The 121896-nt window shown below is 39.8% G+C and overlaps 9 protein-coding genes and 1 pseudogene across 19 annotated transcripts; 7 read left to right on the top strand and 3 right to left on the bottom strand.

Annotated features, from left to right (window-relative positions):
• Positions 1–416: 416 nt before the first annotated feature.
• On the top strand, positions 417–19534 carry map7d2b (MAP7 domain containing 2b). 4 transcript variants are annotated; one of them, XM_066661915.1, is made up of 17 exons: positions 417–722; positions 2056–2124; positions 2707–2867; positions 4925–5027; positions 8183–8275; positions 13152–13241; positions 13357–13487; positions 13764–13888; positions 14943–15166; positions 15287–15419; positions 16450–16630; positions 16731–16835; positions 17281–17331; positions 17416–17476; positions 17756–17969; positions 18144–18395; positions 19398–19534. In XM_066661915.1, the coding sequence occupies exons 1-16, from the start codon at positions 698–700 to the stop codon at positions 18385–18387; spliced, it is 2010 nt and encodes a 669-aa protein (XP_066518012.1). In that variant the 5' UTR covers positions 417–697; the 3' UTR covers positions 18388–18395; positions 19398–19534. The 4 variants fall into 4 exon arrangements, with proteins under 4 accessions (XP_066518012.1, XP_066518086.1, XP_066517931.1 ...); XM_066661989.1 differs by having other exon boundaries at positions 2704–2867; positions 17756–17927; XM_066661834.1 differs by having other exon boundaries at positions 2704–2867.
• A 2904-nt stretch (positions 19535–22438) lies between these two features.
• On the top strand, positions 22439–31505 carry zgc:112982 (uncharacterized protein LOC503771 homolog). Of its 4 annotated transcripts, XM_066661498.1 has the most exons (11): positions 22439–22635; positions 24255–24298; positions 24424–24957; positions 25254–25985; positions 29303–29472; positions 29570–29690; positions 29817–29889; positions 30029–30156; positions 30290–30389; positions 30502–30610; positions 30709–31505. In XM_066661498.1, exons 2-11 carry the CDS (start codon positions 24261–24263, stop codon positions 30720–30722), a joined length of 2019 nt encoding a protein of 672 aa, XP_066517595.1. In that variant the 5' UTR covers positions 22439–22635; positions 24255–24260; the 3' UTR covers positions 30723–31505. The 4 variants fall into 4 exon arrangements, with proteins under 4 accessions (XP_066517595.1, XP_066517750.1, XP_066517829.1 ...); XM_066661653.1 differs by lacking the exon at positions 25254–25985 and having other exon boundaries at positions 30709–31481; XM_066661732.1 differs by lacking the exon at positions 25254–25985 and having other exon boundaries at positions 24424–24527; positions 30709–31480.
• Positions 31506–33504: 1999 nt separating this feature from the next.
• On the bottom strand, positions 33505–38472 carry lipib (lipase, member Ib). The gene is made up of 10 exons (XM_066645016.1): positions 38409–38472; positions 36073–36449; positions 35776–35884; positions 35137–35238; positions 34842–34931; positions 34409–34576; positions 34222–34311; positions 34024–34132; positions 33757–33930; positions 33505–33626 (listed from the first exon to the last, which is right to left on the bottom strand). Exons 1-10 carry the CDS (start codon positions 38458–38460, stop codon positions 33539–33541), a joined length of 1359 nt encoding a protein of 452 aa, XP_066501113.1. The 5' UTR covers positions 38461–38472; the 3' UTR covers positions 33505–33538.
• Positions 38473–40947: 2475 nt separating this feature from the next.
• On the bottom strand, positions 40948–44972 carry zgc:112408 (uncharacterized protein LOC550260 homolog). Its single transcript, XM_066682031.1, has 7 exons — positions 44897–44972; positions 44714–44820; positions 43528–43597; positions 43342–43422; positions 42865–43070; positions 41788–41922; positions 40948–41136 (listed from the first exon to the last, which is right to left on the bottom strand). The coding sequence occupies exons 1-7, from the start codon at positions 44970–44972 to the stop codon at positions 40948–40950; spliced, it is 864 nt and encodes a 287-aa protein (XP_066538128.1).
• Positions 44973–47753: 2781 nt separating this feature from the next.
• Positions 47754–63670, top strand: abcc13 (ATP-binding cassette, sub-family C (CFTR/MRP), member 13). The gene is made up of 20 exons (XM_066641754.1): positions 47754–47926; positions 48357–48534; positions 49534–49788; positions 50170–50276; positions 50420–50432; positions 50480–50617; positions 52159–52305; positions 52432–52495; positions 52612–52645; positions 53529–53586; positions 53681–53900; positions 54247–54401; positions 54611–54766; positions 55001–55146; positions 55318–55444; positions 56344–56484; positions 58266–58424; positions 60622–60794; positions 61461–61664; positions 61763–63670. The coding sequence occupies exons 1-20, from the start codon at positions 47754–47756 to the stop codon at positions 61872–61874; spliced, it is 2760 nt and encodes a 919-aa protein (XP_066497851.1). The 3' UTR covers positions 61875–63670.
• A 277-nt stretch (positions 63671–63947) lies between these two features.
• lyz (lysozyme) lies at positions 63948–65401 on the top strand. Its single transcript, XM_066641984.1, has 4 exons — positions 63948–64107; positions 64495–64653; positions 64785–64860; positions 65214–65401. Exons 1-4 carry the CDS (start codon positions 63975–63977, stop codon positions 65284–65286), a joined length of 441 nt encoding a protein of 146 aa, XP_066498081.1. The 5' UTR covers positions 63948–63974; the 3' UTR covers positions 65287–65401.
• A 113-nt stretch (positions 65402–65514) lies between these two features.
• On the bottom strand, positions 65515–74489 carry chodl (chondrolectin). 5 transcript variants are annotated; one of them, XR_010804406.1, is made up of 8 exons: positions 74293–74489; positions 71954–72302; positions 71522–71679; positions 71092–71154; positions 70929–71015; positions 70737–70833; positions 67930–68071; positions 65515–66615 (listed from the first exon to the last, which is right to left on the bottom strand). XR_010804406.1 is itself a non-coding variant. In XM_066683749.1 (7 exons), the coding sequence occupies exons 1-7, from the start codon at positions 74375–74377 to the stop codon at positions 66591–66593; spliced, it is 864 nt and encodes a 287-aa protein (XP_066539846.1). In that variant the 5' UTR covers positions 74378–74489; the 3' UTR covers positions 65515–66590. The 5 variants fall into 5 exon arrangements, 3 of the variants coding, with proteins under 3 accessions (XP_066539846.1, XP_066539823.1, XP_066539837.1); XR_010804407.1 differs by lacking the exon at positions 65515–66615 and adding an exon at positions 66673–67803; XM_066683749.1 differs by lacking the exon at positions 67930–68071.
• A 12324-nt stretch (positions 74490–86813) lies between these two features.
• Positions 86814–96640, top strand: zmp:0000000991 (uncharacterized). The gene is made up of 5 exons (XM_066641742.1): positions 86814–86908; positions 89413–89471; positions 90018–90204; positions 92079–92124; positions 92448–96640. Exons 1-5 carry the CDS (start codon positions 86814–86816, stop codon positions 96624–96626), a joined length of 4566 nt encoding a protein of 1521 aa, XP_066497839.1. The 3' UTR covers positions 96627–96640.
• A 2105-nt stretch (positions 96641–98745) lies between these two features.
• LOC136687096 (protein MFI-like) lies at positions 98746–103427 on the top strand. The gene is made up of 10 exons (XM_066661379.1): positions 98746–98876; positions 99217–99265; positions 100379–100502; positions 100626–100718; positions 101026–101079; positions 101242–101451; positions 102271–102404; positions 102661–102831; positions 103043–103098; positions 103239–103427. The coding sequence occupies exons 2-10, from the start codon at positions 99225–99227 to the stop codon at positions 103304–103306; spliced, it is 951 nt and encodes a 316-aa protein (XP_066517476.1). The 5' UTR covers positions 98746–98876; positions 99217–99224; the 3' UTR covers positions 103307–103427.
• A 651-nt stretch (positions 103428–104078) lies between these two features.
• Positions 104079–105167, top strand: LOC136666278 (arylamine N-acetyltransferase, pineal gland isozyme NAT-3-like; annotated as a pseudogene).
• The last annotated feature ends 16729 nt before the right edge of the window (positions 105168–121896 follow it).

Genomic DNA, 121896 nt, shown 5'->3' with positions numbered 1-121896 from the left:
CATTGATTTCAGTACAGTGCTCTAAAAAATTACACTAGAGGAGTCCATGGAGCAAAAAACAAAAAAAAATTCTTGCCTCGTGTTTCTTTAAGGCGTTGTAACGAGATATTTTTCGCGTGGGAACTAGGTATTTACACATTCTGTTCCCACGCCTTGTTACATTAATTTATTAGGTAAGGATGTCAGGGGCAGGGCTCGGTGTTAAATAAAGATGAACCTCTGGCTTTATAAAGTGTCACTGCTGTTGTTATTGATTCTGAGTGTGAAAAAGGCTCGTGCCCTACGCCACGTCTCCAGGGAACAGTGAGAAATTCAGCTGCCATGGTTACCATATATAGAACTGTGTAAAGCGTGACGTAATGCGGTGCTCGTGCCCGTGGATGCATTACACACACACTATAAAGGAAGGGGGTGGGGGGCGTGCAGCGTGCTGTAATGTATTGCCAGCAGCAGCAGCTCTAGCTGGGACTCGTGCGCTTTTGCACATTGATCTGCGCCACGGAGTCATCGATCATCTGATCATCCGGCGCTTCTGAGGAAAGTAAACACTGGACGTACAGTGGTTGGGGGGTTTCAGTGACATTTTTCTGGACCGTTGTCGTTCCCTACGCGCACGTGTGGGGTCGCCATGTCTTCGGGGCAGTTTTAAATTCTAATTTGTGGACAAACGTAGAAACTCCTGCTGGAAGAAGTGGACATGGCCACAGTGGTGGAGAACCCAAGTAAGCTGCTCTTGCATTTCTTTACTGGTGTTGCTTTGTGTTTCACTATTGTTAAAATAACTGTGAAGAAGCAGACACCTAGAACTATTTAATATAATGTATAATTAGTTGTTAGTTGTGAATCGTGTCCACCCTATTTATTGCATTTTGCATTGTTTTTTTTGTTTTTGTTTTTTTTTTTAAACTAGAGTTCAGTTGAACACACCCTAGATTCCAATTGAGGTGGTTTATAGCTGCACACTGCTATAACAAAGAACTGAATTGAAAACACAAAAATGTCATTTAAAAGATGCAAGTTCCAATACGTCCTCCATTTTGCGGAGCTATTTATAAAATACTGCAAACGTGTCCTCTAATACACAGTGTACATTTGAAGCATAATGGTTGTATTAGCAGCCTCCTCATTCTGTTTTGTCTGTAAATGGTGCAGAAGTAGGTTTATGGGTGTACTGCTAGGATTCCTAGACTCCCAGTTAATTCTCCATCCTCTTTTAAAATTGCATTGACAAGCATCATTCCTCCTCAGGATGTTTTTTAATTAATGGTCACACAGGTTAAGCCTAGTCTTGGATTTAACTGCATGGTCAGTGGTGGATGCCAGTGATACTGGAAATGTATTATGTCCTTGGGCTCAGGCTTAATCTGTGTCTGGGAAACTGGCCAAAGTGTTCACATATATTCAGGTTTGTAGACAACAGCAGTTTTTCTAAAATCAAGCGCATTGAATGGGAGTTTCTCCTCTTTGCTGCAGCAACTAGATGTTGGAACATTGATTTAAGGTTTTGACTGCATTGGGCTTGTGGGATGATTAGTTTTGGATCATATGCCTCAACCAGAATTCCACTGCACCACATCCCTGGTGTCTTCATACCGCTCTAACCAACACTAGGCACTGAACACTGTGAGCTTAGATGGTCAGCTGCTCCAGAGTACTCTTGCCAGTGCTGTCTTGTGGAGCTTATACAAGCATCTGAACACCTGAGCCTACCTCAAATTAGCAGGGTTGCTTGGGGTGTGCTTTCTTTGCATCCAGAAGGCAATACCCCAGCATAGCAATACGGCAGAGTGTGTTTTTCCTCAGTTGCTTCCTGTCAAGTGTCAGTGTAGATTTAATGGAGATTTGAAAGCCTGTGCCTCCACTGGGATTAGTTCAAGTCAGAAAAAGAGGAAAAGCACATTGTAGCATTTTTTTTCCTCCTGGGTATATCAGACCTTGCATTCATTTGCATAAGTTTACACGTTAAATGCAACCCAGAGGCTGCTCAATGAAAAAGCATTCTCCTTCTATCAAGGTCTGTGTAATTTAACAAGTTTCTCCCTCTCTTCTGTCAAGATGGGGCATCAAAGAAAGACAGAGCGAGATTAGTGAAAGAGAGGAAAGAAGAGAGAGAGAAGATTAATGGTAAGTTGCCTGAGAGTGTTTAGCCTTTTAAAGTCTACATTACAGCATAAAAATATCTGCATTGCATAACAGTTCACAATTTCATGATGGACCCATTATGTGATTGTAGGTCGACTCAGTGTCAGCTCCTTGTTTTGACTCATTACTCATGAATTTTGATTGAAGACCGTGAGCTAGATATTTGCAGTAGTTATTTGTTCATTCTTTTCTAATGATGTCATCTAAAACAACTCGCCTTAACCCAGTCCGTTTCCTTAGGTAATTATGGATTATGTGACTGCTCACTGTAGCCAGAGCAGAAGGCGTGAGAGGTCCAGTGGCAGGTCTAACCGTATTAGCAGTTCCAGTAGGAGGTCAAGTGGTAGGGCTACCAGCACTAGAAGTTCCAGTGGCAGATTTACCAGCACCGGCAGGTCTGGTAGCTTATCCCATGGCAGGTCTGTTTGTGTTGACAGTTTTAGTGGCAGGCCACGTGGCACATCCAGTGGCAGGCCTATCAGCAGTGACAGGACCAGTGGTAGGTCTAAAATCAGTGTCAGTGGCAGGCCTAGCCCAAATGGCTCATGTCCGTGTGTGCAGCAGTTCGGGAGCATGAGCTGTGGGAGAAGGAGCTCCGGGCGAGACAGCAGTATGAACGCTCCATGGAGGAGAGAGGGAGACGTTTGGAGTTGCAGAAGCAGAAGGAGGCGCTCCGCCGGGTAGCCGCCCAGGAGAAAAGGAAGCAGCGTGAGGAGGATGAGAAGGTCAGTGGGCACCGCCCACTGTTTATTACCACACACCTTTGTGTTCATACTCGGTTTGAGTGGAATTTTACCTTTCTCCTAGATGTAGCCAATTTGAGCTTTGCTTTAGTTTTGCAGTCAAGCAATGCGGCTAATGTTGGTTTATGGGGCTTAGTTTGTAAATGTAGACAACTCCGAATCAGAGTAGCGATGAGTGGAGATGGGGAAGGCCCTAGAACATGAATGTCTCCCTAAAATATGGATTTGTTATTTACATTATTTGTTAGCTACCCCTGCCTTGGACATCCGATGCAAAATTATAAAGAAGGACACAAAACCTGATTAATATGAATGTCTGTGTTTTTTTAATCAGGCTATTTGTTATTGTCTCTCACACATGCATGTCAGGAAGGTTCCATGGGGTGTGGTGGGGGTTGATTTCATTGTGTTTATTGATTGAAAACATGTCTGTGGATGACCACCCCCCATGCTAATGATTGGTGACTGTGTGGCGTGACAGAATGACCTCACAGTTCCCGATATCCGCTTTTTGCTGAAGAGTCTATTAATCATAAGAACTGCTGACAAATTCATTCTTCCTTTACAATATAATGTGATGTATTTAATGAGTCATAGAATTGTATATGAATAAACATTGACAAATGAGATGATTTTACGACAGTACACTGGAAAGCTTCCACTGTTCTGAGGACTTTTCTGCTCTGTGTTGTCTGAGGTCTGTTCCTAAAGGATGACGCTTTAGTTCCTCGGTGTGTCAGTGTGGTGTGTCCAGTGGTGCAGTATTTCATGCAGTTGGATTTCTGTGGGGAAACGTCCTTGGAGGTTTAGTGCTGCGTCGGTCGAGTCTAACCTTACCCTAGATGACTCTGTTCTTGGCCAGGGTGCCACTTTAAATTGATTTTGTTTCTTCTGCAGTTGCATCAGTATATATCTGTATTCTCTGTTCTTGGTCCAGACAGTGCAGGTTAAATAAGTGAGATGTAGAAAAACACTTGGATTAGAGACAGCATGTTATATTAAAGCGATAGTTTATAGACATTAAATCATACTTATTCTACTTCACCACCTTAACATGTGTATGTGGTGGGTGTGTTTTCTTTTCTACCTGGCAACACTTAAAGCTGTATTCTGGTTTGATTGCTAACTTACTATGTTACTTGCTGATATTCAATGTTCTTTAGCACAACATTGTAACCTTGGTCTCATCACTTTGCTGGAATTCACAATTTTGTTTCCATTTTGTTCTTCCATTAATTCATTTTCTCCTGACACAATACCAGAATTGGTCAGATACATCCTACAGCTATCGTAAATCCCTGTGGTCTCTAAAAGTTTCCAGCAGAGCATTTTGCTAGTCTTTAAAATCAACATTAAATAAAAAAATAGAGGAAACCCCACTGTTGTTCCACTGTGGGTTGTGAGAGCTGATGTAGTTTCATGTACCTTTAAGTGGTAATCCCACCAGGGAAGTGCAGGTATTGAGCAAATTAAGTGGAGGAAATGGTTTCATTGAGTAGAGAAGAAGATGAGAAACAAAAGGCACAAACAGAGAGAGAGAGAGCGAGAGAGAGAGAGAGAGGGGGAGAGAGATACAGAGATTTGTTAATAACACTGATGCGACCGGTGTCATTTCCATAGCTACGGTGGTATGTATGGGTAACAGCAGGGGGAGGGGAGGGCGGGGTTTCCGCGCTGCTGATCTCTGTCTGGCTGCTTGCTCTTTTAGACACACTCCGTCACCTGAGAGAGGGGGGGAGGGGGAGGGAAAGAGCGAGAGAGAGAGAGCGAGAGAGAGGGAGAGCAAGAGAGAGAGAAAGAGAAAGCAGAGGGCAAGGCCCTTGTTATTTGTCAGCTGGTGGCGAGGCAGTCAGTGTGTGTTTGTGTGTGTGTCTGTGTGGTGCGCGTGGGGGGAGTGTGTGAGCCGACAGAGGAGAGGAGAACAGAGGCAGCCAGCTGGAGCTATGGAGCATCCTGCCTCGTCTCCCTCCTCCCGGCGCCGCAGCGACAGCTCGGTGAGAGAGAATCTCTTTTTCCCTGTTTTGGAACGGAATGAGCAGGAGCGTCTGGAGGCACTGATGCGTCGCTCGACTGATCGCGGCCTGCAGCCAGAGCAGAGGCCCAAACGCTGGACATGGGGCGGCCCACCTGGAGCCTGCGAGGGTGAGTCTGTCTCTGGGACGTAGTCGGGGTGTGGACATGAGCTCTGAGAACCTGAAGAGTGAGGGAGGATGGATGAGAGATGAGGAGAAAACAAGAGGGTGTGGAGGCTGCATTGCAGGGGGATGAACTATTGTTAAGTTTTTATGGATAATAAAGTTCTTGTGGATGTTTGTAACGTCTAACACATGCATGTGATCCGGTCAGTCCTTGTGCTGCTGTAACCTTGCGATTCCCTCCTGCATTGATCAAGTGCATGACTGTCTTTCTGTCTGCGAGTGGGTAAACGCAGGGCTGGGCTGAATAGTGTGGGTGGAACGGAAGCAACTGCAGACTCCAGTGCGACAGCAGCGGTTTAGGACAGTTGTAGCACCATAACAGACAGCAATAAAAGACACAGGACGCATAGATTGACATTTCTGATCCCCAAGGAGGAATCTGGGATGAAGATAAGTGGTTGCAGTCAGCACAACAGGACCGTATTAGCTATAGACAGGTCTGTGTTATTTACAATAGGCCAATATTAGCTGCAGACAGAACCAAAGGACAGTGCAGACACTAGCACAGGACTCTCTTAGTTACAGTTAACCAGCACAGATATATGTGCGTTACTGATCTCTGAGAGGAAACCTGGGATGAGTCTAGGAGGTCGCATACAGTTCCATAGGAGACTACCACTTGATGCTGTTAGCTGCACACAGCAACATAGGAGAACACCATGGGGCAGATTATCTACTGGAGGTAACACTGGCTACAGACAACAGTGTAATATAATATTAGCTACCAAATATAATAAAAGACACCACTGTTACTGTCAGAGAATATAAGCCACAATGCTATACGACAACATCAGCCAGGGATAGCACCATGGACAGCTGCGCTTTTGTCAGAACTGGGGTGGTGTCAGTCTGTAGCTAATATCTATTCTCACTGCAGAGCAGCTCTAGGATCTTCCCTCCACCCAGGACTAAGACCACCACATTCACCACCACCCCTCCAAACTCAAGGTTAGAACCGACAGCAGCTGATTAGCAGCCCAGGCAGGCACACGCACGTCTCCAGCCATCAGCTCAGGCTCCTCCGGGGAGGTTCAGGCAGTTTCAGCTGTAGAACAAACACCATAAACTATGGTGTGATTCGGTCCCCACCTCCCCCCGCACATTATTTACTGCGTAGGTAAACAACCTTTACTCTGTCACAGTATCAGTGCCTGCCTGATATCTCCCCTATTCTCAAAGCACTGAGCCAGTAGAGTTTTTCCTTTTGATGCTTGTAATAGCATCTCCTCACCCTCACATAGGAAACTCAGATAAATCGACCCGTGTGCTTTTCCACGGGAGGGAAGCAGGAAGAGATGCAGGAGCACCACCCAAACTCGGTGGTGCATTCATAATGACATTAATTATTTACACAGGCCCAGAGAGAATGTCCCACCAAAGCCTGGTTCGACATGTTAGAGAATGATGGTGGACGAGAGGAAATTAGCTAGCAAATGCTAATCAGTAAACTCATATACGAAGAGATGTGTGGTTGCTTCTAGAACAGCTGCTCTGAGCTCTGTTAAACTTGATCTGATCAGCATTGCAGGCATGCTGTGCTTGGGGCTGTGTGTGTTTTTTTATTATTATTATTAACCTGATCATATTACCACTCTGCTTTGCTTGATGCATAAAATGCATTTACTTGCTCTACCTCAGATGCACTGGCTGTCTGTCAGAAAGCTCACCCTGCTTTTGCTGACAGTGTGTATCAACGAGTTTAATTTTGGAAACAGTTCGCAGTGAAAAGAGCACTTTCAGAGTGACTGGACAAATGATCATTGTGAATGTGCAAAATCTGGAGTGCGATTGTATGTTTACGAATGTGTGAGAGAGTGTGACTGTAGCTTTGTCTATGCCGATGCTTCTTTTCCAACATTTTGAAGGCAAAAATAACTTGGCTTTATCAGAAACCCAGAGTAAAGCATTGCCTTTCAAATGCAGCATCCACAAAATAGTATTTTACCCATTCATAGCGAATTCTACATATTGGGCACAATAAATAGACATTTACATGTATAACACTGGGTAAATATCAGAGAATGTCATTTATATATCATTTATTTGATATACAGACAGGGGTAATTATCACTGGAGCCGAAATGTGACTCTTAACAACCATGCAGCATCTGGTGTCGCATTAAAAACAGTATCCACTGGACAAACAGCAACACAAGCTTTTACCTTTTGGAGAATATCAAGCTCCAGATCTTTAAAAAAGAAAAACAAAAACTGCTTCTAATAATCCTTCCACTGGGTCTGGAAGGACATCTAAGAACAGGGAGTAGGAAAAAATGAAATTTTATATTACAGATGCTGCTGATGTTAAGATATTGCTGATAATGTTCATCCTTTAGCTGAGACGTACCGGGTTCAGCATTATCCTGTGGGAAGATGTGCAGAAAACCTTTCCATGAGCCGCTGTTATTCCCAGAACATTGGACTGAATGGGTTTGGCATATATTGGATGATGAAGCACAGAGAACGTAACCAAATTACTAAGACATGACTTTGTAGCCATGCAGAAACATCTCAGAAGAATTTCACCTGAAAGAGATGGACACCGTAATAAAGGCAACAGGCAAAATGACTTTTATTTCAGTCAGTTGTTGAGAGAATACATGTTTTCTCTGGGTTTTTCCTGATGACAGTCCATTTAGTCTGGAAATGAAATAAATTGCCTTCCACAACCTTTAAATGTTCCCCTCTCTTCAGTATCCTGTGATGAAAAATACTGCATTCCAGTGCCACCCTGCCATCTCCCTCTCTTCCATGACTGCTTAGTCCTGCTTTGTACCCACAGCAAAACCAACCAGAACCCCTCCCCAACTATTTTGGAGTTCACCTCCCCTATCTCCAGCTCAATTTTGGGCGTGGTCCATGTGCACAAAATGAAGTGTATATAATAGTGACGTGTAAATACATCTACAGTAAAAATGTATATTTGTTTACATATATATAAAATACATTTTAGAGATATGAGGCCATGTTATGAAAAGCTAGACAAACTGTGTGTGTGTGTGTCTGTTTTGAAGGAGTGAGAGTGAGTTAGAGAATCCATTTGTCCTGCTGAAGCTCATAAACCTATGCTTTCTCTGCTCTGCTTCACCTGCTGCACAGGTGTTCCTAAGATAGCCCCGTCCACTCCTGCTGCTTCCGCCTCGCTAGCCAATGATCCTACTGCTCTGCCTTCTGCCAACCAATCCAGGACCGGTACTGAGCTCCTGCTGCTTTATCCATCATCCATTTACTGTTTCCTTTTATTCTACCAGTCACAGAGATTGTTAAGCGTTTGTGCGTGTGTGTGTGTGTTGTGCATGGATCACGTGTTGTTTGTAAGTGGTCTTGTATTGTGTTCTTTTCCTCTGAGATGGGGTTTCTGGCTTGGACTTTATTAGGAGTGTAGAAATGTTTCAGTGCATCATGTATTGTTAATATATTTTCGCTGTCCAAACAAAACCATATAAATCTATTTTGTCAGATTTTCCTTTTTCTACATCACACCAACACATCAGCTGCTATTTACATAGATGGATCAATAGAAATGTTCTTAAATCACCTAAAAGCCACTTTACATTAACTTCCATTAACTGTGGACCTTTTTGGTATCTCACAGATGTACAGAGGGCTGGACAATAATTGACATGAATATATATCACAATATAAAATGTTCCAATAACAATTATATGATTTTTTTACACACATTTTCAATATTTCAATTAGGGCAGGGCAATTGATCAAAATTTAATTGAAACTGACATTCAGAACTTCTAATCGACATAATCTTGTCTATATCGATTATATAATGGTTTTTATTTTAATACTGATATGTCCCCACTGTGTGTTCATGTACTGTGTCTCTTAACTCAGACTACCACACTGTAGTCACATGATTCTGACCCTGTCTGCCACATGGGAGCAACATGGAGGAGAACCTAAATGCTGAGACTGACCGAGCGACTCGAGCAGTTCATACCAAAGAACATCACAGTGTGTGTGGTTTGGACGTGTTGTGTTTTGACATTAATTAAGAAGACACTGGACAAAAAGAAGTCAAATGTAAACAATGACCAAAAAAAAAAAAAACAGTTTCAACAACCAAACCACAATTACACAACAAATATGAACAGTGCTCAAAAAACAAGAGAGGAACAAGCTCCCAACAACATTAGAAAAAAATATCCCAGCTTTTATACTGGAGCATACTGGAGTCACTTAACTATGAGGGTAAAAAATACAAAAACAACATAATCGTTCATTAATCGTAATTGTGGTAAAATGTACATGAAATCATGATATTGATTTGCGCTCATATCGCCCAGCCCTAATTTTAATATATATTATTTACAGCATCTGTCACTGAACAACGGTCATTACAGGGTGCTTTCTTCAGTTCATTGCACTCATTTTAAAGTTATTTTAAAAATATTAATATTGAAAAATACAAGATGTTGTTTGATGGTGATGTCATGTTGCTTTCTTTGGCTTTTTTATTATTCATATCATATTGCCATTGGAATTATATCATATTGACAGATATTAAGAAATTAAATATATTGAGATATAAAATGTGGCCATATCATGGTCTATATCATTTTTTTGGGCATCAACAATTTGTTAATACAGTGGAACCTCTACCTACGAACTTGTTCCGTTCTGTGACCCGGTTTGTAAGTGGAAAAGTTTGTTTCTCAAGTAAATTTTCTATGGAATCAGATTTGTGCCAAAAAGAATCACACAAAAAAATTCATCTCAAACCTAAAACATATAATTTTCAAACAAAATATCCAGCTCTGACCTTTCTGCTCCATGGTTTTAGTGCGTGAGCTCTGAGTTCTGCGCGTGCTCTCTGAGTTTTGTGCGCCTGATCCCTGAGTTTTGCGAGCAGTTTTGGCACAAAGCTCTCACGTGGGCGGGACTTCTCAGTGGTGCCTTTCCATTGGCTAATGAGTTTGTGAGTGACAACTCAGTGACCTGAACGTTGTTCACGACTCTGAGGAGTGTGTATTCGGCTTTGGGATTCCGTTTTTGCAGAATATAACGCTTTTACGCGCTGAATATCTCTGATATAATTTCCTCTTTCATAATATTTAAACAGATAGTTCTTTTGCTTGAACTGTATACTGTTAGAACAATTTGACTTCTTGTTTATAAATATTAGCATTAATAATCATCGTTATTATTAATAATTCATTATGGTTAATAATGATTCATGATGTATTAATTATTCACATTTCCTCTCAAAATCCAAAAATGACAGTGGAATTTTCAGAAGTTTGATACAAATTTATTAAATTTGTAGTCATTAAAGGAGCGGGAACACTTGTCAGTGATGTTTCTCTTTTCTCTGAGACCTCCTCCTGGAACAAAATGCACATAAGGCATTTGTTAAAAACAGATTAACTGTGATCTTCAAAATAAAACTTGAGCATTTAAACCGTCTAACAGTGATTACGGGAAAGGGAAGGCCCTCTATGTTAGTACACGATGGGTTTCTGAAAAGAAAATCAAGCACTCATAAATAATATTTTACAAATAAACAAATAAACGCTCATTTATTCTGTTTCACCCTGAGTACACAGACATGGGTGTGCATTTACCTCAGATCAGTATCTGGTAATGAGAGACAAACAGGTTTGTTTTTAAAGTAAAATCTTTAATGCTTTGATTTAGACAGAACATTACCTCAATATCTACATTGATTGTCGGAGTTTGCAGGTATTTCATAGTTTTTAAACAGTAAAGAACAAAGAGAATTCGTGTTTGTGTAAAATCACTCACAATGTTGAAATCTTTCCTGTCTCTCCACTACTGAGCTGCAGCGAATACCTTGGGCACTGAGTTGTCACTCAAAAACTCATTAGCCAATGGGAAGGCACCACTGAGAAGTCCCGCCCACGTGAGAGCTTTGTGCCAAAACTGCTCGCAAAACTCAGGGATCAGGCGCACAAAACTCAGAGAGCACGCGCAGAACTCAGAGCTCACGCACTAAAACCATGGAGCAGAAAGGTCAGAGCTGGATATTTTGTTTGAAAATGATAAGTTTTACGTTTGAGATGATTTTTTTTGTGCGATTCTTTTTGGCACAAATCTGATTCCATAATTTTCCCCATTTAAAATAATGGAAAAGCAATTAATGCGTTCCAGCCCCCACTCCGAAAGTCACCCTTTTTGCACTGATATATGTTTACAACACTCTCAAATTAGTAAAAAAATACATGTAGCATTACTAAAAATAAAAAAGAAATACAGTGGTAACAGTAATAAAAAAGAAATAAAAAAGTTTTAAGTGGTTACACATCGCTACCTTGAAGACGTGACGACTGGCTGGAGGAGTAACACAGGCACTGGCTGTATGACGGGAGGTGGGGGGAGGGTGGAATAACGGAGAGTAGGTGGGTGAATGTGGGGAGACGAAGCGTAGATACGGCTTAACTTAGCACGAATTTTGATGTCTGCTATTTATACTAATGCTAAATTGCTAAAGCTACAATTTGCTAATCTTAAAAGCTCACTCAAGTTTGGGCGCTGGGAGACTCGCCTATTGGGGTCAGTGGCCATTTCCAGCCGCCGGCTCGGCGGAGGCTCGGGTTTGTTTATAGAGTCATGGTTCGTTGGTGGAGGCAAAAAATATTCAAATGCCCGGTTCGTATCTTGGAAAGTTCGTTAGTAGAGGTTCCACTGTAGTTCCTTCAGTAACATTGGGGGGTTCTCTGTGTTTTAATAAAGACTCTAAATAACAACATATTACTTGATTCAAATAGAATCAGTGCCGAATCTGAAGTATCATGATGCATTGAATCATTTCTAAAAAAAAAACATCCGTACATTTTGTTGTCAGATACATGAGGTCAGAAATTTACATATATCATAGTTATCATTTTTTAGCATGCATATTGTCCTTTTATGTCCGTTCCATAAAGCTTGTTGACCTGGATGGTGCGCCGATGGGAAATCTGAAACTGCTCGTTATTTATTTATCTACTCATTGATTGGTATTAAAGGGCAATAGCTTGTACTTTTCTTGCCCCTAACATAGCACATTTTATGAAGCTAATACAGTCACTAATTTATTTGGAATTAAGCAGGCTCTCCTGGTATCTCTACTTTCAAAACTGAAATGTGTAAACTATCTCTGTTCTGATTGGCAGTGTGGGCTGAACACTTATTTCAATGTAAAAGGGTGGGGTTACACTAATGGACAATGTATAGGCAGATGTTTGAAAATGTCCTTTTTTGTGATATCACAAAAGCAGTCTGTTTTGAAGCTGTATCATTGATCAGGAGAAGCATAATCAAATTCCAAAATTTTATCAGGACAGAGATCACATAGCTGAACCTGCAGCTGTTCTGTACCCCTTCCTGAGGTGAAGAAAGGGCGGATGTGAAGGTGATCTTAAATTGGGATTGGCCCAGGAGCCGCAGTGCTCCAGTGCTGAAACAGCAAGAGGTTTGAGGGTAAAATCGGGGTGGGGGGGCCTAATTTGTTGCGCATTGTAAATGCAACCCCACGTCCTGCATTATCATCTCTCTGAGCAACAACACACAGCAGATACCAGCCAGCCTCTTTCTGTCATTCCTTCACACACACACAGACCCCTCTTACACTGTCCTGGTTGTGAGAACACATTGTATCTCCAAAATGGTAACATTAAAGGAGTTTATTTTGCACAAACATAATATAGACATGAGGTTTTCTTATGACAGCAGCGATACAGTCACAAACCCTCAGGACATTTGTACAGAATTAGTGTCTGCTTCGCTCCAGAAAGCCTTTCATCTTTACAGATTTGAACAGAGCAGTCAACAGCTAATTACAGAAAGACCCATCTGGCGTTTCTCCTCAGAATGGACTTGTATCCGTGAGTGTTGTTCTAGTCTGTGGGCGAAAGCAGCATCACATTAATGTTGGTCTTCTAGTCCACATTTCTCTCAAGTGCTATATAAAAGAGACTGAAAAAAAAAGCATTACACTTATTTAAATAGAACAGAAGTAGTTAAATGTGGGCCCAGATCTCATAATCTTTCTCCTTTTTCTACTTCTTCCCTTCTCTGAAATTTCCCATGATGCTCTCCTCTACGTTATAAGACTTTATGATTCCACCTGAGTCTCCTGATTCAGCTCTGATCAAAAGCCTTTCCTCCTCCTCCACTGCTCTAGTTCAAACAACAGAGAAAGGCAAGTCAGACTGTCTTCACTATTGACTTCTATTAATGCTTGCCTCTGTCTCACCTCCTTACCTTTCCTCCTGTGTGACCTGACCCTCCAGTGTCTTGTCTTTGTTCTCGGTTAGCCTCTCCCAGCCCCCACAGATCCCCCTACAAGGCCTCACCCAGCAGGGCTGACCGCAAGAAGACCAATGGAGTGTCTGGTGGGACTTTGGATGAGTCTCAGAATGGCGCTATCACTCCCAGAACCCCCCAGGTCAGTCAGTCACTACAGTGGATGTGTCATGAGTCTGATAGACGGATTCTTTTTTAAAAGCGGTTTTGCACGCAGCTCATAGAGTTACATTCTGTGCCCATCACTGTGGGACATAAGCCACAGAGGAGCTGGTCTCCTAGCAACAGGCCTGCTCTGATGTCCAGCTTCAAGTCTTGTGTATTTTTTTGGCTTTGAAGGGAGCCACACATGCACACCGGCAAATGTTCAGGTTTCAATACTGGAGCTAATATGTTTGAAATGTGTTTTGGAATACAGACAGAAAGGCCAGGAGGAGAGAGGGGCTTCAATAACGTTCTGATCGACCCCACGGCCAAACACCTTGAATCTCCCACGACTCCCACCAAGAGCTCAGCTCGAAAGAATCCCAGCACACCAAAAAGGTCTCCTTCTCTTTCAATCTTCTCTGTCTCTGCCTAACTACGTAGGCCTGCGTTGACTCTATTAGAAATGTCAACCCTTTACGTAGGTTCTGAGGTGTCCCTTTAGCAATGAGGGTCAGGGAAGAAGAGACAGATAAATTGTGATTAATGGCGGGCTATAGTCATACACAATTGGAGTCTCTCACACACTTTGCACTCTACTCTACTCTGCACTGCACATCTATGGTTTGACACACAATCCATCGCAAATTTTACTTGGTTATATTGTAGTGTTATCTCTGTATATATTTTTTCTTATTATCTATTTGAGATCTATTTTTTGCACATTTCCTTAATTATATTACATTATTATCTCTCTCTCTCACTATATACATATTGTTATATGAGAACTCTATTTACTTATAACGTATATACCTTTATTTTCAGTCTCTTGTATTATATGTTACATTTTTAAGGATTTCTGTTTTTTTTCATATAAATGATTAGTCTTCAAAGCATTTTATTACTAGTTGTATGCAGGTGACGTATAACCTTTCATTTGATGAAACAACCACTGAGTCTGTTACACAGCCAATGTTATTTGACATAAAATGGCCAATGAAATGTAAGGTTTTTGTTCTTTAACATGTGGCTAAGTTTATATCTGTCCATTAAAAATTCAGGACCCTGTTTTTAATGTAGAAGTTGTTACTGTTTCCCTTATTAAAACAGTGATGTGCTAAGACTTTAGATATATTTAGCTCAGCTAAATATAACTCAGCTTCATGTTCATTGAAGTGCCTTCCTTTTTATGAATAGCAGGTCTTCCATAAATAATGATTTGTCAGGTTTCATTTTCTAAACTTAAACTCATATTGAGCCCAGGGGGGGTAGAAAGGTTCGAGTGCTGATGAGTGCTGAGATCACAACAAAGGACATAAATACAAAGCAGGTTCTCGAAGCAGTACTGGTTTGTAGATGAAGGTATATGATGGTCGAGAGAATAAATAATTCCTAACCGTTTCATCTTTTGCAGCAGTAATTTTGTATTTGTTCTTCTGTGTGATTATTGAAGGTCCAAGTCGTGTAGAAGCCGTATTCAGTCTCCCGGTTCCCCTGGACAATACCCCACCTCCCCCATGAGGCACAGAGCCACCACCCCCAGTGCAGACGGCACCAAGAGGTGGGAGGGAGAGGAGAAAATAGTCGAGAGTAAAGGCTACAGCACTTTGGAGAGGAAAACCTCCCGAACAGAGAAGATACCAAAATCCGCGAGCAAGGAACTGGGCCATAATGCAGGTAAAGTGTGAGCTCTTCTGCTGCTGAGAACACTGTGATGTCATGTTGGGAGGTGAATGGTTTATCAGATCAACTGTGCTTCTGTCTCTCCCCTTCTCTCCACTCTTTTGTGTCTATCAGAGTCCCCGGTGACGCCCACAGGTAAAGCTGGCACCACCGACGCTGAGGAAGCCTCCAGGCTGCTGGCAGAAAGGCGCCGTCTTGCTCGGGTACAGAAAGAACAGGAGGAAAAACAACGAATGGAGGAAGAGAGGTGAAAATAATCTGCATTTGTACTTTAGATGGATTTGTGCATTTCTGCTTGTGTCTGTTCAGTCTACAAGATTAATCCCTATTAATAACAATATTAATTAGAATGCATTAATATTAATTTGGTTGCAGATAAAATCATATACAAAAAAATATGTAAAATATTCCATGCCAATCCATTAAAGCTTCTCATAGGGCCCACCTCACTCTCTTCCTACTGGCAGCCACATCATTTCTATTGTTCCAATCCTACAGCTACACCCTAAGGTTGCTGTGGCCATTCATTATCCGATCAGCAACCAGCTACCCTTAACATCTACGAGTACCCAAACCACTCACTGCATCACTAGGGGTCATCAGGTAGGCACCTCCCCTTGTCACTGAATTAAGCCCAAGACACCTCCAGATGGCGCAACAGTGAAGTCTGACGTCCCAAACCCACCCCCCTCCAAGCTAGCTTTTACAGTCCTACCTTACCCTTAAGTATCAAAAACTGTAAATCCACACTGGTCTCCCTGGTGACTTAAGCTGTACCTAGCCCCTCTGGCACTGTTAATGCATGCTCAGTGCCACAAGCTCCATGTGATCTCTATAGTATGATGATTTCAATGTACTAGTCTTATACACCTTCTGGTTTCAGCTTAGTAAATTAGTTGAAAGCTATAGAAAATGGGTTCATAATGCACCACAAAAGAGATATAGGTGTCAGGAATTCTGATGTGGCACCAGCACTCTCTGATGCTGTCAAAAATATGCAGGGTGTGGCTCTGTATCATTGTGAATCAAGAATGGATGTCCCTCAAAAAGTGAACTAGATTTCATCTAGAATGCAGCAAATGTGACTATATTAGCAAACAGTGCCTTCAATTCTGCAAGTTTCAGATACAATTAACCCTAATGCCTTTAAACCCTGGTTTTGTAACTTAACACTTGTACAAGCATAAAGTACAATATGATCTGTAGCACGACGAATCAAAGAAGAATAAATAATCCATGTTACTGTTTGTTATTCTTATTCTTAACTATTTGTGTAGGCTGAGGGCAGAGGAGCTCCAGAGGAAGCAGACGGAGGAGCGCGAGAGGCAGGAGCAGGCAACCCGCCGAGCTGAGGAAGAGAGACAGAGACAAGAAGAAGAAAGAAGGCAGAAAGAAGTAGATGACAGGAGGCAGAAGGAAAGGCGTTTGAAAGAGCTCCAGGACCAACTGGACAGAGAGGTCAGTGACCAGGGCCAGTCACCCGACACATCATCCTCTATAAATACGGACTGTGTGAGTGAATAGAGCGGTGATGTCAGTGTGTGTCGTTTTATGACAGAGGGAGGAAGCCTTCCAGAGAGTACAGAGAGAGGCAGAGAGAAAGCAGAGAGAAAGAGAGCAGCTGAAATTGCAGGAAGAGCAAGAGAGACTGCAGAGAAAGAAGGTGAAGATCTCTGCACTCACGCACTTTCACACAGTAAACATCTGATGATCAACATTACTCAACAGCTAGGATTCCTGATGACAACTCGAAAGGATAATCTGCCTCTCTCTATATATATCTGTGTGGATAGAAAGGTCTTCTTCTCTCCCATCAGTGTTAGTTGATGTAATAGAATTTTGCAGTTAGTGTTTAATTTGATCAATGACATCGCAACAGCAGCAGTTTGAAAAGATGCAGTAGTTATTTAAGTGTCCAGGAGGCAGCATATTCTCTTTGGCATCTCTTTTGGGATCGACAAGGTGAAATTTGGTTTAAAAACTGTTCAACTTCTTCTACTCTTTTGATCCGTGTTACAGTTGTGTAGTACATTTACAGCAGGCTTAGGATTCTGTGGTTAGACCTCAAGTAACTGATTATGCTTTTGTTAAACTGGTTATTCTCACAGCGTATTGAAGAGATCATGAAAAGGACGAGGAAAAATGATACAGAAACAAAGGTATGATCTTTACAGGCATCTTTAAGATATAATAGCGCGAGATGTGACAGTAGCTAAAATGCTGTTTGTTTTTTATTTGAACAGAAAGATGAGCTACACCTTGAGGCCAGCTCCCCCATGACCCCGATAGTTTTAGAACCTGGAGGTGAGCGAGTGACTCCCTGCTACTCTTTTATAATTCACTGTAGAAGAATTCTACTGTAATTCCCTGTTTAGGTAATACATTATATCAGATTCTCTAAGTACCAGTATTTAAAGAGAGTAAAAGGCTGTACAAAGTTTTTATCTTACTATTTTTCATGCAAAGATTAGATATTCAAACACTGAGAAATTGACCTTGGTTTCCTTGGTTAAACAGTTCAACAGAGAAGTGAATTTTTGCAGTCTGAGAGATGAGAACACACTGTGGTTTTTTTCATTATAGATGGTGTACTAATTAATGATGTGCCTGAGAGCGCCACATTTCTTGAGGTAAAGAACAGTAAGGCCCCCTCTTCCATCTCTGCTGGCTCCCCTTTAATAAACCTGGAGCCACTGGAGGCAAAGAGCACTGCAGCAGATGATCTGTCTGATGGGGTTCAGTCCATGGATGTCAGGTCAGCCTTCCCTGCCACAACAGGACCTCGTATCTTCAAATTGTAAATTCATGGAGCAAATGTACACCTGTTACTAGATAATGTGTCACTGATATGAAGCTCTGAATGAACATCCAAAAGTTGTTTCACAACCAAAAACAAGAAATTGAGTTTATTTAGAAATAAAATGTATTTTAGATCTACAATGAAGGATTCTGATTCTTCCTCTTCCACCAGCCCAGTGTCCAGAGATGAACCGGTCTATTCTCCAGTCAGCGAGGGCTCGCAGAACGCGATGAGGAACAGCCAGGTTCTGGATAAGCTGCTGGACCTCACTGGACAGCCATCATACCCTAAAGCTTCTGCTGGAGCAGCGCTTGGAGACTGCAACAAAAACCTGATCCAGGGCTTCAGCAGCGCTGCTGCAGACTCAGCTCTCATCCAGAGCCACGCTCCCACCATGGAAAAGCTCAGCATCTAGAGCCACAGGTGACCATTACAATGGTCATTAAATCCTTTACACCAATCCCAATAAAAATTATTTACATTTTCTTATAAGTAATAATCCAGATTTTTGAATTGAGGGGCATTGATGAGATAATGGTTAGAGAAGCAGGCTTGGGACCAGAAGTTCTCCATTTTGACTCCCTCAACTGGAATGAAAATTAGAGGGAATGAGGCAATGAGGGAGCAGCACTGTCTCCTCCCTCAATAGGAGCAAGGCACCTAAGTCCATTACTGCCCACTGCTCTGAGTATGTGTGCTCATCATCCCTAAGGCAGTAGTGTGTGTGTCTGCCTTGGCTGGGTTAAATGCAGCCCACAATGTCCACATTTTCGTTGTACGTTTTGCAATAACAATAAAATCACATTTACATTTCTATGTTCAAAAATAGACTGGAATATTCCTAGTATAATTTCAATTGTACAATTTCTTGTATAATTTCACCCTATATGAGAGCTGCAGTTCCTGCTGTGTCTCATTATTTACTCTACATCACACACTCCATGAAAAACGCATTTAAAACATACAAGGTTAGTTTTAGTAGGGTGACCAGATCTGAGATGGTCACCCTACGACTACTGACGTGCAGACTGACCAATTAAATGTTTACAGAGAAGGTTATCGACCAATAACGGTAGCTCTACAGTCAGACCGTCCAATCAGAAGATTTTAGGCTACTTCACCACGCCCCCTTTTCCACTCAAGCGAACCAATCGGAGTAGGGGAGGGCGGGACTAGTTTGCGAACGAAACCTCTAGAAATTCTATGTAAGCTCTAGAAAAACAAAATCCCGGACATTTGTGAAATTCCGGCCGGACATTTTTTTTAAGTCTAAAAAAGAGGACATGTCCGGGTAAAAGAGGACGTCTGGTCACCCTAATTTTAGATATGCTTAGATTTAAATGTCAACACGCACTGCTAATAAAAATATAATTCTCATGCTTTTCTCACCTTTTTACATATGTGTGATTTTCTTGTTGTATTCAGGACACAGTGGTGTCGCTGCCTGGTGAGGAATGGTGTAGGGTCTTCGAACGAAAGTCAGTCTATTGTGCCTCAGTTCCAGCTTTTTCAAGCTTCTCCATGAGAACCCCTCTTCACCCTGGAGCCTGAACCACGGAGAAGGAGCACTGAATGTTGTATGATTTGTTAACTCAGAAGCACTCCCTTAAACATAGAATAAAGCTTAGCCTTTCCTCCATAGATATTCCATTGTAGTAAAAGTGAGGGAAGGCACCTGTAATATTGCAGTCTTCTAGTTCTTTATATTCCTGTATACACCGTAGCGTTTTCATGAGTGGTAAAAAAAAAAAAACACCCACACACACGAGGCTTGTAGCAACTCGATGGAGTTTTGTATATTTGCCGCAGGAGCACAAATGACCAGCAGAGGCCGCTGTGTGTATCTGTGTGTAGAGTATGTTCAGTGTGATGTGTCGTATTGCTGAGATTTACAAACAGTAAATCCAATATTTCTCCACTTTATCTCAATAAAGCATCATAGGCTACTGCTAGATGTCAACACTTCATGCAAACGTATACTATTATCCATAAAGATATGAGAAAGCCCTCTTCTCACAAAGCTCCACTGAGGCCACAAAGATTGTAGGAAACTTCAACTTTGAGTGGCCACTCAAGGAAGGAGAAAGATTTAAAAAATGAATTTAGTGAACATGCAAGAAAGAAAGAAAGAAAGAAAGAAACCAGGAATTTGAAAAAAAAAAAAGTTTACAAATAAGAAAATATATAATTAACAATTAAAGAAGTACAGAAAAATGAAATTGGTAAAAATGAATCAAACAAAATTGAAATATCAAAATTCTAAAAACAGTAAATAAATAAAATAAAATAGTAATTGATGCCAAAAAAGAGAAAGAAGAAAGAGAGAGGAACGATTGTCAAAGAAAGTGAGAAAGAGCCTGAAAGGGGGAGAAAGACAGTGGCTGTGAAGTGTTTGTGTTACCTCCTGAAGGAGTAACACTGCTCATTGTTTGCTGTTGCTGTGGTGTCTGTCGAGGTGTTGATACTCCAGAAATACGCTGTGAAAAATGCCAACCAAGCAGCGCAGGAGAATCCCAGTAACTGGACATTGTCCATGTGTACATTATTTCCACTGTAACTGCTTAGGGTGATAAAGCAGTGCTAAAGCTGTACAGTAAGTGAGTGGAAAAGCCCCCTGTACTGCAGCATCATGAGGTCATAACCTGTGCAAAAGACTCTGTTTATGCAGTCTGGTGTTTACTCAGGATGTTGTGTATATTCAGAATCGTGCATGTGAGCTCAGTCATTCTTATTCCTGGTGTTTTTCAGCAGTTCTGTGTTTGGTGGTTTGGTTTTTATGAAGTGTACAGTGCTGTCATGATACGACACTCCTGATTCAGTCAAACGGTTAAGGACAAAATATAACATTCCATGTAAGATTGGTTCCCCTCTGTCTCTCTCTCTCTATCTATCTCTCTTTCTCTCTCATTCTTTGGACAGGTGTTAGGAGTTAAGGGAAAAGGAGCTCCCTATCATTTCAGAGTTTACAGAAGACAGAGGAAAGGATCAAATTCATTGTCATTTTCAAATAAGCCAGTTGTTTCATGGTGATAAATGGTGCATGGATCAAATGCTTTGGAGCTGCAGAAATATGGGATACTACAACAACAATAAAGTATAAAATTATAGCCATGTCCATTTGGTGCTTGGTTCTTTAATAAGAGATGCACACACACACACATATTCAAACAGCTCTGAATCAGCCGATATATATTTGTATATTGCTATACTCTGCATATGTTATATCTTTATATAGTATTGCAGTCGTGGCTGAAGGTGTTGGCACCCCTGGAATTATTCTCCTCAAAAATGATTGCTATTACACATGTTTTATTATACACATGTTTATTTCCTTTGTGTGTATTGGAACAATACAAAAAGGGGAGCCATAATTGATATAATTTCAAGCAAAACTCAAAAAATGGGCCAGACAAAATGATTGGCACCCTCAACTGCTTTCTCTGTTTTTTTTTGTGTTGTTCCACACACAAAGGAAATATACATGTGTAATTGCAATCATTTTCTGGGAGAAATACTTTGTTTTCTGGAAATAATTTCCGGGCGGTCAACACTTTCAGTCATGACTATGTGTCTATGTTAATCCTTTTTTCTGATCAGTGTAAACTGCTCCTCCTGGTGGTGGTTATATTTCTCCACCATAAAGAATATAAAGATGTTTTTCAACGCAGTGGGTTGTGCCTCAAATGAATAACCTGCTGCACTCTAACAGACGCAATGTTTTAAAGTGTATCACTAACGCAGTTAAGTCACATAAATGTTCATATGTTTTTATGGTATGTACTCGCTAATGAGCGGTGCTCAAAGGTAATGTCTACAAACCTCTTGAAATGGACTCCACCTATATGAAGACGTATCGATATACTACAGGAATTTATACATTATAGATGGATGTTCTTGATATCTTCAACAACAAATAATTAGGCAATTTCAGCATAGAAGGAGGAAACCAATCTCACTGGTACATTATAGGTACTTTATATTTTATGATTTTTACTCATATCTTATTATATATTATATTTTATAAGCATTTCCCTTTTGAAAATTCATTGCTCTAAAAACAATCCAACAATGAATTCAGACAGCCAGGGTTTCTTAATGAACCCATACTGGGGCCAGGCTTTTGAGGGGTGTATGCAGGCGGGGACTCACTGCATATTTATAAATCTTCGAGTACTGAAAGAAGGCAATTAAGGTACAACTGAACCTAAATTACACTTGAGCCACGTTTAATGCATTAGGGGATTTTTTTTTTTTGTCGGAAAAAATGTCAAACCGAGATTATAATTATTAGTGAGTTAATCGATTATTGGGGATGGTTTTCATCCAATATTACACCTCTTTTTTGTTTGTTTGTTTTAGCACTAGATATGAAGGGCACTAGAAAGCAAGGGAACAGGCAGCATATTCCTTCCGTTTGCATTTCACCCGGAAGAGGAGGACACACTAGGCATCGACCTACATCCGGGTCTTGGACGGCTCATGGAGTGTGTTGTGCACGGATCATGTTTCAGACGAAACGACACCAACAGATTTTTACTTCACCAACTCTTTAATTCCGTCTGCGGCTTGCGATGTTAAATCCATGACAGGTTGATAGAGTATTTTTAGAAGCTGGTATTTTGGTGGACGCATTGCCTTCTTGTATTTTCTGCTGCGTGAGGAGGTAAGGCCTGCTAAATAATTATTTCATATTCTAATTTTCAGCTCCACCTTAAATACTGCTGCCGTTAATGGAGCTGCTTCACCGTTTAAGGTGGAAGGGAAAAATTCCAAAAGTAAACTCGCGAAGAAAAAAAAAACGTCTTTTCTAGCTATAGCTAAGTCAGTTCTCACCATAAACTACTTTAACTGCTTAAAGCTGCAAAAATGAAATTGAAATGGAAATGAATGAAACTTATTTAAATAATACAGCTACTGGTCATAAAATTAGAACATCATGAAAAAGAACATAACTTATAAACACTTGAAATGTATCAGTCTGTGTGTAATGAATGAGTATAATATAAAAGTTTCACTTTTTGAATGGAATTACTGAAATAAACCAACTTTATCATGATATTCTAGTTTTATGACCAGCACCTGAAGTGGAAATTTTATTTTCATGAATTACTAGCTAAAATAGGTTGACCATATTTGAGTTTTCAAAAAAAAAGAGGACACTTGGGGCAGGTTGGCAGCACAAATGCTTCCTTGACAGTTTATTATCATTGAAAACTGTAATTTTCCGTTCATACCAAACTTCAAAATTAAAGCCCTGTATAAAGCGAATTGTTTACACCAGAAAACTCATGATGACAGAAAATGATGAGTTTAACTTTTAACTGTGTTTTTTAAATGTTACTAAAAGCAAGCACCTTATCAACCTGAAGTAATACAGACTTGATAAATGATCAGAGCATCGCTAGGATCCAGACATTTATGTAAAATACTTATATTTCATATTTTAAAAGGTCTGGCTGATAAAACGTGCTGTATGTGATTACTATAATTCAGTCTGTCCCCTGTTCCGACTTTAATGATCCAGAGAGTTGGCCTATTTTCTTCAAAGTTAATGTTAAACAGAAAAGCTGCGCAGATGTAACTTGATTAACTCGTCAGAAAGTCAGTAACGTTCAGGTGTGTATTTGTGTCGTGACAGAAGTGACGACTTTCAGTTTTGTAAAATATAGAGCAGAAAGTGAAAGGCTGACACAGAAAAGCTTCCAAATACGAAGAGGAGACTATGATAAATTACCTTTACAACTTTCAACAAATTTCTGTTTGAGGCTCCAGGAAAACAGTGTTGTGGAGCGGAGCTCAGCTGAAAGTGATGTAAACACAAGAAGGTGCGATCCCTTGAACACTTGATACTGGCACGCCCCTTTTGCTCACCTAAAACAATGTGATTATATGTCAATGAAGTGCACACTTCAAGAAAGTGATTAGGGCTTATTGTAAGAATTGGGACAGGGGGAAGACTGTGGATGGCAAAATCCTGGACAGTTCTCGAGATTTAGAAATCCCGGCCAGGTGCATTTTTTAGACCCTGAAAAGAGTACGTCTGGTTACCCTAAGCTAAAATATGTGTAGCTACAAAGGAAAAACATAACATGGCACATATGTTTTGGAGCATTTTATATGTATTCAAAATAATATTTTTAAATACTTTTACATGATATTTTTTTCATGCCCTTCACATGTTTTAACCAGTTTACCAGTTTAACCACAGGAAGAATTAGTTGAAGCTAGGGGTGTTTACCATTTCTTCAGAAATATAACATTTGTCTGTCTTCTGTTTTTAAGGTCATAATGTCACGGCCACGTTCAGAATCACCTTTATATCCAAGGTATTTTTTAATTTGATTTTTTGGTTATTGAGATTAATACAACATATTGTCATAATTTAAATAAAGTGGTTTAAAATCTTGTAAATCTAGAAACTCTTTTCATAGTATGGTCATCAATTTTGCAGGAACTCTCAATTGCCTGGAAGGCGAGAAGATGTATTCTATGGGGATCAGTACCGTTCTTCAGCAGATCCATGGAGAAATCCAAAAAATGTCAACAATCTGGAAGGTAATTCGCACTGGAATAATAATCCCTCTCAGGGAGAGGTGGAAGTTGACCACTGGGCAAAATTTATTGAGGCTATAGGTCATGCTGGAAGACGGAGACCTTTACCTATGTCAAAATACCAAACACAGGAGGATGTCACAAGGTTTGAAACGAAACAATCCCACTCTCCAAGACTTCCCAGGGAGAGATTGTCTTCACCTGAAGCAGTGAATTATGGAGATGAACCGCATAAGTTTCCATCTCCGGGCCAAAGGAGAATTGAGCATGATGGCGCTCATTTAGTCCATCACTATTCAAACAGGAACCACTGGGATTCAAGAGGTTCAAGTCCTAGGCATTCACAAGGAAAGAGACATGACAGGATGGAACAAGGATATCATAATGAAGAACGTGAAGATAGATATCATGAAAGAAGCTCCTTTACCGAGAGGTACAAAAACACATCTGAAGCTGTATACTCTACCTGAGACAACTGAAGTGAAGGAAAAGAAGTGGAGATTTAAGTTATTTGTCACGTTCAATTCTTTAGTTTTGCAAATTAAATATTTAATTTATGAAAATGGAAATTTCATTTTCACAAATTAATGAGTTAAAAACAGGTTATTTGGTATGGTTCACAAAGGTCAATTAGTTAGGCTGGGACTTTGTTTTAGGCTTTGTTTATCACCAAATAAATGTTGTGTTATTTCATTATTGAAAAAAATTTTACTTGCTTTTTCAACACAGGTCATCACAATCATATTATAGGGAGCATCACCCACATCCTAAAAGAATTAGAGGTTTGGATCCACAAGAGGATTATAGTGTCTCAAACAGGGGATTTAGTCCATCTAATGCTCCTGTTATAGTGGAGCATGATCATGGAATCCCAAATCGTGATTCAAGAAGCAGGGATCCTCCAAGGAGAGATGGTCCATTTAGGGACCGAGAGCATCCAAGGAACAGAGACCCTCCAAGGGGCAATGATGTACCAAGAGGCAGAGATCCCCCTAGGACAGCTCAACCCTTAAGAAATAGAGAACAGTTTAACCACAGGAGGGACCATGATCATCACACAGTGATCCAACATGGTAGACATGGTGGTCCAGCTTTTTATGTTGGGGATGAATCAAGATTGCATCCTACCAGTTTAGAGAGAAGAAGTCCCATTCGAGGCAGGTCACAGCCTCAGGAGTCATCTAGAGTGGAACCACATGCAAGGGAGCGCCATAGACAAAGGACAATGCATTTGAACAGTGATGTAGATTTGAGAAATAACAAGAACAACAGAGCAAACCGTGCTTGGGTGGAAGAGATGCAACCACGAGGGAATCATGATGGTGGTCTGGCAGCACATGTTTCAAAAGGAATTCCTCATCGTGGGAACGTAAACACCAAAGCCGTGATTCAAAAGGATTTCAGTGAACATGAAACTCTCAGGATCAAAGTGGACATGAGTCGTCCTGTGGGCCATAGCAGGTATAGTATTGCTGCAGAAGTACTTTCAGGTATGGTTGAAGGTTCATGCCTCTTTTTCACATGTCTGCTGTTGCGCCACGGGACCTGTTTCTTGGGATGTTTCAAGAAAGCTGCACTGCATGTTCTGGGTTTGGACCAATTTGGTACAGAACATGATCTTCTTATTCTACAGTTACTACAAAACTACGAGGATGTTTATTTTGAAGTCTTCAGGAGTATGCAATATAGGAGTGGATTCTGATTGTTGAAGACTCATCGGATCTCGTCAGTCAAGCTTTTTCAAGAAGGTTTTGTGTTTTCCTCATTTCTCCTGTTTAGCTACATCTTGAACAAGAGTGCCACCTGTCTGGTGAAATAAAATACAACATACACCACCTTTACTGGGAATAAACATATGACACAATGGAATACCAAATTATTTTTTGCTGAGAAGGACAACATTATCTTATTTTTTCAGATAGGTAGACTGCTGGAAATGGAATTTGGACACCACAGCCTGGACTCAAACCTGAATGTGTCCTAACACCATACACCTCTGCCAACTGAAGTCATTTTAGTGAAATCTAATGAAGAAATTTCAGAAGATCCTCAGGGAATTACAATGAAGAAAACCGAATTACTGACAAGACCGTCAACATTTTTTCAGAGCCTAACCTTGTGATATTGGATCTGGTCCAAAGGCTTTGTCTTTGGTTTTGCCACTTTTTTTTTTATCGGAAATACTGTTGAGGAAGTGAAATACTGTGGAAATTCATGATGCTCAAAGAAGGGAAGTATGATTGAGGTATAGCATGGTGTGGTAGAGGTGACATATATTTACATGTGGAAGATACAGTGTTAACAGGTGATGACTGCTCAGTGAGGGAAGGAATCTGTGAAATGGAGTGTTTTGAAATGTTCAGCTTTGCCTGAAGCCAGATTTCTCCTGAGGAAACATGCTGAAAAAATCCTAGAGTGGAAGAATTTAATGTTCAATGGAGATGACGTTGGAGCTGCCTGATTTGTACAGCCAGGTTTGAAGAGGACATTGCTGCAGTGAGATGTTTTTCTTCCTCTTCTTTGGATTGTTGCGTCCACCAAAATACCAGTATTTCATTTAGAGTAATTGAAATCTTCTTCAATTTTCCAATTGATGCCGCCTGAAGGTAAGTCTGCAAATTGAATATATCACTCATCAGTGATTCGTTGAAGACCACAAGTCTATTTTATGGTATTTGTGTTTGGGTATTGAATGGAGAACAATACCTTGGTGGCCATAGCTTTTTGTGGAAAAGCGTTTTTGGTGAAATCCTCTAAATCTGCAAACTGGTATTCACTTTCCGTTTGAGGCAAATGTGTATGCTTCATAAATGTGACATTCTAAAGGACAAAAGCACATGGAGTATGTTCCGGACACTGTGGAGGGTTGTGGACTATATCTGCTTGGAATATATGAATATGGAGACATAATATGGCTGATGAGCACAAACGAAGATCATTTCTACTTGTTTTGTGAAATAATGTCATCAGTCAATTTGTCGATAAAATGCAGGACTGAGTTCTTAGAAGACTGCATGCCTACAAGAGGTACCTTACTTTATTACATGTTATTGAAAGTTTGTTGGATTGTCAGGCATTGGACATACCTAATCACCTGAGTCGATATGGGACAGAAGCCTTTAAAAAATATATATATTATTCTATAAACCTCTTAAGAATAACTTTCACTGGTGTGGAGAAATAAGTTGAAATGTGGCAGGAAAAGTAATGGAATGTGAATATGAAAAATATCACACAAGACAGAAGAAACAAATGTAGATTCAGCAAATAAGATGGAGAAGCAAGCACAGTTGTTCCTCACAGCAGTCAGTATCTTCTGAGCAAGGCTGGCCTTTAACATATTGAATTTGCTGGATACCTTATCACCATGACCCTGAACTGGATAAGCAGTTACAGACAATGAACAAATGGATACCAATGTTTTTGATGGTCTTTCTCAACCTTTGCAAGATGCTTTTTCATTCACAGGACGCACTTTGTTTTTCAAGATAAAAGCCTGCATTGTTGTCCAGTATCATTTTGCAAGAATGAAATTCATGTGACCATCTCGGTGAGAGGATTATGAAGTAATCATAAAATCATCAGAAAAGCACAAGATACAAGAACAAGCTGTTCAGTTATAAATGGGTCTGAGGCATATGGAAGCCTTTGTGTGATTATTAACCAAACTCTCAGTGAATAACCACAGGAAATACCCTCCAAGGGCATTCTGCACCTGCCAACATATTTCTGTTTCACAAAGAAGATCCTAAACTAAAAAAAAAAATCTGGACATTTTATGACGGAAGGACTGATATGGTGACTGGAAAAGGGGCATGAACCTTCACCATCCATTTATGAATCAAGGTTATACTTAAAATACAGTGATATTTTAAGGGATGTTCTAAAGCGTTATTTATTGAAACATCTGGTTTCAATTTTTTTTTAATCATGCAGATTTATTCTGAAATCTTTCAGGACTTAATAGAAAAGTATTTTTTTAATAGAAACATGAAGCTTTATCATTGGACAGCAGTATCGCAAAATTTAATCTCGGATTTAACACCCGGAGTGATGGGCAGCCATCTCAGTGCCAAGGAAGCAGTTGGGGATAAGGTGCCTTGCTCAAGAGAGTAGAGGAAGTGCTGTTCTTTCATTCCCACTGCCTGTCATTTTCCTGCTGGAACTGGGAATCAAACAGGTGGCCTTTCAATCCCAGGCCCACTTCTTTTACCTCTAGGCAATGTCTGCCCTGTGGAGCGCTAGGTCCAGTTCTAAATCTGTAAACAAGCAATAACCAGACTCCCTAAATCTGCTTTTTAACATATGCCCAATTACAATGGAGCACAACTTCACTGTAATTGGGCATTTTTTATTACTTTTTTTTATTTTAAAAACAATAACACAAATAACTTCCCTTGAGCATGGCTTAGGTTTCTCTTTAAATACTGGTAATTAGTTGATGGAGACAAGTATCACAGCAAGTTTAAACACTGAACTGAGGTTTCTCTGAGAATTTGAGCCACGATTCTATAGAAAAGACTTTGCAGTGGGGCGGGAAAAAAAATCCCCTGTGTAATTTGGTACAAGACTGGGCTTAGTTTGTTCTAAGAAGCTGATTTACCTTGTCCAAAGTAACTAGAAGGGGGGAAAAAAAAGACGTGTTAAAATGCACATTTTCTGCAGTAAAGCTGATAAAGGTTAGTAGTTCTGTTTTGAGTCTTATAAGTAGTGCATACTTCCCCTGATGCTGTTGTTCATTTGTTGTAATGTCTTAATTGCCTCCTCATTCTGTGCAGCCACTTAGGCTATTCTTCAGAAAGACAGCTGTCACTCGACTTGGTCAATGTGGGCCGACAGCGTCTGGATTTTCTGCCCATGCTGGAGCATTCTGGGACCTACAGGGAGTCAGCTATGCATTCTGGGACGTTTGCCCAGGAGATCATTACGCTGGTGCATCATGTCAAAGGTTGGGTTGTGTTGAATTAGTGCATACAAGAGGATACAGGCCCTTCGCCTACACACAGACCAAAGTTCTTGCAACCTTTTTTGTGTTCTTTCATCAGAACAATATTTCCAGAGTAAAGGCATTACCCTTAATGAACGCTTCTCTAGTGAGCAGCATTATTCCCTTGAGGATAATGATGATTTTGCAGAAGAGCCTGAAGAACTGGAAAACATGGATAGGTACAATTGATTCCAGTGTAGTGATAAATACAGCTGTTGTGCCATAGTTGTATTGCATCTATTTGAATCTCCGACCGTCTCTTTAAACGTCAGTCTGAAATTAAGTGGGTTTTACAATTTTTTCAGACCTCTTGATGACTCTACATCAGATACTCAGATTTTCTGCAAGATTGGGTCTTGGCAGGTACATCAGTCCACGGTAAGTGGAACAAACCTCTGTCATTTTCATTAAAGCCCTGTTCTGTCCATACAAGTTCAGTTAATTTGATTACACTTCGGTCTTCATATTATAGCATGGTACAGCTATCAGGAGTTAAATTCTACTTTTTTATCATTAGGCACAGAGAAGGCAGGTACCAGCCCCTGGTGATCTAAGGCATGATCTGGAGAGGAGGAGACAGCAAAGACTGGAGGGAGTGAAAATCACCATTGCTGGAGGGAGCTTTTCTCATGTTGCATCTCAGAAGTATGAACCCCGCAGCTCTTTTAAAGCTTTTTCTTCTGTCTGGTTTGGTCCATTGAATCTATTAAGACAATTAAGCAACATGTTTTACTTGCTCGATTTGTGTTTTACTGATTGCAGCATGTTATTCCCTTAGTCAGGAAAGTGAACCGACATATATAGAAGAGGACAACGTGCTTGAGGCTGGAGATGATTTTGACTGGTCAGAGCAGGTCCCTCAGCAGACAGATCAGTGGGTCAGTCAGTGGACTTTTTCTGTTTGATCTGGACGATGTCAGTTTAATTTTATTATCATGTTTGTGTTTAAAATGAAAGTGATTACTGTTTATGGTGTATGTGAAACTGCAGGACAGCAGACCTCACCCAGAAATGCCTGCATCAAACTTTGAAGCTAGACGAAATTACAGTCGCTTTGTCAAACGTCGTGGACAACACATTAGAAGGAATCCACATAATGGTAATGGAATTTAACTTAAGACAGTAAATTTTCAGTGACGAATATTTACATCGTTGTGCTTTTTAAAATTAAATATTATTTATAAATGTTTCTTCCAGGTGCCAGATGGTGAGGATTTGGAAAATGCTCTGCATATCCAGTAGCTCAATGGGTGTTTCTTTCTGTTCTGGTTTATCATTTATTACAAATTTTGAGATGATTTGTAACGGGTTGGTTGTACGTTCAAACCTTATCAGTCATTCTCTGAAACACTATTTGTTCAAAAATAATATTTCTGATTGGGGCTAATGTGTTAGCATACGTTATCCAGTTTGTTGCATAGAAATATCTTTTGTTGTGAAGATATACTGATGGAACACGCAGTAGTCTCATATAGACATTTGACTTATGATCATTTACCACTTGAGTAAATGCCTGACTGTCTTGCACATTGGTAAGCTGTACAAAGATGTGGCCATGCTGTCTTTGTAAATAGTATTTTACATTTTGTTTTAAAGCAAGATTTCCTGCAGCACCAGCACTACCGTTAACCCTTACCGTTTCAGCATTCAACCCCGCAAGACCGTTCTTTCCTTATTAATGAAGTGTGAGACATATAGCTTTTTATATGTCACAAAAAGCCAGATATTTCCAAAATATATTTCATTTATTATATATTTATATTAAATGATTTATATTTTAAAGCTGTTTTTGTTTGCTGTTTAACTACATTCTGTGCCTTTTCACATATTGTTATTTTTCCCCGTTTCACATACAGTTAAATGAGCTTAGGTAAGAGAATAATTATGTTCATTGAGAAGAACCACCCTGTACTGTTGTACATAATTTCATATTAAATAAATGTAAACCACATTTTTATTTGATGAGTAAGGCTGTTTTCTTACTGAGCATGACGTGAAAACCTGTTGGGCATTTCTGTTTTTATTTAAGTGCTGTAGCATATTGCAAAAAATACCATAAATATCTGACTATAATTTGTCTTAATTGTTTCATTCAGCTGTTTCACCCAGGCTGTAACATTTTATAGAGCATTTTAGTGGAGTATCACAAAACCTGTCAGGAGGCTTAAATCTGTTATGCTTAGTCCTGGAGAAAGCATGGTCAGAAATAAACCTGGCCTGCCTGCTATTCTAGGTTCATTAGATATGCAGGTGTTCTTGGCTTCTTTGTGGAACCAGCCCAGTTCACGCACATGATGCAAAAAAAAAAAAGCATATCAATCCAGTCACCTGGTCTGTGCAGAGATTTTGAAAAAATCAGTGGTAATCCCCTTTAAGTTTAGAAGCTCAAGTGAGGTTAGTGATTCACAGAATAATACAAATATAAGGTTGTTGTTATGGTGCTGTTATAAGTTTGATAGATTTAACGTGAGCTGATATTTAGTGTTATAATGTAACCTTGGACACCTTGTGAACTTGGCAAGAGTTAAATACTAAGGTAGGTATTAATTGGTTTGGTTGAGTGGTGTTGGCTACTAATATCCTTATTCCATAAAAGCCAAGCTGGCTAATGTTAGCTTTATCCCAAAAGTCATACAGCTGCTTCAGAAGTGCATTAGTCAGTTTCACTGGCGTCTGTAATTGTAGTTCACCTATTTAGCAATCAGTCGCATGTTCCAAATCCCAAATAAACTAGAGGATTAGTTAACATTGAGTAGAATGATCCTGCAGATTTCCAAACAGAATATACTTCTATATGTAAAGTATAGCCAGTGATTGACATCACCAGTTAAACCCAAACAAACATGTCATGTTTGTTGAACAAATATAGATGGTCCTGTCTCATTTATCCTAATTTAACCTTGTCAGTCGACATTCCTAAACCATCCACAAAATGGTTCCTCTCTGAAGAATAAATTCATATACTAAATGTTAATGAGATTTGGTCCCTGAAGCTCATCATCACAACAGGAACTTACCTAATTCCCAAACTTATGTTTATAAGAGATTCAAAGAATTTATAAAACGGGTCCAAATATCATGATTTATATATTGCAGGCATCCAGAGAGGCTAGAGAACTAAATTTCTTGCAGTAAATGGGGTTAGTTCATTGAGCCAACAGGGTTTTCGCTTTTTGTTTTATTTACAGGTTACATTTGTAAATATGTCTGTAGTGTATATTCTTATTTACATTTCATGTTGAAGAAAAATATTTCAGGCACCATGGGAGGGTTGTGTGTGTTTCAAAAATAACAGAAAATGTGAAGCATGGTCCAAAACTTTAGAAACATAGCGCTGGGAATTTCAAAGTCAGCATGTGGACAAAGCCATATGTTTAGTATATCACACCATCATCACTAAGGTAGGACATGGTCTTCATTGTATTTAATCTCTTTTTTTTCTTTGTTTACTGTAGTCCAAAACCATATATTTATGATATTTATGGTTGTCATAACAGAATTTTTCTTATGGACACTTTACACCAATCCTATGGCATTTAATGTGTTTTACCAATTGTCTTTGACCCCAGCACATGAAGTGACACCAAAGCTAAACATTTAGACATCGGTATTGCACACAGCTAAATACTGACCTGGCATGTTAAACCAGAGTGTTCCAGTGCAGTTTCCTCATACAAATATTGTAATAGGAAAAGATGTCAAAAATCAGGCTCCAAGTCCAAGATTGGCCTGTCACTGTAATTCACATCTGGCCTTTTTGATGCACATGTGTATTGCAAATACAACTTCAGTTCAGTTCCATTTATTCTCCAAACTGCAGTTATATCTTGGTTAAAGGCACATAAAGAGCAGTTAAGGGTCTCTGCTCACCTTGTCCAGTTTTTATCTGAGTGAGGTGCCTTGATTTTAGCAACAAATGTTCAGCTCTTGTCCGGAGACGCTTTATTTAATCCTCAGATATTGAAGTTACTGAAGAGACGTTCCTTAGCCTGTGTTGTGGAAGACCAAAGTTCTGCGTGTCCAGACCTTATAGCCGTGATTCATCACATGGCAGTGGCTTGAAGGTGATTTCAGTATTTTCCTCTATAATGGTGTCATATCTGCACATCAGTGGCCTGGGGAAGAGAATATAAAGAGACTCAGGATGCTTTCATGCAATCTTAAATTCACCTCCCCCCTTCAAATTATAGTTTCATTAATATGTCCTAAAGTTTAAGATATGCTTGATGATCAGACAATGCCTACCTGTCTGGTTGGTCCAATGGGGTTAGCCGAATGCGGATAAGGCGAAGCTTGTAGCGAGGTCCAATCACATTCCCAGTGATGATGCGCAAGGATATCTTTTGAACTGGATACAAGTCCTCATCAAACTGGGCCAGCATTCGCGTGGCTGTGTACTGCTCGAACCGCAGCAGTTTACTATATAACATAAGACAGGTAGCATAGTGCATGAGAAATCAGCCCAAAGGACCTTCACAAAACAATTCTTACATGTTACATCAGATTTCTTACTGATCAATCCTGGTCTCTGTAACATTTTTTCCGCTGTGCAGACGAAGGACAACCACCCCCCATCGCAAGTACTGGTTCCAGGTTACAATGTCAACTCTGTAGCTTGTTTCTGTCACAGTGACAATAAACAGGTCAGAAACCATTTTGGACATAATGGGGTGTTAATCAGAGACTATATTTACAGTGCTCTTAACTTACTCCTGTATGGGAGATCCGCTGTGGTCGAGAAGTACGCTCTTGTCTGTCCCAGCTTCAAGAGTGTGTTCTTCCATGGACTCATGTCATAACCTACATACAGATTATGGAGATTTTAGCATCTTAAGTCAGTAATTCATGCATTATGATTCTAATACATGATTTATAAAATGCTTAGTGTTTTCATTACCCAGGACAGGACATGAAGCTGGTTTAAAAGCCTCACACTGCAGACACTGGCCATTGAGGTAGTCGCTATAGGAGGAGCAGGGATAAGCAGTGATGTTGCAGGTGTGATTCAGAGCACACAGATAAAGAAAGACAGCTCGCTGGTGGTCACAAACGAAGTAGGACTTTCCTGTGGAAAGGCAGAGTAGTAATTAGGTTTTTAGCACCAGCAGCCATAGGCTTCTTTAGGTGTGCAGGCAGCCATCTCAGTGCCCATACAGCAGGTGGGTGTTAGTTGCCATGCACTAAAGTTTTGATCAAATTCCAGCTGACCTATAACCATTTTTCAAATTACTTCTATACAAAGCACTAACGTGTACAACATGTAGCAGGCAAAACTGTCAATCAGGGCTGTGCTTGCTGTTACTATAGGTGTAACTTTCATTTGGACTGACCTGAGAAGATGGTCTTAGGGCAGCCAGGTTGGTCTAGTCCACCATTGGCATAGAAATCAATATGTCCGTGAATCCCTTTAAGACCGAAAGCTGTCAAAACAAATTCATCAGAAATATTAGTAGATCCTTCTTGATTGGTATGGGTATTATATTTGCAACATAAAGACTTTAACATACACTTGTGTCTGTCAACACAATCTTATTTCAGTAAGTGGTATTTCAATAGCACTTGATACAATGGTTCTGAGAATTTAGACCCAGATTTCTAGTGTCACAAAAGATTTCAGGTGCTTACAGTTCATATCTGTATGTAGCACGTCCACAAACTGAGCGTCTGTTGGATCCAGACGCTCATCTGTAGGAACACCCGCAAACATTGGTCCTGCTGGATCCAGACCTGAGGACATACAAAGGAGAATGTTTAAACAGCTCTGTCGTGTGGGTGGAGTGTGTGACTGGTTTAACCTATTACCCTGTAGCTTTATTACTCAGTAACGAAAGCCTATGATCTGACAATTAGCATCATGCTAACATTCCTGTTTAAATCATCACTTGCTTGCCTCAAACTGCATTGTTAAACCTCAGTTAAACATGAAAATATGGCGAATACTTTTATGGCTGTTGCACTGCTGTGCAATTAACCCACGCATGGCAGTGAATTCACACACACATGCACACCAGGAGCAGCGGCTAGCGACGTGTCCAGGGAGCAGTTGAGGGTCAGGCACCATGCTCAAAGGCATTTCAGATGGGGATGTTGAGGGAAGTGAAAACATCTCTTTATCTACACTTTATACCAAAGATGTCCCCATAGACTGACTTATCAATGTCTGGCATTGTGGTCTGATACTGACATACTAATGTAATCTTAGACAGTAGTACAAAATCAACAGTTCAACCTTTGAAGCAGGTAAGTTTAGACATGCTGACTCACCTGTGATCCTGCCCACTTTGCCTCCTAACATTGCTCCTATAAATCCAGCCACATGTGCCCCGAGGCTGACTCCTATCAAGTGGATCGAGTCAAGAGAAGCTCCTTCATCCTGTAACAACAAAGAAAGGGTTCACCAGATTAGAGGAAAGCGCTCAGTAGTGTTACTTTATGACCTGAGGTCAGTGGAATTAAACTGGTTTAGCTGTTGTATTAAACATAACGACACAGAGAGAGTGCTTTTGAATTTCTGATCAGCTTGGGTTTGAGCATACTGTGCTTTATCTGCAGGTTACTTACCCTCATCCTCTCAATGAAGCCTGTGATGTTGATAGCAGTGCGGCGTGTGTTGGTCACAGCGGTGAAGTAGTTGAGGTTGGCAGCCCCTCGGTTCCAGTCCACTACCACGATGTTCATGTCGGCCTGTGCTGCCAGCAGTCGAGTGATGTGGTTGATCCATATGGGCGGGGCACCGGTGGGTCGGTAGCCATGTATGACGAAGGTAGTGGGTCTTTTCACATCAAACAGAGGCTCCTTGGTAAAGTTGTGGTGGGGAAGCTCTTGGCCACAGTTCAGGTTTGCACGAGTGTAGAGGAGCAGGCGCACATAGAGATTGGTGCCGATGAATGATTCATGGAAGTTCAGGTCCGAAAAGTTGTCACACTCGTTGCTTTGACCTGGTGACAGGGAAGATTTGGGGTTAAGGTGCTTGTGCACTAGAGAGGAAGAGAATTGACTTTAGGAGGATTAGGTTTCTGTTAGTGTTAACTGAGAGCTGCAGTTACATCACTGATTATTGGACGCTGAATTCCTTCTGTACACAGTGACACAGTTTTTGCCACTGAAATGAAAAAATTGAATTGAAATATATCATTCTTTTTTAAATGAATCTATATAATGAGTTTCGCTTTTTGAATTGAATTACTGAAAATGAACTTTTTGATGATATTCTAATTCTAATATTTAAATGCAAAAGTATAATTATTTATAGTCAGATGCCCTATATGTGATGAATTAATGTCATGGTGTCACTACAAAATCATGCACTGTGTGAAAATTTTTTGTGGTTGAAATGTTGTCCTAGATATAATTGCATTTAAATAACATTATTCTAATTTTAAGACCTTTTTATCCTTTTACCAAAAACATAGTTCTTAAGGATATTCAGACATTGGAATTAGAATATAAAAATGTTTAAATATACTAAAAAATAAAACATATAAAATTAAACCACTCTCTTTAAACAAATCCACAGCCCTTTGATAAATGGACCAGAGAACACAACAGGCCTGTTTATACAGCCATTTTGATCAACCTGAATAAGTAGAAATAAATTTTCCATAGTTAGCCAGACAGCTTGAAGCCTGTCCAATAGGATGGGAGGAACATCCAATAGGAAAGTCCTTGCTTGCAGTCGCTTGCTTTAGAAACTTACTGAGAAGTATTTCTTTGTGATCAACTCCCACGCATTTTCCTTTCATTAAAAAACACGAAAATTTAAGCTTGAATTTAAGGAGTGTCTGTTTTGGTATTACATCCTTTTTAGAACTCATCTGAGATTTTTGTTGCAGGATGCAGTTTTCAGCATCACACGAATAACATGGATGCCACAGTTTCATGTCCAATCCCTTTTAAAACCAGAAAGTTAACGTCACATGTTTAATTGCATTGATCTAAGTAGCTAACAAGTGACTCTCATTTTCCTTCTTGCGTGTTCTCTCGCCTTCTGGTTGTTCTCCCAATTTAGTCAATTGATCCATTGAGAAGTAATCCTTGGCGCCCCAGTTTCCACTCATCAATTACACTTGTTCTCGCTGCCTAACAGAGATAAGGGGTTTTTTTTTTTGGCAAAAACATTCCGACACCTGTTTGGGCCAAGTCTGGACAGATTTAGATCCTGTTACTTGTTATTGTTTCACGAGCCATGTGGGGCTGTCAGGCCGTGCTGCAAACCTCAGGGTTTAGAGGCTCTGTAATTAGAATGGACGCATGATGCACAATTGGATCACAGTGCTATAAAAAAATCAGCTCATCCCACCTCTTTACATAGTCTTATTTTGCCCCTCCCAACTGACCACATGCAATGCAGAGGACTGGGTGGTTAGCGGCGGTTCATCAGGTGTGGTGGGCACAAAGGAAGGGTCTCTCTCCCCTGGTATCTTACACCCCAAACAAACTTCTGACCCCTTTCTTGTATTTCCATGCTCTCTTCATTTCCGTGAGCAGTCTTGACCGTACTGGCCACTGAAGATCATGACTCACGTGTTATCACCAGTAATGTAGTGGACCAATGACTGCAGATCCCACTGTCTTTTTGGTTCTTTCCTAACGTTTTTATAAATTGACCTCGGGTTTGTGAAAGGCATCTTACACATAAGACCTTACATTTGTTTGTTTGCAATAAAAAGGAGTGCTCCTTTTGCTCCTTGTTGCAAAATTGAGCAAGACTTGTTTTTCCCAAACTCATAATGTTCTCCTAACATAGGCAGGTTGAGAAGTCACCGAAATAGAAAACTAAAAGTGGAGACTAATTTTGAATTCTGTATTTTACACAGAAGAAATTACAGGGTGGACTACAGCGACGCAAGCACAGTCCTACTGAGCTGCACTTTAGAAAACCCAGTCCTGTATCTTACCTCTGCAAAGTGTGAAGAAACCCACCAGACACAGGAACGTCCTGAGATCCATAACCTCGGAGTGTGAGAGATGAAGAGACAGAAAAAAGAACAAGCAAGAGAAGCGTGTGCTGTGAAGACATCTGAATGACAGCAGGAAGAGCACTTGTAGTAAAGGAGAGGCAAGGGGCTTGGTACAGTGGGAGGGCAGGAGCTGATTGGAGGAGAGCTGAGCATGCTTTGTCTAGGGGCAGAGCTTAATGTTGTTGGTCAGTAGGCCAGCTGAGGGCTGCTTCTGGAAAATATACACAAACCTTACAATAGATAAACTTCACCTTTTCTGATTTTGTTTTACAGTAGTCAATTGTACAGTGTGAATTAAAAAGGTACAAGCTAGTTACCATAATATATTGGATATATATATCCAATCTTTGAGTTTTAAGGCTGTAATCAATGATAAACAATACATTGTTCATACATTTATGTCTTATCAGGCTTGAGATTTAATCTACACATTTGAAATATGGTAATGTTCAGCGTTCTGTCTTTTTAGAAAAGCTTTGAAATGGAACAGGACTTACATGATCTTAATTTGTATGGTTGTCTGCACCCAAATTAGTTTTACATTACTACAATAGACATTTGAACAATGATTCCAGTAAAAATCTTTAACACTAGTAAAATATCTGGAAAAAAAATGTGAATAACTGAAACGGAAGAGGCAGCACGGTGGCGCAGCAGGTCGTGTCGCAGTCACACAGCTCCAGGGGCCTGGAGGTTGTGGGTTCGATTCCCGCTCCGGGTGAGTGTCTGTGAGGAGTTGGTGTGTTCTCCCTGTGTCCGTGTGGGTTTCCTCCGGGTGCTCCTGTTTCCTCCCACAATCCAAAAACACACGTTGCAGGTGGATTGGCGACTCAAAAGTGTCTGAGTGTGTCTGTGTTGCCCTGTGAAGGACTGGCGCCCCCTCCAGGGTGTGTTCCTGCCTTGCGCCCAATGATTCCAGGTGGGCTCTGAACCCACTGCGACCCTGAATTGGACAAGCGGTTACAGATAATGAATAAATGAAACTGATGAACTCAATTCCTGTTCTATTTTAGTTTATACTTACATTGTACAGTCCTCTAAAATATACAAGCTTCCCCCTGCTGACCTCAGTCCACGTTTCTCCTTATTCAGCTCCCCTCTAGTTTACTTTGTTCCTTTCACATTCCCACATCTAAGTCAAGTCATTGACTAGGAGGGGTTCTATCACCATAACTGGGGGGAGGGTCACATTATAAAGGATATAAATAACATGCTTGAACTGCTGTTGATTTTCAAACTATACCCTGCCACCCAACATTCAAGACATGTATGCTTTTATTTTATGAAAGCCTAAAATACTAAAAAGTAAGTGGCCAGAACTGAAGAATCAAGGTTAAAAATCTGTAGATGTTTTGCCCCAGTGCACATGAACTGTTTAGGACTGGCCATTTGTTCTGGAAATCTCTGGAGAGATCTTCATGAATCCATTCATTTCTGTGTGTTATCTTCTGTGTGTCTGTCTGTGTGTGTGTGTGTCTGCCTGTCTATGTGTGTGTGTCTGTCTGTGTGTGTGTGTGTCTGTCTGTCTGTCTGTGTGTGTGTGTCTGTCTGTCTGTCTGTCTGTGTGTCTGTGTCTGTGTCTGTGTGTAAAACTGTTCAAGCGCACACTGACATGGAGCTTAAAAAAAAAATCTTACCTGATAACTGTGCCTAAGCTTGGAAAGCTCAATAAAAGGCTGCATTTACTTTTATAACTGAGCTGACATCATTATGTCATTATTTAATATATTTATATTTATTTACTTATTTATTTATTAAAATATCTGCCTGCTGTGGAAGGAAAGGTGAGTGTCACCACTGACCAAATACTCTATTCACGTGCGAGGTAAGCAGAAATTTGGAGGGCATGACCTGATGGCTTTGCTAACTTTAAATCAGAGATCCCAGACCTATTACAGTAACTCCTCTCTACTGTCCTTTAAAAACCGCATCAAACCAAGCAGATCCAATTAATCAGACGTAATGCAGCTCATTGAGCACATATTTCCTCTTACAAGTCAGCGAATTAATAAGTGCATTTACTGACCATGCACACCTCCTCACTCAAATGAGATTCCCCCCCCCGCAGTCATTTAGTCAACTGTCACAGTCAGAAATCCAAGCTTTTTTTTAATTGTCGCTTTATAAATATAACATTTTATACAGTGAAAAACCTATTACAGTTATTTTTAGATTTATTATAGTCAGGTCAGCCAAAAATCTCCCACCATTCACATTCAATTTGGAGCTGATGCTGAGTATTCCAATGTATTTGAACTCTTTTCATATCACCACACAAATATTTTGTAACAGAAGGCCTTAAGAGATTAGAGGTTATTTCTGGTACAGCAGACAGCATTTACTGAAGCACTCTTGAATATTTACACATACTTACAGAACGTGTAGTGGTTAATTATCTACTTGAATAAGCTCAGTAATCTATGTCAATTAATGTTCTGCTTAAAACTGCATTTCATGATTCATATCATTTCCTCATTCACTTCTTTACAAAAGTGCTGATGATGTCCATAGGGATGGGGAAGACAACGGTGGAGTTCCTTTCTGTGGCAATTTCAGCCAAAGTCTGTAGGTAGCGCAGCTGTAGAGCCGCCGGAGACTCGGACATCACATGAGCTGCTTCCTTCAGAGCACAGGATGCTTTCATCTCTCCCTCAGCTGCAATCACCTGCATAATACACATATAGAAGTCTCACACACACTACTTACTGATATGTAAGTACTACTACTTAATATGAAATGATATGATTAATATGAAAGTTGATTCCAATCATTTGGACAATAGTTTACATCACTAAACGAATGCTGCAAATTTACTCCTGTCCTTTTATTCATTAATCTCATATACATTTCTAAGTCAGGTACTTCTCTCCTGTATAGACTCATGTTGTGGAGGTATTCACTGTAGCTGACCCATTTCATACAGAAACACAGACAGAAACCTAGGTCGAGTTGTGCTGAGTGTCTAATGAATGAACAGCTGCACTGGGCATTGAGACACGCAGCAGATGGCTGTAAGAAGTGTTGTCATTGTGTGGAATGTAAACACACGGGCAGAGATGGAGAGGTAAAGCCAGCGTGATCCTGTACGAATCAGGTGTGATCCTCGTGAGCAGGTGGCCTCAGTGGGTTTAGGCCTCTCCCACCTGCACATAGGGGGCAGTGCAGAGGCATCGGCCAATCAGAGAGCTCAGTGGCCCTCCAGACACAACACAAAGCTGCAAAGCTGATCAGGATGGACTTGGCAGCCTTTGCAGCATCGCTGTCAGAGTTTGAGCCTAGGGGCGTTTCTGTTGAGATCAAACATGTGAAGTCTCACCTTAGCTCGTGCCTCTCTGGTGGCCTCGGCCTCAGCAGCCATGGCCCTCTGTAGAGTGTGAGGTAATTTAACGTCCTTCAGTTCAACCCGCTCCACTTTAATGCCCCAGTTCTTAGACGCAGAATAAATCACTTCCTGTCAGACCCAATAATGAATGCAAAGCATAAACAGTTTGAGAACTGGGGCATATGCTTGTATTTCTTTGTTACACAAATTCATCGGCTTGCTTCAAATACGCACATCATTTCAACATAAATCATAAATAGTTATTATTATATTTCCAAATGTTTGAGAAACAGTTTTCAAATATTTAAAATCAGTTTTGGTGAGGGAGCTTGTTGTGTTATGTATGATTAATGCTTCAAAATTATTATATTTCTATTAATTAAATTACAAATTGAAATCATTTTAGATATGTCTAGAGATGTAATAAAATAAATGTCCAGTATATCATTTATTTAAATGGCAAGCTAAGAAATCTTACAACAGATAGCTAACCAAGACATTATTATTATTATTATTATTATTATTATTTTAGATGTTGTTATAACAATTGATTCCAAACTTTAAAATCTAGTTTTTAAAATATATTTCATCAACATGTTTTTCCCTTAGTGTTTAATTACTTGGAATTAACTTGATGTATTGTTTGTTTTTCAGTACATTTTCACAGTTCAAAAAATGAACATGCATCTCCTTTTCTTTCAGTTTTAGTTTTCTACATCATTTGAACACACCAGCTGTTCTTCACATTGTGTGAAAATTTCATGATGAATGAACCATTAGAAATGCTTCAGAATTACTTTGAATACAATCTTTTTACATTGTCTTCCATTGAAATTAAAGAAGTTTTTTTTTTCCTTCTCCTGTAAAGTTACTATTTCAGTGATATGTTTTTTCTTTGGACAGTGACAATATGTTACAGTTTATATGAAAAAATATAACATTTTAATTTGTTTATATTATTATTTTTGGTTTGTTTGTTTGTTTGTCTGTCTTTGGGACAGAATGTCCTGCACGCAGTTTGAAATTCATCCTGTTTACTTGTGAAACTCCTGCTGTAAAGTGATACCTTACCTCCATTTGTTCTGCCATCTCCTCGCGGTCTCGCAAAATGTCTGCCAAGCTCTTGGTACCCAACATGTTTCTAAGAGTGGTTTGTGCCAGCATCTGTGTGGCCAGATTAGCATCCTCCACTTTGGTTATAGAAACTGTAGGGTTAAAAACTCGATAATACACCACCCCATCCACCATGATAGTAACTGAGTCTTTGGTTAGCACCTGTAGAGGAAGGCAAGGGGCAAAGTCTTTATCATAATAAATATGTGAATCATTAAAATTACACACAAAGACTTTCAGCTTTAACACAACTGCAGATTTTCATATTTATTTTTTAATATATTTGGACATGCCATCTCAGTGTAATGCTCATATATATTTACCCCCAGAGGGCATTCTATAACTTCAAATTTACAAGCACATGAAAAATCAGACAGAAAGCACTAATAGATGGCAAGCTTGAGAAAATGTTTTATTAGCTCTAGATGCTCAACTCCTGAGGAGGAATGTTGAAAGACACGGTCCTCAGATCGACTTTCCGAAAGGTGTCCACACATGGAAGGATCCAAAATATACCTTCAAAAATATGAAATAGAAATGAATAAACATTAATTTAAAAGTCATTCATGTTTTGGAAATGATGAGATATAGATGTTATTATTGATAATAAAACTAACTTACCAGGTCCTTTTGCTCCACCCAGGAGTCGCCCCAACCGGAAAATCACTGCTCTCTCATATTCCTTGACAATCTTTCAGTCAAAAAGGTTTTACAGATGAGGAAATTGTCAGTACATGCATGTGCTCAAGGGCATGGTAAATATTCTGATCAATGCGTAAATTTGCATGGTGTAATTTATGCAGCCCTTCTGTTAATCCTGGATAAAATATTTGAATACAGTCATTAATTCATCCATAAATTAAAAAAACGAATTTATTAAATGGTAATTAAAAGGATTGTTGTTGAATGACAAAAATGTCTTTCTTACAGGTAGCTTTGTGGGTCATTGATTTTCTTCAGTAGATATTTCTTTGCTTGAAGATGGACAAATGTCCAAAACCAATGATTCATTCATTCATTCGTTCATTCGTCCATTCATTCATTTTCTGTAACTGCTTATCCAGTTCAGGGTCACGGTGGGTCCGGAACCTACCCGGCATCACTGGGAACAAGGCGGGAATACACCCTGAAGGGAATGCTAGTCCTTCACGGGGCGACACACATTCACTCACACACTCACGTTTGAGTCACCAATCCACCTACCAACGTTTTTGGACCATGGGAGGGAACTGGAGCACCCGGAGGAAAACCACGCGGACACAGGGAGAACACACCAAACTCCTCACAGACAGTCACCTGGAGCGGGGCTTGAACCCACAAATTCCAGGGTGACTGCTACACTACCTGCTGCGCCACCGTGCTGCTGTAACCAATGATTCATTTTTTTTTTAATTTTCAGATAAAACCATAGTTGTGACACAGAACAAAAAGCCTAATACATGTTGTCTTTTGTTTACAAATGTGCACCTTATTGGCACTTTATCTTTTCTGTTTTTCCAGCTTTTCCTGGACATCTGAAATATGGAATAAAATTGTATGGACTGATGAGTCCTGATGAGGCTGATGAGTAGCTTTGGAATTGTGGGGCAAAAAAAAATTTAAACAAAGAACTGTAATAAATTCAAGTGGATACACTAAGTACTGAATACAGGTATTGAATTTAATTTGGTGATTAAATTCAATCAATTAAAAAAGCAAAAAGCAAAAAATGTATACTAAATAAATACTATGACAGTAAATTAAACGACTGTCCTACTGACATATGAGTTTTACACTGATTTTTTCCAAATGGTTGCAGTGCTCCTACCTTCATGCAGCTCCATACAGAGAATGGGAATGTGGCGAGGATGAGAAGAAAAGAGAGAGCGCTGAGGAGAAGCCCACAGAAAACAGAACGCTTCGTCTGACCCATATCTGGTGAGACCCAAACACAGAAGGATGTTTAGATTATGTTCAGAAACAATGATCAGGATAAAAATAAATGAAGTACCTGATTGAAGGTCATCATTAATGTCCCCAAAAACATCTCCCTCTGTGCCAACTTTGTTCCGAACCCTCTCAGTCATGCTGAACAGAGTGCCACAGCTGGTTATGATACAGTGAATCAAAATTTCATACCGTGTATTTTAAACAGTGTTAAAAATAGTTCTTCATTTCCAGGACCACCCTTTTTTCACACAGGCGACGGCAGGGGATTTAGCATGTTGTATCTCTAAGCAACACTCTGGCCAAATAATTGGTTTGTATTTGAAGGGCATTTGGTTATTTACTTAAATCACATGACTCTCTGCATGACTCTGTTGTGTACAACACATATAACCTCTCTATTGTGTCTGCGTGCTGAACTGTGTGAATACCATGTTCATAGGAAGAGTCATGATGCTCAGGGATGAACAAGAAGAGGTGATAATCCTCATTCACATGAATCACACTTTAAACCAGCTGTGTTAAAAGTGTCTGGAAAAAAAATACATCTACACTCTTCATAATAACACCTCTTAATAATAACAAGCACTTCCTAATGAGGGGTTGTTTTGTTTTTGAATCTCTGGTACATCACCTATTTTTTTCCACAGTCCCTGTGTGCATGCTTCTTCCCAAAATAAGGGTACAAAGAATATACGTTTTTAAAATACACATTCAGAGAAAAGACGCTTCATATTGATTGTAAATTAAACTCCTTTATTAAACTTGCAGACCGAGGCACAGTCTGTGAAAGCTGTGAAATCAATAGAATTTAAGAATTTAATTTTCCATAAATCTCATACTATGTATAAAGAATTCAATTTGAATAAATATCCTGTTCAGTATTCCTCAGTTTTTTTTATATAGTTATCTATGATTCTGGTTAACTGATGTACATTGTTTTATGCAATGGTCTGTTGAAAATGACCAGAAAAGACACTCTATATAAGTGTTTGTGCTGGCTCTTCGCCTTTGAACATATTGAGTTGTAACAATGTTTACTATACCTTCACCACAGTATGTTATCAGCGGGGTGTAGGCTCCTGGCCGATAAGACCTTCTGCTGTACCACGCGATTTTCTGCTTGGTGTTGGTAGTACCTTTAGTATTGCAGTGGAACAGGTTGTAAAATGATGCATGAAATATAATCATTTAATGTGAACTGTATGTAAATATTTTTTAATTAAAAAAACATTGGTAATATATTAATTATAATTATTTTTACAATTATTTTTTCAGGGGCAATACTCCTCAAAGCACAGGGTGCACATCTTGAATTAAAGGTTTTATTATTATTATTATTATTATTATTATTAGTTTCAAGAAATATAATGCGTGATATATGTTTGAAAGTCAGTAAAAATACATAAAAGAAATCATTCATTAATTTTCTTTAAGCACTTCACACTGATCAGTGTCCTGGTTGGAAAGGTTGGAATTCTACCTGTAATCTTTGGGCACACGGAAGGAGCATGTGCTGGACCAGCTCCATTAAGAAAAAAATTACAGACTCACTCACAAAGGAAGCATTGTGTGATGCTCTTTTCAGGCTGTGTCCCACACAGTGAGTCCGGGTGATCTCTGGACCCATTGTGACCCGGAACAGGATGAAGCGGTTAATTGATAAAAATCTTGATTCTAAGTTTTAACTAGAGGTAGTGTTATGGCAGGTGGAACCATATCAACGTGATGAGACCATTATGTTTAGACTGAAACATTCTGCACTTCTCGCCCTCTCCACTGGGGGAGCTTTACCGCGTTGACTCGGACACGCCTCCCCTGATTGGATGTTCGTGCGATTTGCTTTTCAAAATTTCACTCGTTCTTTTGTCTGCAGTCAGTGACAGGGAGAATGTTAAAGCAGAATTGAGCTGGAAAAGAGAGGGTGAAATAGAAAAGACTGTCACAGCTGAAAAGATTGCGGAGCTGTGAGGGTCTTTTGTCACCTTCCTCGGACACAGACCCTCAGGACACGAAAATCTCGTCCGTCCTGATGTCTCTGAGGAGCAGGTCTGATGAAGAGGAGGTAAGAGAAACTTTTCTCCCTCACTGGTTCAGCCAGATGTCTCAGCTTCTTCCATTTAGATGAGTAAACAACCAGCACCCTGCACAAGAGTTAGATTCTGGAACAATAGCAACTGTGCTTTTAGTCTGTCATGTTATAGACCAAGAAAATGTGGGATATCTCTGGTTAAAGTCAAATAATAATGTAAAAATGAACATGAGAACCTCTTTGGAGAGAATATAACCCTTCAGTTTGGAGAGAATATAGCCCTGCTGTTTTGGATTTTGATAGTCCATATTTATATTAAATATATAAATATATTGTTTTAGTTTCCTGCCATTTTCAAACAATTAATATTCTGTAACACACTGTGACATATTTACAAAAAGAATAAGAGCTCTATAACTGTACAAGAAGGTCACGGACCAGGTTTGTCTGGAGGTTAAATGGATCAGAAATCAAATCACTTTACACATTTCCTCTTGGTTTAGCTTGTGTCCATGTTCAAATGCCGTGTATGTGTTTCTTTCTAACTGGAAGCTTTAGGAGGGTCCTCAGTGGTGTCCACAGGGCTGTCATGGACCATAGGAAACTGCTGCTGCATCTGAGTGACTTGTGGGGAGATGATCACTCCATCCATCACCTAGACTTTGAGCGAACATGGAAAAAGCAGCACAAAAGATATGAGGTGACCATAAGCATGTCTAGGATTATAGTGAAGGGTGTGGCTACAGAAAACTTCAGGTCTAGGAGTGTACTAGTATGTGTCATGTGTTTATTATTGTTATTATTATTATTATCTTTATTATTATCTTTATTATTATTATTATTATTATTATTTCTTTTATTTTGTTTTGTCTCTTGGTGAAATTGACACATGAAGGCTGGTGTTGGCACAGACGCAAAGGGTCTGCTCTTATCTTCCCCGCCCAGTCCTGGCTTCTCCCTCCTCTACACTCTGTGGATGGCATTCCGTCCATCATTCCTCAAGATCCTCCTGATGAGGCTCTCCCTGGACCTGCTCAACCTATGTGGCCTTTTCAGCCTTCGGTACTGCACTGTGTTTATCTGCACTTACTGCACCCTGTATCTTGTTGCCTTCATCTAGAGATTACCCTCTAAGCAGAGGTGTGCAGATCACAACTTTGTATTAACACTGATTTCTTTACAGCCAAATTATCCAAGTCTGAAAATAGTTTAAGTTTTAATAAACACTACACAGCCAAGTCAATCACAATTTTATTTCCTCTTCACTCAAAGCTCAGAGTGCTAAAGGCATGTTCTAAAACCAAAGGCTGATCCACACACTTGCTCTATACTTGCCTCACCTGGAGGTACCTTTGAATACTAGCATCTGCCAAATAAAATCATGTTAATATAGTGTCTTTTTGTGTAAAGGCCCTGCTCATGATCAAGTTATGCACTGTGAGAAAATGCAGTCAGTTTTGACTGATGTATAATTAGTGTTCTTTGCTCTTAGGTGGGCACTCTTGTTCTGTGAGAGGCAGCCTGTTTTTGGATGGGTGTGGTATGTTTATGCTGTGGTCATTCTGGGGTCAGCCTGCTGCTGTGCTCTGTCTGAACACCTGCTGAGGACATGGAGTGGGAAATCTTTGGCCAGTGCTCACACAGCTTTGTCTGCCGCCCTCTACAGGAAGGTAGTGAGAGATTTGTTTTTGTTTTCAATTATTCATTTTATTGATATGCTCATTTTTGATTTTCAGTGATTTGATGCTATTCTTTATGAAATACCTGATACTCACAGGAGGTGCAAATATAGGGTATTGAATGTGAAGTTGTTCTCTTATTTATTTATTTGTTTGTTTGTTTGTTTTATTGTCCATTAAGTTCTATTTTTTTATTTTAATTTTTTTTTTCAAGTCCATGTTGATGTGAGATGGCACGGGGGGACAGTAAGTAGTGCTGCAGTCACACAGCTCCAAGTGACTGTCTGTGAGGAGTTTGGCGTCTTCTCCCTGTGTCTGTGTGGGTTTCCTCCGTGTGCTCCGGTTTCCTCACGCGGTCCAAAAACACAAGTTGGTAGGTGGATTGGCGACTCAAAAAGTGTCCCTAGGTGTGAGTGTGTGAGTGAATGTGTCGCCCTGTGAAGGACTCATCCCCCCTCCAGTGTGTGATCCCACCTTTCGCCCAGTGATTCCGGGTAGGTGCCGGACCCACCGCAACCCTGAACTGGATAAGTGGTTACAGACAATGAATGAATGTTGATGTGCAGTAAAACTGCCTGGAGCTAGGCTCATTAATCTGCATGAACATGTATCACCCTATATCATCCGTCTGTCTACCTTAAACTGAGCTTCTTGTAAAAGGTGGAGGCAGGTGTTCTATTCTTTCGCTTCTGTATAGTTTCTCTGTACTCTATTCACCCGTGCCTGTCCACTCCTGCTATTGTCTGCTCCGTTGCACAAAGCCCTCCAAGTCTGTGCAGGGTTTTAGTCACTAAAATATTGTAATCTTAGAGGGATTATTTTGCATCACTTTGTTGCTTTGCTGTTTGATGTTCTGTTCAAGAAGCCCTCTGTCCTATGTTAATATCTTGTTCTCCTCTTCTCACTCATCTCCTTTTGTTCCATACTCATTCCCATCCTGGAATTGTTCCTGGGACCCCCTCCATTCCCCATTTCCTGTACATGTGAAAGGCAATGTCTCTGTCCCACAGCCCCCAGCAGCAGACACACTGGGCTGAGCCTCTCTCCCAGCTGATGGTAGAAGTCGACAGAGTGGCTAAGCTGGTGGTGACCCTTCCATGGCTCTTTTGCTTTTCCCTGAGAGTGGCTCTCAGTGTGGGGATCCTCTGGACAGAGCTAGGTCCTGCTGTGCTGGTGGGGGCAGCACTGCTACTTTTCCTCCTTCCTGTCCATTCAGCGCTGGAGTGCCACATTAAAGGGCTGCAGGTTAGCCTTAGTATTGGATATTATGCCATGATGTCACACAAAAAAAGCAAGAATGTCACAAAATATCAGCCAAAAACGACCATTCTACAGTTTTTTCCAAAGCGTTTTAATGAAAGCTGATGATAAAGGGATAAAATATGCATATTAGTGTATGAATCAGCCTGTTTCTAATGGTAATGAAATCAGTAAGTCAACTTTCAATTTATATTTTTGACTTGATTTAGGTTTTTATTCTGACTTTAGTAATAAAGTAATTTGCATGATCACCCCACTTCTGTAACTCTTTATAAAGTTAAATTAGGCTTTGGCTTAAGTTGCTCACCAATTTAGCATCTACCTTGGTTTTAATCTTGATTGTTACCTCTTCCCTTGTAATTGCAGTGCAGTTGTTTGACCATGCAGGAGGAAAGCAAAAACCTAATCAAAGAGATGCTGTGGCAGATGAAGTTGATATATCTGGTCTTGTGCTATATTTGTGGCCTTTATCTGTAAATCATTTTTTATAATTTTAAATTCTCATGAAGTATTACGTTTTTATAATTTTTTTTAACTTACCCTCAACTTCACCCACATCAAACAAATGGAAAAAAGTAATCAATAGTGTATAGTGTTTTGATAGTTTTAAATACAGTACTTGTACTTTGGTGTATGATTTTAATGTTCCTGTGTGTGTGTGTGTGTGTGTGTGTAGGCACTGAAACTGCTAGCATGGGAGGTTTTCTTCCAGCACAGGGTGGCAGAGGCGTGGGAACAAGAACTGGAGAGTCTTCAAGTTCTGGGATATCTTAAGGCCTTGTCTGTGCTCAGCTGTAATTGCATGTCTTTTCTGGTATTGGCCTGTCAGCACTGCTGCCGCTTCCACTGAAACCATCTGTCTGAATCATTTACAACCCCAATTCCAATGAAGTTGGGACATTGTGTAAAACATAAATAAAAACAGAATACGATGATTTGCAAATCCTTTTCAACCTATATTCAATTGAATACACTACAAAGACAAGATATTTAATGTTCAAATGGATAAACTTTATTGTTTTTTGCAAATATTCACTCATTTTGAATTTGAGGCCTGCAACAAGCTCCAAAAGAGTTGGAACAGGGGCAACAAAAGACTGGGAAAGTTAAGGAATGCTCAAAAAACACCTTTTTGGAACATTCCACAGGTGAACAGTTTAATTGGAAACAGGTGAGTGTCATGATTGGGAATAAAGGCAGCATCCCCGAAGGACTCAGTCATTCACAAGCAAAGATGGGGCGAGGGTCACTACCTTGTGAAAAACTGCGTGAGCAAATCGTTCAACAGTTTAAGAACAACGGTTTTCAATGTACAATTGCAAGGAATTTAGGGATTTCATCATCTACAGTCCATAATATCATCAAATGATTCAGAGAATCTGGAGAAATCTCTGCAAGTAAGCGGCAAGGCAGAAAACCAACATTAAATGCACATGACTTTTGATCCCTCATGCGGCACTGCATTAAAAACCGACATCATTCTGTAACTGATATTACCACATGGGTTCAGGAACACTTCAGAAAACCTTTGTCAGTGAACACAGTTTGTTGCTCCATCTACAGGTGCAAGTTAAAACTCTACCATGCAAAGCAAAAGCCATATATATCAAAAAAACCCAGAAATGCCACCGGCTTCTCTAGGCCCAAGCTCATCTGAGGTGGACGGAAACAAAGTGGAAAAGTGTCCTGTGGTCTGACGAGTCCACATTTAAATTGTTTTTAGAAATCATGGACGTCGTGTCCTCTGGGCCAAAGAGAAAAAGGACGGTCTGGATTGTTATCAGCGCAAAACACGACAGCGGAGACCCCGGAGTTTTGAGCACCTGAATTTGTACATCAAGCAAAACTGGGAGCTTCAACAATTAGTGTCTTCAGTTCCCAAACACTTACTGAGTGATGTTAAAAGGAAAGGTGATGTAACACAGTGGTAAACATGCCACTGTCCCAACTCTTTTGGAATGTGTAGCAGGCCTTAAAATCAAAATGAGTAAATATTTGCAAAAAAAAAAAAACGTAGTTTATCCGTTTGAACATTAAATATCTTTTCTTTGCAGTGTATTCAATTGAATATAGGTGGAAAAGTATTTGCAGATCATTGTATTCTGTTTTTATTTACGTTTTACACAATGTCCCAACTTCATTGGAATTGGAGATGTAGCATTAAAGGAGTAGGCCCTTTATATCTATCAAAATAAGTGTTGTATATTGCTAGAACCCAAAATCACAGATTTTATTGTCATCTGCGTGTAACACAGTATGTATGTAGATACCACAGTATGTTTTAATGTACAGTTTTGATTTTATTGAATCAATTAGGGCAGACATTGTCTGATTAAGTCTGTTCCCTTTGGGCAGGTGTGTCTCTTTAGCCTGGGTGTGTTTGTTCTCATGGATGACGGAAATGTATTGACGCCCTCCCAGGTGTTTATGTGCCTGTGTCTCTTCAAAATGATGCTGCCTCCCTTGCTGAAACTCCACACCTTGTGCTCTGTTTACAAACAGGTAGCAATTTCATTTTAAGGTAGTGGAGATTTATTAACCTTCCTGTAATAGATTGCATTAGATTTCAATTAATTATTTATTCAAATAGAATTGCTCTAATGGTTGGTTTGCCCTTTACTCTCCCAGACAAAGAGGTCTCTCTGTTGTCTTGAGGAATTCTTAACCTCGGAAGATCTTGACCCTGCAAAAGGTACGTATTCAGACAAATATACAAAAAGAAGGTGAGTGATTATTGCTTTATAAATGTACTTACTTATTTTAGTTACAATGTTAGAAATAAAGTTTCTCATCCATGTTATTATGCAGAATCCCTGGGCAGTTTGCAGGAGCACTGTGACAGGTATGAAGTGTGTGTGTGTGCGCTCAAGAGAATGTTCTCTTCATTTGGGCATTATAGATAAAGCCAGTGTAGTTGATTTGATCATTATTTAGCATTATTCTTGGGGTGGGGCCACAGTGACACAGCAGGTAGTGTCACAGTCACACAACTCCAGGACCTGGAGGTTGTGGGTTAAAGTCCCGTTCCGGGTGACTGTGAGTTGGGTGTGTTCTCCCTGTGTCTGCGTGGGTTTTATTCCGGTTACTCCAGTTTCCTCCCACGTTCCAAAAACCCGTAGATAGGTGGCTCTGTGACTCAAGTGTCCATATGTGTGAGTGAGTGTGTGTTGCCCTGTGAAGGACGGGTGCCCCTTCCAGGGTGTGTTGCTGCCTTGCGCCCAACGATTCCTGGTAGGCTTCGGACCCACTGCGACCCTGAACTGGTTAAGCGAGTACAGACGATAAATTAATTTTTTTTGGGATGGCATGATTTCTTGCCTGCTGTCACTAACCTGCGGCCTCAAGAGATGACATGGGAATCCTATTATCTCTGTCGTATGTGTGTGTGTGTGTGTTTGTGTGTGCTGGTACAGCCATTTGATTGAACAGAGGTCAGGGTTATACCCTTAGTTTGTTTTGACCTGAGGGTCAGAGTCTTGGCGTACTGTACACTTCCAGTAATGCAGACTTACAGCAGATGTAATCCAAAATGCAATAATACTGAATTTAAGAGCATTAGATGTGGTTTTAGCTTTTAATGTTTCCCAGTCTGTCTCTGAGTACACTTTTTGAAATGACTGCAGTTTAAAACAGATGATTGTACACAGAAAAAGGACACTGGTACTTGGTTAATGTGTTTACACACATGAGCTGACAAATAGCGGATATAAATAATTATTTCATAGATGTAATAAGCAGCACCATGATACTGAAAGGGGACCAGAGGAGTCACATTGCCAGAAAGTGAGTATAAATGGTGTTTTTTAAGAATATATTTTCCTTCAGGCCAACTGACCGAAGACCAGTGTAACCTTTTTGTTGTTTTGTTGTCACTTAGGGCACTGGAAAGTGTCTCAGGCACTATCTGAAGGCTTTTGGCTGGCACAGGGTAATTCTGACGCTCCTCGCTCAACTGGGTGTGTGTATGGTGTGTGTGGCACAGGATGGGCTGCTGTGTGTGTGGACAGCAGAGGCAAAAGAGGTGCAGGGGCTGGAGGAGTGGACGGAGCTCAGAAAGTCCCGTCTCTCTGTCTACATACTGCTGGGACTTCTGCAGGGTATGTTAATCAACATCGTAACTAGGGACATATTGATCTGGAGGTGCTGATTTACTATGAATTTATTACCTCTCGTTAAAAACCCTTATAATAATGTTCCATTATAATAAGGGAATTTGGTTATGAGTATGTTTTTTTAAAGGTTAAAGTATAAATTAGATACGGTTTCATTCATTATTATTATTTAAAACTCACTCCCATTTGATCCTATTTGAAAGAGACCTATACAAATGTGACTGCAGCAAATGTTTGAAATTGAATACATTTGTGGTGAGCTTTCATGAAATATGGGCTTGTCTCAAGGGTGTGTGGCACTTTTGTGTGTGTGTCCGGGTGTGTTTTTCAGCTTTGCTGGTGTGCTGGGCTGCATACTGTCTAAACCGTGGCTCTCTCAGGGCCTTTAAGTCTCTGCAGTGTGAGCTGCTCTCCAGTGTACTTCACCTGCCCCTCAGTGTGCACCTGACCACTGACCGCACTCAGCTACTGCACATCTTCACTCAGGTGAGAGACAACATCAGACTCCGGAGGAGTTACACAGAAGAATGCAATCCTGATTTTAGATTTTCACAGAAGTCTGTTGAACTTCGTGAACAATATCCGCCAGGCACAGATTGAATGAAGGAGTGAATAAGCAACAAGCATAGTTTATCAAATGCAGACGAGGGCTGTTTGGCCTCTGACTATACTTTGGACTCGATTGTATTGTTTAGGACATGCATGTGATTGAGGAGCAGCTGCCCAAAAACCTGCACACCTCAGGGGTTTGTCTGCTGCAGATGATCGCCACCATATTGCTGGTCACCTTCATCATTCCTGTCTTTAGCCTGGCATTGTGTCCTCTGACCTTCCTATTCGTCATGGTTCAGGTAAATTTTAGAATCCCAGTCTTAAATTAATTCAGCTGTCTAAGTGTTTACGTCATGTGACGTAATAAAAAAATGCTAAACCGATGAACAGTGCTCATGCCGTTCACACCGCTAATATGATATAATAATGTTCAGTAAAATATGAAAGGCAAGCTGTCATATATCTCTTCTGCATAATAACATCCATTCACACTCATGCTCTTTCTATCCTTTTCTTTATGTTTCTCTGTACAGAAGCATATCATGTCCTCAATCTTTTCTCCAGTGTGTGTGACACACAGATCCTCATCTCACACGTCTGAGAATCTCTGCCTGAGCCACTCACTCCAGGCCCTCAGCCAGAACCTACAAGTACAACACAACAGCATTGACTTAGAAAGGTCAGAGTCTGAAGCTTCGATTAAGTGCCCTGCATTTTTAGGGTCTTCTAACTCTCTTTTTTTTTTTTTTTTTTTTGCATTTTGACCCCAGTTATACACTAGAGGGCAGTGTTATTTTAAAATCCACTCCACTAAATTTTTGTCTTCTGCCTGGCCTCTAAAACCAAGCAGGTGTGCTTTGCTGCGACTGGATCTTGTTGCTGCAGTTGGTTTGTTCCTCATGAGTCTTGTGTTACTGGACAGTGCAGATTTACTGGACTCTGGCGTCATTGCTTTGGCCCTGGCTTATGGATTCAATGTGAGTCCAACTCAACGTCTGCTTGAACATTTTTTTCCAGGTCTCTACTGTTATGTGACATTTACAGTTATTGTCATATTGCTATATTTTTTTAATGTCACTATATAAGCACACATTTAATTACACAGCTTGTTAAGGAGTTATCTACATTAATATATATTATGACTCCAAAGAGCTCACTGCATCAGAATTATGACTGATGTGTGTTGATTTATGATGGTTTTTACAGGTAAAATAAGTGATGAAGCAGTACACTGTGACTTCCAAACAAACTGCAAGCTGTGTGCAGATGGTGCAAAGAATCTGTGATTACACCAAAATGGAGAAAGAAGTAATGTTTATTGAAATGTTTTCTTTTGCAGCCTTCTGTACTAAATTATTCCTGTATCTTTACTAATTGTTCCATTACTGGGCTTCTTTAAATGAAGACGGATATGTTACTGGGGTCTATGTCACGATGAAACATACAATTTTTTTTTTTTTTGTCATTGCCCAGCTCAGGCACAACTTCAGCTGTGTATGTTGAGGGAGTAGAAAGCACTGTTCCTTAATTTACACCATCAACATTGTTTTTGTGGGGGTGGGTGTTCAGGAGATCAAAATAATGACTTTCAGTCGCATGCCCTTTCTAACATTTAGGCTATGGCTTTCTCCTCTCTCACTTATCAGCAAAGAGCTGGGTGTTTTTCCACATGAATATAATGAAGTCCAAATATCTGCCTACCCTCACTGATGATTACCAAAGATGACTTGCGATGACTAAACGAATGGCACAAAAGTAAAAGTTGAAGTACTCGACTGGGTTGCTGCCACGGCAAAAGTTAGGGGGAATGAACAAAGTCTGGATCTGTCTACAGGCCAACACAGTTTAAGTGGTTAATTAATATACATTTTGTCAGGCTCAATGGATCGGAGGACCCAGAGGCCCACCTGGGTGGCCCCAGAGAGGAGAGCTGGAGTTTGTACAATATGGAACAGAAGGCAGTCCCATCTCACCACCCTTCAGAGGACTTACCTTCAGAATTTCTAAAGGAGAGAAGGTAAGGAAGTGTCTGATTGTCATATATATATATATATAATATTGTGGGTTCAAGTCCCGCTCCAGGTGTCTGTCTGTGAGGAGTGTGGTGTGTTCTCCAGGTGCTCCGGTTTCCTCCCACAGTCCAAGGACACACCCATCCAAGGTGTGTTCCCACCTTGTGCCCAATGATTTCGGGTAGACTCTGAACCCACAGTGACCCTGAACTGCATAAGCGGTTACAGATAATGAAGGAATATATATAGTATATATATTGTACACTCACACGCTAATAAATGAAACTATATATTTATATACACTGCTCACAAAATTATAAACAGAACAATAAAATACCACCTCCTAGATCTCAATAAATGAAATATTCCAGTTTAAAATATTTATTACATAGTTGAATGCGTTGAGAACAAAATAATAAACAAATGATCAATATAAATCAAAGTTATTATTCCATAGTGTCTGGGATTTGAATCATACTCAAAATAAAAGTGGAAAATCAAATTACAGGTGGATCCAACTTCAGTGGAAATTTCTCAAGACAAGTTCAAATGAGTAGTGTGTGGCCTCCACGTGCCGTATGACCTCTCTACAAAGCCTGGGCATGCTCCTGATGAGGTGACGGATGTTCTCCTGAGGGATGTCCTGGACAGTCTGTAGTGCTACATGGCGTTGGTGGATGATGTGCTCGACTGGAGGTGTGGGGAAGGGGCAGGTCAGTCCATATCATCAATGCCTTCATCATGCAGTAACTGCTGACAGTTCAGCCACATGAGGCCTAGCATTGTCATGCATCAGAAGGAACCCAGGGCCCACTGCACCAGTATATGGTCTCACAATGGGTCTGAGGATCTCATCCCGGTACCTAATGGCAGTCAGGGAACCTCTGGCTAGAACAAAGAAATGCTTCCCCACACCATTAATGACCCACTGCCAAACCAGTCATGCTGGAGGATGTTGCAGGGAGCAGAACTTTCTCCACAACGTCTCCAGACTCTGTCACATGTGCTCAGTGTGAACCTGCTCTCATCCGTGAAGAGCACAGGGCGCCAGTGGCAAATCTGCCAATCTTGGTGTTCTCTGGTGTATGCCAATCTGCACAGTGTTGGGCTGTAAGCACAAACCTCAATTATGGATGTCAGGCCCTCATACCACCCTCATGGAGTCTGTTTCTGCGCAAACTGACAGAAATGGATATGAATATGGAACATGGACATTAGTGGCCTGCTGGAGGTCATTTTGCAGGGCTCTGGCACTGCTCCTGTTCCTCCTTGCACAAAGGAGGAGGTAGCGGTTCTGCTGCTGGGTTGTTGCTCTCCTATGGCCCCCTCTACGTCTCCTGGAGTACTGGCCTATCTCCTCCATGCTCTTGACACAGCTCCCATGTGCCATCCTGGATGAGCTGCACTACCTGAGCAACTTCTGTGGGTTGTAGACACTGCCTCATGCTTCCTCAAGGGGTGAGAGCATTAACAAAATGCAAAAGTGACCAAAACATCAGTCAGAAAGAATGAGAACAGAGAAAGGGTCAGTGGTCACCACCTGCAGAACCACTCTTTATAGAGGTTGTCTGGCTAATTCCCTCTCATTTCATGTTGTTGTTTCAGCAGGTGAAATTGATTCACAGTCAGTGAATTCCTAAGTGCACAGGTGGATTTCACACAAGTGTGATTGACTTGGAGTTACATTGTGTTGTTTAAGTGTTTCCTTTTTTTTTTTTTTTTTGAGCAGTGTAGTTTAATATAAGATTATTATTGTCACGTATGTTATCTTTGTGTTTGTTGGCAGTTTGGTATTATAAGCAGTGAGAAGGCTGAGGCTGATGGCTTGATTAGCTGTCTGCTCAGAGCAGTGGAGGCCAGTTATGGCTCTATTCTTATTGATGGAGTGAACATAGCCAGCGTGGGACTCCAAGTTCTGCGCAGCCGCCTGCACCTTATCCCTCAGGTCAGTTGCACATAGTTTTGCATCTGAGTTGGCAAAATAATCTAAAAAAAAATAATTAATAAAAATAATTAATAAATAGATTAATAAAAATAATCTCCAGGAATTAATTCCAAAAGCTCCAAACAGCTCCAGCAGTATCAGGGCAGAGAAACAGATCTGTAATTTGTGAACCTGATATTGCCCCCTCTGGTCTGCATTATGTTGTCACAGTACTAGGGTTTATGCAACTCCTTAACCACTCTGTCCTAATATATGTCACACATACATAATGTAATGTTTGCTGTGCATTTCTTTCTATGAGGTAGTAGAGTGCTTGTGAAATTACAGCACAAATGTTTTTAGAAGCTCCTGAGTGATTCAGTACATAACTGTTCATTTTAAATGTGATATTATGAAAATAATCATTTGTTCCTTGCATGTGCACAGTTATTTGCGGATCTGGAACCCAACAATAAACACACTGTGAAATAAGACCATTCAGCCTGATTCTGTGGACTGTTTATTAAACAAGAAAACAGAAAACAAGGCATGCCTAGATTTGTTGGACCGCCATTAGCCATATAGCTGTTGTCATAGAGGTGTTTCTGGCATTTCAAAAGGAAAGCCCAAAATACATACCATTGACATTGGAAGGTCTGGAGAAGCTTTGGTGCTTCATATCAGTGTCTTTGTTTACCTATGGTTTTTATTATTTGATTGTGTTGTACAGAAAATATGGAGGGCAGTACTAATAAATGCAGAAATAAAAAAGGAGCACAAAGTTTTGTTCATAATATTTTATATTTTATTTAAAAATAAATACTAGATAATCTTCCACCAAAGAAAAAAGAAGACCAAGAACATTTTGTTGAGTTCAACATTACAATTACTTCTTTATTCAATGTAACAGGTTAGAGTAAAGCATGTGAATTTTAATGTGGCTGTGCGCAGCTATATAGAGTTTTATAAACACACAACAAAATGGCTCCCCACTACTTCCCTTTACAATATTTCAGGAAAGACACACTCATGGAAATAAGACAAATTAAGCAGTCTTCCTCTCTCTGTGCATATGTTGCCGAGTTCTGAGCCATCCTGCTGAGGTTGTGAACAACGGCCCCAGAAACACACACAAACGGAGCGTGTTCCTGATTTATTTCCTATTATTTTTATATATAGAACTTTGTAAATGACCCTGTCCAGCTCCACTGTGCGATAACGCTGTGTTTGAGGCTCTGAGCTCTTTCTTGATTTGCTGAACTTCGACACACCCACGGATGAAGCCACGGTTCGCCCTGAAGAACCTACTCTCTGGTTCCAGCTGGAAACTAATTTTTCTGGTTCACAAACCAGTTTGTCAGTGGAAACGTGCCGAACAATTCCAAATTTAATTCACAAACTGGACCCATTCCGATTCCTCATTGGTGGAAAAGTGCTATGTGAAATATGCCTCAACTAACAACAGACTGTGTAGTAGTGTCACCTTGTGAAACAGGGCTAAACTAACAGCAGAAGGTAAAATAACGTTCCTAATTGTGCATGCACATTTCAATATTAGGAGTCTGTCAGTCAGTGAGGGAAAATGCCTCTTCTAGACCGGCCTGGAAGACAGTCTGGCAAAAAAAGAAGATAAAGTGAAAATAGCTAAAAACCAGAGCTTCTGCTCCCTGCTCCTCACTGCTGTGCACATGGGAATAAGTTATTTTTCTGCGTGTTGTATTTTGACCAACGCTGGTCAGAGACATTTCATTAAAACCCCAGAAATGTGTTCAGTTTTGGAAAGGGGGTAGAATAGGTCCCCTAGGCCACAATGCTCATAGCACCCAGTAAAACAGTGTGGTTTGTTAGAAAGCTTATTTGCATGCAATATCCTTCTGTAAAGTATTTCAAAAGCCATAATCAGAGTAGATTAATCAGAGTAAGCCACTTATTGTGCATCCCCTGTGACGCTCATGCTAAAATGTACATATAAGCACATTAAAATTGCATGTAAGAGGTGTGTACTCATTTTGGCAGATGCAGCGTGTTTAGAGAGAATACTCCAGGCGAAGGTGTGTGTTGACAGGCAGCAGAATGATGGCCCAAGGGGTGGGGTGCAAAGAATGTTGAAGCATGTTCTATGCAATTCAGCTTTGAACTCAAACACAGAGGCACCGCCAGTGGTAGGCATTCTTCCTGTTAGGTGAAAATAGTGTTCTTTTCTGGCTTATTGTCCCAGGAGCCTGTGCTTTTCTCTGGTTCTCTGAGGGCTCAGGTGGACCCTTTTGCACGTTATTCCGACGCCCAGGTGTGGCAGGTTCTGGAGCTGTGCCAGCTGAAGGAAAAAGCACAGCAGCTACAGGGCCAATTGCTGCACCCCTTACAGCCCAGCTGCAGCTCCAGCACTCACAGGTAGATACAGGCACCAGCAGGTGCTTTAGTAAATCTGGAGAAGGTTTGAGCTGGCTAAATATATACCGAGAAATCTCTTTCCTAATTTCAAAATAAAACACGCTTTAAATACACAATTGATATAAGAACTTTTGCCACTCTAAATTCAAACAAATTTTAACAATTTGCCATGATATTAAAACTATATTCTTTTTATCTGCACTGCATCTGCATATACTGTATGCCCCTTTTACTTGTCCTTTAATAGTCAGGACCCCGACAGGAACCTGTGGTCTTGTGAAAACTAATGAAGGACTAGAGGATGACCAAACACAAACTGTGGCAACAAATGAGCCACTGTCTTTGACTTTACACCTACAAGGTGGAAGAACAAGGCAAGCATGTCTAATACATAGGACAGTGAGTGGACTCCAAACGCATTGCTGTGTCTGATCCACACCTACCATCGCAACACACTCTAACACACCATCACTTCAGTGTACTGCAGTGTTGAGAATGATCCACCAACCAAATCATACCTGCTCTGTAGTGGTCTTGTTGAGGTCCTGACTGTTGAAGAACAGGGTGAAAGTGAGCTAATAAAATAGATTTAGAAAACCAGGTGGACTACAAGAGCAAAGGCAGAACATGATTGAGAAGTGAAATAAAGCTGCTCTCTGTTCTTAGCTGTTTTACCCATGGCCAGAAGAGGCTGCTGTGTTTGGTCAGGGCTCTGCTAGGGAAGGCCAGAGTGCTGCTGGTGGAAGAGGCTCTAAACCTGGACCATTCAGAATCAGAGCATCTGCTTCAGACGTTGGTCCTTACACATCTTCCAGAATGCACTGTGCTGTGGCTGAGTCAGGATCCAAGCAGCATCATGAACACAGACAGGTGACTATCACTAAAGACACCACTAAGAGTTCACATGAAAAATAGGGGTAACTTACATGTAAAATCTGAACATTGCTGATGATGTGTTATGCCCACAGGGTGCTGGTTCTGGATGCTGGCCTTGCTGTGGGGTTTGAGTCTCCCTCTGTCCTTATCCAGCAGCAGACGCTGCTCAGACAGTTGCAGGGGTCACACAGAGGCAAAGTTTAAGGTGTCCACAGGGATCCTTCTATTTTTTTACTCTCCATTTCTGAAAATATCCCATTTTAGACGGATACAAAAACTGCTGCATTGCTATGCCACTCCAGTAAGGGGCCATACTACGTCCTAAAGAGAGGCATCAAAACACAACATGACAGAAACACGGGGGGTTCATCCCAATCACTCCATACTCCCCCTGTAGTACACTATACAAGTGAAGAAATGACTGAATCTAGATCTTAATAGGGCATTATCTCACAGTATCATTTCTATTTTTTCATAGGTGGGAATCAGAAATCTAGTGTTAACTGCATGCACACTGTATTAATGGCTTGTACTTCACAATGGAGGGAGTGAGGAGGTATTTGCATTCACAGCCAGCGACAAGCACATTGTGTGGAGTCAGCGGCTGTTTTTCAATACAAAGCATGTCAAGGTCGAAATGCCGTACTTGGTAGTACAATCTTGGCGAGTTCGACTCGTGAGTACAAACTCCTGAGGACGATGTGGACGTTATGCTATTGGAATGCCGGCGAACTTTAATATGGCTGAGGTTGGTGCGAAATGCATTCTGGGATATCAGACTCTCTCAAGTCTACAGAAGTCACATCCCAGTGCGTCCTCGATATTACAGGTGGAGCAAGAACACATCTGGGTATGTGAACTGTACTTGGCTAGATGTGGACTTTTAAGTGGAACAACACTTGGGTTGAGACTGATGATGTTTCCCAAGAACGTGAGAACAAATTTACAGACAAGAACAAATATTGAGAAACAGCTAGCATTTGCAAAAATATCCATTTTCTTTTGTCCACACGAGAACAGTGACAACAGCATTATCAAAAATCTCCACCTTAGAGAGCGTTTTTGAAAGCCTCTATTTTCAGTGACCTAAAATGGATCCACGTGGACTGGGCTAAACCAAATTAAAAATGAAAATACTTGCACAAGTTTTGTACACGTACAGTTGGCCCCTTAAAAATAAGAGCTTGACACTGTAATATGCTGAACACAAAACTGGATCCCTGCTAATGAAGTGATAAGTGGACACCTTACATCCTCACACTCACATCAGAACTCGCTGAGCATTCCCACCTCGTTTGTTTATTCTTTTGTTAATTTATTTGTGCTGAGCCATCCGATATGTAGTCAGGCCTATGATGGCTGACTCTGTACTGAACGTTACTATTAACAGCATTAGTTCTAGTGCATTGTGTTAGAAGTGATTTGTAGATATTTTTATTTTATATGGGATAATGTGTGGAGGTCATATACAAATATTATGCCATTTTATACAAGTGGCTCCTAGAACCAATCACCTGTAAATGCTGATGGCCAACTATACATTTTTGGTCAAGAAAGGTGGCCAACTGTCCCCAAAATCTTTAACAACCAGGCAGTTATATTTAGTACCATACAGCAACCTGTCTTTGAAAATTGTATTTATATGGTGTTTTTAGATGTAATACACACTTTTGAATCTCTGTATCTTGTTCTAGCAATTTACACTTAAGGAAAATGTTTGTACAGTTCATAAGCAACCAGCAGAGACCTTCACTTCCTCTTTCTTGTGTTGTGGGTATGCTGTTGAGTCTCCTTGTTAGAACACATCCTCAAAGTCTCAATTTCCAACTTTTTTAACTGACAGTTTATTTGCTTCACCGACTGTTTGAATTGCATTACTCGCGGTGTGGTTTTCACAACAAAGGGCCTCAACCACAACGGTCCTACAATGATACCTTACTTAGGTAAGGTCTGTGACACTGTTCAATGTTGAAAAAAGCATACTAGTTTTTAAAGCCATTTTTATATAAAAAATAACTTAAACTGTATTCATTCATATTGCTTTTATGTTGCCTTTGTTGGTTTAACTAGAGAATAAAGAACAATTAAAAAAGACTGATTGGGATTTCTTTCTCTTTGCTCCTCAATGAAGTTTTGTAATGTCGGTTACTGTTATCCATGAGTTTGGAAATCCTTTCCTTACCAACTGCAAAAATAAATTGTGTAAAAGCCATTTCAAAGCCTGAGAGTCACCTATAAATGGCTGCAGTGTATCCCCTCACTCACACTGCTCTCTGGTCCAGCAGTACTAGTGAATCCTCAATCATGAAGCTGGTTATTTTGTTGTGTGTGATGTTTCTGGCTGTGTGTGAGTCTCGAAGGCTGGGGCGCTGTGAAGTTGTACGCCTCTTCAAAAGCCAGGGGCTAGAAGGCTTTGAGGGATTTGGACTTGGCAACTGTGAGTATATCTCTCTTTCATCAGCTCTGAGCTTTGTTTGGTGGATATGGTTTATTGTTTTGTAGTGTTGAATTAATGTTTTACCAAAAAAATCTAATTCAGTTTTCCCATCTCACCAAAGGGACCTGATCAGCTGGATACACTGTGTTTGTGGTTTTATCCGTATTAGCTTTTACATCTAACTCCAAACTGAAGAAATAAACTTTAGACACGGGCAAATTAACGGAATTATCCTATGCACTAATGTCCATTAACTGCTGTAATTTATTATTTATTCATTGTTCACATTTTCTGCTGCTCACTATACAATGTCCATTTAACATTTTAATTCTTATAAAATTGGAAATCCACAATTTCATTTGCTCTTCTCTGTTTCACTGCCTATAGATGTGTGCATGGCTTTCTGGGAAAGCAAGTGGAAGACTCATAAGGTGCGGGAAAGTGAGAACTTAGGCAAGGACTATGGCATCTTCCAGATTAACAGCTTTAAATGGTGTAATGATGGAACCAGTGGTGGAAAGAACCTGTGCAACGTCCCATGTGGAGGTAAGGAATATTCAGTTGTGTCACATTGCAGTCTAACAACATGCTTAGACAAAGATTGTGCTGAGAGCATACAGCATGTACAGCATGTTCTATTGGTCTGTATTACAATGAATATATCTCCCTGATGTTAGACCTGCTCAAAGATGATCTAAAGGCCTCTGTTGAATGTGCAAAGCTCATTGTCAAACGCGAGGGACTGAAGGCATGGTAAGTGCTCAATAGAATCCAAATGATTTTATATTTAGAGTAAAATAACAAAAAATGTAATCCCACCAAATTCATGCTTTGGTGTAAGAATGATTAGTTACTATAGCATTGAAAAAGTTTGTAAATTATTGTTTGTAATTAGATAAGAGCAGTTTGGCAGCAGACCTGTTTATAAAACTATTATAAAATGATATATAAACTTAAAAAGATGTAACAAAATAATCAAAATAAATCAAATCAAAATAAAATCTTCTTAGTAATAGAAGCCAATGCAAATATGTTACTGAATGGTATTCTGAAATATGATGCAGTTTTATAAAGAATATGCATTAATGTTGGACCTGTGCCTGCAGGGACACCTGGGATCGGTACTGCAATGGTAGGAAGATGGCCCGTTGGGTGAAAGGATGTGATTTGAAGCTGTGATTGACTTAAGTGTGTTCAGGCTTTGAACACTCCATGCAGCAGTGATGCTAGTGTCTTATACAGGCCATGTGCTTCCTAATGTGTAATGACTGAAGCTGAAGATTTAATAAAACATTTATTATTACTCTCTGCATGTCTGTAATTACAAAAGGAATACTTTTTTAAACTGAACATTCAAGTTGCTCTCAAAGAGTTTTCACTGCAATAACAGCTCACAAGGTATTTTACAAATATTTTACATATTTTTCAAATGCTTTTAATATTCCCATCATGCCAAACAAACAGTACTCATTGACTGGAGTTGATACACACTAAATATCATTACAGGGACTGGGCTTAAAATATAGTTTAAGCAAAAAATGTTATGTTTATAGAGGGCGGTGTGAGTTGTGTCTGAGAGCTGTTTGTTTCATGTTTTAATCGGCTTTTCTCTCCAAACAAAGAAAGATTTGTTTCTGTAATTAATTCTAACCCTGAGCCTCTGCAGTCATGATTGCAATGGTATCTGTAATTAGAACTGTGACGTGACAGGAGCAGTGAACTAATTAGTTTAATAGACTCTGTAATAAACAGTGTGTTGTGGGATGTATGCTGTTACTAATTGGCGGCCAGACTGAGTCACGTATTCAGGTCAAGACATTTTTACATTGCTGTGCCAACACACATTTTATCTGTATAATACCAGAAAATCTCCTTGGACCTGGGGTTTTCTATTTTTATTTCATTTTGTGCTGGTTTATGAACCTGCAGGTATTTTCAGTAATTAACAAAGTGAGATGTGTCTCTGTCAATCACAAAAAAAAAAGACATTCTGGGAAGACTAAAAAAGGCAGAATATATTCACTAATGGCCAAAAGCAGTAGATGAGGGTGAGTTATGAAGGTCAGAGGGTGTGGCTTATAATATTTAAGGCATCTTTAATATAGCCAAACCCACTGTCACAAATTTCCTTTCAATATTTCAGCCTAACAAAGCTAAAGGTGGAAGATCTGACAGCTTATAGTGTAATTTATAGTTAGAAAACAAATATTTATGGAACTAGTTCCTTAAATCAATAATTTTTCATTATTATACAGCACTGTGCAAAAGCCAGATACCACCTTTTCTTTGGGGGCAGCTGTGGCCTAGAGATTAGAAAATTGGGGCTGGATGGAATGATGGAATAGCACTTTCTCCTCCCTTGACAGTGATGTTTGATGTGCCCTTGAGCAAGGCACTTAACCCCCAACTGCTTCCAAGTTGGCCACTGCTTCATTTGTGTGTGATCACTGCTGTTTTTGTGTTCACTGCCACAGATGTTACGTTTAGTTTCCAGATTTTGTTGTAGTTCTGTGCAGTGACAAAAAAAAAAAAAATTAAAGTCCAGTTAAAATAACCATCATGCAGAACTATATCAAATTAATTTTTCAGTCTTAAAAATCCCAAGACAATAAATAATAAACAAAAAAATCCACAAAAGGCTCATCAATTTAGTATAATCCAAGTTTTGAAAAATGGAAGAATAAATTTATACTTAGCTTTGGAGCGTGACATTGAATAGTTAATAACTTCAACTAATAAATACTTTTGCCTGGAAATAAAATAAACCAAAGAATGTCCTCTGTGGAACAGTCAGTACCATCATAGATCAACACTCTTCACAATTATCCATTTATTTCATATATGTAACCTTCCCAAATATTAAAAAAGAGACAAACCTGTACAATTTTCCAATCCAAACACTCACATAAAATTCACCCACTCTTACCAACAGAAGACAAAGTGTTCACCGTCATTTACAAGCAGATTGTTTACAGAAAAACTTGAATAGATACATTTATATGATGCAATTTATCCTATTTATATGATATACTTGTCAACTGTTCAAATCACAGAGCTTTTTCAGTTTTACATATGCAGATATAAACTGTGGTGATAAAAATGGTATTACATGGAAAATTGCACGTATAATAATGACAAGAATGGGTTTAGCAGAATTGACACAGATCATATAAAAATATCCATCTGTTCTAAGAGAAATGCAGTTCATTTAAAGTTAATGAAGCAGTCTTTGAAATTAAAGCATTACTGTCAATATCTGAGAATTTGTTTTTTTTTTTTTTTTTTTTTTTTTTTTTGGAAAGGCCTGATGGAGCTGCTCTGAAATGAGTTATGGTTGTAGGTTTCTAATTCACTCTATTTTTCTAAAAAATTAACCTAGTTTGCCACTGCTTAATTCATCTGCTGGCGTCTCGTGACTTCATTTAATGTCAGCTGGGGCTCAAAAGTCCTCTTTTCATGTGGGTCCCCTTCGCACTCGTCTTAATTAAAGTAAGTTAATCGCTCTGTGTTTTGGTGCCAATTTGTGGTGGACTCCCTTCTGCAACTGACTGCACCAATCACTCTTTTTGATGAAGAGGAGGATGAGAGGAGGAGCTTGAAGGAAATGGAGCACTTAGAGTTGTTGGGGGGGGATTAAATTGAAGTGTTTTAAATAATCAGTAGGAGTCATTTTGGGGCAAAAGAGCAAGAGCCATCCTAGAGAAACATCACAGAAAGGGGAAGTGTACCACAGTGTTAACATTGAGATGCATTTTATACCTTGCTTTAGGAGACCACATACAACTTACAATTGGACAAACGAGTATGCAGAGCATGTAATACCTTGGTAGACTACAGCAAGGATAGATTTCATTACTGGAACCTGGAGGTTTTCTCTTTTCAGACTTCCATTGCACTGTCAGACTTTGGTGTCTTAGAGATCCAGAGTGTTGACTGATTCACACTCGTTTTTGTCCGTGGTTTTCTACACAAAATTTAAAAAAAATTACGATCAAGATCAAGTAACGTAACGTTTTTATCTGCAGAACAGTTTTCATTATTTTATTACATTAATGTAGTATTGTTCTGTGGTCCATGTTCCTGTGGTCAAACTCACAATGAACTCTTATTAATATATTATAATATAACATGTTATTAATGACTAAATATTTTATTAACAATGTAAATATTTCATTATTCTTTTGTGATCACATACTGTTTAAGAACTCCCCTTACATGTATTATATCACATGGCCTTATATGGATACATTTAACTGAACCTAATAAACAAGATGTAACTTGGCTGAACATTACAAGTCAGGCAAAATACAAAGCCACTTGTCACTTTGATTCTCTCAGATTAATATAGATTCTTGAGTGTGACACGCTTTGTTAAACAGAAGCCTTACAGCTGCTTAGAGCAAGGGTGTTTACCCCAGAGACTTGAACAGGCTCCAGGAAGCCTTTTACTGCTGAGAGTGAGGCCAGTTACTGCCAGTGATTAAATGCATAGCCTGACGATACCCAGTCTGGCAGAGTAATCGAAAATATGTTAAAAAGACATCATTCTGTGGGAGAGGGGGGCCTTATAAACATAATGAATTACATGAATAAAGTACTCTGTAATAATCTGCCAAGTGCAGTGGGACCAAGGGGGGCTAACACAGGCTAGGCCATTTTGTGCAGTGTTTAGAGGGACTCTGCTTGCTTCAGCATTTGGTTAATGTCTGCTGCTCAGGATAGTGATGAGAAGTGAAGTCTACGTTACATTTTCTGTGTACACTTTCCTTGTAAAATCAGGCCGCAGCTAGCCCAACCCTTCCAGTGTCTACAGTTGACAGACACAGCCTGTGCTAAGCTAAACATATCCTCTAATAATGCACTTGTAAGCTCTGTGATTATTACTGAGTAAGCTGTGCTCCATACAAACAAATTGCATCACAGTAAAAGGCTTTGGTCTGGCAGCGGAATAAAGGCAAGTTCCCGTCACACTCGTCTAGCTCAAGTCCAAAACTGACTGGTCAAGAAGTGGCAGAGAGGCCATTAGCATCTGCTTACGGTTGTATTCTTAGCACTTCACCATGATGCTAATTGCCTGATGTGCAGCAGAATTCAGATTGGCTCTCTGTTTTAGGGCCATAAATATATATTTTTAAAAACGAATACATTGGTGATAATACTAGTTTCTGAGTGGCTCTATTGGATTCTAGTAGCATGTTAGTTCTAAGCTAGCATCAATAAATACAAATATTTTGTCTCAGTTACTTCTAATTTATAATATTTTTATGTTATTTATAGCTAGTGGCTACTCTCATGTGTGAAGCATTCAGATCAGATCCTGAAGACCTAACCAATTTGTGTTTTTGCTTGGCTGAACTGCATCAAACACGGAGAAATTTTCAAGTTTATAACATAAATAGGGCTGCCTTCCTTCTGAAATCAAAACAAGGAACACAGGGGCCGGGTGACCAGTACGTAGTTGTAAATCCTTTTTTCGACTGTAGTCAATCAGATGAAACATTTTTCTTGTCAGACATTTATTAAGCCAACTGCCATCAGGACTCTCAGTGCCTGAACAATGGCAAAGCAGAATCGGTCCATGCATTTTGCAAATACTGTATTACCACTTTAAAATAACTGTATAACTTAAAATATTTAATTAATTACAACAAGATCTGAAGTGAAAGAATCTTATTGGTCTAAAAGTCTCATTCTCATTGCATCATATCATATGTCCAGTCAAAATGTCATATAATTCATTGTTTATTTATTTATAACATATTTGTTAATTGTTAGTCTATATGAAATTATCCAATGTGATTTTTATATATAAAGAATTCCTTTGATTCAAGCACTCATCTGTGTTGTGTTAAGGGAGAATGAAATGTAGTTTCTCCAGGTCATGGTGCTAACATAGTTCTGTCTGAAAGCAGAGCTGACATACTGCTCTCAGTGCCGCAAAACAATCCCCTGTAGGAGGTACTGTGGCTCCATTGGGTGCAGAAGAGAATGATGGATAGATAACACTTTTTAACTGCTACTGATTCGTTAAATAAAGGTGATGATCAACAAAAACGCGTTCTCTGTCTAGGAGCCGTGGAGAATGTGCCCCTCGCTCTGCCTGAGAGAGAGCTACGTGTTTCTGTCACAAATCATCACCATAACGGCGTGACCTTAAAAAAAAAACAAAAACAAAACAAAACAGAACAAAAACGCGTCCCGCATTGTTTAGTGTCCAAAGACGGGACATTGGCAACACTATTAATAAATAAATCAGTTTAGTCATGTTAACATAGCTAACAACAAATGTAAGTAAGTAGGAACTAACTAGTGGCTGTTCTCTTTCAAGTATTGTTAGTATTTTTTTAAGCAGAACTAACTTTATATTCCTTTAAATACACAGTGTTTCTTAGGAGAAAATGACTAAAGTTTTTCTCGGGCGTGAGTCAGTTATCTTCCACAATTAATGGTATCAAATGCAACGTGTGTTTCTCTTCATGGTCTACATTGTTTTAATTTTTTCTAAATAAATCTGAGCTAAGAATCTTGTGTTTTCGGTTAAAAATATTGCAGATTCTTTAGGCCCCTCATATTTGTTTCGCTTGTAAGTATTATAGGATATATATATATCTGGGAAACGGAAATGTCACCTTTTGCTGAGCATTTGGAAGCAGCAGGTCCCTGAGGCCACAAGAATCAGCAGCAGGAGAGGAATAGTGGGGATGATCACATAAATCAACAGCATGCCTAAAAAGTAGAAAAGCATGTTTATACTCCAGAAACATATATCTGAGAATATGGATTGTCTTTTTTTTTTTTTGGAAAAACAGGATTGATATTACTTGAGGGTCCTGCCACTATGACGTTTAGGTTTTCTTCTTCTTTAACAGCAGGTGTTTTGCGTTCTTCTTCATTTTCTGTTGACATATCTGGTGAGCAGCATGAAAACGGGTGTAAATGCACTTGCATATGCATCAGCCTTGAAACAGATAATAAGAGATTTACCATCTGTTTCACCTGCATCACGACCTCCAGGCCTGTCTCCGTGTTCTTTCACCAGATGGCTTTCTGCATTACGGTTCATAATGACATTTAACAAAGAGATAACCAAAATTAGCGTGAGTACACATTCCAGTAAGCTACATTTGGTTGGAATGCATTCATTTTAAAGAAAATGCCATTTAGAATATGTTGGTTTAGTATATACTTGCTTTAAAAAAAAAAATAAATGGTTACTTTACAGGAGAAGGCATGAACATCATTTTAGTCCATCTGGTGTGAAATTTCATACAGTGTAAACAGCTGTTTATAATTTCAGATGATGTAGAAAAATGAAAATAGTAAAAATTGGACACACAGAACGACATTGGTCTTGTATGTGCTCCCTCACTATGTTTCAGCTCTTGAGTGCATTGCTTAGAATGTATTGCTCTACCTGGCTCAAACTTGCAGATGAAATTGTGCTTCATGTTGCACCTGTCGTCATTCCACTGGTAGAGGTATGGTCCTCCCAGGCCATGGTGAGCAGTGGGCTGATGGTACATCACAACACAAGCCTCTCCTCCACAGGAAGGCTCATCATAGTACCAGTTCCTATGAGACCAACAGAGTGCTGAATATTAAAGCAGTATATGGATAAAGAGGTGAGGCTTGATATCCTGAGCCTTTCAAGATAAGCTCACGCTGGATCATAATTACACCTGGCTATAATTTTAGTCCCGCTGCAGGGCCCCAGCCTAGCTCTGGGCTCCTTGAACATTAGTGCAAAAACCACAGGACGATATCACCCTGGTTTTAGCCTCATCCCTGGATACCTGTAATAGTAACACTTACCTACTTTACTTTTTCCAGAGATTCCTGTACACACCTGAACTGTGACACGCTGCCATCCGTCCACCTGTAAAGGTCAGGGCAGGAGGTAAAACTCCCGGGCTCCTGAGGGCCGTCAGTGTCGGTGCGGGTCAGTCCAATCCAGAAGTCTCCGTCAGCGATGCTGGGCCCTAAGCCTGAAACGCTGCCTGTGGATGAACCGCTGAGCTCCTGCAAGAGATGCTCAATGTACTCCTGCTCCGCCGCACTCTCCACACTCAACAACGAGCCGCCGTCCATCTCACACACCCGCAGTGCCTCTGCGAACGCCACACGACTCGTTATGTCCCTGAAGTAAGCAATCTTATAACACGGTTGCTCAGGGCCTCCCTGACACACCGTCTGACCTGCAGAGAATCCAGAAGAAATTTGCTTAACTCTCACACTGGACAACATCATGGATAACTCATCTAAATTATTTTCAGACGTAATTAAATGTACAGATGTGGCCAAAAGGAGTAACTCCAGGTGATGTCTCCAAAAAATATACTAAAATGAGCAAAAGTCTATAAGCAGGTTTATATTTATTTAATTCCATTCTGAAATTCTTTCCATAATTGCATGTAATAAGTTTTTATTACACTGAGGATATTTTTTAATTTTCTAGATCTATCAAGCTAATCCAATCACAGTGGCAAGTACAGTGTTGGCACTGTGTAGTTATTTTAGACACCCCTTGGTCATATATTAAATATACTGCATTGTTCGCCCAACACTGGATTTATCACACTTCAGTATTGGCTTTCATCCACCAAACATCATGCTTACTAAAGACAATATTTCATCAGACAAACCTTAATCAAGCACATACTTCAAATATTTGACACACAAAAGAAAAATTACTGACCAAGCACCTCATCTGACCAGCTACTAGACCATCCTTTATTTCCCAAATAGCCATTTCGCTGTGTGGTTAACTTTTGCCAGAACTTCTAATACTCTAAAGAATACTGTCGGTTTTTCTTGTGTGAAGAATCATTTTAAATGTAAGGAATATAAAGTAAACATTAAATCCTATATAAAGAGAGAGTTTGTCCAAGCCTAGAACTGTTTAAAAACTCTGCATTGTATGAGTTTATCATCCAAAATATTGACAAAAAATATAAAAAATGCATGAAAGTGTGGAAGGTAAAATTGTGAGGCTATATTTGGGGGAAACCATAAACGAAGCAGATCCCTCTCGTAAAACTCTGTATGTGGAGGACAACTGTGATTAATACAGTCTGTTTAAAAAGTCTAATAATAACATTAGCTCACTGCCCAGGAGGTACTTTAAATAATTGCCTGGTCCAGATCTGCACCATCATCACTTTAAGGCCAGTAATGGGCCAGGGGCTAACCGGGGGAGATCCGGACTCAGCAGTTTTCCAAACAACTTCCTCCTCATTCCTTCCTCCATGAATCTAACAACATTTCTGCATCCTCCTCCAACACAGAATTCTCTGGACTAGTATCCTCATTCAAAACCTCTCAAACAATCCTGCGTTCTCCAGTTTATCCATTGCTCCTCCTTTGTTCTTTGTCAGTCAGACTCCCTCCCTCTTTCTTTTCCCCTGGTTCAAAGAACCCTCCAGCAGTCAATTCAACCAAATTTTACCCAGTGGAGTCCTTTAGAAAAACAGTAATGAAAGCCTTTTGAGTTTATTTAACCCTTTGTTAAGTTACTGAAATGAAGGTGGACAGAATTAAAATAACCTGTTCTGATTGTTGGAAACTGATGAAATAATCCCTTTTGAGATCCCCATCATTTTGATTATACATAAGTTTCCATCTAAATTGATTTTCATTACTCACGGTTACCACCACACACGACCCTGAAATGAATTAAGCAGAAAAGATGATGATGATATTCTATTAACATTTTCATAAAATAATAATTTAAATTGTTCTTTTGTTTTATTAATAGCCAATAGATATGGCCAAAATTCAATGCTTGTGATAAATTAAGTTATTAAAATAATTTTGTGAAAAAAAACAAACAAAAAAACTTTTAGCCATTTTTAAGGACTTGAAAATAAAACTAACAAAATAACAAAAAACTTAAAATGTCAAAAATAAAAAAAATTCGGCTGAATCCTACTTTGTCTGATACTCTGCCAGTCTGTATAGTCTATTTTATACAGACTGTGTGACTTCTGAATTTAAAAATGTGCTAGAACATATTTCATCAGTAAATTTGGAAAAAAAAAATGTTTTACACTATAAACAACAGGAAGCTGGTCATAAGGCAATGAAGGCTTCTGCTGTGATCCTCATTCCCGATCCGTTAAACCTACAGTTCCTGATGAGTCTCTGAAACTAAATTCAAATCTGGTTGATCTAAGAGCTCAGACTCACCGCTCATGACTCGCGCGCCGCGGCAGCTCGTGACCAGCGCGGTGAGGGCACACAGGGCTCGCAGCGCCGTGCAGTCCGCGCGCATCCTCGCGCCTTGCCCCCTTCTCCCGCTCAGTGAACGCTCTGAGGTAAAAGTGCGCGCCAACTGCTGCTCGCCGGTCGACCGTTAACTGGCGCGCTCTCGGTTTGTGCAGTTTACAACAATCTCCCCCTCCCTTCATGCCCGAGAAAAGGGGTCGCGTGCGGTCTTAGCACAGCCTTCGGTGACGTTGTGCAAAACAAAATGGCGGGAAAGTGTCCGTGAGCTTCAGAATTCCTCAGGACAGTTGTGTGTCCATCAGAAACACGATCACGATAATGACCTCAAATTTTACCATAGTTTACGACACTTTTCAAAATGCTGGACTATAAAAGCTCATGTTAGCCTATAACATATTTAGCTAAATAACACAACAGGCTATGTTTACAAACCCTGTTTCCCCCAAAAAGTGGAATTTATTAAACTGGAGTATAAAAAAGAATCAATGATTTGCTAATTCTTTTAAAACGTTATGTAATTGACACAATCACAAATGCAAATTCCCACAATTGTCAATGAACCTGATTGTGTAAATGTTTGTAAACTTTTTTGTGGTTGTTGTTTTATTATGTAACACCTGCAACACACTCCAAAGTTGGAATAAATCAGTATATGAGTGAAAAGTAGGCGTATACAATAATCAAAGTAATATTAAACCATTTGAACCCTTCAACTTTAAGCATGTGCATCCACCAAAAGTTAAGTCGTTGCATGCAAAGCTTCACCACTTTATGCCAACTTTAGTGAAACAATTGTCAAAGAGTACATAAAGTACATTTTCTAACAAAATAATGCAAAGAGTCATAGGTATTTCACCATCTGCTGTGCATGATGTTTTTAAATGATTTAGTACAGGGGTGCACAACTCCAGTACTGGAGGGCGGGTGTCCAGCAAAGTTTGGTGATTCCTCTGCTAAAACACAACCATTAAACCTGTCAGTTAACAGATGAGTTGAATCAGGTGTGTGTGAGCAAAGGAATCACCAAACTTTACTGGATACTGGCCCTCCAGGACTGGAGTTGTGCACCACTGATTTAGGAAATCTATAGATATGTTTGTCTGTCTAGGGCAAGACCCAGAAAACGGAGTCGAATTTGTGTGACCTTTTTGCCCACAGATGGAATTCAATGAAAAATCATCTTGCTGCTGTGACAAATATAACCTATTGCCACATGGACATCCAGTTCACTGTGCTACCTGGACTATTATCTGTGAAAGTGCAAAACCACAGTCTGACATGACATTGTGGTGTATCAGTGTCCACTACACGGGAGACATGCATATATGTACCATTGATGGGCAGACTTGCTGCAATCAATGCAGCTTCTTTTCCTGGAACATCCATGGTTGAGGCATCATTATGAGCAACATATTTTGTAAATCAGTCAACCACAACCAAAGTCTTGTATCAGACAAGAATTGGCGAAAATACCACTTGCAAAACTTGCAGAACAATACATATCCAGAGTTCCCAAATTATTAAAGTGTAGCTAAATGAAAATGTGATATAATATTTAATTGTACATAATATACATACAATTCAAATGTGAATTGTATGCTTCTAATACTTGTTATCTGATGGGGATTTTAGTGATCTTTTTCAATTATTTGTCTTGACCTTGTTCTTTTTTATGTTTCAGAAATATAATACCACAGAAACATATTCATAAACATAGATTAGATTGTTAAATTAGAACAGATTGTTAGGATTTTTTTCTGATTCATAGAAAAATAGGAAATGGGCTCTTCAATTTATATTGCTAAGCTAATGATGGATGATGTGGGGGACCACACGGCCTTGTATTGAACTTATCTTTGCATTTAACTGAAGCTCAATATTCAGGAGCATGACTCGACCAGACACAAACACATTTGAGAGAGATATGATCAGTGAAGTAAAAAATATTTTGATGCTTTGAGGTAAATACATTTTAGATGCTCTGTTTTTTACTTCAGTGAAGCCATTTTGCTCAAAAACATTTCTTAGACAAGATTCTAGAAAATATTATTTTAGGTGCTACCAAAATATACAGATAAACTTCTGTTTTAATTTTTCCTTTTTCTTTTGTCTAGCACATTCTGAAAGCACTTCTTTCAGTTAGTCTATTTGGCTCATTTAAGGTGCTAGAAAAGAATTTACAATAGAATGAAAAGCTCTAGAGCAGCTATACATGAGCCTATGGAGTAATACCTACTGCGAGACATAGACTTGAGCAGTAACAGTGTTACAGTATTCTTGGGAGAGATGGAGCTCTTTTTTGGTGTCTTTGGGATGAGTTGGAGCAGTGTAATGCTCTTGTGGCTGCAGTCAAATCTTTACAGCAATGTTTTCACTTCTATATTAAAGGATAGAGGCTGTTAACTGCAGGGAAGCACTCTTAATATGCTAGGTTCATGTAGAAAAGGAAGAATCTACTCTTTTTTTCCGTATCTTATCATGTTTGAATAAACAACACCCAAAGCTGATTGTGCTGAAAATTAAATGCAGTGGCTGACCTACTGTTGGAGCGAACTAGATTTTCTCTCAAATATTATAGGCCTAAAACATCAAAAATACTTAAAGAGAAAAAGATGCCTGAAGAATATTTTCACACGGATGACCCAATCAATTCAAGTTATTTGTCAAAGGATGGGATAATCCTGCTCTTAGACCTCTCTAGCATGAGTTGTGTGTCTGTGGAAGATATTCATACTGTCCTTTCACACATTCTTTTGCAAGATTGGCAATTACACTGTCAAAGAGGGAGGCCGCCTTTGTGTTTGGATTGATCTGCTCCCTCTATGATGTGGAGCCATGCTGATCTGGGCGCTGTTAACCAACCTGGCTTATGCATTGACACAAAAATGCTATTACTTAATTTGCTGTTGGCTATCGACCCCTCATTTCCCCTTGGTACATGCCATTCTGTTTCGTGCGCTATTCAATAACGACAAAGAGAGATTCTGTGACACATTATCGATAAAAACGGCAAGTGCATTATTACAGGAACAGTCATCAGGAGGAATATTAAAGCGATCTGGCAGGAAGCACTGGCAGCGGAAAAGAGAAAAGAAATGTTGGGTAATCAGAAAAAAGCAGCAGCTGAGGATGCTGCCGGTGGCCAGGAAAGGGCCAGCTTGCAGAAAGCAGGTCTTAACTGGGCCAGGTGAAAGAGCCATGCTGATGCTGCAGACCAGGACAATGGGGTCCAGTCTGTACCTTCATCATCAAACTCCTTTTGTCCATCATCATGTTTAACATCATCCTCATGTTGGCATGCGTCTTAAAGTACATATGCCAAGGTTTCTTGGGAGTGGAGAACCACTTTTGTTACACTAAAAAACCTTCAAATAGATGGTCCTTTACAGAATTATTTTAAATCTCCACTTTTCACTGAACCCTGTTATGTCTGTCACAATAGCCATAAAATATTTTTGGAGGGTCCTCATTTTAACAGTGCAGTCTTGTTATGATTTGATGGAATATATTTGTCCTGGGAGAGATCCTGGCTGAAATCTGGATATTCATTTTTGTAGGTGCCCAAACACCGCTTATCCAGTTCAGGGTCGCAATGTGTCCAGAACCTACCTGGAATCATTGGGGCGCAAGGCAGGAATATACCCTGGAGGGAGCGCCAGTCCTTCACAGGGCAACACACACATTCAGTCACACCTATGGACACTTTTTGAGTCACCAATCCACCTACCAACGTGTGTTTTTGGGACTGTTGGAGGAAACCGGAGCAAACCCACACAGACACAGGGAGAACACACCAAAATCCTCATGGATAGTCACCTGGAGCGGGACTTGAACCCACAACCTCCAGGTCCCTGGAGCTGTGTGACTGCGACACTACCTGCTACTCTCTTTTAAGAAATAGTGCTTAAAGGCACTGACATCTTTTTTTGTGACACATTTATGACCTTGTCACTGTGACACTCACATTGACAAATGTTCAAAAATCATCAAAATGCTGGAACCTATCTAAGGGGTTTGTGCACAAATTAGAGAGGAAGGTGTGAGCGAAAGGACTCCAGCAGTGCCTCCTGGGCAGGACATGCTTTGACCCTTGACCTCTGACCTTTGACTTGAGAAACACGTTTAGTCTGACTGCCTGGTCTATAGATTTCACAAGTTACCAGCAGTTATTATTCAATACAAGTGACGCACAAAATCAAGCTTTTCTAAGAATGCTTTAAGTTATAAAAAGCACTTTCACTTCTGGACCATCGCTATTCATCTTGACAATAAAAGTTATTGACTTGTGAGTATTGACAGAGAGAAAATTCCAATGATGTATTTTCCTGCCTTTTTTCACTAGCTTTCTCTTTCCATTATCTTGGACAGGGGTCTCTGAGGGGACGCAGGGGAGTCGTTATCGGGCTGTGAAAAATGACACTTTGAGACATACAGAGAGAGAGACGAACTGACCAGGGCTGACCCCACCTAGGATGAATGAGGGGGCCCTGAAGCCTTCTGGGTAAATGAGCACTGCCTCTTTCCTGATTGGATTAAAGTCTGTGTCGAGGCGATGTGACATCAAGAGAACCTTAAGAGGAGGTAACAGGCACCCATTAAAGAACTCCTGCATTCAGATCTATGAGCAGCGTATAGTCCAAATGTCTTCCCAGGTTCCATCACTCAGAGGCCCAGCTGATAATAGACCCATATCTTCTTTCCACATAATTCACCTCTGGGATATTACATGTGGGTTCATATCACGTTCCTGAAGGATTAGCACTCAATTGTGAATATTTCACACACAGCGCTTTAGAAGGATCAGTAGTCCCTGCCACTGTAGAAGCCAATTAAACCTTGTCTCCAAGGGGAAAAGTAGATGGCTGAGTGGGGCAATAGATGTAAATACGATTGATTGGCTAGTATAGTTTGTCTAAGTGAATTGAAAGTTGAAGCATGAGCTCAGTGCTAGACTGATCCAAGCAGCATATAGATGTTGCTATAAAAGAAATCAGACATTTTAAAAACAATAATATATTTTTCCAAAAATGGGAATATCATACAATTCTACATACTGTAATCTCTGAAATGTAAACAAAGTCATTCAAAGACATTGGATGTGAACTGTAAAAACACCTATCTGGATAGCAGCTGGGGTTGGGTTTGGGTTTGGGTTTGAGGGGTATTTTATTTAATGAATATATAGTCATTGTTTCCATCCAATATGACCAGTGAATTTACAAATGAATAATTGTATTATTTAATGACAATTTTCCATATGACTCCTTGCAAGCACCTCTGTCTGCCTGCTTTGGACATCTATCACAACTTCACAGATGATTTCACATCTAGTCAGTCTGAATAAGTAGGAAGAAATTGAAATAATGCTTTTTCAAAATGTGCTAAAATTCCCCTTTAATGATACTTGAAATATATTGTCAAAAGTGGTTACAAGTGAGAAATCTCCCTGCAGATGGTATGTAATATCAGTCTCTTCTTTTTTCTTTTAGGATGTTCTTTGCACACAGGGGAAAGAACCAGAAAATATGATAAGACAGAAAGGGAAAGATATAAATGAGAAAAAGCAGTTATTTAAATAGACTGCCTCTTTATGGCCCTTGTGAGGCTCAGTATACCAGACTGCAATCTCGATCCCCTTTCCCCTCAGCTTGGAGAGGTCAGCAGCTCCTCCCTAGAGGCTCCTCCCTAGAGGCTTCTGTCCCAGCAAGCAGCGCTGCTTGCTTTGGGCTGACATCAGCTGGTGACCAACGTTCAAACCAGAAATAATGTAATGAGTAATCATTGTTGGAGCCAGGGGGTCAGCCCTGCTGCATTGTGACAAACCATCAAATGAAAACACACAATCAGCCTCATAAATATGGAACTCCCATATATTTGATCTATGTACTGACACATGTCAGTTCTGAGATGGGCACTCTTAAAAACAATGGTTCTTCATCAGGCTCTTTAGTAAACTTTCGCAGTATCATACTTTAATGCAATGCTCAATGCCAATTATTACTGCAGCAAAAGGATGAAAAACATCATATTAATATACTAATATAATATATATTAATTTCAGAAGAGTGTATGGATGTTGAACAACACTGAACTAGATATTTGTTCATGCCTGTGATATTGAAAATAATTGATAATTTTATATATATTTAGTCTATATCTGATTACAGAGGATAGACAGTTCGCTTGTTGACGTCGATGCCGCGTTTCCTCTTTCATCTCGTCTGCTTTTATTTCCTTATATAACCATGAAGGAGTGAGAGGGAAATGGGCAGCTACAGTAGCAGCCCTGGTTAAGTGGATACTGTTGGGGCCAGGAACAGGGCGTATTTTTCCCCAAATTGCTCTATTTTCACAAATGGACTCTTATTGATTCTAAGAATGCCTCTCTTCAAAACAGATAATCTGTTACTGCCATTTACCTCTGCCAGTCACCACTTAAGCATAATTACCCAGCAGTCAATACTGCGGCAAGCCCACTGCCACAGTTAACCTCTGAGTCACCGGCTCCCAGCTCCCAGGCTCCAGCCCCAGTCGGTCTAAGCAGATTGACAGCAGTAGAGCATGTAATTAAATGATTGTCTCATCAATTAATGAAGCTGTTACTTGTGCTTAATGTACCCAATCAGGACTGCAGACTGCCTTCAGTAAGTTCATCATCATGCCCTTCACAAACTTTGTGGATATGGCATATTTGCACCTTTTACTTAAAGGGACAGTAGGTAAAATTTGGTATTTTTGCTCCTGGGCTCCCCCTAAATTCACAGAGAGTCATTCACTTTTAAGTCATTCATTCATTCATTATCTGTAACCGCTTATCCAAGTCAGGGTCGCGGTGGGTCCAGAGCCTACCTGGAATCATTGGGCGCAAGGCGGGAATACACCCTGGAGGGGGCGCCAGTCCTTCGCAGGGCAACACAGACACACACACACATTTACTCACACACTCACACCTGCGGACACTTTGGAGTCGCCAATCCACCTACCAACGTGTGGGAGGAAACCGGAGCACCCCGAGGAAACCCACGCGGAGAACACACCACACTCCTCACAGACAGTCACCCGGAGGAAACCCACACAGACACAGGGAGAACACACCAACTCCTCACAGACAGTCACCCGGAGGAAACCCACACAGACACAGGGAGAACACACCAACTCCTCACAGACAGTCACCCGGAGCGGGAATTGAACCCACAACCTCCAGGTTCCTGGAGCTGTGTGACACTACCTGCTGCCCCACCATGCCGCCCCACTTTTAAGTCACTCTCCTGAAATCAAGGGAATAAGAAGGGAGGGGGGGGCGGTTGTTTTCTGCCCTCTACCCTTCACAGATAACATAGTGCAGTTTCTACTGTGCAGAGTATGTAGTAGCAACAGCTTAGGCTCTCTTCTTCGTACTAAAGCTCAGAAGCATCACAATTTTATAGCTGTCCCTAGTGTTCCTTTAAGACTGATGAATGTAAAAGAGCTCAAAGACAAGTCTAGGCTGAAATGTGGGTGAAAAAAAACACTCCTTAAAGCCTTAGTATGAATGGACAAATCTAAAGTGCTGTAGGCTGAATGGGAGGTTCTAAAAGATTTGTTGTTGAAATCACAACCATAATTAATTCAAAATGGGCTGTTTTTACAGCTTCCATTGTATTGGCCTGGGGGGGTGCTGCCTATTAAATGATACCGAAAGCCTAGTGAACTACATTAATTCTGCAAACATTTGAGGTAGGCCACAACCAGGAGAAATGACATGCTTTATAATGAATGATTCCAGACACCGTCAGTCATCTTTTCTTGCCGCAGGCATTCTGGCTTACCTAAACATTTTGTTTTTATGCCCATGAGCAGTATTTATAATTTACCTGCCAGGTTTCATATTAAAAACCTTCTAACACAGTGGTCCAGTCTCTCATGGTTACTAAGGTGAAATAAAACCATCTGTGCATATAAATATCTATGTTTACACAATATTTACTCAAAGTGATGTTCGCATTTTAATGTGACATAAACACCCACACTTAAACCTCTTAAATACCGTCCAGCTGATTACTTAGAGTGAGATTGTTTCTCCTAACTGTTTGATAAATTGTGCTCTAAGAAATTTGCTGATCATTTTTTGTGATTACTTTTTTAGAGCTGCATAAAAACTCAATTACACCAACCACTTCAAAACGTGCTCCGAATGAGTTCCCTTAACATGGCCACTATTTTAAAAAATCAATCCATGGTTATGAATTGGGCTTGTCAGAATCTTCCCAGGAGATAATGTATTTTCAAGTGATCGGCTGTAATTTATGTAACACATGACAAGCAGCTTATGAAATATGTAAGACCTTCCTTGGCCCAATTCCAGCGTCCACTGTGCCAGTCAAACTGAAACTGTAAGACTGAGAGAGCTGCTCCTCAATAAGCAATAAGAGATTTGCATTGGGAGCCTGATAAGTAAGTTATTAGAGCCACTAAACACAACCATTTTAACTCTGTTTATCCCTTAGAATAAAACAGTCTGTGCCTTTAAGGCTAATACATGTATATGGCTTCTGTTAAGATTGGCTGAAATGCATTGTTCCTTTTTACTTTTTTTATTCAAAAAAGTATTCTGTATTTAAACAATCCTAAACTTCAGCATAAATTATGGAGTTACATTGCTGTACAATGACTAGATTCAAAGGCATCATTAATATAATTTAAAACAGTCTCTTTTTTCAGCTTGTCTTCTGAAACTTTAACAAACTTTACAACTATCTCCAAAATCAGTTTTTTCCATGGCATCTCCTCTTTAAATAATCCAGTACGTTGTGCAGTATTTGAGTATATATTTACACATTCTGAAGTTACAAAATAACTAGTTTGTCACATTGCAATTATAAATTAATTAATTCATTAATTCTTTTAACCGCTTATCCATTTCAGGGTCGCGGTGGGTGCGGAGCCTACAAGAAATCAAGCTTTGAAGGGGGCACCAGTCCTTGGCGGGGTGAAACACATTCACACATTCACTCACACACTCACACCTAAGGATACTTTTGAGTAGCCAATCCACCTACCAACGTTTTTTGAAAGGTGGGAGCACCCGGAGGAAGCCCGTGTGGACATAGGGAGAACATGCCAAACTGCTCACAGACAGCTAACCAGAGAGGTAACATTACAGTTAACCAAAGCAGATTCATAACGATTATATAAGCTCAGTGCTACGTGAGTGAAAAAAGTGAGTGGAGATGTTAAAGCTCATCTGCTATATCAGACTTTTATATGTGCCTTTTTTCCTGAAATATGATTATATCCACTCCCCATCCCCAATTACTTTAACCTCTGGCACATGATAAATATCTGATTAATGAACTATACTGGTTAAAGCCCCCTGAATATGCTCTGCTGTGGTGGGCAATGTAGAATGTAGTAATATCCTGATTGAATTCCAGCATTCTTGGCTCATTGCAGTGGGGTTAAAAAGAGTAATTAATGGTCTGCCGTGTTTATGCTTAAAATAATTAGTGTCCTTCCATCATTAATTTTTGCAGAGCTGAGCTGAAGACCCAAAAAAATATTTTTCATTATAGGTCCCAAAAAATCAGCTTTTTTACCAATTACAAGCAGGAAGATGTTTCAATGCAACTCTTTCTCCACAAGGGCACTGCAAAGATTTAATGTCGCCAACATGTAGAGCATCTTAGTAGATATTAATCAGGATAATCAGCTGGTGAGCTATAGTTTACTTTTACATATTGTAACTTAGGAAGGGGGGCGGCACGGTGGCACAGCCACACAGCTCCAGGGGCCTGGAGATTGTGGGTTCGATTCCCGCTTCGGGTGACTGTCTGTGAGAAGTTGGTGTGTTCTCCCCGTGGGTTTCCTTTGGGTGCTCCGGTTTCCTCCCACAGTCCAAAAACACACATTGGTAGGTGTGAGTCTGTGTTGCCCTGTGAAGGACTGGCGCACCGTCCAGGGTGTATTCCCGCCTTGCGCCCAATGATTCCATGTAGGCTCTGGACCCACCGCGAACCTGAGCTGGATAGGCAGATGATGAATGAATAAAATTGAGTAGGTGTCACATTTTTGTTAAACCATTTTCACTATTGTTAATTGAACACTTTTTAAACTGCCACAAATGCCAGCACCACAGGAAGGCTCAACATACTTTGAGCTGGTATATTGGGCAACAGATACCCAGGGGAGGGATGGGCCAGCTATAACACATCTTATTCTGGCCATAACATAAAATAAAATAAAAATCATTATCATGTTTGCAGAGAAAAAAAAAAGTGCAGTGTAATACAATGGAGATCTGGACTGAGAACCAGTGATGCATTGCTCAGGATAATTTCTGAGTGGGTTAGAGCAGTGTTTAGCAAAATGGGCTGAGATAAGTAATGTGAATAACACCAAAATGTAAGAATAATAAACTGCAGTGTGTATGGGATGTTTGAAGATTGGGATTTATAAAATATCAACTCACAATAACAGCATCTATAACTCTCTGCGGATCTTTTTTGACCAGTCAGAAATTTAGCCATGAACAGGAAAACAGCAATACAACAATTCAAATATGGGTGGCACAGCAGGTAGTGTCGCAGTCACGCAACTCCAGGGACCTGGAGGTTGTGGGTTCGATTCCCACTCCGGGTGACTCTCTGTGAGGAGTTGGTGTGTTCTCCCTGTGTCCGCATGGGTTTCCTCCGGGTGCTCCAGTTTCCCCCCACAGTCCAAAAACACATATTGGTAGGTGGATTGGCGAATCAAAAGTGTCCGAATGTGTGTGTCTGTGTTGCCCTGTGAAGGACTGGTGCCCCCTCCAGGGTGTATTCCTGCCTTGCGAAAGCCTACCTGGAATCATTGGGCCCCACCGTGACCCTGAATTGGATAAGTGGTTACAGATAATGAATGAAAGAATACAAATAAGTCCTAAGTTCATTGGTAGTAGAATCATGAAGCACACAAATGTGGAATGGCTCCCTCTATTGCTCCTATGCATTACTAAACCACTATTTTTTTTTAGATTCTTCTAGTTTGGCAGTAACTAGTTCTTAAAAAGGAATTTAGCAGATTTTTCAGGTCTGCATTGAGATGTAAAAAGAGACAATCATTGGATTTATCAGCAATACTGCATTGCTGAGAAACTCACAGACTAATATTTCTTTACAGTGGTGGTGATAAGAATCAGAAATTGCAGAATATTCCAACACAAATCTTAGAATGTCTTAGAAATTTTAGAAACCCTAGAATGTCACATTTAAATGCAAACCATATTGAATGACCTTACACCTGAATGGAAGAATTAAGTGGGCATCACCATGGTGGCTGCGTATGTCTCTCTAAAATCCCAATAAAAACATCTGCGTAAACTATATCTTCACACATTTGCAAATCACCCATGCCGTACAGATGCACCATGACAGATATAGGCTTTTTCACCTGTAACTGATAACAATTGATGCATGGCTTTCTACTTGCGCAATAGAGTTTCACGTTGCATTTCTTGCAGAAGCGGAAGAGAGTGTTAAGTGTTAATGGTTTTCCAAAGTACTCCTGAATGTGTATGTGGTTATATTTATCTCAGTATCATGATGATTTCTCATGCAATGCCATCTGAGGGCTCAAAGGTCATGTACATTCAATAGTATCTTCCAACCTTGCCCTAAACAGACTAAGATTCATTTGGATTCCTTAAATCTTTTCACAATTTCATGTGTGATAGAATTCTTTGCAATCTTGTATTGTGGAATTTTATTTTTTGAGCTTTTTAGAAAATGTTTCTTGACGTTTCACATAAAGTAGTGAGCACCACCCATATTTGCTAGCAAAGAATGAGCTTTTGGTTGATGCTTCCATTATATCTTGTATATGAAATGTTACGGTATGTTTTGAAATGTTGGAATGTTTCACTCTTATTTAATTCCTGTCACAACATTCTCAGAGTATGTGGCAACTAATCCTTTACCTGCTGAAATATACAAAATTATTTGGTTTTATTGCATTAAAAACAACTTTTCCAGAAACACAGTTAGTATAATTTAAAACGGTAAAACTTAAGATGACACATAAAAATATCACAATTACAAATGACAAAGATTAAATGTACAAAACTATTTAAAAGGACAAAAAAAACATCAACTGATGTACACTACAGATGGTACCGCATAATAGGAAATTGAACATACCTAAGAGGATATTATAATAATTATCTTAATTTCACTTGACGTTTCTTAATGTAGCTTCAGTTTTACCAGAAAATATTTTGAGCTCTCTCTACCCTTCCCTACTCGCCCTCGCTGTATCCGCTCTGGAGCAGTTTGTGAGTTAAATGACTGATGTGGCTGCGGGTTTACTATCGCCACCCCTTCCTTCGCCGCACTTCCTCGGAACCCCACAGACAATTACAGGAGAATTTACCCCGTCCTGACACTCGAAGAGCTGGTAATACTGCTGTGTCGGTGAAGGTGAGGGGTTAAATGGAGACAACAACGAGATAAACGAGTAGTGTCACGTCTATAATGTCAACACATGACTTGAACGTGAAGTTCAGAACACGTACCGACGCACTGAAGGGCAACGTGCGGAAAAAGTATCTGGGAAAGCAGAAAGTTGGGTGAGTAAAAGATATCTTATGATTGTGATTTTATTTAATTCGTGTTTATGCTTTAGCCCTGTTTCCAAAGTTGTAGTTGGTTTCTCATTCGCCCGTTTGTTATTCGAACTCCAAGTTCCACCTTAAATGGTGCAGCAGATACATTCGGGCGACTGCTGAGCAAGAATATAACAACTCTGCCATTTAAGGTGGAACGGAGAATTCATATAAGATGCGTGCGAATGCGAAACCAACCAAAGCTTTGTAAAGCGTCTTTAAGTAAGTCCTTCACGTCTTGTAGATTTTAAAAGTAGCAACGAAATCTTTAATTATGAATAATTTTTCAGGTTAAAATAAATTACTCATGTGATACAGAACTTGTGTTACTATATCCACAGAACTTTACAGATGGTCTACATTAGGATGTTAAAAGAGAACAACAGTATTTGTTCAGATTTTCTGCTTAATTCAGAATTAAAGAAGTAAACAGATTCATGCAGAATATTAGTGCATAATTCCGGAGAAACGTACCCAGTCAAATCCTTTGTGTGAAGTGATGCATTGTAGAGAAGTGTACAGATTTAGAATTGTCAATGTCAGCAACGTCGATTTGTTGTTATTATTTGGTATTATTATTATTTTATCTAAAATGGTCAGTGAATCTACCTGGTGTTTGGGGGTTTAATGTGTAATTTATTCATGGCTTGTTTGTGCTGACTGAACTGATGTAAGACACAAAAATCAGACTTTTAACCGCATATTCTATCAAAAAAAAGTTTAACATGTCTTGAGGTAATAAAACAGTGACCACATTTTTCACACTAGTGGTCTTGAGTTCGTTTTACTGCTAGAAAGATGTGTCATTTTTAGTACATTGATCCACATGAAGCTTTTTCCTTAACGTGAAACAAGCTTGACTTCTCTCAATGTACAAAAACAGTGACAAAACGCCAAAATTTGCTTAGTTATAATTGCTCATGTTTACTCTCTACAGCTAGAAAGATGAACCTAATCTAAAAATAAAGTAGTAATATTTATATTATGCTTTTTCTCTACACTTAAACCAGTTTTAAGCATTTTAGAATATCACTTGTGAAACCATGTCACGTAGAAGATGTATAAACGTATGCATAAATTAAGCAGTCAGCACCATAGCTAGGTATTTACCCTTTGAATCTGCAGTGGTCAAAAGATTATCTCATATAGACCTTAAGCGTTTCTACAAACCTAGGAATCAGTCCTGTAAACTTGAAGGATGGGGCTTTTAAGCTACAGGCAACTTGTGGAGATATATGCAGGGACTAAAAGCATATTCATAGATCTGTGTGCATTTAATATACTTTTAGGGATATATTTTTTGGAAATATCTTTAAAATATATAATTCAAAGAGATGTATTTTTTAGGGGTTGTTTCGATGACCGGAGAGGGACTTAAGAAAAAAAAAAAAAGTTTAGGTCAAAATTATTTGGCAAAGCTATGACAGTATCTCAAGCATCTGGCAGAGTATTCCTATACACTTCATGTAAAAGTTATTATTTGGAGACTTTAACTCAGTACTTCCTTCACCACTGTCAACACTCCTGACTCAGTTTCACATCAGACCAATCTAAAAACTTCACAATATAATAAAGCACACATTTGAAAAAAATGTGTTATTTCCATTTAAAATAATTTCCCAAATGCTACATAGTCTTCAGAAGAAAACATATCTCAAACAATCTGCAGGATGGTAACTAGTCCCAGATGAAGGCATAAAATCATTTGCAGTGCTGGTGTGATTTAGCTGTAAACTGGCAACACCCTTATTGTGCAATACCTGGCAGCTGATCATATTCCCCATACAAAACATCAAGTGTCCAGTACTCAATGACAGGAATAAATAGGACTTCAAGATGTTTAACTTGCATCAAAGCTAACATATAATTTGGAGAAAGTGTGCCAGCATCTTGTTGTGGTTATGATTATTCACGGCTTATTACCTGCTCCAATAATTTTTGGAGGAACTTTGGAGGAATCCATGAGATGCATATGCATATGCAGTTAGTCTTGCTTGTTGGCATTAAATAATGTTCCATGAAATATGTTCCTCCTTTCTGACTGATTAGTCATGGGTGAAATTAGTATCTATTCTGGGTACAGCTCATGTAAAAAGTTACACCCTTTTGAATGTCATTCAATGGTATTTATTGCCAATAAAACACCAATGCTTCACAATCTTGTTTCAGATTCATAACAACATATGATAGATGGCAACATATGAGTTTGTGATCTAGTGCATAATGCTGTGTTTTTCTACATTATGTCATTACATTGAACCAATCATTGTATTGTTCTGGACTACAGTTCTGGGTGTTGCTGTTTACTATTGTGGAGAGAAGGGAGTGGATCCTACTGTTGACAACCCGCCTAAACTAGCGAGTTCCATATGTGGGACCTGTGTTTGTTTAGGAAAACATTCGTTGCTCTGGACATGATGATTGTGTGATTAGTGCAACTTTGATTTTGGATATATTGCCCTTTCCAGGAATGGGAATGATCAGTGTCCATCTGGAACATCAACTGAAAACATCCAAACCACCAAGAGTAAGCAAATTTATTCCAGAACCAGCTTTTATACTTGTCATTACTATGCAATTTTTTTTTGTATTGCCTGCTAAGGAAACAATAACACTGTCAAATCTGTGTGATACAGACCGCTACACGGGTGCTTTAATCCATACCTAGTCCTGATGTATAATTAAGAATGTTTGATGTGGCTTTGCAAATGTACATGTAGGGCCTACATGTTAATTGGTAGCTACAAGCTTCCAAAGACTTCTGAAGCTGTGTCTTTCTGCAGTCAGTGTCATTCCCAGATAAGGAGTGTTGGGATTTATGTTTTTATTGTCTATGTGAACATTAATGGAGTTTTGAAAATAGTTTCTTTCACATCTAGAGTTAACATAAGTGAATATATATATTTTTTATATCTTTGTGCATGTATCCTCTACCGGATGATGTTGTGACCTCAGTTGCATATTAATATTCAAAGTTAAATCTGTACGCATTCTTTATAGTAATCCCTTTGCATGAATTCATATTTAAGAGTGGAAATTTAAACTCAGATTTCTTGTCACTGTTTCTCATCAGATCTCTACATCAGACGCAGAATCCTTCTGAGAAGTAAGACAGACTCGAGCAGCACCACAGGGGATCTGAGGGAAACTCCTGAGCAGCCACGGTTCACCTCCTTTTTCTCACTGACACTGCCCCCTAAAAGCAGTGAGAAGAACAGCACAAACAGCCGCACTGAGGCACAGCTGAACTGTCATGAGCTGTGAGTCTGATATACCTTGACTTTCCCTTTCTTTGGTGTCACTTTTCCTTTTTTTTTTTTTTGGTACAAGTTGCATCATGTCAGTTACATGTCCAGTAAGTGTTGGTAATGATTAACCCAACCACACCTAATTTAACTTTTAGCCTTACTAATATGCCTCTCCCTCTTAGTAAATGGTGTGAGACAATTAAATACCATTCATGCTTTCATGTAATGGTTGCTGCATTATTTCTCAAGCTTTAAAATTCTGTGTCAGTTGTCAAATCCTTGCGGCAGGTGAAGATAACCTTTAGACTGTGCACGCTGGTATGAGGTGCTTCTGAGCTAGACCTTATATAGTCATTCCTGATGGGTGTGTTTGTGTCTGAAGCTGAAGGTATTCATGTATATTATAAAGCTTTGTTTTTAACCATATTTGTGATGTGCCGGGTTGGGCTGAGCTTTGATGGAATGTCAGTCGGTTAAAGGGAAACTCTTCAGACATCTGGTTCCTATCAGAACCACTGCAGACATTTTGGACTCTACATTTCTGTAGAGTGGAGTATTGCACACTGCACATCAAGCCCACTCTCAATGCCTTTCTTTACATCTTAACCATTTAATTATGCAGACATTTTGACTGCACATTCAGTGCTCAAAGTTGTATAAGTCTGCACTGTTCCAGAAATGTTCTGCTTCAGAATACTATGAGGGTGTGTCAAATTCTTTTGAACATGTTTTAACTCATTAAACAAAACAATACAAATCCTGAACAGAGAACTATTGCTGATGTTTACTGACCTATTTTTGTTTCCTTGGAACTATGGGGAACAGCCCCCTGGTTAATATATATATATATATATATATATATATATATATATATATATAAATCCATGTATGATCGGGATAACTTAAGCCCAAAGTTCATGACTGTTCATGACTGCATTGTCCCTCATCTCTTTTCTTAACAGGCTTGACTTCGGGCTTAAATTATCTAAAGGTAGTAATCCTTAGGTAGTAAGGTAGTAAGCTTTCCTTGTGGAATAACCCTTCAGGGTATCTGATTCTCATTAGTGCCCACATCAACTGAACCAGTGTTGTGTGTATGTGTGTGTGTGTGTGTGCATGTGTGAGTGTAAACATGACTGTGTAGGAGACAGACTGATCATAAAAGAGCTTAAGCCTTGTCTCCTCCCTTTCAGCCAGCCTTATGGATTGTTTACCTTCATACTACTTAGTCTGGGAGAGAAAGGGTGGAATGCAGTTCATCTTGTTTGGCCACGTTGTCTTGGTGAATATTTGGAAGCTCAAAAACACAAGCTTCATTGCAAGTGCATGTGAAAATGTTAGCAGTGAAGCAGAGGTATGTTTTATACCCTCTGTTCCCTGTTCTCCTGCCCGAGGCAAACTATGTAAATTCAGAATATTTCGCAATTGAAATTTTATTGAGTTAATTTTCTAAACTTGAGAAATGCAAGTCAAAATACCACTGGGCAGAGTTGGAAAAAGCTTGTTTTCATAACCAAATATGTACTTTGAAATTGGTGATCAAAGGTTTGGAAATACATGTCTTCTGAACTATTGTATGTTATATACAAAGGTAAAAATGCAGTAAAAAATAATTTGATAATTTGGTTTGGTTTATCTGAATGTTTGTGCATTAAGCTCCAAATTATGCCAAAATGGAAAAAAGCTGAGGAATTCCCTCTATAGAACATGTACCAGTTGAGGTTATAATATACAGACTACACTGTGCAAGTTAATAGAGAATACAGCTGGTGTAATTATTAATTCGAAGGACGATTTCAAACTTTGGTGGGGTATTGTCTAAAATGTGCATATGTAGCCTTACATAACAATGTGGAATTCTGTAATTTTTTGGTATTTTCCTACAGAAAATCTGAAGCTGGAAGGAAGCCAACTGATGTCCATCACACTGAGGTAGGTACAAAATAATCAAGGTTTTGACTCTGCATTCAAACGTTTAATAATTATGATCCCTGACATTAATGGATGTTCCCCTTTGATTCTGATGTGGGGGGTTTTGTATGTTTTCAATACTTTTATTAAACTATGTTATTGGAGGATTTAGGCAACTGTTTTCTGCACAAGGTGGAATATAAATCATGTATTTGCTTTAGTTGTTAATAGCTTAATGCCCATTCTAAGCATGTTTATAAGTGCTCAGATGAGTTCTGTAGCTTCTGAAAGCTTATTATAAATGTATTTTATTTTGTTTATTTATTTATTTTTGTTTGTTTCAGTATTATAAAAAGACACGGTGCCCCAGCACTACCAGAGAATTATCTGATGAAGCAGCTAAAGATGAGAATGTGTCAGAGCCATGCTATGAAAACGAGGGGCCTACCCAATCTCACCAAAGCCATGCTGGAAGTGACATATCAAGCCACCGATCCACAGAAGGAATACACTGCGGCGTAGCCCTGCGTGATCGAGCAAACACTGCAAGTTGCTCACAAAGACAGTCACCAGTTTCTGATCATCAGACAGAGCTGCCAGTTTCTGAGAGTGAAAGTACAGCGAGGGATCCTGAAGTTAACAACCCTTTCAAAGAGAATGCAGAAGGAGCACTCTCTCACAGTAATCTAATTCCTTTTGGAGAGGACAGAGGTTCAAAGGCCACTACTAACTGCCAGCCCTCTGCATGTTCTCCCAGAGAACTAAAGAGGGCCTTATCACTGCCCTCCTTTCCTGCTCCTCATCACAGCTGTAAACTTGAAACAGAACCACATCTTATCGGTCTCACTGCTGCAATGTTCACATCCACCATAGTGTCTGTTCTTGCCCCTCACTGGAGTGGACGTCTTAGGAGACACAAGAGAGGTGTAAGTGAGGTTGAACCAGACATCCAGGTGAGTGGACAGAACAACAACCTTCCTGCTTCAGGCCAGAATCCACCTCAACATCTTTTTCCTCATACCCAGACAAATCCAGGTTTACCAATGTTTGATGAGTTCAACATTAAGCAAGAACAAGGAAAAAACAGCATGGATTCTGGGGAATGGCAAAAAGAAACACTTTCTCCACATCTCACAGCCACCTTTGAAACAAAAAGGCATGTTTTACAACCTATACCAAACCAACAGGCAGTGGACAGTAAGACTGAGTTTGTATCATCTGTTCGTAGTCAAGTGCCTAGGTCACCTCTCTCACCTCTGTTTAATGAACACCAAAGAATATCACAGGATGGAGTGCAAGGAGAATCCTTTTCCCCACCGACCTCCAGGCCAACAGCTGGGAGTCTGATTCTCTCCTGGAGAAGATTAAACTCAAGGAAAACGAATGCTGAGCCTTCTGAAATGGAGAAGCAGCTTGATTCAACTTATGGGTTCCTAACTTTGCCAAGAAAAAGTATGTTGAGAATTTCTCAACCACATTCCTCAGTAGTTTCCCCAGACGACTCAGCCAAAGACACATCTGTTCCATACACCTTCTCTGCCTCTCCTGAGCAACTCCAAACACTAGAAGAGAAGAAATCTCCTGTCTCCCCAGGAGGCAGACAGGTGAAGGCAAGGAAGACAATGTTTTTAAACAAAAGGGAGTTTGACTTTCATAGTAGAACTTCTTTAGACACATTTACAGAAGGGCTGCATTCAAAATCTCCAACAACATCTAGCCACACAGAGACTCAGGAACAGTCCAAAGAAATTCTGGAAAGGATATATTCTCATGTAAAGAACAATAAGTCAGTGGACGACAACACAGACTATACACACACTAATAAAAATAATACTGAACTCTACAGTTTGAATACTAATGGTATTCACCAAGCAGCTGATTATCCAATCATTTCTCCGAAAGACAATACAAACAATAATATCAGCAAATTGTTTTCACAGAGTTGTCACATTTCTGATAGCATGGGTAATAACTACAGCCAGCCCAGCAGCTGTATGCAGTCTAGTAGCACCTATGATGAGAATTCTAACAATTTCAACACTGCAAATGCCCCAAGCAAATCAGAAAGTACAGGCGCCTTGTCTTCACATACAAGACCCAAAACAACAGGGATAAAGACACTTTCCAGTCTCTCTCTGGGGTTATCATCAGTGTCCCTCAGTAGTCACAAATCGGTCATTAATACAAGCAGTTTGTCGCCAGAGATGCATTCTCCCAGTCCAAACAACATGACTGGGAGAACCTTCACAAACAGCCTGGTGTTCTCACCCAGGAAAGAACCTTCTCCTGTGGAAGGAACAAGCCCTTCCCCTGTGTGGCTGAACTATCTGAACTCTCAAGCATATAAAAGCCCTTCAGATCTAACAAGTCTTCTTTCCCAGTCTAGACCTTCCAGAAGAGTTCATACTCCAAGTATCTACTCATATCTGAGGGAAACTAGTCCTCCTATAACCACGCAGACATCATCAGCATTTACCCCTTCTAGTCCTCGAACCCCAACTGTAAATCAGAATGCAGATGAAGTACAGAAAGATAAAAATTCAGAAACCTCTGTGTTCACATTTGACCTAAGCCCTGTAGAATCACGGGTTTTGATACAAGACTTATGTACCAGCAGCTCACCACAGTCTCTGCCACCTGACACTGGCATGAGATCCCTTCCTCGTTTCAGTAAATCCCCTTACTCCACTCTGATCTCTACTAGACCAGCACTTAACAACACATTGCATAATCTCTCATCTCCACCTGTGCCCAACCAGCACAGCAAATGTACACCTTCTGATACTCCAAATGTAACTGCCAGAACTCCTAAATTTAACAAAAGTATACACAAATCTAATTTAATTCAGGGGTTATCTGAAGAACCCTGTGATTCTTCTGTCAAGCAGCTCATAATGGAAGGGTCACAGACATCATCTGTCTTTTTAGGAACTTGCAGCTGCATTCCAGATGTAAAGTACAAAGACTGTCAGACAGTTAACTTAATACCAGAGGCTACACACCCAAAGAACAGTGACATAGTCATTAAGAACTTCCCTCACAAAGGATGCGATGGCATGTTTTCATCTCAGAGTGACAAAGGTAATACTTACAATGTTCAAGGGTTGAATTACAAAATGTACCCTCCACCTTCTAGTTCAGTCACAGTTAGCGAAGCTGCCAATATGCAGGAAAGAGTAAAAACCTTGCAGACAAAGGAGACTTTACAAGGAGTCCCAAGTACAAATTCAAAGAAGAGCCTCTTCTCAAAAAGTAGGAAAGATAATACTCTGAATTCCACCTCTTCTCCAAGCAAAGACAGTTCAGCTCCTCAAGATGTTAAAAAGGGAGTGATGACAGGACTCAAAAGCGGCAAGAGAATGGATCAGGTATTTAATCGTCTGAAATTGAAATTTGGTGTCAAACGTTCAGAAGATGATGATTTCACAAATAGAAGTACAAAGAACTTGAACCAGCAGTCTTCAGACATGAAGGCTTTGGAAAGCAATAAGGCCTTGGAAATGGAAAAGTGCCAAACGCTTTCCTCAAACTCTCATATCACCAATGTCAGAGAATCTTATCATTGTTCTGGAGACTTTCCAGAATTTACATCTAAGAAAAACGAGAACACTTCAAATGTGGGTAAGCACAAAAGACTTGCAAATGAAAATGGAAGCCAGTTTCTGGTTGGACCACAAAGCCATAACCGACCTAAGCCTCATTATATCAACCGCTATGCCACTATGCCACAGACTAGGAAAGCTAACTTTGGTCCCTCTTCCACACTTTATCTACCAGAGTTTCTGTCAAATGATGCACAAAATGATGATGTGTTTTATAACAATTTCCCAACAATGACCAAACATCCCTCCATTTTTCCAGCTGAGAATTTTCCTCACACAAGAAATGCTATGCATTCTCAGAGGCAACACCAGATGGGGGCTCAGTTTTCTGCTTCCTGTGCTGATCTGATGTATGGGCTGGAGCGCAAACGTTCAGTTTCCGTTACTAGCGTAGTTTCAGGCCGTCCATCAGGTCCTGGTCGAATCTCAACTGGATCAAAGCAAGGCAGTGTCAGTGACCTGACCAGCTCACCAGATGAGTTTGTGACCTGGAGCAAACATTCCAGTCTTGGGAGTCCATGTGATTCTCCTGGGTTTGGCGCAAGAAGTCCTAGTAGCGTCCCTGCTCACAATACTTACAAGGCCTGTGCAGGAAGGTGGCCAACAAATGACCATCTGTGGAGCCCAGTTAAACTTGAGATTTCCCCGTGCTCATGGGACATAGAAACAGATCCAACTCCACCACCTTCCCCTCCTTTTTCACCCACCTCTCGTCGTATGTCCCAAATCCCCAGCTCCTCTTCGACCAGCAGCAGGACCTCACACAGCAGTTTGTCTCCTCGTGGGATCCTGCCATCCAAGAATTATAAGTCCACTTTGTCTGTCTTTGAAGAATCGAGTTCAGACACCACTACTGACGATGAATACTATCTTAATAGTGATGATGATGATGATGATGGTGAGAAAGAAACAGAGCTTTAGAGGCAGACAAAGTTGGGATTGGGATTATCTTCCAACATAATGAAAACAGTGCCATAGTACTAGTTATTCTATTTATATATTATGAATCCTGAAAATATCCCAGTCATGGATACTTTTAATATATTTCAAAACTTTTTTAACCAGGAATGAATATGACTAACATTGAAAAAACATACATACAGTTAATTAAACCCATTCATGACCAATTTAGAAAACCACTTAGAACTTTCTAACTTTCTCTGTTCTGATTGGTCAAAATTGTTGGAATTTTGTGTAGTTATGGTTTATATGATGGGTTTTGGTTTAGAAGCAAATATGTTAAAATCAGTTGATTTTATGGACTATTTTTGACTATTCAGAACTTTTTTTTACCCATATCTTTTTTATTTTTTCAGATATGCGAAAAGGAAATAAATGTTCACATATGGAAATTAATAGATTAAGCTTAACATCTATGTGGTTCTTAATTTTTGGCTTTTTGTATTTGGAGGCAATTTCAGTTTGAAATATATGTTAAGTAGTAATATCTAATTGAAATAACTGTATTGTAAAATCAAATGTTATTTAAGCTGTGTTTCCTTGATAATGTTTTTGCCTTACAAGATTTTTAATGATAATAGTAATGGGAAATGGTGTAACGGATCACAAAACTCCTGGATTGGATCAGGTCACAGAACACCAAAATAGAAAAAAGGAGACCCGTGTAAAATATTAAAAATTTTGTAGCGAGCGTCAAAGAAGAATTCAGAATGGGCCTAACCCCATGCTGATAACTGGGGAATCTAAGTGTAGTCATGTAGTGTCAAGCGGAACTAACAGGTGCTTTGTTAATGTAAGTGCACACATGCATCAAACCACCCCAAAGACAGTTCCAAACAAACCAGAATGTTTTGTTTATGTTTATGAAGTAGCAGCTCAGAGGAGCGACTGCTCCATTTAATTTTCTTTCGTTACCGTAGTGGAGCCCGGTGCTCTGAGGTGGATTTACTGTCACAGTGAGTGCCGTGCTCGATAGCGCCATCGCCCGTGGCACAAAGTTTACAATCTATAATGGTTTTAACTACGTGCTCTGTTCACGTGAATCACTCCCAGCCCAGTTTGTATATGCCTCTGCGTTAAGAGAAAGGAACCGTGGCACAAAAACCCTATTCCACGCAGTTAGGGTTAAACTTTTGCAATTAATCCGCAGTTTACGTGCGTCCCGAAATGTGGAGGGTGATCTATTACACCACTAGTAATGAGGTTGTGATGGCTGTACAAATTAATTAATAATTCAAAGTAACAAAACAACTATTTCAGAACCACAAAAATGATATAAAAATTTGCTCCCCCTGTGTGCAAAACACTATGGATTTTGTGATTTTTCACAACTAAACGCTTTAATTTCAAATTTGGCTTAAAATGCCATTGTCACTGAAAACAGTTTCCTCATTTTAAATTAGAGTTTTAATGTACACAGTTAAAATTGTTCACAACATACTGTTCAATTCTAGAGTCCAACTATGGAAGTAGGCTGCAGATTTAGCCTGTTATGAGTTCACTCTTAATTTGATGTCACAAAAACCAACACGTATATATGTTCATGTTTTGAGAATAAGATTTATGATTATTATTATTTTCACATTCCTTACTTTGTCAATAATCATTTTCATGTATTTATTCTTTTATTAGACTAGCTAATGAAGGTAGATGATACTCCATTGCGACTCAGAAGCGTGTCTTCTAATAACACAGTTGTAATAAATAACAGCTTATTATGGCTTGTCATATCAGTAGCTTAAACTTCACTATGAAAGACTTAAGCAACACACCCTTTCAAATGCTATTGGGCTCACGCTGTGGGGGAGGGAGTGGTGGACAGGTCTGTACAGCTAACAGCTCAATATAGTTCAATGCATAGTAACAGCTGCATGAATGTAATTTTCTCAGTTTGTTCCTGAGGAAAAAAGTAATGTACAGTACATGTACATTAAATGTATAGGTGTTGTTTTTTTGTTTTTTTTTGTTTACAGTCTTCAGTAACACCCTGGGCATCTGAACCATGGTTACAAAGTTTGTTTGTGTTGCTCTGGTAACATTCATTCACTTTCATTAATCTGGCCCAGAGCAAGAGTGCAAACAGGATTGGACAGATATGTAAAACTGAAAACATTGCAATTACTGGGGTTAATGGATATTTTGTGTGCTTTATTTGCATGGAAAAGGGCTTAGACTTCACAGCTTGACAACTGACTGTTGATGATGGTGCAGGTAGTGAGATTTTGTATTTTTCTATCTGTTTGTACTGAAGCCTATCCTAAGCTCTATTTAGACTGTACTGATGTATTTTCTACAGAATTAATGGTTGTGCAATAAATAGAAACATGTCTTAAATTGAATAATTTAATATGTAAATTGTATATTCCTCATAGCTTAGTTAATTGAATTAATCTGTTTGATAGAGAATATTTTGTACGTGCTGTTTTTTCTAAATGCTAATATATGGAATGCTCATTGCAGCCTGCTGCTTATATGATGCAATAAAATGTGGAATTATTTATTTACGTTCACATTCTGTTGTTATTTGTTCTCTGCTGCCATTGATGTGCAGATAAAGACATGAAAAACGAAAAGGTTAAGTTCCCATACCTATTTGACAGGTGCGTACAAGCAATAACATTAACTCAGTTATGAGCTGTGTCATCTCAGTAATAAGATAATCTCACCAGTTTTAGCATGAAGAGATTATTGGTTGAAATACAAGTTTTTACCCATGAGTTAATAGTTTGTAACCAGGTTGATAAGAGATTTATAGTGTTTTTGACAACTGAAGAACCTAAAACAATGCTGATGTTTATATAAAATTTAATAACAAACATGTGTAAAGACTTATTCTAATGGCAGCTGTCATAAAACATTCTAGAGTGTAATTGACTGCAGCTTTTATGACAATTAAATCTTGTTGGAATAAGATTTTCATGCAGTTTTGATTTGTGTCACTTGTAATAAAAGTCTCATATAATTGTAAAGTAGCCTTTTGAACAGCGATCTACAGTAAAACAGCACCAATCTTTTACTTTGAAAGTTACAGCCATGTTGACTCATTCAGTCTTTTAGTTAATCTAGTGAGGACAGAATTTGGTCAGAGAAACCCACATGGCCTGCTAACTTTGATGAAAACAGTTTGCTGAATTAGTCACTCAGACTTGTAATGTGAGATTACAGCTCTGTTTACACAGTCCCGTCTGTCAGAGTCTGGAATGTGAACATGTGGCTGTGATGGTAACACAGTGAAGGCTGGATGATGAGTGGGTGGCTACTATTATTCCAGTGGGGTGGGACATTAGCTCAGTGTGAGCTAAACAGAAATCCTAACTAAACAAATCCTAACAGTCTGTAAAATCAGGTGTTTTCTTTTCAATGGGCCACAAACTTGACGCATTCCAAGTAAATGTGATGAACATATACCATCACTTTCCATATAAAAACACGTATCTCCATTTTTGTTTATTTTTAATTTACTTAATCATTTGCACACACCAGCTGTATTTGGAATAAAATCTTTTACATTAAAATTTAAGAAGTTTTTTTCCCTTCTATAAAGTTAATATTTTAGAGATACGTGTTTGTCTTTGGACAGCAACTATATGCAAATTGACTCCGAAATGGAGCTTTGTGTATAATTCTACCTATAATCCCATTAATTTCCCTCTAAACTGTTTACAACATGATAAGGTGAGTAATGGTTACAGATGCTTGTATGTACACCACAGGACCCCTGATTCCTCGCCCTCTGAGGTTGTGGCCCAGGATGAAAATGACAGCCAGGAGACACCACAGGAGAGAGTGTATGACCAGGCAGCAAGAATCATCCAGAGACTGTGGAGGAAGCATGTTGTTAGTGACTAACTGGAATTTTATTATAACTATTTTGACCAGATTCATTTACAATTCAGTCATATATATCTATTGAATATCAATTGTACACAAACCAGTGTGTATTTCTGCTTCACTCTGTAGAACATAGCTGTTTTCAAATACTTCAAGGACCTGGTGAACTTTGGTAGCCATGGTGATCCTCGAAACCTGCTAAAATATGTTAACCCCAGAGAGGTAATTCCTAAATTGTGGAATACCATGCCACAGTCTCTCCATATTTGTCCCTCGTCTTCCTCTTTTAAATCTTTTCTCTCAGCATTTTCACTCTTTGTTACCTTGACTAATCTGCTGTCTGGCCTTTGTCTTTATTGTTATCATGTAAATTATTATTATTATTATATTATTTTTCTCCTGCTTACACTATGGAAAGTGTCCTTGAGTTTGAGAAAGGCCCTATATAAATTAACATATTATTATATATATTCTGATTATATGCAGTCAGTAAATAAGCATTACTATGAGTGAGTGTGTTTTGCTGTAGGCTGAAATGCTGGATGCTGCCTCAGGTGTCTATGTACGCTTCAGACTGGGTGGTGTAAGTAACTGGTTTTCACCAATAATGACACACTCACTTGCTGTTCTTAATGTGTGGTCGTTGCAGTCTTATCCGTTGTTTATTTTGAGAAGGTGACACTGAGTAGGTTTAGCCCTATTGATACTATCTCCTCTTTAACTGATCATCATTCTCCCACTCAAGACAACCTTTCCTCCAAACGTCTACTATAAGATCTTCACCCACCGTCCAATTGTGGACCTGTGTGCTAGCAGCCCGAAAGACTACACCCATGCTGGACAGAAACATCTGGTCCCTATGCAAATCCATAATGGTCAGCCTGTGGTCCATGATGACCACACTGGCTGGTACAAACGGGTGGAGAATAATGGTTGGAGGCTGCTGTCTGGAAAGGTGTGTATATGTATTATGATACATATATATGTTAATGTATTAACATTTTATATGCCTTTTTTTCCCATTTATATCACAGTTAGGCATATTGATTGAGGTCTCTTACCAGTATAGCAAGGTGTTTTGCCAGAACAGGAAATCATCTCTGCCGCATGGAGAGCAGTAGTACCATTCATTAATCCTCACCAAACCCTGCATAACCAATGATGAATGACCACTGCATATTGAATCACCTTATTACGCTTCAATAAATTAGCCATCATTGCACACCCGTCGTATTATTCCTTGGTACATGCTGATTTACAAAACCTTTCTTGGCCTATCTCCTTCTTATCTGTGTCAGTTGTTGCAATCTCTGTCCTCTAGTTATAACACTTGTTTTGCCCAGCTTATCACGCTGAGAGTCCCGAAAACAAATACAGTTTTGGATCTGTCCCCTTTTTAGTCAGCTGCAGCCAAGGACTGGAACTTGCTTCAGAAAACACTAAGATTGGTCAACTTTATTTCAAAGTCAGCTTTTAGGAATTCTGTTACTGCTCTTTTAGCTGATAAAAGTAATTGTTACATAGATACTCACTGATATAATTAGTCATCTTCATAGTAGTGGATGTCATTTATTCTGTTAGTTGGATTCTCTTGTTTTTGCTTTCTGCTGTTTTTGTTGTATACAGCTTTTTATGTGTCATTAAAAAAAAAAGCTTTGCCTTTTGCCAGGCTGCCATTGTAACTAAGATGTTCTTAATGACTTGCCTTGTGAAATAAAGGTTAAATATATTTTTTAATTATCTGTGTAAATAACTTCATTATTTCTATTAAAAGGTTTGCCTTTTTGGAGACCCCATCTTTCAAAACACCCATAACAAAAAGTTTGAATTCCATCACTGCAAAATCCGCAGACAGCAAGATGTTGAGCGAAAAAAGAAGACGCGCAAAATTGAGTGGATGAAAAAAATGTAAGTGTACCTAGAGGAAGGTTGTGTCAGAAATGGCATATCTGGACTGGATATGTTTACTGTAATATAGAATACACCACTGCAGCAACCTAAATGTGACAATTTAAAAACATTGATTTTGTAATTTTTAGAATCTATAATAATTTTTAGAATAAAAAAATCTAAATTGCATTCCTCCACTGTTTGACCAAAATAATTTTAGGGATAATTTTATTGGATGTTTATGCAAAGTTGACACACTTTCTCCTGTGTGCAGGTATGAAGATGGAGCTCTTTATGCTTGCACAGATCAGAGAGAAACCGCAGAGCTGGTGGAGCACTCAGCTCAGGGCATGATGAGGACGGTCCAGGAGCACGGGCCTGACACTATTCTGGATTGGGAGGTGGATGAGCTGATTGAATGGACCAATGCACTCAACTTTGAGGAGTAATTCAGCTATTATTAATTTTCACATACAAAATAAATGAATAAGCTTGAAATATGTATACTGCAGGGGCCTGTATGTGAGCCTCCATTTTTTTATTTCCTCACTCTCACATGTATTAGAGTTTGTATTAGTGATTCTCTTTGAATTAGTGATTTCCACCCACTAAACTTTCAATTCAGCTGCTAACATTCAGCTATTTGATTTATACAGGTATGTAAATGAGTGGAAGATTGTGGGCACCAGTAACTCTTCAGCGCTTAAAGAAGGTATACTGTAACATTATAGTTCAGTGCATTTTCTCGTTTACAACACTGTTGTCTACAGCCGTTGCTTTAACTTTATAATAGCTCCACCTTCTGGCTGTTTACTGATCGCTCTCTCCATCACTTTCGTTTTCTTTTTGCAGATAACCAGGCGTTTTTCTCTAAACTTGACCCCTGTAAATGTTCCCAGCTCACACAGGACAGCTGTTAGAGGTGGTCAGCAGCGGTGGTCTCTTTGGTCATAAGTCCAGTCTGATTTAAACAGAATTCTCACATCTCAGACTGGGTCATATGACACAGTTCATAGGGATGGTTCTCTGTTACCCAACGCGACGCAGAAATTCTATATATTTATAAATCGATGCTTGTAAAGTTTGTGAGATTGTTGTTATTGGGGAATGTGTAATTTGTACTCATGTAAAACACACACACACACACATTATATATATATATATATATATATATATATATATATATATATATATATATATATATATATATATATATATATATATATACATATATATAAACCATATTTCCTACCGGTGATTAAACAGAATTCTAGACAAAATGGCACATTTCAGCACTTTTCCATTCGCAATATAATTTATTGTTTTATCTTCATTAGGACAACGTGCCGGAAAGTATACCAAAACAAACGGACACTTACACACATAAGGACAAAAGTTGTGGGGGTTTACCGACTCAGCCACTCTTGCTAAAACACCACAATACTGTCGTGTCGTCTTACGAACTGATCGGTTTGCCGATTAGCCTCAGATTAAATTGATTTAACTCTCATTCGGCGCTTTATTTTTTTCGTTGTGTTATATGTTAGCGTTTTCGCAGGCAAAGGTTGTGTCGTTAGCCTGAAGCAGAGCGTTTTTTTTTCTTTTTCCAGTAAAATCTAAAGTTCGGAGGATATAAAACTATTCGGTCTATTTTTTTATTTTTTTATTTTTTGCCGGTTTCTCTTCAGAAGAATGGATATTGAGAAATATTTTAACTCGTATTGGCTGCTCTTTTCCCTGTTCTCCAAATCTGGCGACTTTGAGACTTCTGCACCTCCAGCACTTGTTCACGGTTCCTTTTGAGAACCTGTCCATTCACATTGGGGAAAAGGTCCACCTTGACCTTCCTCTACTGTATGAGAAAATAGTTTTAAAAAGGAGAGGGGGCGTTTGCTTTGAAAACAATGGCCTTTTCTCTTGGCTTTTGAGCCAGCTGGGGTTTGATGTACATATTCTTTCAGCTCAGGTGAAGAACCACTTTACCAAGGCCTATGGCCCACCATTTGACCACTTTATCATGTTGGTGAACCTCAATGGGCACAGATGGCTCTGTGATGTGGGCTTTGGGTCAGGGTTTCAGCTTCCACTTTCTCTAGAGACGGATGAACCTCAAAAACAGAGCCATGGAGTGTATCGCATTCGTACTGAGGATAATCTCATCTTTCTGGAAGCACTCTTGGACAATGACTGTGTAAAGATCACAAAAGAGGACATAGCATGGAATGTATTGTACAAATTCACCCTCACCCCATGTAAGAGGGACGATTTCAGAGCCATGTGTGATTACCACCAGAGTTCCATCAGCTCCACCTTATTCTGCAAATCCCTTTGCTCCCTGCTCTTACCAAATGGAAGAATTACCATCATAGGCCACAAACTGATTATCACCAGCTTATCAGCTGAGGGGGGACAGCCTGTAAAAACCAAAACAGACCTCACAGATGAAGAAATTACTGAACTTGTAAGGGACAAGTTTGGAATAGTGCTTCCCTCACCGTTCACCCCAAAAGATGTTGACATTGTGCCCCCACCAGTCATGTATTGAAGTTGATTATATTATTGATTATACATTAATCTCTTCCCAAACTATAATCAATGGCTCAATGGTTTTGGTTTACAAGCAAATATGTTACAATCAGTTGATTTTATGGACTATTTATGACAATTCAGAACTTTTTTTAACCATATAATCTTTTTTTTTTATCAGATATGTGAAAAGGAAATAAATGTTCACATATGGAAATTAATAGATTAAGCTTAACATCGACATGGTTCTTAATTTTTGGCTTTTTGTATTTGGAGGCAATTTCAGTTTGAAATATCTGTTATGCAGTAATATCTAATTGAAATATCTGTATTGTAAATTCAAATGTTATTTAAGCTGTGTTTCCTTGATAAAGTTTTTGCCTTACAAGATTTTTAATGATAATAGTAATGGGAAATGGTGTAACGGATTACAAAACTCCTGGTTCGGATCAGGTCACAGAACACCAAAATAGAAAAAAGGAGACCCGTGTAAAATATAAAACATTTTGTAGCGAGCGTCAAAGAATGTTCCTAACCCCACGCTGATACCTGGGGAACCTAAGTGTAGTCATGTAATGTCAAGCGAAACTAACAGGTGCTTTGTTAATGTAAGTGCACACATGCTCCCCAATGTTACAGTGAACATGCATCAAACCACCCCAAAGACAGTCCCAAACAAACCAGAAAAGTGAAAGGGGCTCACGCTGCAATATTTTGTGTTACAACTTCGTTTGTATTAGTGATTTTTTATTTTGACGTGTTCTGTTTATGAAGTAGCAGCTAAGAGGAGAGACTGCTCCGTTTCATATTCTTTCGTTACCGTAGTGGAGCCCGGTGCTCTGAGGTGGATTTACTGTCACAGTGAGTGCCGTGCTCGATAGCGCCATCGCCCATGGCACAAAGTTTACAATCTATAATGGTTTTAACTACATGCTCTGTTCACGTGAATCACTCCCAGCCCACTTTGTATATGTTTTCACCAAGCCTCTGCGTTAAGAAAAATGAACCCTGGCACAAAAACACTGTTCCACGAAGTTAGGGTTAAACTTTTGCAATTAATCCTCAGTTTACGTGCATCCCGAAATGTGGAGGGTGCTCTATTACACCACTAGTAATGAGGTTGTGATGGCTGTACAAATTAATTAATAATTCAAGTAACAAAACAACTATTTCAGAACCACAAATATGATATAAAATGTGCTCCCCCTGTGTGCAAAACACTATGGATTTTGTGATTTTTCACAACTAAATGCTTTCATTTCAAATTTGGCTTAAAATGCCATTGTCACTGAAAACAATTTCCTCCTTTTAAATTAGAGTTTTAATGCACACAGTTAAAATTGTTCACAACATACTGTTCAATTCTAGAGTCCAACTATGGAAGTAGGCTGCAGATTTAGCCTGTTTTGAGTTCACTCTTAATTTGATGTCACAAAAATCATATATGGCACCACTTTATGTCAAAATGATTGTTGGTGGGATTTTTTTTTCCAGATGACATCATCACCAGATGACTCAATGTAGATATGTTAGGAATGTATGGAATTTTTTTCCCATGAAGTCGCACGGTGGGTGTGTATTCTTAGGAACATATGGAATTTTTCCCATGATATTGTACGTTGTGTATGAGATGTTCATATTTGTATGAGAGTTGTCCTTTTGGGGGTGTATTTTGCACACAATGTAATCTTAAATGTAATAGTGTTACAGTCGGCCCATGTTTTTTCTTTAGAGTTGTTTAAAACATATGTTGTAATTGTTTTTTTTGTTTTTTTTTCAGACAAAGTCTGATTATTGATACTGATATTATTGGGAATACAACTTAAAGAAATGTAAAATAAGAAACTGAAAATCCAACACATTCTTGGTAAAGACATATTTGCGCTGTTATCGGTAGGGTTGGGGGTTTACTTGTATGTGACAGCGCAACAGGTGTTGAGAAAAGGCTGAACATTTTGGGGTAAGGAGTCCCCCCTCCCTCCCTCAAACAAGTGAGGTCATGAGCATGTAAGGTATTTTATGTGACATCATCATAATATTAGAAAATGATGGTATGAACAGAATTTAAGAAATGTTTATGTGACATCATAGTGGTAGTAGAAAATGCTGGTATGAATGGCATTTTAGCAATTTTTATGTGACATCATCTCACATGTGTGGGACAGTTTTTGACAGAATGAAAGAAGGGGATAGTGGAAAACCCACTAACTCTCCCTTTAAAAAGCCCGGCTTTTTGCGGGTTCTTAGTGCGGAGGAGAAGGACAGACACTCGCGTTTAAGGAGTACTGGAGAACCTCTTCACTTGGATATAATTTTCCAAAGACGAAACGGAATTAACCGCTGGATATTTTACTATGGAGAAATACCAAGAGAGCGTTCTAAATAACTTGCATCACAACAAAGTGCCGCTTTCTGTGTGGCCTAAACGGATAAAATAATATTTGGGTATAAAGGCTCTACAACCCACGGAGGCTGAAATATTAGACGCACGGAAGATATTTGACAAGTGTGATATCCCCCGGATTTACTGGCCTTCTGTTATCGCAGATACAGAAGTGGGTGTAATAAAAAAGATATATACACACTGACCAATTGTTCAAACAAAGTCAGATGAAGGAATATGGTACAAAATGTTGGTTGATGATTTCTCCAAAAATCACCAAACAGGGAGAATGTTACATCGTTTTTCGCAAGTATGATTTTTCTAATATCAACAAAGACAAGGATCTGGAGAGGGTGTTCCTTACCGAGAGTTCTACATGATGAACCAAACCCTTCCCAACCAAGAATGTTATATGAGAAATATATTCCATGCTCCTTCAGACCCGAAACGTGAGAGGTACCGTCCATGATTCGAGTGTTTTGGTGAATGTGAGGAAAGGGGGTATGCTGGGTTTGAAGGTTGGAACCCCCTTTCAAAGACAACGAATAACTCTGTTTATTTCCCACAATATTGATGCTGAATTCACCTACAAAATCCAATTGATGACAACTACCGTACGGGTCCTGCGCGATGAAAGCATGTTTGAGAATGAAGAGGATGAATGGGTATACTTTGTTGCACCTGCAGGACAGGAGGAAGATGCTATGATCAAAGGAACTCTTTTGGAAACCGAAGTTCTGGAATTATATGACATAATCAGTCATATTTTTTCTTGTAAGTAAAATGATTTTTACCTTAATCATGTTCCATGGTTTATTTTATATGTAAGATGTGGAAACCATTTTATTCTTTATATTTAACTGCATATGTCAGTGTAAACATGTATGACCCTTCTAAGCCTTTCAACAATTTTCTCTCTTTGTCTCCAGCTAGCGATCAGTGTGGATGTGAAACCTGTTTCAGTCAAGCTAAGTGTCTTTACACCTGTTGCGAATTAAGATAACAAATGGGCCCGTTTATCACCTTCTCTGAGAGTGACATACCAGAATAGGATGGCTAGCTGCCCGGGGTCTCCGACTGTTGAGGAGGAGGAAGATGATGAAGATGGAGACAGTTTATTCGATTGGTGTTTCTTGAAAAGCACGGAGGCGTTGAATTGGACATCTTCTGAGGCTGAGACGTCTGCGAGTTCTTTGGATTCAGATGACGAAAATAATGCAGAAAGGCTGGATTCTAATGATGAAAAAAAGCATCAGAGCCCGGAATATCAGGATAATGCAGAAATTAAAAACCAACTGGGATCTACTTCACCCGTGGAACTGAAAAACAATCAGATTCACCTGTGGATGTTAAATCTCAAGGAAGCAATAAGACAGAAATGTCATAATGTGGGCTCGCTTACTTGTTTTAATGATTCAGTCCTGGAATGAGAAAGAGTTTGGTGGGTGTGAAATTGATCACCCCTCACAGAAGGAGCACACGTGTGTTGGAGGCATTCCAGTGCATTTTCTGGAAGTGTTAAAAAAAATTGATGAACGTTCTGGATGACTGTGAGGTCGTTATTTGCGACGCTTTCCTCCAGGAGTTTGGAGTTACAGACCAACTCTCATTTTGTGATTAGTGTGATGAAAAGCATTTGCAATCAATTGCAAGAAGATTTGAGCAATTATAATCCTTTGTCCGAGTACTTCGACAAAGATCCCTCGGAGGTTTTGTATCAATACATGGATGACTCTGCCAAGAATTGTGAAAAGGTTGTCGAGGAGGTCTGCGAAATACTGATGAAAGACTGACGGGTGAAACAGAAGAGAGAGGGTTACTGATGTTATGCTGAATAATAATATGTAATCTTGATTATTTACATGTTGACTCATTTTATATATTAATTACATAAATGTTTTTCTTTGTGTATTAATTAATTTTGGTATTTGTTAATTAAAAACAACTTATATGTCAATTATTTTATAAAACCTGTATTAGTTTTAATTGTAGTCATTCAGTTATTTTAAAAACATATATTTAGTCATCATTTGTATCTTGTATTTTATATTTTTAAACATACATATTTAGTTATATGTATAATCATATATCGCATGTTTGACTTTAGTTTTATGTAACATGTCATTCAATTATGTATGTATTTTAAAAACATATATATGTATATATACATGTATTTTAATCTTTGAATGATTTTTGTATTTTACATTTTCAACAGTATACGTTTTAAGGAAAAAGCATTTAACCAATATATTGTATGATTATTACGGACACTAACCATCCCTGTGTATTTGTGACTAACAACCAAAAAAAACATTAAAATCATAAAACGTTTACAAAAATAAATAATAAAAACCCCAAAAAACCCTAAAAAAAATAAAAACATATATAAAAACCTCAAAAGTTGTGTTTTTCATCTCATTTCACAGAATATGCTTTAACTGTGTGGAGTAAAATATAGGGGGCAATTGGGATTGCCTGAAAATGCGACTGAATCTTTTTTTCAAAGTTCTGACAACTATACTTTACATAAGCCTAGAATAATTAATTTTAGAAGAAACATTGTTCTGATTCCGGAGAAGGATGCTCAAAGGCAAATTGATCTGGTGGATTTAAGCAACATTGCAAAGTGTAACAGTGGTAAAAAGTTTATTCTGACATGTATAGATGTGTTTTCCAAATATGTATGGGTGAAAGCTTTGTGTAATAAATCGGCGCAGAAAGTAACAGAAGCTTTTAAAAAAATATCTTCTGTGATAGCGTTCCTTTAACAGAATGCTCCGCGGTCGTATGTTTAGATATTTTACGGGGCTAAACACATACAGGTATTTGGATGTGTTGGGAGAGCTGGTGGACTCATACAACTGCACATTTCACAGATCTATCCGAATGAGTCCTACAGAAGTAACGCAGTAATTGTCATGCCCGCTTCTCAGGACTCCATATCCCAGAATGCCCCAGAAGTTCACATGACTCCACACCAGTCCCATTCACCTGAATTCTAATCATGCACACATTTTGGCCCCTTAAATAAACTATCTGCTCTCTGAGTTGGATCCTTGCTGGTTTTTTGACTTCGCTTTTGGACTCGTGTTAATAAACTCTTTTTGTGATCCGCAAGTGTCAGCTCTCTGTCTGTTTGTGACAGAATACTCCACTGCACCATGCAGACAGCGGACACAGACGCCGTAAGAATGGCTATAACCAGTTAGAGCCAGATGCTAGGTCAACACCAGCAAATGTTAGCCAGGGTGACTCAATAGGTCAACTTCTTCGCTCAACAACAACAGAGTCAACAGCTCCAACTTTCGCAAGTGTTGGAGAGTTTGAATGCCCTGACAGCCTGTTTTCCAGCTCCTAGCTCTAACCCTGATCCACCCACAGTTTCTGCTAACGTTTCTTCATGCTATCCTGTTAGTAAACCTGAAATTTATGAGGGTAACCCGGCTAAATGTATCGGATTTCTGCTACAATGTTCCATATTTTTTGAGAATTCACCTCCCAGTAATGATCAGGCAAAAATAGCTTTTCTGGTTTCCCGTCTTTCGGGCAAAGCACTTGAGTGGGCCACCTCAGTTTGGGACAATATAGTCAATAAAACGTACTTGTTACTACATTACGAGTTTGTTACTACACTCCATGAGGTTTTCGATCATGCAAATGAGCTATCTCTTGATCAGCTAATCTCCTTATCAATCTGCCTACACCAACTTCTTCAGAAGCGGCCCAATACTTCGGGTCGAGGACATAATGCTGTCGAACGTCAATCCATTCCTGGTTTTTCTTATCACCCGGTGAAGAACCCCAGTTCTTCACTCTTCCCTCCGGAGCCTATGCAGTGTGATGTTCTGAGACTTTCGCAAGAGGAGCGACATTGAATGTGATTGAATAAATATGCACTACAACGCGCTCAACTTTTGTTCAGAATCAGCTTCTTATCACTAGTAAAGACGCGGCTTTCCTCTCAATCATTCCCGCAGTTTCACAGTGCTTTAAACAGTGAGGACGCTAAGCGTCCACGGAGTTCAATAGCGAAGTGCAGCAAAATGAGACGAATCATTGGAAAAAATGCTGGGCTTTGTCCTGCCCATCGGACACTCAGCGTCTCTAGGGGTCTATGGGACAGTGGGCTGGCCTCGGCTGGCCCGGATGCTCAGCTTCTGCATGATGAAAGGCTGAATCCCTTTTTGATTGGCAGCGAAATGAGCGAATCAGCAATCCTTTGGTGTAAAGATCCATGGGAGCATTACATTTTCATTCTGTTCTGAGTTGGACTTTCTTAAACCTCTTAGCGGCATTTTCTTTGTTAAAAACGACTATCGAGCTTCTATTTCTGGTGGGGTTTTTTGTAGCTGCTTGTGTTTGGAGACTGACTTCTATCACTCTTTCTGACTCCTATCGCAGTTACTGTCCAGCAGGTGCTGCAGAGCCCCTCCACCATCACAAAGCACTCAAAGGCGGACACACTTCATATGGGCCAAGGCTGTTTAAGCAGCCTAGCTCTGCTGGCCATTAAGAGGACACTAGTCAAGTTCCTGGAAAAGACGCCTTGTTGGTACGACAGGGTCACAGATCATTTTCTTGAAAAAGAACGGAGGGTAGAATTTACGTATAAATAAACCGACACATTTTATGCTGTAGGCTGAAATTGAGCTTCCCCTCCTTGAAAGACCAGCATCCGCCACTGGTCTGATCACATCAGGCGTGGCTGTAAAAAAATGTCTGCAGCGAGGCTCGACGCAAAACCCGGAAAGGTCTTCACACGCTAACATGGTGAGTGTACCCACAAAGGAGTTGATGTCAAAATCTTTTCTCATACCAGTCACTGTATACTGCCAAGGAACCTCTCTTGTCATTACAGCGCTGATTGACTCTGGAGCTGAAGGAAATTTCATTCACCAATCCCTCGTCACTCAGTTGAACATCAAGATGGATCTTTTGTGTAAGCATGTCCAGGTCCGCGCCATTGTCTTCCCATTGGAGGAGATTCTATTTCTCAGGAGACCAAACCAGTTTTTATGAGTGGATACCTTTCCTGGTATTACCCAAAACAGACTTTCAGATTATTTTAGGATTACCTTGGTTTGAAACACACAACCCTGTTATATCATGAAGCCATCGTGAGGTTACTTCCTGGTCCAACTTCTTATCGATACAATTGTCTGGTCCTGGGTCAAATATCTGCCCATTCCACGTCAGTAGAGACTCCTGATTCAGATTCTCCTATACAAATCCCCTCGGTATATTCTAAGTACTCAGAGTTATTCAGTAAGGTCAAAGCTACTAAGCTGCCTCCACATAGAATGTATGACTGTGCCATTGAACTCATAGAGGGGGCTACTTTGCCCAAATCACGTGTCTACCCTCTTAATTTAGAGGAGGAGAAAGCTATGGAAGAATATTTTGAAAAGGCTTTAAACCAAGGGTTTATACGTCCATCAAAGTCCCCAGTAGCATCTGAGTTCTTTTTTGTCAAAAAGAAAGATGGGGGATTAAGACCATATATTGACTATCGTGTGCTTAATGACATTACCAAAACATTTGCATATCCTTTACCATTCATTCCAGTGGCATTAGAACAATTAAGAGGTGCTACAATATTTATTAAATTAGATCTCTGTAGTGCTTATGATCTCATCCGGATTAGGGAGGGTGATGAATGGAAAACGGCTTTCGGTACCACTAAGGGTCATTATGAATACTTGGTTATGAGTTATGGACTAGCCAACGCCTCGGCAGTGTTTCAGTCATTTATCAATGACATATTCAGGGACAAGTTAGGAACGTTTGTTATAGCGTACATCAATGATATCTTGATTTACTCCCAAGATATTAATGCTCATATAATTCATGTCAGTCAGATTCTTCAACATCTTCAGGAGAATAATCTTTATGTTAAGGGTGAAAAATGTGAATTCATCAGCAAACCATTTCATTCCTGGGGTAAGTGCGTCTGGTATAGTTATGGATGAACAGAAAGTGGATGCTGTTGTTAACTGGCCAGTCCTGAGAAATGTTAAAGATCTTCAATGTTTTTTAGGATTCGCAAACTTTTATAGGAGATTTATCAGGAACTTTAGTTCTATTGCGTCACCACTTACGGCTTTACTTAAAGGTAGTCCCCAACGGTTGGTCCTCTCAGGCGCTAGCCACATTTGATCGTCTTAAAAGTGCTTTGACTACAGCTCTCATTTTAAAGCATCCTGATACAGAACTTCCATTTACACAGCACTACACAGCTTATCCTAGCACGTTATTGGTAGGAATCCATAAGAGCGGATGTTCATAAGTTTATTGCATTGTTCAGTCTGTGCCCAGTCTAAAACACCCAGAACTCTTCCCGCGGGTAAACTAATGCCCCTACTTTTTCCTGAACGTCCCTGGTCACACCTTGCCCTTGACTTTGTCACGGTGTACAAAAGACTGTTAATTTACATGTTCTCATGCTTAAAGTTTAGTATGCATGTAGTTTAGTTTTGTATGTAATTATTTTTTCCGCCACTAGGTGGCTACCCGAAAGCACCAATGTATAACTAACAAACGTATGCTAAAAACGTGGTTCAGAGAGGCATGAAACGGTCTTCATTTGGTCAGTCTCATTGGTAGTGTGCATCTATTGAATGTGAGTGGCATTATTTTTGCTTTATCTTTTGTTGTTAAAGACCGAGGTTGTATAGGACCAAGATATATATAAATTTTCTCTGGGTTTGTCAAGTGTTTTAAGTAATTTGGGGAAGTCAGCTAGCTACTAGCTTTACCTAATTGATATATGTAAACCTGTATGTGACGCAGTACATGTCCGTAGTTCATGTTTTTGCTAATTAAATGCATCCATAAAAAAGTTTGTGATGTATACCTTATGTTGAATAGATTATTTTAGCTATGATAAGTAATGTATGTGCATTTATATTGTAAATCTTCAGTTCATTATTGTTCGGTCTTAGCCTCGTGACAAGCATTTAATGATGTTTATTTATTATAGACATTTTAAGTTGAATTTGTAATAAGGAGATTATTTGTAGATCAGTATTTCTAATTGTATTTGTTTATTATCTCTGTATAGAATACCACACTCACTTCTATTTACATGTAGAGACCTGTACCTGATTAATATTAATGGACAAGTCAAATTAAAGACAATTTCAAGTTAAATCCTGGACCTGAATATTATCTCCATTTATCTCAACTCACCTGAACATATATAATTGTTGTCCTGACCTGACCCCTGAAGTGATTGTTAATATACATACAAACCAGATACAGTCATTAATACAAATTTGGTCCTTCGAGCCGGATACAAGCAACCATTTCAGTCAATATGTCCAGGCCACATGAGAGAGATATCAGAGACGTACACCGGCCAAAGAGATCAAGGCATATACCATCCTACCTCCAGGACTATGAGGTCAGCTACAACCCAAGGTGCCTCGTTTCTGACGAACAGCAGGTATGTTCATCTGAAGTGATCAGATATCTCGACAGCATGAGAGATGAAAATGATCAGTTATGCAGAGGCGTCCAGCGTCTATCTCCTAGACAGGCCTCACAACATCATTTACCGTCCGGGGAGATGAGAATATATCCAACGCACCAGCACCTACAAGTAAGCCGACGCCATCTAGTGGTCATAAAGGCCCACGCCTGCTGGTAAGTGCTCCACCTGTGTGTAGTGATGCCCTTCCATCTCCACAATGCCATTGTGATTCTATGGAAGACCTCGCTTGCCGCTTGCAGGAAGCAGGATTAATCACTAAAGATGAAATTTCGCCAGCAACATCTCGAAGCTCATCTCCCTGCTCCCAAGCCAAAATGCTAGATTTAGACATTGATTTCTGTCCAGAGAAGGATCCGTCACGTCACAAGGACTGTAAGACACGTAGTAAAGCTTGTGTTAATTCACAATTAAAAAAAATTTGATGACGAACACAATCGCTATGATAAGCCCTATCACTTATCTGTGACGACAGATATTACCGCTCTTACAGCATCTCTACACCTAATCCAAGTCATCCATATTATGGTGATGATTATAGTCTGACTAAGCCCTATCGAATAAATAGTCCAAGAGCTCTCCGTGATGGCTGCTACTATGGGCATGAGAAATGATACTCTTCTGATTACAAATGTCATCCTGACTACTCTTATTCATCTCATTATGGATATGACAGAGATAGATATAAAAGAGGCAGATATTCATCTGACCAACAATATTATTACTCACACTGTGATCCATCCTATGGTAAAACCCCAGCTCTAGATTCCTATTGTGGTCCCAAACCAACTATCCCTGACTTTACATACGAGGATCCACGAGAATTTGCTAGATTGAAACTAGCTCTGGACAACTTACTTCCGTATGATGCTTCAGAGAGCTTTAAGTTTCAAATACTCATGGACCATCTCAAGTGTGAAGAGGCATTACTTATAGCTGACTCATACACTAACAGTCCACTCCCATTTACTGACACTATAAGGGCACTCACAGAGATGTATGCTCAACCGCAGCAACTGGCATTGAAGAGGATTTCAAATCTGATGGATGGACCTAATATCCGAACTGGGGATATTAAAGCCTTTAAGTCATTCGCCCTTCAAGTTCGCGCATTAGTGGGAATGCTGCAACAACCTGGAAGCCAAGGATGGACACAACTGAGGTGTGGCTCACATGTATCTCGCCTATTAGTCAAGTTGCCACATGATCTAAGAGCAAACTTTTACAGATTTGTGAATCCCATTACCACTCCAGTTCCAAACCTGCTTCATTGGCTTGAGTATGAGATACGAGTTCAAGTTAGCGGTGACCAGCAAAACAGTACCTTTGTTAGAGAGAGACAAGCTCTGTTTAAGAGCCATCGTCCCGACTATAAGTCACAAAGATCTACTGCTATTCTACTCGGTAGTGAATCCTGTCATTCAAAGGCAAAAGGGGATAAGGAGCCAACTGTGAAGGAAGTCATCCAATACAAGCCAAAGAAATACTGTCCTTTCTGTAATACCGAGCAACATTATTTGAATCAGTGCAGCAATTTCAAGCTCTTGTCAGTAGAGCAGAAGATAGAGTGGATTAAATGAAACAGTCGATGTTGGCGATGTGGCCGTGAACATCAGGCAGCCAAGTGCAACCTCAAAGCCAAGTGCGAACAGTGTGAGAGGAAGCATTTGGATATCCTGCATGAGGTCAATACCGGCCAAAATCCTACAGTGATTGGGAAACCCCAAGCACCTGAGCCAAGCACATGCCTTGCTAGTTCTGTGTCAGAGACTCTGTACATTGATCGTCCAGCTAATATCCACCAAGTGTTACTCAAGTTGATTCATGTCCTCCTTCAGAGCGGCCAAAATTTACTTGAGACTATGCAATATTGGATGATGGGTCAGAGCGCACAATACTGCTACATGATGCTACAGTTCATCTTGGTCTTCAAGGGAAACCTGAAGATCTCACACTCTGCACAATGCGTCAAGAACTCTGTACCATCAGTGGAGCCACTGTTTCCTTCTCAGTTGCTCTCGTATCACAACCTAACAAGTCATATCAAATCAACAAAGCCTTTACAGATAAAGAATTTAATCTAGCATGCCATACATACCCAGTCGAAGCTCTGCAGGAAAAGTACTGCCATCTCAGAGACATTCCACTGCCAGCCATTAAAGTGGCCCAAACATTACTGCTCATTGGGTCAGATTACCCACATTTAGTGACTCCAGTGGAACCAGTACGTCTTGGTCCACCCGGTGGACCTGCAGCTGTTCACACTAGACTAGGATGGACTTTACAAGGCCCTACAAGTCTATTACGCCACCAGCTGTCCCCACAGCAGTGCCTCTTCACTACCTGCCGGCCCCCAGAAGCTGAGCTCCTAAATCATGTGGAAAAGCTGTGGCAGTTAGATACACTGCCATACAGGAGTGAGCGGTTGATCACTAGATCGAGACAGGATGCCGAGACAGTCCGCATATTAGAGGAAAAGACCACCAGAGTAATGGTGAATGGTGTGAACAGGTATAGAACACTACTGTTATGGAAACAGAACTAGGGCTGTAACTAATGATTATTTTGATAATCGATTAATCTGTTGATTATTTTTTCGATTAATCGATTATTATTCAGATAAAAAGGAAGACAAGACAAATTTGGTTTTCTGTCTGTTACTAGCATATTCAGGATACCATCAGTGAGAACAGCTGCTTGCTGTGGTGTGCAGATGTTCTTCAAAACATAGTCAGCAATGCTGGGCTGTTTTTATCTGAGGTGAGAAAGAAAGTGTAGATATGGACATACACCTTTTTTAAGTTAATAACTACTGATGCAGACAACAATGCAGGCAAATTGAAATGACATAAATGGATATTGGGTGATGCTGCCATGTGTTGAGAATAAAAGGGATTAGATTTTGTTAAGATATTTAAGATTTTAGAGAACTAATGTTGTAATTGTATAAGGAACACACAACCTACCATTATTAAAAATTAGTGTTTACATGAAGAATTAACCCAACCGTTACATTAATTTTATTTTATCAATATTTAACACAATGTATGTAATGTAATATACACTTATAATGTAATATACACTTGGCTGTGATACACAAACACTAACACGCAATGCCAGTCAGAAAAGACCTTGAAAAAGGCTTTAAATATATAATGTAAAAATGTTTGGATTTTTTTTTTTTTTAACTCTGAATGTAACTGCTGCCACATTTAAGGTGGAACGGAAAACTCGCTAAATACAAGAGTGATATAAATTTACTAAAAATGAGACATCTTGTTTAACTACTCTAGCAGGCTCTAGTGACATTGAGTGAGAGAAAAACTAACGTCGCTAAGGTTAGCTTGACTAAAACTACGGCTTGTTTTGGAACTGCTGGTCAAGCTGACACATTTAAGGTGATAGAGAAAACTCGGGGGGATGCTAAGGCTTGTTCGCTAAACGCGAGTGTAATATCAATGTACTAAGAAAAACAAATGTTGTTTAACTACTCTAGCAGGCTCTAGTAACATTTTAGTGAGAGGAAAAAGTAGAATTAACTTACTATACTTAATCTCTTTCACACATAGCTCCAACAGGCTTCATTTTCAGATGCTCATGCAGTGATGTTGTGCTGCTGTGCCATGCGAGATCAGCTGTGCACATTTTGCACTTAACGCTGTTCCTTGAAAGCGTTAATGTAAAGTGCTCCCATACTTTTGATGACTTGGGTCGTACATTTTTCTCTCTGCTTGTGCTAATATTATCCTCTGCTGTGACCGCCTCCGCCATTTTTCAAACCCTTCTTCCAGAGTTTGTCACGTGTAGCAACTGTACCTATGTGTATAAAACTTAGACCCAACTAATCGATTATTAAATTAGTTGCCAACTATTTTAACAATCGATTTTAATCGATTAGTTGTTGCAGCCCTAAACAGAACCTTCCCCCTCTCCATGCATCTGAAGAAGCAGTTCTGTCGCAGCTGCGTGGGACGGAGAGAAGGCTAGTTAGAGACCCAGAGAAAGCTGCTATCTATTCCAAAGAAATTCACAAGCTTATTGATGCTGGTTACATCCAAGCCATATCATCATCCAGAGCCAAAGAAAGCAATTATTCCTGGTTCATTCCACATCACCTTGTTCAACACAATGGGAAGTACCGAATAGTCTTTAATTGCTCCTTTAATTTCAACAGGCAGAGTGTCAATGATCACCTCCTTCCTGGACCCACGCTAGGAGCCAGCCTTCTGGGAGTCCTACTTAGGTTCCGAGAATACCCTGTAGCCATCAGCAGCGACTTGAGGAGAATGTTCAGGTCCATGTCAGGTCCACCTGCTGGATGAGGACAAACCCTTCCTTCACTTTCTGTGGCGAGATGTTAATGTAGACCAGGATCCTACCATCTACGAGTGGCAAGTGCTTCCATTCGGCACAACATGCAGTCCATGTTGTGCTACCTTCGCACTACAGTCTCATGTCCAGAGGCACACTGCTCAAGAAGAGGATGCTCGCTTGTTGCTTCTACGTTGATAATTGTTTGCAGAGCCTCCATTCAGAAGATCAAGCCAAGCAGCTGGTCAGTCGATTGCAGACATTACTCCTTGAAGGTGGATTTGAGCTCAGAGAATGGGCCACCAATGTTCCTGCTGTCATTGAAAATCTGCCCAAAAGCTCGAGGTCAGAGAGCAGCACACTCTGGTTCACACAACAGAAGGTTGACCCTCAAGAGTGCACACTCATTATGGCAGTGTAAGTCAGACACAATTCGTTATAAGCAGCACCACAGTGAATTCCACAAACTGACTATGCGCAACATCTACCACCTTCTTGCTCGACAATACAATCCTCTGGGATATATTATTCCATACACAACCAGAGCCAAGATCATTGTACAGCGACTCTGGGACAAGAAGAGAGGTTGGGATGATCCCAATCTCCCTGAAGATCTGATTCAAGCTTGGAAATCTTGGGAAGAAGAACTTTCTCAGTTGTCCCAGATCACATTGCCCAGGTGCTATACTGACCACAACACAGACTGTAGTACCACCACTCAAACTATCCATGTGTTCTGTGACGCTTCTGAACGCGCTTACGGATCTGTGGCGTATTTGCGCACTGACGGTGGTAACGGACAAGTTCAAGTGACATCCTTATCGGCCAGATCCAGAGTTGGCGCTTTAACCGGAGCACAGTTAGCTTCAGTGTTGCTCAAAGAACTCACCATCCAGATCCAAGAGGTAGTATATTGGACAGATTCTACTACAGTACTTAATTGGATCCAATCCAAATCTTGCAGATTTAAAGTGTTTGTAGGCACAAGAGTCTCAGAGATACAAGAGTTATCAGACACCAGAGCTTGGCACTACGTTGACTCAGCCTCTAACCCAGCAGACGATATCACGACAGGGAAGACACTGTCTCAGCTCAGTGGAGTGAATCGCTGGAGCAATGGACCTTCTTTTCTGCTGCATTCATCTGGCCATTGGCCTGAGGCACCATCTGCCCAAGTCACAGAACAAACAGAGGAGCTGAGGAGTACCGTCTTTTGTGGCTTGACAACTAGTGCAACAGATCCAGCTATTCCTGAAGTACAGCAGTTTAACACCTTCAAAGAGCTACTAGAAGTTACTATGCGAGCGTGACAAGGGGCTTCCTGTGACACGTCTCCCACTGCTGATGACTATCACAACACTGAGTTGGCACTCCTCAGACATGCACAGATTGAGAGCTTCCCTGAAGAGGTGACACTACTCAAAGCCAGTAAGGCGCTCCCATCGACCAGTAGATTGATTACGCAAACCCCTCAATATGATCAGACGTCAGGTTTAATCCGGGTTGGAGGTAGGCTCCGCAGATGCGACAGCTTAAGTCCAGCTGTGCTGCATCCCATTCTCCTTTCCTCCTCTCACCCAGTCTCCAAGTTACTGATTCAGCATTATGACAATCAGCTGCACCATCCTGGAGCAGAGTGTGTCTTTGCAGAGCTGCGCAGAAAATACTGGCTATTAAGAGGCAGAGAGGCAGTCAAAAATCACCAGCGTAACTGTATTGATTTCAGAAAATGGAGAGGCAGCCCACAAGTCCCAAGAATGGCAGATTTACCTCCGTCCAGTTTACGTGTTTTCCGACCCGCCTTCTATTCAACAGGAGTTGACTGTTTTGGCCCTATGTTTGTAAAGATAAGACGACGCACTGAAAAGAGATGGGGCATTTTATACAAGTGCCTTACAACTAGAGCTATCCATCTTGATCTGTTACCAAACATGGATACAGACTCCTTTCTTATGTCACTCAGACGTTTCATAGCTCGCAGAGGAAAGCCCTATGAGATCCTCTCTGACCAGGGCACTAATTTCAAAGGAGGAAGCAGGGAGCTACAGGAAGCCTTTAATGCAATTGAACCTGCAGTTAAAACCCAACTTGCTCCCTCAACAGAGTCACTTTTGGTTTAATCCCCCCTATGCTCCCCATTTTGGTGGGTCATGGGAGCGAGAGGTGAGATCTGCCCTCCGCACCACCTTAGGAGCTCAGACAGTGCCAGAGGAGGTATTAAGGACAGTCCTTATCGAAGGAGATGGAATACTCAACTCTAGGCCTCTGGGATACATTTCCTCAGATAAAAAACAGATAAAAACGGATCAAAACCAAAACATCAAGTTTGAATTTGGCAAAGTCATTGTGACCCTGGATTTTAAACCTGTAGCTTAAAAGAAAATCAGGTGACTATGTTTTATCCTGATGAATCACAATACTTGGATTATTATAACAATCAAGCGGGCTCTGGTCTATCTGGGTTTTCGGGGTGCACCTGTTCAATATGGTAAAGGAAGCTTTTTTGCGGATTATTCAGATGGGCGGTGCCTCTGTTAAAAAAAGGTATCAGCTTGGTCAAACCCCATCTGAAGACCGCAGTTCAGAATATTGCAAAGGACTCGATTACCACAGCTACTAGCAAAGTGGTTAATAAATTCTCTGACCCTCAAGGTGGCACCCGTCCACGTGAAAAAAGTTAAACAAAATTTTTGTTTACGCTCCCAATGACTCAGACAAGTATCGAAAGTCACAAATATGTTGAGACACCTCCGATCACATCCATCACAGACAACGGACCCATTGAATTTTTCATAGCAGGT

The sequence above is a fragment of the Hoplias malabaricus genome, chromosome 1 (genome assembly GCF_029633855.1).
Source record: "Hoplias malabaricus isolate fHopMal1 chromosome 1, fHopMal1.hap1, whole genome shotgun sequence".
In the NCBI taxonomy this organism is placed as follows: Eukaryota; Metazoa; Chordata; class Actinopteri; order Characiformes; family Erythrinidae; genus Hoplias; species Hoplias malabaricus.
This window is presented reverse-complemented; position numbering and strand designations above follow the sequence as displayed.

Coding starts and splice junctions, on each gene's coding strand:
- zmp:0000000991 (XM_066641742.1), top strand. CDS start 86,814: ATGTCAACACATGACTTGAACGTGAAGTTCAGAACACGTACCGACGCA. Junction 89,472..90,017: donor AAACATCCAAACCACCAAGA/GTAAGCAAATTT, acceptor GTTTCTCATCAG/ATCTCTACATCAGACGCAGA. Junction 90,205..92,078: donor CAGCTGAACTGTCATGAGCT/GTGAGTCTGATA, acceptor ATTTTCCTACAG/AAAATCTGAAGCTGGAAGGA.
- zgc:112408 (XM_066682031.1), bottom strand. CDS start 44,972: ATGACTGAGAGGGTTCGGAACAAAGTTGGCACAGAGGGAGATGTTTTT. Junction 43,598..44,713: donor CTGTATGGAGCTGCATGAAG/GTAGGAGCACTG, acceptor TTTGACTGAAAG/ATTGTCAAGGAATATGAGAG. Junction 43,071..43,341: donor TTTCAACATTCCTCCTCAGG/AGTTGAGCATCT, acceptor GCCTTCCTCTAC/AGGTGCTAACCAAAGACTCA.
- zgc:112982 (XM_066661498.1), top strand. CDS start 24,261: ATGTCACGGCCACGTTCAGAATCACCTTTATATCCAAG. Junction 29,691..29,816: donor GAACTGGAAAACATGGATAG/GTACAATTGATT, acceptor CAATTTTTTCAG/ACCTCTTGATGACTCTACAT. Junction 30,390..30,501: donor CTCAGCAGACAGATCAGTGG/GTCAGTCAGTGG, acceptor GTGAAACTGCAG/GACAGCAGACCTCACCCAGA.
- abcc13 (XM_066641754.1), top strand. CDS start 47,754: ATGAAGGCTGGTGTTGGCACAGACGCAAAGGGTCTGCTCTTATCTTCC. Junction 50,618..52,158: donor GTAATTGCATGTCTTTTCTG/GTATTGGCCTGT, acceptor CCCTTTGGGCAG/GTGTGTCTCTTTAGCCTGGG. Junction 54,767..55,000: donor TCCTATTCGTCATGGTTCAG/GTAAATTTTAGA, acceptor TTCTCTGTACAG/AAGCATATCATGTCCTCAAT.
- LOC136687096 (XM_066661379.1), top strand. CDS start 99,225: ATGAAAAACGAAAAGGTTAAGTTCCCATACCTATTTGACAG. Junction 100,503..100,625: donor GACTGTGGAGGAAGCATGTT/GTTAGTGACTAA, acceptor TTCACTCTGTAG/AACATAGCTGTTTTCAAATA. Junction 100,719..101,025: donor AATATGTTAACCCCAGAGAG/GTAATTCCTAAA, acceptor GTTTTGCTGTAG/GCTGAAATGCTGGATGCTGC.
- lyz (XM_066641984.1), top strand. CDS start 63,975: ATGAAGCTGGTTATTTTGTTGTGTGTGATGTTTCTGGCTGTGTGTGAG. Junction 64,654..64,784: donor GTGCAACGTCCCATGTGGAG/GTAAGGAATATT, acceptor CCCTGATGTTAG/ACCTGCTCAAAGATGATCTA. Junction 64,861..65,213: donor CGCGAGGGACTGAAGGCATG/GTAAGTGCTCAA, acceptor CTGTGCCTGCAG/GGACACCTGGGATCGGTACT.
- map7d2b (XM_066661834.1), top strand. CDS start 698: ATGGCCACAGTGGTGGAGAACCCAA. Junction 2,868..4,924: donor AGCGTGAGGAGGATGAGAAG/GTCAGTGGGCAC, acceptor CGGAATGAGCAG/GAGCGTCTGGAGGCACTGAT. Junction 13,889..14,942: donor AATCCCAGCACACCAAAAAG/GTCTCCTTCTCT, acceptor TGATTATTGAAG/GTCCAAGTCGTGTAGAAGCC.
- lipib (XM_066645016.1), bottom strand. CDS start 38,460: ATGGATCTCAGGACGTTCCTGTGTCTGGTGGGTTTCTTCACACTTTGC. Junction 36,450..38,408: donor TTTCTTCACACTTTGCAGAG/GTAAGATACAGG, acceptor CCCTGTCACCAG/GTCAAAGCAACGAGTGTGAC. Junction 33,627..33,756: donor CCATTGGACCAACCAGACAG/GTAGGCATTGTC, acceptor TCTCTTCCCCAG/GCCACTGATGTGCAGATATG.
- chodl (XM_066683726.1), bottom strand. CDS start 74,377: ATGCGCGCGGACTGCACGGCGCTGCGAGCCCTGTGTGCCCTCACCGCG. Junction 71,016..71,091: donor TGATGCAGGTGAAACAGATG/GTAAATCTCTTA, acceptor GCTGCTCACCAG/ATATGTCAACAGAAAATGAA. Junction 70,834..70,928: donor CATAGTGGCAGGACCCTCAA/GTAATATCAATC, acceptor TCTACTTTTTAG/GCATGCTGTTGATTTATGTG.